The 103976-nt window shown below is 45.1% G+C and overlaps 15 protein-coding genes and 2 long non-coding RNA genes across 19 annotated transcripts in view; 10 read left to right on the top strand and 7 right to left on the bottom strand.

Annotated features, from left to right (window-relative positions):
* Positions 1-6158: 6158 nt before the first annotated feature.
* Positions 6159-17603, top strand: LOC136942705 (uncharacterized). Of its 2 annotated transcripts, XM_067235674.1 has the most exons (13): positions 6159-6291; positions 7196-7287; positions 7430-7855; positions 7975-8095; positions 8215-8522; positions 8647-8854; positions 8953-9063; positions 9205-9332; positions 9448-9532; positions 15277-15389; positions 15499-15686; positions 15810-16028; positions 16199-17603. In XM_067235674.1, the coding sequence occupies exons 2-13, from the start codon at positions 7265-7267 to the stop codon at positions 16603-16605; spliced, it is 2337 nt and encodes a 778-aa protein (XP_067091775.1). In that variant the 5' UTR covers positions 6159-6291; positions 7196-7264; the 3' UTR covers positions 16606-17603. The 2 variants fall into 2 exon arrangements, with proteins under 2 accessions (XP_067091775.1, XP_067091776.1); XM_067235675.1 differs by lacking the exons at positions 15277-15389; positions 15810-16028; positions 16199-17603 and having other exon boundaries at positions 15499-15673.
* Positions 17604-19092: 1489 nt separating this feature from the next.
* LOC136942836 (histone H2A) lies at positions 19093-19563 on the bottom strand. Its single transcript, XM_067235847.1, has one exon. It carries the CDS (start codon positions 19551-19553, stop codon positions 19167-19169), a length of 387 nt encoding a protein of 128 aa, XP_067091948.1. The 5' UTR covers positions 19554-19563; the 3' UTR covers positions 19093-19166.
* Positions 19564-27214: 7651 nt separating this feature from the next.
* Positions 27215-33440, top strand: LOC136942834 (histone H3-like). Its single transcript, XM_067235846.1, has 2 exons — positions 27215-27335; positions 33133-33440. Exons 1-2 carry the CDS (start codon positions 27215-27217, stop codon positions 33438-33440), a joined length of 429 nt encoding a protein of 142 aa, XP_067091947.1.
* A 7535-nt stretch (positions 33441-40975) lies between these two features.
* LOC136942837 (histone H2A) lies at positions 40976-41481 on the bottom strand. The gene has a single exon (XM_067235848.1). The coding sequence runs from the start codon at positions 41479-41481 to the stop codon at positions 41095-41097; it is 387 nt and encodes a 128-aa protein (XP_067091949.1). The 3' UTR covers positions 40976-41094.
* A 3930-nt stretch (positions 41482-45411) lies between these two features.
* LOC136942708 (histone H4) lies at positions 45412-46091 on the top strand. Its single transcript, XM_067235678.1, has one exon. It carries the CDS (start codon positions 45423-45425, stop codon positions 45732-45734), a length of 312 nt encoding a protein of 103 aa, XP_067091779.1. The 5' UTR covers positions 45412-45422; the 3' UTR covers positions 45735-46091.
* A 198-nt stretch (positions 46092-46289) lies between these two features.
* On the top strand, positions 46290-47764 carry LOC136942992 (histone H2B). The gene has a single exon (XM_067236091.1). The coding sequence runs from the start codon at positions 46652-46654 to the stop codon at positions 47024-47026; it is 375 nt and encodes a 124-aa protein (XP_067092192.1). The 5' UTR covers positions 46290-46651; the 3' UTR covers positions 47027-47764.
* Positions 47765-50625: 2861 nt separating this feature from the next.
* LOC136943018 (histone H1-like) lies at positions 50626-51553 on the top strand. The gene has a single exon (XM_067236146.1). The coding sequence runs from the start codon at positions 50646-50648 to the stop codon at positions 51252-51254; it is 609 nt and encodes a 202-aa protein (XP_067092247.1). The 5' UTR covers positions 50626-50645; the 3' UTR covers positions 51255-51553.
* Positions 51554-52091: 538 nt separating this feature from the next.
* On the top strand, positions 52092-52562 carry LOC136942706 (histone H2A). The gene has a single exon (XM_067235676.1). The coding sequence runs from the start codon at positions 52102-52104 to the stop codon at positions 52486-52488; it is 387 nt and encodes a 128-aa protein (XP_067091777.1). The 5' UTR covers positions 52092-52101; the 3' UTR covers positions 52489-52562.
* Positions 52563-54808: 2246 nt separating this feature from the next.
* LOC136943376 (uncharacterized) lies at positions 54809-56507 on the bottom strand. The gene is made up of 4 exons (XM_067236662.1): positions 56266-56507; positions 55969-56156; positions 55627-55845; positions 54809-55456 (listed from the first exon to the last, which is right to left on the bottom strand). The coding sequence occupies exons 1-4, from the start codon at positions 56358-56360 to the stop codon at positions 55050-55052; spliced, it is 909 nt and encodes a 302-aa protein (XP_067092763.1). The 5' UTR covers positions 56361-56507; the 3' UTR covers positions 54809-55049.
* Positions 56508-61740: 5233 nt separating this feature from the next.
* Positions 61741-62915, bottom strand: LOC136943375 (uncharacterized). Its single transcript, XR_010876681.1, has 4 exons — positions 62629-62915; positions 62392-62512; positions 61967-62272; positions 61741-61842 (listed from the first exon to the last, which is right to left on the bottom strand). It is a non-coding gene; the product is annotated as an uncharacterized lncRNA (long non-coding RNA).
* Positions 62916-65598: 2683 nt separating this feature from the next.
* Positions 65599-66008, bottom strand: LOC136943074 (histone H2B-like). Its single transcript, XM_067236230.1, has one exon. It carries the CDS (start codon positions 65971-65973, stop codon positions 65599-65601), a length of 375 nt encoding a protein of 124 aa, XP_067092331.1. The 5' UTR covers positions 65974-66008.
* Positions 66009-67798: 1790 nt separating this feature from the next.
* Positions 67799-68110, bottom strand: LOC136943519 (histone H4). Its single transcript, XM_067236871.1, has one exon. The coding sequence runs from the start codon at positions 68108-68110 to the stop codon at positions 67799-67801; it is 312 nt and encodes a 103-aa protein (XP_067092972.1).
* Positions 68111-80740: 12630 nt separating this feature from the next.
* On the top strand, positions 80741-81150 carry LOC136943054 (histone H2B-like). The gene has a single exon (XM_067236199.1). The coding sequence runs from the start codon at positions 80776-80778 to the stop codon at positions 81148-81150; it is 375 nt and encodes a 124-aa protein (XP_067092300.1). The 5' UTR covers positions 80741-80775.
* Positions 81151-84032: 2882 nt separating this feature from the next.
* On the top strand, positions 84033-87253 carry LOC136942709 (uncharacterized). Its single transcript, XR_010876635.1, has 4 exons — positions 84033-84098; positions 84214-84298; positions 86071-86159; positions 86804-87253. It is a non-coding gene; the product is annotated as an uncharacterized lncRNA (long non-coding RNA).
* Positions 87254-92735: 5482 nt separating this feature from the next.
* Positions 92736-93355, top strand: LOC136943447 (histone H4). Its single transcript, XM_067236773.1, has one exon. The coding sequence runs from the start codon at positions 92747-92749 to the stop codon at positions 93056-93058; it is 312 nt and encodes a 103-aa protein (XP_067092874.1). The 5' UTR covers positions 92736-92746; the 3' UTR covers positions 93059-93355.
* Positions 93356-96901: 3546 nt separating this feature from the next.
* On the top strand, positions 96902-97276 carry LOC136943079 (histone H2B). The gene has a single exon (XM_067236246.1). It carries the CDS (start codon positions 96902-96904, stop codon positions 97274-97276), a length of 375 nt encoding a protein of 124 aa, XP_067092347.1.
* Positions 97277-99994: 2718 nt separating this feature from the next.
* The window catches only part of tmem87b (transmembrane protein 87B), a 10418-nt gene continuing 6436 nt past the window's right edge, over positions 99995-103976 (bottom strand). Inside the window, exons 11-19 of one of the 2 annotated variants that reach the window (XM_067236719.1) lie at positions 103870-103941; positions 103346-103454; positions 102717-102775; positions 102517-102620; positions 102270-102343; positions 101947-102032; positions 101549-101601; positions 101380-101410; positions 99995-101236 (exon numbers count right to left, since the gene is read on the bottom strand). In XM_067236719.1, coding sequence (XP_067092820.1) covers positions 101195-101236; positions 101380-101410; positions 101549-101601; positions 101947-102032; positions 102270-102343; positions 102517-102620; positions 102717-102775; positions 103346-103454; positions 103870-103941 — 630 coding nt within the window. In that variant the 3' untranslated portion in view covers positions 99995-101194. Of the gene's footprint in view, positions 101237-101379; positions 101411-101548; positions 101602-101946; positions 102033-102269; positions 102344-102516; positions 102621-102716; positions 102776-103345; positions 103456-103869; positions 103942-103976 lie in introns of both variants that reach the window. The other variant, XM_067236720.1, reaches the window with a different exon arrangement.

The following is a 103976-nucleotide window of genomic DNA, read 5'->3' as shown; positions in this document are numbered from 1 at the left end:
ATTGTATGTACAGGATCTGTACCATCTACACAGAGAATGATTCTACCTCCTCCTGACTGTGAATAAGCTTCATTTGTAGCTTTACCTTTTCTGTTGTTTTTGCTCATTTGCTCATTTCAGGCAGAGCTTGATTGGTCCCCACCCAACACTCTTAAGTTTCAAGTTGTATTGTCAGGTGCACAGAACAACACAAGGTCAGACTGAGCACTGAAATTCTTGGGACAAGACAACGCAAGCAAGCAACCAAGCATAACATAACATATAAGTACTAAGAACTTAGATTACATCTATGATAAGCTCAAATAAAATAGAATAAAATAATAGTAATAAACATCCTAATATACCAAAACAAAAGTATGCAATATACAATAATACACATTATACACTAATGACCTATACTAACCTTATAGACCTATACTAACCTAAAACAAGACCTATACTAGCCTAAGACAAGTGGGGTACAGTTAGTGTAATAGTGCAATATTGAGCTGAAAGTGACAGTGTGTAAAGTGACTAGAGAGAAATGTATCAATGTAACAATGTAATGTTTCTTCATCCAGCCCGTCATCCTTGGACCCTGTTTGTCCACTTCAGCAGGTACAACCAAGCTTGCCATGCAGACTTTTTGACATCATGTCACTGTGGAGAAGAAGGTGATGATATTTGGCTCAGGTACAAGACTAGTTGTGACAGAAAAAATCTCATTTCTGTTTTAATGCAAGTTTTCTTTCTCTCAACTACAATAACAATCATAACAAATACCCTTGAGTATATTATGGTTGTTACATGAATTAATAAACAACAATTACATGTATTTATTCACTATGACATTATCATAACTTTAGTGACAGGCATATAGATAACTATTTCAATTACCATAACTGAAAGTTACTTCAGGATTGAGATGTTTGTATAAATTGTCCAGACTTTGAGAATGTACCTTGTAGTATAAACAAAGAAATCGCATTGTCCTTTAAATTCAATTTAATCAATTCTTAATGAAAACGTTTACCTACACAATTTGTATTTTTGTATCAATCAATTTGTATCATGGCCCGTATCAGATTCAAGACCCTGGTATTGACCTTCCGAGCAGTGAACGGGACTGCACCCGTCTACATCAAGTCTCTCCTGCAGCCTTACACCCCCACCCGTCACCTACGGTCTTCTTCAGACAACCGCCTGGTGGTCCCACCGCTCAAGACCGCCCGGTCCCAACACAAGCTCTTCTCCTGTCTGGCCCCCCAGTGGCCACCTCCATCAGAGACACTGACCGTCTCTCCACCTTCAAGAAAAGGCTCAAGACGCACTTGTTCCGGGAGTACAACGGTACTTAGGAATGGTTCGCTTGACCCGATGTTAGTTTCCTCAAGGATCACAATGACTCTTGCTCAGAGACTTGTTGCTCTTGTGGTTAGTGGTAACTGATTTATTTATTTTTTACTCGCTGTGATATATTGTTTTTATTATTGTTGCTTGTTTTTTCCACAGGTACACTTGCACTTATAGCAGTTCATGTTGTTTAATTGTAACTTGTTTAACTACATGCTCTTATGGTTCTTCCCTTTGGCACTTACTTTGGTTGTTCTCTCTTGGAAGTCGCTTTGGATAAAAGCGTCTGCTAAATGAATAAATGTATTTATTTATTAGATAATGAAGTCAAAACACCGAAAGTGACCATCTACCCAGCATTTACACATCAACGCAATGGGAGGATCAGCTGCTGTGCCAGACCAGTGACATGTTCCCAGACTTGGTGACGTTTTCATGGAAGATGGAGAGAGAAGACGGCTGGTTGGTGGAGGTGCCTGAAGCAGAAAGAGAAGAGCTGGAGCAGAGGGAGGACGGGAGAGTGACTAGTGTGATATCAGCAAAAAAATATGACTGGCAAAACTAAATTAATCTGTTCAGTGGAGAATGAGACAAGTTCTGACATCCCAAAAGGATCATCCAAAGATTCATAATGTAAACTATTTATTTGAAAATTGTATTTGGTTTTGCATCATTGTCACATTTTTCATCTTTTAAACTGGTAAGATTGTGGACCATTGTAATACAAAATATCTACCTGATTGTATGACTCCAGAGTTGTATGACTCATCCAACACTGTGATGGGTGAGTCAACAGACCGATTACATGTCACAGAAGATAAGCAATTCCAAGATGGTAAGTGCTTATTTTGACGAATCGCCATCATGTCTTATTTATTATATGTGAAACTGCATTTCAGTAGCTCCTTTTGAATGTAGCCATGTCAATATAGTTTCTATATATACATTTCCTATGCTTTTAAATATAGAGATGCAATTATTTGACTTAATTTTTTGTATAAATGTGTGTACTCTGTCTCCCAGCCCTCTTGCAGTCCATGTGCAGTGTGAACCTGGCCTCTCTGGTTTACACTGTGATGATAGTGAAGAGCTTGGTGTACTGCTGTGGGCTCCCCCTCCTGCTGCTCCTCAGGGACGACAAGGGAAGTCCACCCTCATCATGTCTCCCACATGGAGACATGATCACTAGCCGTGTAACAATATATCGTGGAACAATATATCGCAATACAAAAATTGTACAATACGTATCGTAGTTATGGCAACATTTTTACAATATGACATCCATTTGCTCCTATTGGTTGAACTACCAGCGTGCAACCTACTCTGCACCTGCGTCATGCGTGCATTCATTGCATTCACAGTGTGACGACCCTCCCCTCCACTAGGGGTCTTCTCTCTTTATTGCTGGTTGTCTTTCAGGTGTCCTGTTGGAGTGATGGGTCATCAGGCCTGATGAGCCACACCTGTGCCCGGTCTGGTTATATCAAGACTACTCTTCCAGTTCGGGGGGGAGCCCTTCCCGGTTGCAGACGGCTGTTTTTCACTGGGATATTGACTTCTGCTATTCGTTAAACTTATTATTTTGGTCATCCCTCGTCCGTCTCCCTCGTTTGTTGACAAAGCTCAGTCAGGCTGCGTCACATCAGAAATCGCTTGAACTGAGTTAACTAAATTGTATGTACAACTATGGAGCTAGAAAAGTATCTTAATTTGAATATGAAAGATCTGAAGTATTTGTATGTCGAATTTCATAAAACAGAAATATTTTGCTGTTGAATATATCATATCTGAATTTTTTGTATGCCCAATTTAATAAAACTGAATTACTTTGATCCAGAAATACACATTTCTGAAATTCAGATTGCGGGAATTCAGAATATTGACATTTAGAATGCTGAAATTCAGACTGTGGAAATTCAGATTTTGTCTGAACTAGGCCAAAGGTGAAACAGCCTGCTTTCACAGGTAAAAGTAGACGATTTTAGAATGACCGAGCTGTTGAAGACTCGTCAAAGGTCAACTCTTCATCACTCCTCAGCGGCTCGTCATCTGCAGCATCTTTGCTGTCTGTTTTCAAAATAGATTGGATAAATTGTATTTTTTGTGTGGAAAACAGTGAAAGGAGAGGATAAGAAAGAAGCTGAAGATGTAAGCGGAGTACAATAGAGTACATTTACATTTAGTCATTTAGTAGACTAAATGTACTAAAAGAGTATAGTGGAGTCCTCATGAAGTGCTCATAAATCTTGCAAACTTTTGTTTAAAAACTATTTTTTGCATGTCTTTTTTTTTTTTTTTCAACCTTTTGAAGCTTTGTTTTCACACACACACAGTGAAAGGAGAGGGGAACATATAAGCCTAAAACAGAATAGGTGAAAGCAGAGTACAATATTGTACAGAGTATAGTAGAAAGACTCAGGAACTGAAACTGAACTTTGGTTCAGTGAAAGCTGAAGTTGAGACTGTTATTATGTTGCCGCATGTACCCATCTTGGCGGACAGCCTCAGTTCAATCCGCTCAACAACAACACAGGATTCGACACTGCAGAGACTCATTGAAACCATACAACAAGGTTGGCCAAATGACAAGTCAAAGACACAGAGCGAAATCAGACCATACTTTTCATTTCAGGATGCACTATTGTACTTCACTTGTCTTAGGTTAGTATACGTTTATAAGGTTAGTAGGTTATTATGTGTATTAGAGGTTTAGTATACAATATTGAATATTGTATATTATTCGTATATTAGGAGGTTTGCTATATTTTAGTTTATCATAGATGTAATCTATGTTCTGTGTGCTTATATGTTATGTTATGCCAGGTTGCTTTGCGCTGTCTTGTCCTAAAAATTTCTGTGCCCAGTCTGACCCTGTGTTGTTCTGTGCATCTGACAATGAAATACCTGAACTTGAACAGACACACCAAGACGGAAAGTGTTTTGGGGTGAAGGTGTCATCATACCTGATGTGCTAAGGAGAGACATCACGCGCTGAGTACACTCCTCTCATCATGGGGTGGAAGGATGCCTACGAAGGGCCAGCTAGAGTGCGTATACAGATGGCTGAGCGGTGAGGGAATCGGGCTAGTAATCTGAAGGTAGGCAGTTCGATTCCCAGCTGTGCAAAATTATGTTGTGTCCTTGGGCAAGGCACTTCACCCAACTTGCTTCGGGGGGAATGTCCCTGTACTTACTAGTCACCCGGGATAAGAGTGTCTGCTAATTGACTAACTGTATACTAGCTAAGCATGAATGACCAGATCAAGACATATGTAGCCAAGTGTGAAATTTGCAGGCCAGTGGATTATAAGCACCAAAAAGCAACACTGATCTCACATGAAATGCGAAACAGACCATGGGCTATAGGCACAGATCTGTTTTTATTTTTGTTTACAAGTTCTATCTTATCACTGTAGATTATTACTCAAATTTCTGGGAAATTGACTATCTTGCAGACACAAAATCTACCACTGTGATCAGGAAACTGAAAGCTCACTTTGCCAGACAAGGCATCCCTGATATTGTCATCTCAGACATTGGACTACACTCACACTCAAGAATTCCAAAGATTCAGCGAACGATGGGAATTCCTGCATAATACTTTTTCACCAAGACAAGCTCAGAGCAATGGTAAAGTGGAATCAACTGTCAAAACAGCCAAGAGACTTTTGCACAAAGCCAAAATGGCTCAATAGGATCCTTACCTTGCTCTTCTGGATCAACGTAACACACCATCACAAGGCCTGGACACCAGTCTAGCACAAAGACTTCTCAGTCGCCGCATCAGAACACTGCTGCCCACGAAAGCAAGCCTTCTGCAGCCAAAAGTCGAACGGGCACAGCAAGGACTAAGAAGTAACCAACAGCGCCAGTGTGCATACAACAATAGATTAGCCATAGATCTGGACACATTGAAACCAGGGGACTATGTGCAAATACAGCCTTTTGGACCTCATACTCTCTGGAGATTAAGCAAAGTTCTGAGGGCTTTGGATATGAGATCCTATGAAGTCCAGCTGCAATCTGGTGGTCTTCTGCGGAGGAATTGCAGACACCTAAGACCAGACATCCTGCAGAGACTAATTTCAGGGAAGTGCCCCCCCCCCCCCCCCCCCCCCCCCCCCCCCCCACAGAAATTACCATTGGACAGTCTCTCGCTCACTCTAAATACTAAATCCCCGATTTCTGGGAGACTGTATAGCATTTGCGGGCGTCAGGGAGCCGCTAAATGAAAATGCGGGGGAACTTCCGGGAGACTTGGGATATCTGTAAGACTTGTTCTTCCACAGACTGTTCCCGGACCACCCACAGCCACAGAGACGGGTGACACAGACTCACCTGATAAACGTTGTGGGGACTAATGAAAAAAAGGTGAGAAAAGCACGTTTTAGTAATGTGTGTAGTTATACATTTAAGAAATAAGAAAGGCAGTAGAACAGAATCTGTGTAACTTTTCAAAAACGTGTTCTGTGATTTGATTTCTGCAAACATGAGTGAATGTTAACAAGGAATATCACTCCAGTTAAGTTGTGCAGAGGATTCGTTTTCACAGTAGCAGTAATGACTTCTGTCATTCAGAGATGATTTGTATTGTGTGCATTTTTCACAGTTCATTAAGAGTCAAAGAGTTTAAGAAAGAGAAAAGAAAAAGAAAGATAAAGGATGGATGTAGCAATAGTAATTGTGTCCACACGGACCTGTTTTCAGCGTGACACCGTCTGTGAGAATGAGACATGAGATTGTATGTGAGACACGTGCGAATACGTAAATAAATCATAGTTTTGTAGTCCCCTGTATGAGAACAGGAACAGAATAAAACACGGGAAGAAGTTACAATCGCGTTGGTTTGTGTTAGCTGTTCTTCGATCCTTCACGCTGCCGAGTTGGACAGTTCCCTGCTGACCAGACTGAATTAACGTTAGAGCTCCAGTGACGAGTGAAAACATGGGAAGATTTAAGGTGAAGTAACATACGTTTGTGTCGTTTGCCTGGACAAGGGCGTTGTTTGGCTAGCCTATTTGTTTTGATACTATGGACTGAGCCTGGACAATATACGAGTATTTTGAGCAACTTTCGCTTGGAACAGAGTATTTTTGTTATTGTTTGGACTGAAACCATTTTTGTTTGTTTAAAACAACTTTTGGGTGATCTGTGACATTTAATGTTTATTGCTTTTTGTGACTGGTGTTAATGTCATTCAAGTCTATGTTATGTTATCATAGCTTGGATTAATGCATCGATCCAATACAAGTCATTTTCAATATTTTGAAGCGGTGAATGAAAGGGGTTTAATAAAAATGTCTAGATCAATAGGATAAATCATATCGGAGTGCTCAATTTTAGTAAGTTGGCCAACAATAGTGGTAACAACCATTAACAATAACGATGAAAAGTGAACCCATGGGCGATTTTGAGTAAAATTCTATACACATTTTTTTATTTTCCCAATTGATTTAGTATGTTAAATCACCACTAATTTGAAACTTTTAAACTATTGCTTAAACTGTGAAATTCTTGATCTTCTCTGGAGTAGGGGCCGTCTCATCCTCTGCTAGTAAAGTATAGTCGGTCAGGGATATACAGGGTAAGGTGCATACATAGACACTTACACTTGTGTTATATTCTTTAGGTCATCACTGACATTTCCAAATCCGAAAGTGTAAACTTGGCTGAGACTAGTTGATCTGGGAGTTAGGGACTCAGATCTTTTGATCTCCAGCCTTTCAGGGAAGAGTTATTTACTCCTACTAAACAGAGATGTAGGTTCCGTCTGTACAATTACATCACACTAGGCGAGCTTGGCAGATATTTCTGTATAAATAGAAGAGGACATTTCAAACACTGCACTGCTCTGCTCATCTAGTGATCTTGAACTTCTGACCTGAACTTCTACCTGGTTACCTGAAGAACCATTCATTACTCTACTTTCACTATGGCTGAACAATCTGAGAAGAGGTAAGACTGATGTTATTACAGCAAAACGTTCTTATGTTATGGATGTTTCCTTCAATGGCATTTTCTGCCTTTTGAGCTTAAGAGTTTCTTATTTCACTGTTATGAATGTCTTTTTTTGTACCTTTTTGTGTTTATCTTGAAGGTCTATTAATCGCAGACTTGTGTACTGTCTGGTGTGCCAAAAGCCACAGGACGCGTTGTCTCAACACCTGGCCAGGGTCTGTATGAAAAGCAGCACACCACAAGAAAGAGCGTCTGAGGTGCAGAAGGCCAAGGATTCCACCAAGAATTGGACCCGGACCAGGAATTGGGATTACAACCATATCTGTGAGATGCTGCCCCACCTGGAATGTCGTTTAGCCCTGGTGATTGAGCTTCTTGGGAGGGAGCACTTCATCAGAAACATGCCCCCTGAGACCATGGCCGTAGACTCTGCAAGTGACGACACCTCAGCAACTGCCACCATATGTGTTGGCACCTCTCCCCCCTCTTCACCACAAGGGACTGATGACAGCGACTTGTCATCTTCTGATCTGGATGAGAGGACAGGAGACCCTTCCTGGCAAAGGTAAGTATCATAAATTGCATACATGTGTTATGTTGAAGAAGAATTTATGATCTGGACTACAACTTTTTTTCAATTCTACAACTCGTCATTTAATTCTTCCCCTCGTCTTCTCCCCCCAGTGTGCGTATGAAAATGAAAAAGGCGGGTCTATATTCAAAGTTTCCTGATGATGCCAGTCTCATTTCGGACTTCAAAAGGTACGTCATGGACAGTCTCGGCATCACCGACTGCCAAAAGGAGGTAAGATCACTTTACACATACATTTTCAGTCAGAACACCAATTTCAACAAAGTTCCACATGTCTACTTTTTTCTTATGATGTTAATGCTAACATTTATTTCTCATCGTCTCTCTCAAAGGTTGACAAAGTGTCACGCTTCCTGCGGTATTTGCAGCCCAGGGGGGATGAGCCAAATCTGGACTTCCTCAAGAAGAGCATAGAGACACGAGATTACTTGACAAGATTACGACTGACAGACATGAGCGCAGTCACCATTCTGAAGTACATCCAGAACATGAAACGGTTCGTAGGCTTCCTGAAGATAAAGCTGGATCTGGGAAAGGAAGGCACAGAGCTCCACTCCATGTGCCAAGCGTACAAGGAGCTGCTGCAGAGACTGAAGAAGCTGGTTGTCAAGGCTCGTGTACATGAAACGGTCAGCATAAAGTAAGTACTATTCATTCGCTATTGTCTTATTACCACTAATGTCTTTGTTTTTTACTACTGCAATCCTGAGTGTAGTGTGTTTAATAACCTGTCTCCCATTTTCTCTATTATCTTCTTAATCTAGAAAGAATCGATTAACCGATGGCATGCGCAGTGTTGCAGATTGCCAGGAAATTTTGAACGTCGCTAAGGAAGACTTCCTTAACATCCTCAGGAGGTTAATGGATGAATCTCATGTCTTTGACAGTGAAAAGACGTCATTCCGCTATTACTGTGAAGCGGTCATGGTGTTTCGTCACTTTCAGCTCCCAGGAGCTGTGGAGGGCATGACTGTAAGTGCATGTAGTTTAACAGCTTGAAGGAGTTTATCCCCAGAATACGCTGTAAGGGTTATTTAGAAATGCATTTAAATATTTCCGATGTTTTCCAGGTGAAAGAGTGGAAGAGTAGAAAGCATGTTGGTGGCAGGGCTGTGATTGGCATCTGCCACCACAGAACACAACAGATCGTCACACTTGCCTTGACACTGGAGGAGGAAGCTGTAAGTCCTTTAGCAGCCAAATGTGTTTTACCACTGTTATTTTTGTATATTTTTGTATATTTTTGTTGTTTTAGTATGATACAAATGATATATTACTCACAATGTTTTGCAGTCAAGTAATTGTCTTTCTTGTTCCCACAGTGGTTACAGGCGTACTACAAGGAAATTCGCCCTGGATATCTCAAGGATAGTTGCGACAAGTTTTTCATTTCATCCCATGGCAAACCTCTTCACAGTGTCACAAAAGACATCGCTCGACTCCATGAAAGGTATGTTCCTACCTACATCCATGTGCTGATGAGTAAATGTTAACACTTTCTTGTATTTCACCCTATTATCAGACACATCACAATTAACTTTTCATGTCAAATGTTCTTCCTGTAGCTACAAACTCCAACCTGCCACTAGTATTGAGGTCCGAAGGGCTGCTGAGGCACAGGCAGCAGCAACATTTATGAAGAACCAAAAGGTATGGAATGCCGTTTGATTCAAAATTTCATATATAAATGGGTAAATACATAACCATATTTATGTATGTAATAAACCATGAAAAAAAGAGTTGGCAATAAATACATAGATATAGCATCATATAAATATATAGCTGAATCCATTTACCTAAATAAATAAATACATACATGTAGGCCTACTTATTTCAGAATGACATTTTTCAAAATACATTTATTTATTTCATGGGACTTTTATTTCCTATTGCCACATTTATTTCTTTGTTGTATTTATTTCCAATCCTACATGCAAAGGAGAGGGTCGTGGTTATTTTCAGACCAAAGCAACTGCACTAGGTAATAGGCAGACCTTGTGGGGTACCTGGAGAAAAACAAGCTGTAGTGCAGATATTGGTATTAGTGGTGTCAGAGATAGCATGCTGGCCTTATAGCTGTTCTAATTGATCATCATGGCTTGTCAGGGGACATCATTTTGGCACACACTGAAGATTTTGTAGAGGTACTTGACTTGGGTGGATAAGTGCTCTACAGAACATAGACATCGATGACCAAGTCTTAAATTGTTTGAGACTTATCGAGCACCGTGTTCGTGTGCAAGATGTGCAGGAAGTAACCTCTAGCCAGAGGCATATTCATTTTTCAACCCAGCGCGTTAGCATGAGCGAAGTAGGCCAACTTACGGTTTTCAGGTGGTAGGCTACATTATATTCGACGTCGAACTATGAAAAATAAACCGTTGTTGGCAGAGTTTGCATTCAATGTACCGGGTGAATGTACGTTGAATGTAAATGTACTTTAATGAAATGCTGCCATACCACAGATTTATTTGCCATTTTGACTAATAACACCGACAAAGTAGGCTGTGGCAGAGTTTGTAGTTCGGCAGCCAATTGTGCTCGTGCCAATGCACAGATTAACGAAAACAGTAACAACTTTTCTTTTAAATTATATATTTTTTTACTTACTTTATTTGTCTTAAATAATATCACCTACAATTTCTGTAGAACATTTATTTAATTCAGCAATGGTGACACAAGCGAGAATCAGATCTCACACTGCCATAAAGCAGCACGACTAAAAATCTTAGTCGACCAAGAGCATATCGACCAGAAAATCGACTAGTCGACTGAGTGGGGACAGCCCTAAATGTGATAGCTAGTTAGTCTTAACTAAATGCCAAGTCATCACTCGATATCCTGCCCTTGCACACGTTTACTTTAGCTATAGCCACCATACGTACTTGGCTAACATTACACTACAGAAAACTGACCTCTCGGGGTGTGTTTTAAGATGCCTGATGAAGTTTGATGCTGTTGATCCTGCATCTTTTATTTTCGTGTGACAAGTTTTGCATATTACACTGCGCTTGTTCGTTCCTGTGCTTTGAATATCGGTAAAACCAAACGAAATGACAAAAGGCACGTGTGGAGCTGCCATGCTTGCTTGTCCTATTCCACGCCCTCTGTCTCCTCTCGCTTGCTCTAATTTTCTTCTCTCCTGCAAAATACTGACAGGGTTAGGGTTAGCTATAGGAATTTTCGAGGATTTCTGGAGGCCTATGTATTTTCTAATGACTCGTATTGTCCACGAGTCTTTACATCTAGAGTCCGAGTGAAGTCTGAAGTCGCAATACGTCGAGTCAAGTCGCAAGTCAATGATAATGTGACTTAAGTGCGACTCGAGTACGAGTCTCTAACTCGAGTCCCCATCTATTATAAGAATCACATCCAAATTGAATGACATTATCTTCTCCCAAGACAACAAAATCTTTCTCTGTTGCACCGTTCCCTATTCGGCTTCTACGTAAGTTCGCATGCTGCACTTTTTCAGGCAGTGATCAGTGCGCTCTGATGATTTGCATGTTAAACAAACAATATTTTTTATTTGTAGTACATTGTTTATTATGCATTATCACTTACAATCAGGCATTTTGTATTATATCGGCATTCGGTAACAACAGGACTGGTGACACAAGACTTATTATTAGTAATAGCTTATTTTATAGAGGCTGAATCTGGAATATCCAGCAGCTACATTGAGTCAGATCGGGAAAATGTTTGAACATTTATGTTTGTCTAGTTGTCAATCTCCCTTCTTACATATGTATTTCTTTCATATTATCTCTTAAAACAGTGAGGTAAAACATCACACAAAAGGGTTTGATGAAAAACATTGACATTTATAGAAAAAAACATTTCGATTAGACGATTTTCAAAAGTGTTTAATCAAATCAAATAAAGTTTTATTTGTATAGCCCTTTTTACATGCAAGCATGTCACAGAGGGCTTCACATACGCCCATAGAACTGCCCCTCAACCAACCTAAATCCTCAGGGAAGACAAGGAAAAACTCACAGAAAAACTCACTACAGGAGAAATAATGGAATAAACCTTGGGAGGAGCAATTCAGTGAGGGATCCCCTCCTCCAGAGACGGTTGGTGAAAGAGAGGAGCAGAACACAGGCTTAACATAGTCATACAGCAGGGAAGTGTCAATGGGTTTTGAAACACCAAAATCCATTGTTCGACTTGGTAGATGTAGGAAGGGACCGGGAAACTCGCTGTTGCCCGTCATGGAGACTGGTTTCCGGTTGGCGACCAGGTCCAGCGTTGGCAGACGGATGGCCAGGCAGGTGCTGACAGCTCAAACCCCCCACACCACAGGGGATGTGTGGAGGGGGGACAGAGAGGGGAGAGCAGGGATTAGAGAATGTCAGGAGCAGCTAACAGTTACAGTCATATTTAGAATGAGATCCCCACCGGTCAAGTGTGGACTAGTGCAGCAATTTAGCAGAGCAAAAAAGGGTATTTGATGCAGCCCTAGACACTAAGACAGCGCCAGCCCCCCTCGGTTGGAACATGAACTCTGTTCCAGGGGAGAGAACTCTAAAATAAGTTATATTTATATAATAAGGGTGAGAATGCCCCGTCCCCCGTTGTCACCAACTAGTAACGGAAACTATAACAATAGCAATATACAGTAACAGGTTTAGTCGAGTCTTGGTCGACCAAAGAAAATCTTAGTGGGGGACAGCCCTAATAACATTACATTTACAGATACAGTAGGACTTTCATTTGGATTATTAATTCATAGACTACAGCACTCTAGTGGAGCTCACTTTGGAGAAGATTTGTTAGCTACAGCAGTATAAGCTAATTGTTTAGATTATTATTATTTGCTGCTAAAAATGTAGCTGACATTGCACTGTTATTATATTCTTCAGCTACATAATAGATTGTTTTGTATTCTTTTGTGTTTTCATTGATTGAGGGGAAATACAGAAAATATAAGATAGCATAACTAAAACTTATGATATTAGTATAAGTTGTAAGAAAGTTTTGACCTTCATTTAGAGGATGTTTTGAGCATGTTCTATTGCACAATGGTATTTTACCTGTACATGGTATCTAAGGATCTTAGCACTATCTGTAAAATGTTATACTGTTAATTAACCAGGCCAGTTGGCTAAACACTTACTCATATTTACAACAATGGCCTGGGTGAAATTAGGATTCATTCAAATACTTCGAATCGATATGCTGCAGTGATATGTCATTATGGTTGAGACTTGTGACATGACTCAGACTCGTGGTCAGAGACTCCATACTTGACTTGGACTCTTAACTCAGACTTGACTCAGACTCTGATAAAAGGACTCGTGAACATCTCTGCCTCTAGCACAGGTGCGGGACGCCCTATACAAAAAGATTTGATTCGATTAATTTGTATAGTACATAATAAAGAAACGCGATGGACATAAATGTGTTGTGGCCCCTACTCCACTTCCACTACTGTGGAATAAACTGCCAATTTCATCCCCCACCACCGTGACATTTAAGTCTCGTCTTAAAACATATTTTTCTTACTTGGCTTTCGAGTCAGTTTAGGGTCACTCGTGCTCACTGTAATTGTGTTGTTTGTCTGTTGTTCCTACTTATTGTTGTTTTACCTAATGTGATGACTTTGGTCGGCATTGGCTGTTTTTAAATGTGCTCTATAAATAAACTGACTTGACTTGACTTGTGTGTTTGTTAGAAACAAAATACAAATCTATGTATTTTAGACACATAACAAAGTTACTCTTCCTTTGCCTCAGTGTTCGCATTTAAGCGTATTGTGTTTATATAGTCTGGGTTAAGTGATCTAAGTATTCCTTGGTAATGTAGTGTCATAAAGGGCTGTGATGTCATGGTTAATATGGATATCGCCTCGAGAAACCCAAATATGTGACAGGTACACTGGTATCGTCTACGGTGTGCCCAGGGTAACCAGTTATTTTAGATCAAACCAAAATGTTGCCTGGACGCCAAGGTAGTTGATAAATACAAAAATGGAAGAAGAAGTAGGTCTAATCCACATATGTCAAACTAAAGGCCCGCAGGCCACATAAAATGAGGTGGCGGGCCACATTTGGGAGCTTAAATGGTCTATTGAAAAAAGTCTACTCTGCTTTACAGCGTGCATTGACCATAAACTACATCTCTCACAATGCATTTCGATTAGGCTATGTTACGGCAGAGTGACGACATACGGCCTCTAGAAATCAGTGTTCAATGCAAAGTTCCAAGTTTAACTGTGGGTGAAGGCGAGCATGGTTTGAATGAAAGCACTCCAATGCAGCCGGTTCTGCAAACGTACCCCATGTGCATTTTCACCCAAGGTCCTTGGGCATTCAACCCAAGTTGGTATCGCTCTCGAACTTGGTTAGAGTACTGAGCCAAGCGATATGCATGTTTGTGCTTCCCCTGTCGACAATTTGGAGCCAGAAATGATAAAGACATCACCTTCACTAGACAAGGTTTTACCAATTGGAAAACGGCAATGTTTATTTTACATAAAGCTCAAAAAGCTATTTTGCGCTCTTGTGAAGGGCAAAAAAAGTAACTTGCACGCTATGCACGCTAGCATTAACTGTGGAAGTCCCTATTTAGCATCACATCAAACTCAGAATACGTCCTAGGTTTCGGATAATCCCAGAATGTTTACAACACCTGGCTCCGCGCCTGATTAACACCCGGATTGATAAACTAAACAATTGTATCAATATAATAAACAATACGATCCCTTTCCGTGATCATGATACCCCCCAGAAATGTTCACTGCACCCCCAGTCAAAGCAGGCTGCATCCAGCCCTGGATGGAAGGCAGTTTCAAGAGAGATGGGAAAGCGAATACATGTTTGTGCTTCAAGGAGAAAAAACGGTATGTATTTTGTGTTAAATGAGGCGATGTCGATCGTTAAAGAGTACAATCTCCATTGGCATTTTGACACCAAACACAGATAATAATGCCACATGTATCCTCCAAGAAAAACTGCAGATTGTCCAAGAATTTAAAGGCGGACTGCAATCGCAGCAGAATATGTTCACAAAAGCTACAGCTAGAAACAATGTTTTTACATCGTAGTTACAACTGTCCCTTTGAGGGCAACCATAATGCTGAAGTGGCCCTCGGTTAAAATGAGTTTGACACCCCTGGTCTAATCGGTGAGCTTGATCAGCTCGCATTGACGAGTAGTGGATTAACAATAATACTTGTGTTTTTGCTCTAGTGGGACTTCAATGTTCATCAATGTCTATGTTCTGTTCATTTTTTAATTGGTCCAGCTATATATGTATATGATGCTATATTTATATATGCTATATTTATTGTCATTTCTTTCACGGTTTATTTGATAGCCATATTTATTTATGCATTTACTTACCTATTTATTTATTTAATTTTGAATCACACGGCATTCCATAAAAAGGAGGGTGTGGCACATCACATGGCCCATAACAGTTTTCTGGCCAACCAGCATTATCGAATGCGATTGCCAAAGGTTTTATTGGCCAGAGCTCTAATGCTGGAATCCTTGATTGAGTAAGCATCTTCATTTTACACAAAACAACACGTTAATTAAATCTCACAATTGTGTACCAAGTTGTCCTCATTTGTCTCATTTTATCCTTATTTTCCTTAATCTTTAAAGCACTTCAGAGACCTGCCCTCCACCAAGTAAGGACGAACAGCCTTCCGAGCCTACCGAAAAAGACTTTTCTAGCTTCATCACCACATTCCCAGTTTCCACAGAAGGCCAGCCACCAGGAAAAAGGAAGAGGGTCACTGCAGGGTTCCCAGAATCCTCCCAGTATCTCCAGAGACGGGAACATCTGCTGTGTAAGTACTCCAATCCATAATCCATAACTGTGATTACCAAATCAATACATTACTTACACATGGCAATTTATTTAGTGTGATAAATGACTAGCATGACTGATGTTATTTTATTATTTCTGTCAGCAAAATACATCCATCAGAAACCATCAGTCAGGAAATTGGATAGGCAGATTAAGAAGCAGGGGTGGACAGCCAACCATCCAACTCCAGAAGAGATCCGGCAGATGTGGAAACCAGCCTCCAAACTGTCCATTGAGGGTGATGCTCACACCTTCAAGAAAACAATTCAGCAGAATTGGAAAGGCCTGGTCATCCAAGACTTTGGTGGAGAGAAAGGGTTAAGTAAGAAAACCTTTCATTTTTCTTGTAAGGGGATGAATATGAACACTTAAATTATCCTTTTATCATGTTGGGCTCCACCCATAAGAAAAACTTATTGAAATGTTTGCCAACTGTAATATCTATTAAAATATTTTTATCTAACTCAAAATGTTATCTTCTCTTTATTACAGGAGTGGTTACAACTAAGCCTTTTGCCGAAGGTGCAATTGTCTGTGATTACCATGGAATCATCACCACAGCTGCTGAAGGGAGACAAATGATGAGCCACAACTCAGAAGAAGACATGCGTGGCCTGTTTTTCTTCAGAGCTGGGCAGATGGAACTCTGCATTGATGGCCACAGTCCATGTGAGTGTCACGGAGCCGACACTTTTGGAAGAAGGATCAAGCATTCTTCCAAAAAGAGCAACCTGAAGCCACTTCACTGCGTCTTCAACACAGGAGAAGGTGAAAAGCAAGCCATCCTCTTCAAGGCTGTGAAGGACATTGACACAAACACTGAACTTTCTTTTGACCACGGTGCCAAGAGGAAGTTCTTCCGAGGAGAGGGCCTGGACCTGAAATGGCTGGATGAGTAGAATAGTCATGTCGATGACAGGACTTAACATCTTGTTGTTACAACATCAACAGTCCCAGTGTGTATCCCAGTACTGGATACCTGCTGGAACTAACAATGCATGTACATGTATGTAAATAGTTGTTAATTGCATTCATTTTTTAACTCTTAAAAAAAGTGTGCATTCATTATTTTGTAAATGTTTTATTAAAAAAGACACATGCACACTTATGTTAATAGTTGCATGATTGAATACATTTTGTACTCCTATATTTCTTTCTTGGTTTTATTTTGATGTTGTGAATTATTGCTTTTGAAAATTCAATTTAAAATGACCCCAGCTTGAGCATGTGAGTAGGTCTTACCTGTACACCAGGCCCAGCTGAACACAAAAAAACAACAAGGGCAATAAACACATGTTCACTCTCACTGAGAACATGTCAGCTCAAAAGGGTCAATTAGGCCCCCAGACTCTCAGCTCACATTGCCCTGACACACACTTCCAGGAGTGAAGGGAAAATACTTGTAGAGGCTTATGTCGATAGTTTTTTGGTCTATTTTTGATGCAGTTGTGTTTTATAGGTGAGACTCAACAATAACAAATGAACTTCAGTTCATTTTACTTTCTGGCAGGGTCACAGACAAAGGTCAAATCTAGCACAAAGGCCCCTACCTTAAATAGACTACCAACGTGATATCATAACCGGTCTAGGAATTTGTACATTAAAGATCCTGTAAAGTGGACCTGAAAACTAAGGGTGCTTTCACACCTATTAATCCGTTTGCTTGGTCCGAATCAGTGGATGAGTTGCTACTTTGTTGCATTTTTCATTAGTTCCGGTTAGTGTTCACACGGTCCTGTTTTAAGCGAACCAACGTGTGTAAAAAAACAATGACATACTGTCGTACAGGTTGTTAATCTATTGGACAGAAAATGTGTGAGGGAAAATCACTTTCTTGTCACGAACAACAATGGAGCAACAGTAGCGTATTGCGATTGCAATACTATCTTTAATTGTTATGATTTGGTGTTGCACGACCAAGTTTTTTGGGTTGCTCGTTGGTCTTTTACTCAGGATTATATCCAGGTTATCAAACCATAGGAATTATTTTTTCGACGAGCTACCACTTTTAGCTGTCAACGTTTTTTAACTTTGAACCAACATTGGTCCACCGTGCAACAATGACCCTTTATTTCAGTATATCACTAAATAATTTTAATTCCTCACTCTTATGTGTCTCCACAGGTATCTCTGCAATATGGTCATCAGCCCATATTTGCCGAAGAGCCTTCACTTCATCATTCCTCCACGTTTTCCCTAAAGTAATTTCGCTGTTAATGAGTGGCACGGCTGTCTCCGCCAAGTGTAAATTCCCTTTTTCAACCCACAATGCACTACATTTTGGTTTGCTTCGTGGAATAGATCAATATTAAGTGCGATTACGTTCAGACCTAAAGCGAACTGAACCATGGTTCACTTGGAACCGGACCGAGTCCCGTCTTTTTAGGGGGACCATGGTTCGGTTGTTTGGTCCGCACCAGAGTTCGAATGCGTGTTCTCACCTCTCCAAACGAACCGGACTATCAGAGGAAACGAACCATGGTCTGATTGAAACGGACCAAACATGTCAGGTGTGAAAGCACCCTAATTTTAAGTTTGCCACACCACAGAATAATGTGTTATTAACTACCCATCCAAATTCGAATGAAAAAATAACACCGACAAGTATGTTAAATTAGGCTTTGAAATCGTGAAAAATCAGCAGTCTTCTCTGCTTGAGACTGGGGGGGGCGTGTCGCCTGAAGGAGCTGAAGCTCCGCCCCTCGCTGCCTAGCTACGACCCAGATAATGGACGCTACGTCAAGCCGAACAAAACCGTATAGAATTACAATGTATTTGTTCAATGAGTGAAACATACATGCATATAAATGAAATGTTCCCCTGAGCTGTAACAGTAAAAAATGGACACCAGACAGTGAGCTCTCCAACTAGGCTACTTTTAAGACATTAGCTACCATTTCACCAAAATACCATCATTCTACACCGAGTAGCCTAATATCAATTTAGCGGTTTTCACTAACTCATACCAGAGATACCTCTGCTATTCATTCGAATTTGGATGGGTAGTCAATAACACATTCTTTGGTGTGGCGAACTTAAAACTCGTTTTCAGGTCCACTTTACAGGATCTTTAAATATGTATTGTAGTTCCATTTAGAGTCCACCAAACTAGTCACTTGATAAGAATTGAAAGACAATGCGCTTTTGAAGAGTGTAGTGGGTGGCTCTTAAAAGAGCCTTTGGGGAAATTTCCAGACTTTCTGTAAGGAATGCATCCGCTTCTACAACGTTTGTACGCGGACATGCAGCTTGAGCAGCACAGTAAAACATTTAGGTTTAGTGGCGGAACTTAATGAAGGGGTTTCAGTGTGGCTATAAGTGTTGGTTTATATATGTATTGTAGCTTTCCTTTAAAGAGTCCACCAAACTTGATAAGAATGGAAAGACAATGCGCTTTTGAAGAGTGTAGTGGGTGGCTCTTAAAAGAGCCTTTGGGGAAAGTGAAACCAAGGTTTAGTCTTTACTTGGCCTTAACGGCCTTCTCGGTCTTCTTGGGGAGAAGGACCGCCTGGATGTTGGGCAGCACTCCACCCTGAGCGATCGTAACGCCACCGAGAAGTTTGTTGAGTTCCTCGTCGTTGCGGACAGCCAGCTGCAGGTGACGGGGGATGATACGAGTCTTCTTGTTGTCACGAGCCGCGTTGCCGGCCAACTCCAGGATCTCAGCAGTGAGGTACTCGAGCACGGCTGCTAGGTAGACGGGTGCGCCAGCTCCAACACGCTGCGCGTAGTTGCCCTTGCGGAGAAGCCTGTGGACACGACCCACGGGGAACTGGAGCCCGGCGCGGGATGACCTGGTCTTGGCCTTAGCCCTGGCTTTGCCTCCGGTTTTGCCTCTTCCGCTCATTTTCCTGATATTTCTGTTCAAACGAGTAGTGAAAAGCGTCTGTCGGAGTACAGACTTTATAGGCTAGCTGATGGTAAACGCTTTCATTGGTCACAATGTCGGTTGGGTCTTGATCCAATCGTAGGTGGCGACAAACTCGGGGGTGGAGCCATTCTCTCTCCTGCAGAAGGCGCGTTCTATTTCGTGGAGCTCCGCCCCATAGGGGAGCTCTGCTCCTATTGGTTTACCCGCTGCCTAGTGCAGCTAATGACTGAAGATCAAAATATACACACACCTGTCACTCACACAGGTGCCCTATATAAGGGGGTGACAGCCGTCACTCATCCTCCCAAAAAATTCAGCACGGGTTGCTCGAATTTAGTGGCTTGAAGATTAAAGAATATCTGAAATGAGCGTTTCCATTCCACCGCTCCCGCGCAAGGCTCTTTTAAGAGCCCAATGCCGGTGCCGTTTCTTGGAGGCCGATGGAGACCACCACGAATTCTGTTTCGTGTGCTTGGGACCTCGGCATGCCAGGGACGGTTTGGTGAACTCTCCTGTCTGCTTGTCGTGCGCTGGCCTCTCCGTTTCGGAGAGGCGGCTGCGTCACGACTTCTTTCAGGTGGAGGAGCCCCTCGAAGATGTGGTCTCTGCTCTGCTCTCCGAGGAGGAGAGTTCAGAAATTGAGGACCACCTCGAGGCGGCTATTGAGGTGCACGCGTCCGGGCGGGACCCTCCTGTGGAGGCTTTCTGCCCAAGCGTGTTACGTTCAACCCCCTCGCACTTCTCTGAGGTAAAAGGGCGCGAGTTGACCTCGACCTCAGAGGATGACGAAGAGGCGGCTCCCGCCCCTCCCGTCTCCTCTGCGCTGTCTCGCAGGGCAGACTTCCCGTCTGTCGTCGCGAAGGCAGCCGAAATCATGGGCGTTCCCCTGCCGGCCTCTCCTCCTGTGGAGGAAGATGACCCGTGGGATGTCGGCCCTCATGCAAAACGCAGTAAGGCCTCGAAGCCCTTGTGCCCCACTATGCCGAGACTGGCAGACTATGTGCAGGGCTCATGGGATGCGCCACTGGTGGCTAACGCCCCGGTCAAGGCGCTCCTCCCGTTCACGAAGGTGAGCGGGCTGGGTGAGGCAGCGAAGTCCGGTCCCCCACCCTTGGAACCATCCCTCGTCGCTTACCTGGTGCCAGGGGCGAGCGCTTGGATGACGGCGAGGAAGGCGACCCTGCCATCATCCCGGGACAAGCTTACTGCCTCTCTGGCAGACAAGGCGTATGTCTGGGGTGCGCAGGCAGCGGCTGCCTCTGGGAACGCCGCCCTTCTGACAGCGGCGGTCTCCAAACTCTCCACGGAGAGGCCTGAGGGACTGTCGGCCGAGGAGACGTCATGGGTTGCCAGAATGGCATCTGCCGCGCTCCACCTGAATCAGGGGGCAGCGATTTGCGCTGGCAGGACGATGGGCAACAGCGTTGTGGTTCATCGCCACCTGTGGCTGTCGCTAACAGCCATGAGGGAGGCGGACAAGTCCGCCCTGCTCAACGCTCCCGTGGCTAGCGAGGGCCTGTTCGGACCGGCTGTGGCGTCAGCCTCCGAACGCTTCTCGCGCCTGGAGGAGGAGAGGAAGCACCTGCTAGGGCATATGCCCCTGCAGAAGAAACCTAACGCTGCTCCCTCCTCTGTTTCCTCCGGTGCCTCGCAAAGCAGGAGGAAACGAGCTCGCCGTCCGGTGGCACGAGCGGCCGCTGCGACGCAGGCTGCTCCTCCCGCGGCACCCGTTCCCCCCTTGGCTGTTCCCCCCGAGAGAGCGGGTCACAGCCGCCCACCTAACGCCGGCTGGCGTGGTGGCGGAGGGGGAAGGAAGAGGAGAGCGTGACTGGCGGCGGGGATCGAGGCTTCGGTCCCCACCCCGGTCTATCTGAATGAAATAAAGAGGCTTGGACCTCCACTTTACCCTTTCCCTGAAAGACAAGTGTTCCATTCAGTGCCTCTTACGCTTTCGACGAGTACAGAGCTGAGCACTCGTACTGTTGTCGAGCGGGTTAATGAGTTGGTTTTGGTTCGCGGGTTGTCCTCAACGAGTGACGCCGAACCATCAAGCACCGCACTCGTAGCGGAGTCTGGCCCAGCTAGCAAGCGTGTGGCCAGACCGCTACCCGTCTCTGTGCACCGTGACACTGTTGTCACGTTACAAGAGCCATCACTGCGGCTGTGCGCCCAGAGCTCTGGCCGCGCTGTGAGACCTCTTGAAGCTCATAGCTCAGACGGAGCTCAGACCTCTCTTGGTCAGGGGGCGCAGCCCCAGCCCTTTCGAGTCGACCCCACCTTGGGCTGTGCCGCCGATTCGGTGCACAGCGGCGGCTGGGGTCAGGCGAGAGTACGGCCGTTTCCTGTCTGCGGCTCCGCAGCTAAACGCACGCCCGCTCTCTCTGCGTTATGCAGAGTGGCGAGAGTCATGCTCACTGCCAAGCTGGCTAGACAGGATACTGAGAGAGGGTTATGCCATCCAGTTCATGCGGACTCCCCCTCCTTTCAGAGGAGTGAGGGAGACACGCTTGTCCTGCCCGCTGAAAGCACTCGCGCTCCGGACGGAGATAGCGAGCTTGCTGACCAAAGGGACAGTGATCCCGGTCCCCAGAGATCAGGAGAACTCGGGTCTCTACTCCCCATATTTTTTGGTTCCCAAGAAAAACGGGGGGATGAGGCCGATTCTAGACCTGAGGGTGCTCAACGAGAGTGTGGCCAAACGGCCCTTTCGCATGCTGACGATAAAGCGTTTGCTGACTTGTGTACAGCGGAACGACTTTGGGATCAGCATAGATCTGAAGGACGCGTATTTCCATGTGCCTATCAAACTGAAGCACCGGAGATTTCTGCGTTTTGCCTTCGAAGGGAAAAAGTACGAGTACACGCGCCTGCCGTTTGGGTACGCGCTGGCCCCTCGAACTTTCTCCAAGTGCGTGGAAGCAGCTCTAGAACCGTTACGGCGGAGGGGTATACGCATTCTGGCGTACCTCGACGACCTGTTAGTTCTAGCTCAGTCTCCGGACAGAGCTATCCAGGACGCGACCTCACTGGTGAGTCAGCTCAGCCAGTTGGGGTTCGCTGTCAACTGGGAGAAGAGCGCTCCATGGCCCGCTCAACAGTTTACCTACCTAGGTATCCATTTGGACACTGTTGGGATGAGAGCCAGACTGTCGGCGCCACGGAGAGAGGCTATTTCAATAGCTCTCCGCGCGTTCCGGGTCTCACGCAAAATCACCGCGCTGTCGGTGATGTCCCTATTGGGGTTGATGGCGGCGGCTCATGTAGTAGTGCCATTAGGCCTGTTATACATGCGCAAGCTGCAGAGATGGTTTGCTCAGCTGCGGCTGGATCCTGTGCGACACCGCCGCAGACTGCTAGTGATACCGAGATCAGTCAAGACCAATCTGAACCATTGGAGAGACCCGCGCGTCATGGCGCGCGGAGTCGACATGGGCAGAGTGACATCTCTCTACCCGGTCTTTACGGACGCGTCCTTGACCGGGTGGGGTGGAGTATGTCAGGCGGGCTCGATAGGAGGAAGATGGGAACCGTCAGAGACGCGTCACATCAACCTCCTGGAGCTCGAAGCGGTTCGACTGACTTTGTGCCATTTCGCGCTGGTGTTGAAGGATCAAGACGTTCTCGTCAGATCCGACAACAGGGTGACGGTGGCTTACATCAACAGACAGGGAGGGGTGCGCTCTCCATCACTTCATCGCTTAGCGGAGGAAGTGTGGACTTGGGCTTTCACGCACCTACGCTCCCTGAGAGCTCTGCACATTCCAGGTCTGCTCAACGAGGGAGCGGACCTGATGTCAAGAGGCGGCCCGAGAGAGGACGAATGGAGGTTGAAACCGTCCATCGTGTCTCTGATCTGGGCACGTTTCGGCCGAGCACAGGTGGATCTGTTTGCGTCACGAGCCAACACACAGTGTCTTCTGTGGTTCTCGCTGCGCGCACAGGACAGACCTCCGCTTGGAGTCGATGCGTTCGCGCACCGTTCCTGGCCGAGAGGTCTGCTATACGCATTTCCACCTCTGGCCTCCATCCTCCCCTTGCTGGCTCGGGTGAGGTCGGACGGGCTGTCGGTCATTCTGATAGCCCCCGATCGGCCCGGAGCCCCATGGTTCCCGGAGATGATGGGGATGCTGGTGGGCGGGCCTTGGCCCATACCTCATCAGACGGATGCGCTCTCTCAGGCCGGAGGCCTGGTGAAGAGCCCCCCAGTGATCGGAGGCCCACTTATGGCTTGGCTACTGAGAGGGAACTCTTAGAGCGCAGGGGTCTGTCTGATGCTGTCATTCAGACCATTCAGAGTGCGCGCGCACAATCTACTGCTAGAGGGTACGCGTCGCGCTGGCGAGCCTTTATGCAATGGTGTGGAAAACAGAACCTTGACCCGGTCTCATGTCCGGTCGAAATGTTCTTGGGTTTCTTACAATCGTTGTTTGACGAGGGCTTAGCCGCGAGCACGGTTCGTGTTTACGCGGCGGCCATTTCGGCATGTCACGAAGGGTTCGCCAAAACGACACTGTTCAGCCACCCGCTGGTCAAGCGTTTTCTGGCTGGGGTGTGTAGGCTCAGGCCACCTCCGAGAGCGTCAACACCTACATGGGATTTATCTCTGGTGTTAGACGCTCTGTGTGGACCACCTTTCGAGCCCATAGACAATGTGTCATTACGTCTGCTTTCTCTCAAAACGAGTCTGCTCCTCGCTTTGACTACGGCTAAGCGAGTGAGCGACTTGTGCGCTTTGTCAACACGAGCGGATTGTTTGATCATCTCGGGTGATCGAACAAGAGCAGTGTTGCGTCCTAACCCGGCTTTTATCCCCAAGGTGATTAGCCGAGCGTTCAGGGCACAAAGCTGCGAACTGAGAGCTTTTTTCCCACCTCCGCACAGCGGAGAGGAGGAAAGACGCTTACATAGCCTGTGCCCAGTGCGCGCTCTCTCGCGCTATCTGGAAGGCACAGCAAGCATCAGATCTTCTCCCCAGTTACTGATCTGCTACGGTGGATCGAGGGCTGGCTTGCCACTCTCCAAACAGAGACTTTCTCACTGGCTCTGCGAGGCTATTGGTCTCGCGTACGAGTCTATGAGATGTCCCGTGCCACCTGGCATTCGGGCTCATTCCACCCGAGGAGTGGCGGCATCAGCCGCCATCCTCAGGGGTGTAGGAGTGGAGGAGATTTGTGAAGCAGCGTCTTGGTCGTCGCCTTCACCATTTGTGCGATATTATCTGTTGGACGTTTCCTCCTCATCTTTTGCGCATTCTGTCCTCAGCATGGCTGGTGGATCAGGTGCAGCGAGATGACAACTCGCGAGGTTCTTGTGGGCCCTAGATGCGAGTTGTTCGTTGGGGTTATCGCCAAGTGTGGGACAGTCAGACATTCTCAGTTGAGATGTCTATACTGTATGTGTTCTGTTGCCCCTCCAGCTTAGCTGTTGTGCAGGCGAGAGGAACAACATGAGTTTTTAAGTAAACTTTCCTGTTTTCACCCTGGACGGCTCTCTGTGTCACAGTAGCGGCCTGACCGGGAGGACAGACCCTGTGTATTATTACATCAGCAGGTCTGTCCTCGGTGCCTTGTGAGATTATGGGTCTTTTAGATCTAGTCTCGCTGGGGGTATATCTGGCCTCGCTCGCTCCGCCTAAACCAATAGGAGCAGAGCTCCCCTATGGGGCGGAGCTCCACGAAATAGAACGATAGTTAATGGAGGTAACTCCAGTTCTATGAGTGGAGCGGAGCCCCATAGGGCTGCAGGCCCAGCTCGACTTATTCAACCCGGCTGTATTAATACTTTTGGGAGGATGAGTGACGGCTGTCACCCCCTTATATAGGGCACCTGTGTGAGTGACAGGTGTGTGTATATTTTGATCTTCAGTCATTAGCTGCACTAGGCAGCGGGTAAACCAATAGGAGCAGAGCTCCCCTATGGGGCTCCGCTCCACTCATAGAACTGGAGTTACCTCCATTAACTATCGTTCGCGCACCGTTCCTGGCCGAGAGGTCTGCTATACGCATTTCCACCTCTGGCCTCCATCCTCCCCTTGCTGGCTCGGGTGAGGTCGGACGGGCTGTCGGTCATTCTGATAGCCCCCGATCGCCCCGGAGCCCCATGGTTCCCGGAGATGATGGGGATGCTGGTGGGCGGGCCTTGGCCCATACCTCATCAGACGGATGCGCTCTCTCAGGCCGGAGGCCTGGTGAGGAGTCCCCCAGTGATCGGAGGCCCACTTATGGCTTGGCTACTGAGAGGGAACTCTTAGAGCGCAGGGGTCTGTCTGATGCTGTCATTCAGACCATTCAGAGTGCGCGCGCACAATCTACTGCTAGAGGGTACGCGTCGCGCTGGCGAGCCTTTATGCAATGGTGTGGAAAACAGAACCTTGACCCGGTCTCATGTCCGGTCGAAATGTTCTTGGGTTTCTTACAATCGTTGTTTGACGAGGGCTTAGCCGCGAGCACGGTTCGTGTTTACGCGGCGGCCATTTCGGCATGTCACGAAGGGTTCGCTAAAACGACACTGTTCAGCCACCCGCTGGTCAAGCGTTTTCTGGCTGGGGTGTGTAGGCTCAGGCCACCTCCGAGAGCGTCAACACCTACATGGGATTTATCTCTGGTGTTGGACGCTCTGTGTGGACCACCTTTCGAGCCCATAGACAATGTGTCATTACGTCTGCTTTCTCTCAAAACGAGTCTGCTTATTCAACCCGGCTGTATTTGATAGGGATGGACGGATCGATCCTAAAGTATCGATATTTTCGATACTGGCATTGTATCAAAAGGATCGATTCTCAATTTGAAATATCGATCCTGCCTGGGATTTATTTTAAACAAGTGATTTCAGAATATTTTAATAATAGTTGCAAGCCGTATAGTATAGAAATTTACTTAAATAAGAAAGTCAATGGGAACTATTTTTTCTTCCGCTGTGTCTGTGCTTATCATGAGTTCATCAGCGGCAGCGCTCCACGCTCTCTCACTCTCAGTGAAAACACACTCAGCGCAGATTCGAGTGCATTGCTGCGGTCATGACTGAAAAAAAAAAAAGCATAATCTGGAGTTATTTCACTCCAGTTAGTAAATAAGTGGACGTAATCATAATACATATTGGAGGGACATTCCCCAAATATTCAAATCTGGTCAAAATGTCCCCCCCAATATATTGATATAAAAATATAAATGTGCTACGCTACGACAGGCAACCACGCACGCTGTCCGAAATTATCATAAAAAATGTAATTCGTCCCCCCCAATGTTGACTCCATGGCTACGGCCTTGGTGGATGGTGGTGAAATGCAACGATAGTGGATCGTGGATGGAGGTAACTCCAGTTGTCATTGGTGTGAACAAGGTCGATCTTAAATGCAAGAATGAATTTAGGCCACATGTTTTGTACACATTCATTAATCGACTACATGCCCGCCACTGGGCGCAGCGGTGCGAAGGATCAGGGCGGGGCCAGACGGTTTCAAGTGTAAGCGGGAAATGATGTAGGCCCCCGCGTCCAATTGCCAAAGGAGAAAGCGTCGACGGTCTGCCAATCAGTCTGCTCGGGAGAGCAGACCAATCAGCGGACGACAAACCGACCATATAAACTTTTACTTATTCTCTAGGACTTAACTTCAACTCGGAGACGAGAAGACAAGTATCATGGCTAGAACCAAGCAGACCGCTCGTAAATCCACCGGTGGCAAAGCCCCGAGGAAGCAGCTCGCCACCAAAGCCGCTCGTAAGAGTGCACCTGCCACCGGTGGCGTGAAGAAACCTCATCGTTCTATTTCGTGGAGCTCCGCCCCATAGGGGAGCTCTGCTCCTATTGGTTTACCCGCTGCCTAGTGCAGCTAATGACTGAAGATCAAAATATACACACACCTGTCACTCACACAGGTGCCCTATATAAGGGGGTGACAGCCGTCACTCATCCTCCCAAAAAATTCAGCACGGGTTGCTCGAATTTAGTGGCTTGAAGATTAAAGAATATCTGAAATGAGCGTTTCCATTCCACCGCTCCCGCGCAAGGCTCTTTTAAGAGCCCAATGCCGGTGCCGTTTCTTGGAGGCCGATGGAGACCACCACGAATTCTGTTTCGTGTGCTTGGGACCTCGGCATGCCAGGGACGGTTTGGTGAACTCTCCTGTCTGCTTGTCGTGCGCTGGCCTCTCCGTTTCGGAGAGGCGGCTGCGTCACGACTTCTTTCAGGTGGAGGAGCCCCTCGAAGATGTGGTCTCTGCTCTGCTCTCCGAGGAGGAGAGTTCAGAAATTGAGGACCACCTCGAGGCGGCTATTGAGGTGCACGCGTCCGGGCGGGACCCTCCTGTGGAGGCTTTCTGCCCAAGCGTGTTACGTTCAACCCCCTCGCACTTCTCTGAGGTAAAAGGGCGCGAGTTGACCTCGACCTCAGAGGATGACGAAGAGGCGGCTCCCGCCCCTCCCGTCTCCTCTGCGCTGTCTCGCAGGGCAGACTTCCCGTCTGTCGTCGCGAAGGCAGCCGAAATCATGGGCGTTCCCCTGCCGGCCTCTCCTCCTGTGGAGGAAGATGACCCGTGGGATGTCGGCCCTCATGCAAAACGCAGTAAGGCCTCGAAGCCCTTGTGCCCCACTATGCCGAGACTGGCAGACTATGTGCAGGGCTCATGGGATGCGCCACTGGTGGCTAACGCCCCGGTCAAGGCGCTCCTCCCGTTCACGAAGGTGAGCGGGCTGGGTGAGGCAGCGAAGTCCGGTCCCCCACCCTTGGAACCATCCCTCGTCGCTTACCTGGTGCCAGGGGCGAGCGCTTGGATGACGGCGAGGAAGGCGACCCTGCCATCATCCCGGGACAAGCTTACTGCCTCTCTGGCAGACAAGGCGTATGTCTGGGGTGCGCAGGCAGCGGCTGCCTCTGGGAACGCCGCCCTTCTGACAGCGGCGGTCTCCAAACTCTCCACGGAGAGGCCTGAGGGACTGTCGGCCGAGGAGACGTCATGGGTTGCCAGAATGGCATCTGCCGCGCTCCACCTGAATCAGGGGGCAGCGATTTGCGCTGGCAGGACGATGGGCAACAGCGTTGTGGTTCATCGCCACCTGTGGCTGTCGCTAACAGCCATGAGGGAGGCGGACAAGTCCGCCCTGCTCAACGCTCCCGTGGCTAGCGAGGGCCTGTTCGGACCGGCTGTGGCGTCAGCCTCCGAACGCTTCTCGCGCCTGGAGGAGGAGAGGAAGCACCTGCTAGGGCATATGCCCCTGCAGAAGAAACCTAACGCTGCTCCCTCCTCTGTTTCCTCCGGTGCCTCGCAAAGCAGGAGGAAACGAGCTCGCCGTCCGGTGGCACGAGCGGCCGCTGCGACGCAGGCTGCTCCTCCCGCGGCACCCGTTCCCCCCTTGGCTGTTCCCCCCGAGAGAGCGGGTCACAGCCGCCCACCTAACGCCGGCTGGCGTGGTGGCGGAGGGGGAAGGAAGAGGAGAGCGTGACTGGCGGCGGGGATCGAGGCTTCGGTCCCCACCCCGGTCTATCTGAATGAAATAAAGAGGCTTGGACCTCCACTTTACCCTTTCCCTGAAAGACAAGTGTTCCATTCAGTGCCTCTTACGCTTTCGACGAGTACAGAGCTGAGCACTCGTACTGTTGTCGAGCGGGTTAATGAGTTGGTTTTGGTTCGCGGGTTGTCCTCAACGAGTGACGCCGAACCATCAAGCACCGCACTCGTAGCGGAGTCTGGCCCAGCTAGCAAGCGTGTGGCCAGACCGCTACCCGTCTCTGTGCACCGTGACACTGTTGTCACGTTACAAGAGCCATCACTGCGGCTGTGCGCCCAGAGCTCTGGCCGCGCTGTGAGACCTCTTGAAGCTCATAGCTCAGACGGAGCTCAGACCTCTCTTGGTCAGGGGGCGCAGCCCCAGCCCTTTCGAGTCGACCCCACCTTGGGCTGTGCCGCCGATTCGGTGCACAGCGGCGGCTGGGGTCAGACGAGAGTACGGCCGTTTCCTGTCTGCGGCTCCGCAGCTAAACGCACGCCCGCTCTCTCTGCGTTATGCAGAGTGGCGAGAGTCATGCTCACTGCCAAGCTGGCTAGACAGGATACTGAGAGAGGGTTATGCCATCCAGTTCATGCGGACTCCCCCTCCCTTCAGAGGAGTGAGGGAGACACGCTTGTCCTGCCCGCTGAAAGCACTCGCGCTCCGGACGGAGATAGCGAGCTTGCTGACCAAAGGGACAGTGATCCCGGTCCCCAGAGATCAGGAGAACTCGGGTCTCTACTCCCCATATTTTTTGGTTCCCAAGAAAAACGGGGGGATGAGGCCGATTCTAGACCTGAGGGTGCTCAACGAGAGTGTGGCCAAACGGCCCTTTCGCATGCTGACGATAAAGCGTTTGCTGACTTGTGTACAGCGGAACGACTTTGGGATCAGCATAGATCTGAAGGACGCGTATTTCCATGTGCCTATCAAACTGAAGCACCGGAGATTTCTGCGTTTTGCCTTCGAAGGGAAAAAGTACGAGTACACGCGCCTGCCGTTTGGGTACGCGCTGGCCCCTCGAACTTTCTCCAAGTGCGTGGAAGCAGCTCTAGAACCGTTACGGCGGAGGGGTATACGCATTCTGGCGTACCTCGACGACCTGTTAGTTCTAGCTCAGTCTCCGGACAGAGCTATCCAGGACGCGACCTCACTGGTGAGTCAGCTCAGCCAGTTGGGGTTCGCTGTCAACTGGGAGAAGAGCGCTCCATGGCCCGCTCAACAGTTTACCTACCTAGGTATCCATTTGGACACTGTTGGGATGAGAGCCAGACTGTCGGCGCCACGGAGAGAGGCTATTTCAATAGCTCTCCGCGCGTTCCGGGTCTCACGCAAAATCACCGCGCTGTCGGTGATGTCCCTATTGGGGTTGATGGCGGCGGCTCATGTAGTAGTGCCATTAGGCCTGTTATACATGCGCAAGCTGCAGAGATGGTTTGCTCAGCTGCGGCTGGATCCTGTGCGACACCGCCGCAGACTGCTAGTGATACCGAGATCAGTCAAGACCAATCTGAACCATTGGAGAGACCCGCGCGTCATGGCGCGCGGAGTCGACATGGGCAGAGTGACATCTCTCTACCCGGTCTTTACGGACGCGTCCTTGACCGGGTGGGGTGGAGTATGTCAGGCGGGCTCGATAGGAGGAAGATGGGAACCGTCAGAGACGCGTCACATCAACCTCCTGGAGCTCGAAGCGGTTCGACTGACTTTGTGCCATTTCGCGCTGGTGTTGAAGGATCAAGACGTTCTCGTCAGATCCGACAACAGGGTGACGGTGGCTTACATCAACAGACAGGGAGGGGTGCGCTCTCCATCACTTCATCGATTAGCGGAGGAAGTGTGGACTTGGGCTTTCACGCACCTACGCTCCCTGAGAGCTCTGCACATTCCAGGTCTGCTCAACGAGGGAGCGGACCTGATGTCAAGAGGCGGCCCGAGAGAGGACGAATGGAGGTTGAAACCGTCCATCGTGTCTCTGATCTGGGCACGTTTCGGCCGAGCACAGGTGGATCTGTTTGCGTCACGAGCCAACACACAGTGTCTTCTGTGGTTCTCGCTGCGCGCACAGGACAGACCTCCGCTTGGAGTCGATGCGTTCGCGCACCGTTCCTGGCCGAGAGGTCTGCTATACGCATTTCCACCTCTGGCCTCCATCCTCCCCTTGCTGGCTCGGGTGAGGTCGGACGGGCTGTCGGTCATTCTGATAGCCCCCGATCGGCCCGGAGCCCCATGGTTCCCGGAGATGATGGGGATGCTGGTGGGCGGGCCTTGGCCCATACCTCATCAGACGGATGCGCTCTCTCAGGCCGGAGGCCTGGTGAAGAGCCCTCCAGTGATCGGAGGCCCACTTATGGCTTGGCTACTGAGAGGGAACTCTTAGAGCGCAGGGGTCTGTCTGATGCTGTCATTCAGACCATTCAGAGTGCGCGCGCACAATCTACTGCTAGAGGGTACGCGTCGCGCTGGCGAGCCTTTATGCAATGGTGTGGAAAACAGAACCTTGACCCGGTCTCATGTCCGGTCGAAATGTTCTTGGGTTTCTTACAATCGTTGTTTGACGAGGGCTTAGCCGCGAGCACGGTTCGTGTTTACGCGGCGGCCATTTCGGCATGTCACGAAGGGTTCGCCAAAACGACACTGTTCAGCCACCCGCTGGTCAAGCGTTTTCTGGCTGGGGTGTGTAGGCTCAGGCCACCTCCGAGAGCGTCAACACCTACATGGGATTTATCTCTGGTGTTAGACGCTCTGTGTGGACCACCTTTCGAGCCCATAGATAATGTGTCATTACGTCTGCTTTCTCTCAAAACGAGTCTGCTCCTCGCTTTGACTACGGCTAAGCGAGTGAGCGACTTGTGCGCTTTGTCAACACGAGCGGATTGTTTGATCATCTCGGGTGATCGAACAAGAGCAGTGTTGCGTCCTAACCCGGCTTTTATCCCCAAGGTGATTAGCCGAGCGTTCAGGGCACAAAGCTGCGAACTGAGAGCTTTTTTCCCACCTCCGCACAGCGGAGAGGAGGAAAGACGCTTACATAGCCTGTGCCCAGTGCGCGCTCTCTCGCGCTATCTGGAATGCACAGCAAGCATCAGATCTTCTCCCCAGTTACTGATCTGCTACGGTGGATCGAGGGCTGGCTTGCCACTCTCCAAACAGAGACTTTCTCACTGGCTCTGCGAGGCTATTGGTCTCGCGTACGAGTCTATGAGATGTCCCGTGCCACCTGGCATTCGGGCTCATTCCACCCGAGGAGTGGCGGCATCAGCCGCCATCCTCAGGGGTGTAGGAGTGGAGGAGATTTGTGAAGCAGCGTCTTGGTCGTCGCCTTCACCATTTGTGCGATATTATCTGTTGGACGTTTCCTCCTCATCTTTTGCGCATTCTGTCCTCAGCATGGCTGGTGGATCAGGTGCAGCGAGATGACAACTCGCGAGGTTCTTGTGGGCCCTAGATGCGAGTTGTTCGTTGGGGTTATCGCCAAGTGTGGGACAGTCAGACATTCTCAGTTGAGATGTCTATACTGTATGTGTTCTGTTGCCCCTCCAGCTTAGCTGTTGTGCAGGCGAGAGGAACAACATGAGTTTTTAAGTAAACTTTCCTGTTTTCACCCTGGACGGCTCTCTGTGTCACAGTAGCGGCCTGACCGGGAGGACAGACCCTGTGTATTATTACATCAGCAGGTCTGTCCTCGGTGCCTTGTGAGATTATGGGTCTTTTAGATCTAGTCTCGCTGGGGGTATATCTGGCCTCGCTCGCTCCGCCTAAACCAATAGGAGCAGAGCTCCCCTATGGGGCGGAGCTCCACGAAATAGAACGATAGTTAATGGAGGTAACTCCAGTTCTATGAGTGGAGCGGAGCCCCATAGGGCTGCAGGCCCAGCTCGACTTATTCAACCCGGCTGTATTAATACTTTTGGGAGGATGAGTGACGGCTGTCACCCCCTTATATAGGGCACCTGTGTGAGTGACAGGTGTGTGTATATTTTGATCTTCAGTCATTAGCTGCACTAGGCAGCGGGTAAACCAATAGGAGCAGAGCTCCCCTATGGGGCTCCGCTCCACTCATAGAACTGGAGTTACCTCCATTAACTATCGTTACAGGCCCGGCACCGTGGCTCTGAGAGAGATCCGTCGTTACCAGAAGTCCACTGAACTGCTTATTCGCAAGCTGCCTTTCCAGCGCCTGGTGAGGGAAATCGCCCAGGACTTCAAGACTGACCTGCGTTTCCAGAGCTCCGCTGTGATGGCTCTGCAGGAGGCCAGCGAGGCTTACCTGGTCGGTCTGTTCGAAGACACCAACCTGTGCGCCATCCACGCCAAGAGGGTCACCATCATGCCCAAGGACATCCAGCTGGCCCGCCGCATCCGCGGAGAGCGCGCCTAAACGTTGCCCGCGATCATTTGACCTCAAAACCCACAAAGGCTCTTTTAAGAGCCACCTCACTGTTTAAACCGAAAGACGAATGCCTTCTGTCAAACGTCTTGATCATGCGTGTTGCAATGTTTTCGGTATAAGCATTAACTATTGGCACTCGAAATGCAAACTTTCAATGTTAGTTTTTTAATTCAATTGGCTGTATAGCCATGTAAGTTTACTCAAAACACGGAATCTACTCTGGCAGGAAGTTGCATACAATGATCATACAGATCTTAATTAAAACATTAGATTTTGTAAGTAAAGTTTAATACTAAAGAGCTAACAATATGTAAGATGTAAAATTTAAATGTTACAAAACATTTAAAATAGTGCAATATGACGTGCAAATAGGTGGTGGATAGACTTGTATAGATACAAGTGTTGTCAGTGTGAGTCCTTGGCCTTGTTGAAGAGGCCAGCAGCGGACGGGAAGAAACTGTTCTTTTGGTGTGACGTTTTGGTCCTGATGGACCGCATCCTTTTGCCAGAGGGGAGTAGCTGGAACAGTCCAGGGTGGGAGGAGTCAGCCACAATCTTCTCGCTGGCCTCAGGGTCAGCCTATCACCTTCTCAGTAGCGCGAATCATACGCTGCAGTCCTGTGATTTGGGGGGGGGGGTGGAAGAGACAACAGCTCTGCATTTTCTTGTAGAAAGTAGTCTTCAAAGCCTTTGGTACAGAATACAGAATGGCAAATACAGTACACTGCTTCATCAGTTTGTGATAGGACTTGATTATTGTACAACAGGGCTGGATCTGGATCTGGCATATCGGGCATTTGCCCGGTGGGCCGACGCATTTTTGGGCCGATCGCCGATATAATTTATATCCTATTTTTTTTTCTTTTTTTTGGTCTGGCCGGTGTTGGACCCTAACGGTAAACGGAGACGCAGAAGCGGAAAACTTGAGGAAACTGTCAGTAGGCTATTTAATTCATGTTTCATCAAAATATAAGTTATGTTGTGCTGCACTTGAGAGCCTATACGATTTGTATGTCGTGCTACTCGTAAAATCCGAATGATTGTCTCAAGAAAATAGACGTACTTTGGAGCTGCACTTGAAAAACGATGTTGATGTCGATGATGTGCTACACTGTCCTATTATCGGAATGAGGGTAATATGTGTTTTATGTTGTAGTTGTGACTGCTGTTATGTCACTGTCTGGTAAAAGCAAGCATCCTTCTTTGTATTCATTTGTACGAATCACTTTTAGTAGAACTATTCACTTCTGATTCTTGATTACGTTGTACTTGCTGTTATATGTATACTTAATAAATGCACTATATGACAATTAATTGGCATATAATCGTCTGGTAAATGAGTATAGCTACATTATTTTACAAATGTAGGCTATATAAAAAGGCCCCTGCTCACAGGTCCATCCTACCAGAATTCTACTTCTATTTCCCTCTCAGTAAACTACTTGCCACACAACTGTTTTGTGTTTACAATCATATCCATGTTATAGATCCTGCTTCCCACAGCCTAGTTTGTGTCTTCTAACTTGCAATGTACAGTGCTTGGTTTTAGTACCTGATAAGCCAAGCCTGGACCTTCCCTTTGTGAATGGCTAGTGAAAAACATCTAATAAATGATGACATTTTGATTGGTTCCATCACATTTATTTGAAACAAAAAACTATAATGATATATTTAACAAAAGGTAGAAAAAAAGAAAGAAAGTGATAATTTAAATAAGAGTTTTAACAAGTTTGAGGCTTGATCATGAAAACAGGTCAGGGATGTTTACGGCAGGCAGCACAGACTTATTCCTCTCAGTTGGATTTTAGCACAACAATGATGGAACCTTCTGATGCAGCTGTCACAGCCAACCTGAGATACCTGGATAAACATTAAGATTAATTTGTGGAATGATAATGAAGGATCAAACATTAGGAATGGCAAAAACTGTCACTGTCACCTATAATAACATTACCACTTATACAAAGAAATACCAATGCTTCATTATAAATGTGTCTAGTTGTCAGAAATATTAATCTATCAAGCATTGCACAGTGAACAGTGAGTCAGTCAGTGAACAAGTTTAAGAAAGCTTTATTGGTTGCGGCCGGCCCACAAGGAGACAAAACATCACACGCCATTGTGCTACAAAGTTTGTCTGGTTCACAAGTCTTCAGGTAAGACCATTTATTGGTGAGAAGTCTCCTTCCCTGCATATCAGCTGTCAATATGATCGATCCCAGAGACAGAGTGCGCGTGCACGTGGAAACTTAGAGTTCCCTGACCCTAGGCTTGACCATATGATTCACTCAACACAGATAAGGTTAAACACATTTATTTCACCTCTAGTATGATAATGGTCAGCCTAGGTCAGTTTGTTTACGTAAGCCTAGTGTCATCTATAGGTCATGTGGGGAGAGGGTTCTCTGCTGACAAAGGAATGCTAGCACCAGTATTTTCAGAATATAACCTTACATTCAAAATTTCTCAGATACTAGTAGTGAAAAAAGTATTGTATTCAATACCAGTTGACAAGCTATTACCCAGTTAGTGTCGCCATCCAGATTGTCCACACTCCCGCATAGTTGGGGTGTGTCAGATCTTTGTCGGCAGGTATGAAAAACAGTGTTGCCAAAATCCTACTCCCCTTCTAACGTTTACATTTTTGCAACTAGTATCAACAGTTTTTTATGGCACACTTTACAGTGCATGAGGAGCCACCAAAATAATTTTGGGGTGTGTCAGATTTTATAGTCCCAATATATGAGGGGGGGGGAGGATTTCGGCAGGTATGAAAAACAATGTTGCCAAAATCCTACTCCCCTTCTAACTTTTACATTTATGCAAATAGTATCAACAGCTTTTTATGGTACACTCTACAGGGCATGAGTGACTCTCCTGTGCACTCATCTTCAGCTCAGCCTACAGGTTTGCAATAGGGTTAAATAAATATTGCCTTTGTGTCACCTTATCTATATAGGCTACAGTATTTTACTGCTGGTAAATTCCTAAATATGACTGTGTATTTGTTTTTTTAACACATCGTTCACTTATATTTGCCAATGTGTTGCCAGTAATTCTGGAGTTGGCTGTATGAACAGGTGATAAGGAAATGGCTATTGTGATCAGCATAAGCACATAGGAAATTTATTTTCTTACACCCCCTATATCCCTGAAATGTTCAAATAGAGTTGTGTTCATGTATGTTTAATACAACTTAATGCCCCATTATTTTCACCTTGTATGCATTGCAGTAGGCTAATGTGTATGAGTTATCTTTATCTCACACGCTACCTCACCAATTTAACAATCCTAAAAACCAACTGCTGCTCTAATCAACTATTTAATGATGCAGCAATTCAGTATTTCTTTTCAACTTACTGGGGGAGTAGGATTTTGGCAACACTGATTTTCATCAGAATCAGAAAGGATTTTAATTTCCATGAAAGTTTGCACAGACAACGAATTTACTTTGGCAGGAGGGTGCATACATTAAACATATAGGAACCTTAAAAACTTAAATATGTGGTCTAACTATACAAAAGGTACAAAGTCTAGCTAATACTAAGGGGATTTAGAATAAAATATAAAGTAGCCATAATTTACAATATAAAAATACAAAAAATACAAATAGTACAAAAGATACAAATAGTGTAATATAGTTCAAATTGCAATGTGGCAAGGTGTCATTGTGCATATTGTGATTAAAGTAATTTAAGTCAGTGTGAGCCCTTAACCTTGTTGAAAAGGCCAACAGCAGATGGGAAGAAACTGTTTTTGTGGCGTGTGGTATTGGTCCTGATGGACCGCAGCCTTCTGCCGGAGGGGAGTGGCTGAAACAGTGTTCACAATCTTCCTTGCTCGCCTCAGGGTCCTCTAGGTGTGCAGGTCTTTGAGGGTAGGCAGATTGCAGCCGATCACCTTCTCAGCAGTGCGGATGATACGCTGCAGTCTGCTCTTGAGGTCCTGGGAGAGGATAGTGCCCAGGAAGCGGAAGGACTCCACAGTGTTGACTGGGGAGTCGCACAGGGTGATGGGGGTATGGGGCTGTATTCTTCCTGAAGTCCACAACCATCTCCACTGTCTTAAGTTTAGAGTCCTGAGGCGCCCACGAGTCAGAAATGCTGCCCCCCGTCCCTCAGTTACGAAGCACTCAATTCTAACTAACATATTTTTTAGACTGCTACACAAATGATACATCATTGGAAAGCTACGATTCTTGTGCTTCCATTGAAATAAACCATTTCAAGATCAAGTCACAACAGCAAGTACAGTCAACGTCTTTGTCCGGTGACCAATATTTCAACAAAGCCAAAGGAAAAAGTTGTACTCACCCTAAAAGGTTCAGATTTGTCCAGGTATGCAAACAACACATCAAAACTTGATCTGCTTACATTCCCAAAGTCGAAAGTATCTATCTATGTCAATTAGTTTGTCCTAATACAATGTATTACATTCATAAATAGCCATTATCCTTTGTTTCATTATGCAAGTTAGCCGACGGAAGAAACAACGTGTTTACATAAAAGTGGTCTTATCTCCGGTTAGCAACGGAGTATTTACGATATGAAGGCGTCAAAATGTCCGTTGAACCCTCCCCTTTCGATTGACCCAATAGGAATTTGCATGCCCCGTTGACAGCCCTCTAAAGCCAACTAGGTCTGTGCGTCCTGCCCCCTCCCTGCAAATGCTAATACCTCATATCCTATGTATCTGTGGAGCCTTCAAAATAAATGTCGATTGCGCAATATGGTTGACAGAATCAGTGTTCTTTGTGCACCAATCAAATAAAGCACTCCAATGTGTTCATGCTTCAGTTTTTGTGTTTCAGTAATACTAATTAGGGATTTAGCTATTATATATGATAGTTCTAAATACCACCTTTCATTAGAGATAACAATTATGAAAAATAATACCTTTTTATCCTAAGTATTTGATCTTGGTTACAAAGGGTCATTTTGGAGTCTCCAAAAGGCCCTTTTAGAAAACGCCTGGATGTACTCTTATAAAAACATGTGTCAAATATGAATATATTGTGGTATTATGTTTGACTTTTGATTTGAATTGGGTAAGGCTTCAACCTGTGGTCCAATGTTGTCTTCCAGCTAATACCTACCACCTCTAGGCCTTTTCAGGCCTCTGTTTTCAAAACAAAATCTAGGCGGAAATAGAAACTTTCACTTTCCTTGTGTTCAAGCTTCTATTACTCAACACCAGTAGGACTGACAGGGATCCTGACAACGGGGGAAATGACTTCAGAGTGTCAGCTTTCAAAAGAGACCATTTACATGCATGTACTCCAAATGGTTCAAGAACAGCTTTCAATTTACTTTGGGTATGCTGTGTAGGTGTGTTTAGGCACATTTAACAGGATTCTTAAGCTCTAAGTTGTTCTGGCTGCACCAGGTCACCAGTTTGTCAGCTTCCCACCTACAATCAGACTTGTCCCCGTCAGAGATGAGCCCAATGAGGGTGGTGTCGTCCGCAAACTTCAGAAGTTTGACAGACGGATGACTGGAGGTGCAACTGTTGGTGTACAGGGAGAAGAGCAGAGGGGAAAGGACGCAGCCCTGAGATCTGGTGCTGATGGACCGGGAGTCAGAGACATGTGTTCCCAGCTTAACGCACTGCTTCCTGTCAGACAGGAAGTCTGTGATCTACCTGCAGGTGGAATCAGGCACGTTCAGCTGGGAGAGCTTGTCCTGAAGCAGAGCGGGGATGATGGTGTTGAAGGCAGAGCTGAAGTCCACAAACAGGATCCTGGCATTGAATGCTGGGGAGTCCAGGTGCTGTAGGGTGAAGTGGAGGGCCATGTTAACTGCGTCGTCCACAGACCTGTTGGCTCGTAGAGACTCCCGTAGGCAAACTGTAGGCAAACTGCAGGGGGTCCAGGAGGGGGTCTGTGATGGATTTGAGGTGTGTCAGCACCAGGCGCTCAAAATACTTCAATACCACAGAGGTCAGGGCGACGGGTCTGTAGTCATTATGTCCTGTTGGTCTTGGCTTTTTGGACACAGGGATGATGGTGGATAACATCCTACATGCCGAAATCCCCCCCATATCTTGGGGCTATAAGATCTGACACACCCCAACTATGCAGGGATGTGGACAATCTGGATGGCGACACTAACTGGGTAATAGCTTGTCAACTGGTATTGAATACAATACTTTTTTCACTACTAGACACATTTATAATGAAGCATTGGTATTTCTTTGTATAAGTGGAAATGTTATTATAGGTGACAGTGACAGTTTTTGCCATTCCTAATGTTTGATCATTCATTATCATTCCACAAATTAATCTTAATGTTTACCCAAAATGCTGCCTGCAGTAAACATCCCTGACCTGTTTTCATGATCAAGCCTCAAACTTGTTAAAACTCTTATTTAAATGATCACTTTCTTTCTTTTTTTTCTACCTTATGTTAAATATATCATTATAGTTTTTTGTTTAAAATAAATGTGATGGAACCAATCAAAATTTCATAATTTATTAGATGTTTTTCACTAGCCATTCACAAAGGGAAGGCTACTAAAACCAAGCACTGTACATTGCAAGTTAGAAGACACAAACTAGGCTGTGGGAAGCAGGATCTATAAAATGGATATGATTGTAAACACAAAACAGTTGTGTGGCAAGTAGTTTACTGAGAGGGAAATAGAAGTAGAATTCTGGGAGGATGGACCTGTGAGCAGAGGCCTTTTTGTAAAATAATGTACTCATTTACCAGACGATTATATGCCAATGAATTGGCATATAGTGCATTTAGTAAGTATACCTATAACAGCAAGTACAACTTAATCAAGAATCAGAAGTGAATGGTTCTACTAAAAGTGATTCGTACAAATGAATACAAAGAATGATGCTCGCTTTTACCAGACAGTGACAACAGCAGTCGCAACTACAACATAATTCACATATTACCCTCATTCCGATAATAGGACAGTGTAGCACAACATCGACATCAACATCGTTTTTCAAGTGCAGCTCCAAAGTACGTCTATTTTCTTGTGACAATCATTCGGATTTTACGAGTAGCACGACATACTAATCGTATAGGCTCTCAAGTGCAGCACAACATAACTTATATTTTGATGAAACATGAATTACATAGCCTAATGACAGTTTCCTCAAAGCCTAAGACGAGGGAACCTAGGCTTGTAAAAATCGCCAACCTGGGCTTGTAAAAATCGCCTCGGTTCGTCAAACTACAACTAGCAATACGCTAGGAAGGCAGTGCGCGTTCACACGTAGGGGAGTGGGATTCTGCGGGGGAGTGAGAATTCGGTCCAACACCGGCATGGGAACACCCATGATATTATCCGCCTAGGCTATCAAAATATGGAAGTCGGCTCTCCTGGAATGAGGAGAGGAGGCGAGAGTCTCATCCCCCTCCGAGCTCAACACGCCTCCTGATACTTCAGAGAAGGAGAGGGGGGTCGAACACAATACACTTTGTCGGAACTCCTCCACAGGAGGTTGTGCCTCACTAACCACCAGGATGAGGTCATTCGACTCTTGGTTTAAATATGTATTGTAGTTTTCATTTAGAGTTCACCAAACTTGTCATTTTAAAAGAATTGAAAGACAATGCGCTTTTGAAGAGTGTAGTGGGTGGCTCTTAAAAGAGCCTTTGGGGAAAGTGAAACCAAGGTTTAGTCTTTACTTGGCCTTAACGGCCTTCTCGGTCTTCTTGGGGAGAAGAACCGCCTGGATGTTGGGCAGCACTCCACCTTGAGCGATCGTAACGCCACCGAGAAGTTTGTTGAGCTCCTCGTCGTTGCGGACGGCCAACTGTAGGTGACGGGGGATGATACGAGTCTTCTTGTTGTCACGAGCGGCGTTGCCGGCCAACTCCAGGATCTCAGCGGTGAGGTACTCGAGCACAGCTGCCAGGTAGACTGGTGCGCCAGCTCCCACACGCTGCGCATAGTTTCCCTTGCGGAGAAGCCTGTGAACACGACCCACGGGGAACTGGAGCCCGGCGCGTGAAGACCTAGTCTTGGCCTTAGCCCTGGCTTTGCCTCCGGTTTTGCCTCTTCCGCTCATCTTCCTGATATTTCTGTTCAAACGAGTAATAAAATCGTCTGTCGGAGTACAGACTTTATAGGCTCTAGCTGATGGTAAACGCTTTCATTGGTTACAAAGTCGGTTGAGTCTTGATCCAATCGTAGATGGCGAAAAACTCGGGGGTGGAGCCATTCTCTCTCCCGCAGAGGGCGCGTTTGGTCGCCTTGTCTTCCTCCCCTCCTCACCTCTCTTTGTTCAACTTGTCGCTCCTCCTTTAAGGCGCCAATCATATACATTAATGTGGCATGGATGGATGAATGAATGCAAAGTCCACTATACATTCGTCAATCGTGTAGTGACAACAATTTCATATATCCACATACATATTTACCAGAGATATAGGCCTAGAATTATCCAGTTGGTGATAGTGGTTTTAAATTGGATTTGCACCCTTAATATTCCAGGCAACTATTTGCAAGTTGCTAATAGCAGAAGCACCATTTATATGCAGCTCTACAGTTCCACAAAGCCCTTTCACCAATGAAAGTCTCATGCAACGTTTATTTCTCAAATTAGCTAGCTGTATCATTAATGTTCTTCATCTGTCATATGGTTTTTCTCGGTGGAATGAGCCCGAATGCCAGGTGGCACGGGACATCTCATAGACTCGTACGCGAGACCAATAGCCTCGCAGAGCCAGTGAGAAAGTCTCTGTTTGGAGAGTGGCAAGCCAGCCCTCGATCCACCGTAGCAGATCAGTAACTGGGGAGAAGATCTGATGCTTGCTGTGCATTCCAGATAGCGCGAGAGAGCGCGCACTGGGCACAGGCTATGTAAGCGTCTTTCCTCCTCTCCGCTGTGCGGAGGTGGGAAAAAAGCTCTCAGTTCGCAGCTTTGTGCCCTGAACGCTCGGCTAATCACCTTGGGGATAAAAGCCGGGTTAGGACGCAACACTGCTCTTGTTCGATCACCCGAGATGATCAAACAATCCGCTCGTGTTGACAAAGCGCACAAGTCGCTCACTCGCTTAGCCGTAGTCAAAGCGAGGAGCAGACTCGTTTTGAGAGAAAGCAGACGTAATGACACATTGTCTATGGGCTCGAAAGGTGGTCCACACAGAGCGTCCAACACCAGAGATAAATCCCATGTAGGTGTTGACGCTCTCGGAGGTGGCCTGAGCCTACACACCCCAGCCAGAAAACGCTTGACCAGCGGGTGGCTGAACAGTGTCGTTTTAGCGAACCCTTCGTGACATGCCGAAATGGCCGCCGCGTAAACACGAACCGTGCTCGCGGCTAAGCCCTCGTCAAACAACGATTGTAAGAAACCCAAGAACATTTCGACCGGACATGAGACCGGGTCAAGGTTCTGTTTTCCACACCATTGCATAAAGGCTCGCCAGCGCGACGCGTACCCTCTAGCAGTAGATTGTGCGCGCGCACTCTGAATGGTCTGAATGACAGCATCAGACAGACCCCTGCGCTCTAAGAGTTCCCTCTCAGTAGCCAAGCCATAAGTGGGCCTCCGATCACTGGGGGGCTCCTCACCAGGCCTCCGGCCTGAGAGAGCGCATCCGTCTGATGAGGTATGGGCCAAGGCCCGCCCACCAGCATCCCCATCATCTCCGGGAACCATGGGGCTCCGGGGCGATCGGGGGCTATCAGAATGACCGACAGCCCGTCCGACCTCACCCGAGCCAGCAAGGGGAGGATGGAGGCCAGAGGTGGAAATGCGTATAGCAGACCTCTCGGCCAGGAACGGTGCGCGAACGCATCGACTCCAAGCGGAGGTCTGTCCTGTGCGCGCAGCGAGAACCACAGAAGACACTGTGTGTTGGCTCGTGACGCAAACAGATCCACCTGTGCTCGGCCGAAACATGCCCAGATCAGAGACACGATGGACGGTTTCAACCTCCATTCGTCCTCTCTCGGAAAGTGGAGGTCCAAGCCTCTTTACTTCATTCAGATAGACCGGGGTGGGGACCGAAGCCTCGGTCCCCGCCGCCAGTCACGCTCTCCTCTTTCTTCCCCCTCCGCCACCACGCCAGCTGGCGTTAGGTGGGCGGCTGTGACCCGCTCTCTCGGGGGGAACAGCCATGGGTGGAACAGGTGAGGGAGGAGCAGCCTGCGTCGCAGCGGCCGCTCGCGCCACCGGACGGCGAGCTCGTTTCCTCCTGCTTTGCGAGGCACCGGAGGAAACAGAGAAGGGAGCAGCGTTAGGTTTCTTCTGCAGGGGCATATGCCCTAGCAGGTGCTTCCTCTCCTCCACCAGGCGCGAGAAGCGTTCGGAGGCTGACGCCACAGCCGGTCCGAACAGGCCCTCGCTAGCCACGGGAGCGTTTAGCAGGGCGGACTTGTCCGCCTCCCTCATGGCTGTTAGCGACAGCCACAGGTGGCAATGAACCACAACGCTGTTTCCCATCGCCCTGGCAGCGCAATCGCTGCCCCCTGATTCAGGTGGAGCGCGGCAGATGCCATCCTGGCAACCCACGACGTCTCCTCGGCCGACAGTCCCTCAGGCCTCTCCGTGGAGAGTTTGGAGACCGCCGCCGTCAGAAGGGCGGCGTTCCCAGAGGCAGCCGCTGCCTGCGCACCCCAGACATACGCCTTGTCTGCCAGAGAGGCAGTAAGCTTGTCCCGGGCTGATGGCAGTGTCGCCTTCCTCGCCGTCATCCAAGCGCTCGCCCCTGGCACCAGGTAAGCGACGAGGGACGGTTCCAAGGGTGGGGGACCGGACTTCGCTGCCTCACCCAGCCCGCTCACCTTCGTGAACGGGAGGAGCGCCTTGACCGGGCCGTTAGCCACCAATGGCGCATCCCATGAGCCCTCTACATAGTCTGCCAGTCTCGGCACAGTGGGGCATAAGGGCTTCGAGGCCTTACTGTGTTTTGCATGAGGGCCAACATCCCACGGGTCATCTTCCTCCACAGGAGGAGAGGCCGGCAGGTGAACGCCCATGATTACGGCTGCCTTCGCGATGACAGACGGGAAGTCTGCCCTGCAAGACAGCGCGGAGGAGACGGGAGGGGCGTGGGCCGGCTCTTTGTCATCCTCTGAGGTCGAGGTCAACTCGCGCCCTTTTACCTCAGAGAAGTGCGGGGGGGGGTTGAACGCAACACGCTTGGGCAGAAAGCCTCCACAGGAGGGTCCCGCCCGGACGCGTGCCCCTCAATAGCCGCCTCGAGGTAGTCCTCAATTTCTGAACTCTCCTCCTCGCAGAGCAGAGACCACATCTTCGAGGGGCTCCTCCACCTTAATGAAGTCGTGACGCAGCCGCCTCTCCGAAACGGAGAGGCCAGCGCACGACAAGCAGACAGGAGGGTTCACCAAACCGTCCCTGGCATGCCGAGGTCCCAAGCACACGAAACAGAATTCGTGGTGGTCTCCATCGGCCTCCAAGAAACGGCACCAGCATTGGGCTCTTAAAAGAGCCTTGCGCGGAAGCGGTGGAATGGAAACGCTCATTTCAGATATTCTTTAATCTTCAAGCCACTATATTCGAGCAACCCGTGCTGAATTTGTTGGGAGGATGAGTGACGGCTGTCACCCTCTTATATAGGGCACCTGTGTGAGTGACAGGTGTGTGTATATTTTGATCTTCAGTCATTAGCTGCACTAGGCAGCGGGTAAACCAATAGGAGCAGAGCTCCCCTATGGGGCGGAGCTCCACGAAATAGAACGGCAGAAATCGTTCAAATGCACGATCGTGAGCGTGTCTTAGCTATCTCTGAAGTGTTTCAAGATTGGTGCTTAACGGATGTAAAATATTTAATTATATGTACAAATATGTCTGATTAGTTCTGCTAAATGAATGAAACGTAAAATATACATATTTTCCCTCTCTGACTGAAGTTCCCTCCCATTGCAACGCCCTCCAAATAAGGGAATGGCCTCCTTCACGTCCGCTTACACAACATAAATATCCTGGCTCTGAGCAAGCCTAGTTACTCTCATCGGTGTAAACTACAGGTTTGTAGAACAATGTCAGGAAGAGGCAAAGGAGGTAAAGGACTCGGCAAAGGAGGCGCCAAGCGTCATCGCAAGGTTCTCCGTGATAACATCCAGGGCATCACCAAGCCCGCCATCCGCCGCCTGGCTCGCCGCGGTGGCGTGAAGCGTATTTCAGGCTTAATCTACGAAGAGACACGCGGTGTGCTGAAGGTGTTCCTGGAGAACGTCATCCGTGACGCTGTGACTTACACAGAACACGCCAAAAGAAAGACCGTGACCGCCATGGACGTGGTCTACGCTCTGAAGCGCCAGGGACGTACTCTGTACGGCTTCGGCGGTTAAAACATCCAGAAGTGCATTAACCGAGGTTCAACACAAAGGCTCTTTTAAGAGCCACCCACGTCTTACAGATCAGAGACTTTGTTTCCATATTTTGGGTGTAGGGTGTTAAAATTTTTAGATTTCAGGTTGTGAAATGATTTGTACATTTAGAGTACTAGATAAAGGCATAATGAACAACTTCAGTAGCATAGTATCGTCCGCAGTGTTTCGGTGGTCACGCTGTATCCGACGCATTTGAGCCAATGGTATTTCTTGTAAAGCGGTTCATTATTCAGACTTCAACTGTTAATAGGCTGCTTGGGATCTATAAATGGGTTCTATTAGCCGGATAGGGGGAGCGCGTTTGACCGAGATGTGTCAGGTTCAAATCACCCTATACTGTGCATCACCTTAGATATTTAGTCATTTAGCAGACGCTCTTATCCAGAGATACTAGCATCTGCTCAATGAGTACTTTATTAAAACTATTGTAGGTACCATTGACTCGCGTTGTACTGCGGTAAACTGCTGAGGGAGTTTGGCGCAACTTCCTAGCTTTGAGCAAAGAGCATAGAAGAACAATATAAGTTATTTGCTTTGAGTAACCCCATCTCATCCAAGCATACAGCAAACATTTCCGCTGTGACATTAATGATTGAAGAAGTTGATTGGCTGAGGATTTTTCAGTGTAAAAAGGCTTCGAATATTTCCTTTCAGTTTTCATAACTAGGTTGAGTCATGATTACTGAAGGGAAAGGGGGGGGGGGCGGTAAATCCCACGCACGCGCAGTAGATTTCACTATAGCTCGGGAAAGTCACATCCCAGCTGAGTGCAGCAACTAGCAGGAGGCGTGCCTAAACATTTGCATGTCTCCCGCTACATATACCGGGTAACCAGCCGCTGTTCTAATCATCCGTTTCTGAGAAGCAACGATACGATGCCTGAGCCAGCAAAGTCCGCGCCCAAGAAGGGCTCCAAGAAAGCCGTTTCCAAGACTGCCGCAAAGGGCGGGAAAAAGCGTAGAAAGTCCAGGAAGGAGAGCTACGCCATCTACGTGTACAAGGTACTGAAACAGGTCCACCCCGACACCGGCATCTCCTCCAAGGCCATGGGAATCATGAATTCCTTCGTCAACGACATTTTCGAGCGTATCGCCGGAGAGTCGTCTCGCCTGGCTCACTACAACAAGCGATCAACCATCACCTCCAGGGAGATCCAGACCGCTGTCCGCCTTCTGCTCCCCGGTGAGTTGGCCAAGCACGCCGTGTCCGAGGGAACCAAGGCCGTGACCAAGTACACCAGCTCTAAGTAAACGGGCTCTCCTTCAAATTCACCCCAAAGGCTCTTTTAAGAGCCACCCACTGGTCTCTACAATTGAGGAAGTCCATCGCACTTGTTTGAATGTTTCTACATTGCTGCATGCTATATGAAGCAACTATTGACTGCCGTGAACAGACAGGTTATTCTGCAAACCCAACAAATAAAGTACAGTGTTTCAATCATTTAAGGACAGTGCAATGGTAACGTCACTCACGATTCCTCAATAACAATTGTCTTTGCAGTATGCCTGTGTAGCCCAGGTTAATCACATAATGATCGATACATTTGCTTATCATAGATCATTCTTTCAACGTATGTAAATATCCAATAAGTGCATAAAATGGCAGTAAAAAATAAATAAATAGTAATCATGTACCGACGGCACCACTGTTGCAGCTGTGTAGAATCTCGTGGCTGCAATGTCATCGGGCGCGAGACTTCAGCGTCCTGTGGCGCGAATGGACAGAGAAGCGACTCATTTCATATTTTATATTTATTTTATATAAAATATATATTGTTTAGCTCTAGTATATTATTTAGCTCTTTAGGACATGTTTAGCTCTTTAGTATTAGACTTTTAAATTGTTATTTATACATTATGCTTTTTCTACTTTTTTTTTTATATAAAAAAAAAGATCCATATGTTCATTGTATGCACCTTCCTGCCATGGTAAATTATGTGTTTGTGTTAACTTACATGGCAATAAAAACCTATTCTGATTCAGATCAAGTACTTTTTTCAAATGCGTATTGCCTATTTTTTCAAAACTTAACACACAAATCCAACAACTGCACACACAAAATGCAAAATGCCTCGCTTCTCTTGCAAAATGAAGCACTGCATTCAAAATATCACAAACACGTCTCAAAAGCACAAATTTGTCTCATGTTGCAAACACTTTTGCGATTATATTACATTTTTGGATATATCATATACAAACAGTTATTCAAAACCTAAAGCTCTTCTTTCATGAGCTCCTTTGTACATTTCTGTACAAGATACACAAATTCATGGTAAACACAAAAACAAGATTGAAACTAAACTTATTTTTTTACTGTTGCATTTGTGGTTGTGAATACAGTATTACACAGTACAAAAGAAAGATTGTAGTAGGACAGAAACCAAACCTAATTTTGAAAAAGGCGATTACGGAATGGTGTGTCTGTGTGCCATGAACTGAAGAATACAGTAATATATACTATTTTTTACAATATTGTCAGAATGTCTTCTTCGTCACTGTACTGTTGCACGGTATGATACAGTAATCCACCGGACTGTGACCAATCATGCAGTGCATTGCAGTCAATGGATGCATGGGTGCTAAAATGTATGTTTGTGTATATAGTATACCGTGTGTTGTGCTGAAACAGCTATTATGTGTACATTAGAACATGTGTATATTACAGTATATTGTTACATACCTGTTATCTTTTCTACAGTAAAGGTTCAAATCATACCCACCACTGTAAATCAACTCAAATTAGGCTATGTATAGGCCTATTCTAAAGCCATGATTGGTTGGTGTTGAGTAAAGCAATGAGTGTTTGCACATGTGAGGAGTTAGAGTAACCAGAGCCTGTTTAAGGCACTGATGAATTATTGTGGCATTTTGATTGGTTATGTTTGAAAAAGGAAATCAAGATGCTTCCTGTTAGAATTGTGTGTGTTACGTGGAGAATTGTGTGTTGTGTTTTGCAAAAAGTGTTTTATGAAATTGAAAACTGAGTCAAAGGCCCAAAATGTGCATATGGTTTTGACTATTTGAGGTGTAGTTCTGGAGTTTGAGTGTCAGGTTTATGAAATTGTGTGAAAAGTAAGGAATTTGTGTCCAAGCATTTGAAAAAAAACTGTAAGTACTGATACTAGAAAAATCTACAGTAAGAAGTGGGAGTCAGGTGGCTGAGCGGTTAGGGAATCGGGCTAGTAATCAGAAGGTTGCCAGTTCGATTCCCGGCTGTGCAAAATGACGTGTGTCCTTGGGCAAGGCACTTCACCCTACTTGCCTCGGGGGGAATGTCCCTGTACTTACTGTAAGTCGCTCTGGATAAGAGCGTCTGCTAAATGACTATATGTAATGTAAGAAACTGTAATGTAAATGTAAGAAGGTATTTGTACTTTGTTACTTCCCATCTCTGTTGACTAGGAAAGTGCCACATGCATGAAACTTACTCTGCTTACTCATACTAGTCCCCTCAATGTACAGTAAGAATTATTTGATACTGGTTTAAACAGAACAGAAATTACATGGGGGTGCATTTTAGGGCAGGGTATTTAGGGTATTATGTCTTGAAGCAACAGCAAAAAAACTTTGCACTCGATCAAATTCCAGAATCTTGCTTTCTTGACTTTTCTAGATCTGTGTGTTTGGTCACCAAGTATTTAAAATGGTTTGTTCTAGTTTAAAGTTATTTTGCTTATGTTTCTGTAAAATTGCAATACTGGACTTCCGGATATATTGAAAATGTTCTTACATTCTCTAAGCTTCTTACTCATCCTTATAAGACTTGAGCATTTCATATGCGTGTGTAAATGTGTTTCCCATGCGTCCGTGCAAGCTTTTAATATGTGTGTATGTACATTTTCAGTAGTACGAATGAGTGTGTGAACATTTCACATGTGAATGTGTTTCAAAGTGTGTGCGAGGATTTCACATAATGTGGATGTGAGTTTTCAGTCGTATGGATGTGTGTGTGAACGTGTATGTGTCTGTGTGAGGACAGTCTGAATAATTTCCTAAACAGCCCATCATACAAACAGGCTATTAGGAACTAAATACAACCACTTGTCCAGCCTAATGAAATAAATGAAAAGTCCTTACGACTCATACATTCCCCATCACCAACAGCATGGATATTAACATGTACTGGATCTGACGAGTCCGACTCATACTGAGCAGGTAGAGACCAGACACACACACACCATCCACGGAATACAGTCACGCTGTAGGCTACAGTAAGTCTCACAGTAACAAGTAACAAGTCTTACAGTAGGCTACTGCAAGATTTACAGTAAGGATTGTGTCCTTGGAGATGAAAAACTAGGGGAGGGAGACCAAGATTTCCCAGACTTCAACCTCCGGCCCACAGCCCCAAACTGTGTTTTGTATCTCCCAAAATAGACCAGTTTTAAGCCCCTGGTACCCCAGCTGCGTATTCTAAAACAGTTACGTTTCTCGACAGATTATTTGGCTCACTGGAAAACGTTTTCTCGTTTTCCACGACGGCCGTTTTAAATACTATTGGGGGCAAATGGCATAAACATCACGGTGCGCAGAGCTCCCTCCGCGAGGACAACGGCGATGATTTGAGCCGGCCACAACAGAACATAGAGTGCCTCCGGTCCACATACCGTTTTATTTTGAACGTTGAAAAGGCTGCTTGCTGCCCGATTTACTTCCAGACCGCAGCTCAATTCCAACAGGGATTTTTTAGCCCGTTGTTCACCGGGAGAAAACACAAGTGTCAACGGATAGCAGCAACGGAGAGAAACGGGATTGGGGGTTGAGTCTATACAGTTCTCATGTTGTATTTAAAGCCAGCGCTCTGATCGCCGCAGCGCTAAACAGCAGCCTCGCACATTCAAATCGCACACGTCCCACGAGTGTTTAGACATGGCAGAAGTCGCTCCAGCTCCCGCTCCTGCAAAGGCACCCAAGAAGAAGGCGGCAGCCAAGCCCAAGAAGGCTGGACCCAGCGTTGGCGAGCTGATCGTCAAGGCGGTGTCCGCTTCCAAGGAGAGAAGCGGCGTGTCCCTGGCAGCGGTCAAGAAAGCCCTGGCGGCCGGCGGCTACGACGTAGAGAAGAACAACTCCCGCGTCAAGATCGCAGTGAAGAGCCTCGTCACCAAAGGAACCTTGGTCCAGACCAAAGGGACGGGCGCTTCTGGCTCTTTTAAGATTAACAAGGAGGCGGAGGCCAAGGCAAAGAAGCCCGTTAAGAAGGTCGCCGCTCCGAAAGTCAAAAAGGCAGTCGCCAAGAAACCCGTTGCTGCCAAGAAGCCCAAGAAGGTCGCTGCGAAGAAGCCCGCAGCTGTCAAGAAGTCACCCAAGAAGGCTAAGAAGCCCGCGGCAGCCAAGAAGGCAACCAAGAGCCCCAAGAAGGTGAAGAAGCCCGCAACACCCAAGAAAACAGTGGCCAAGAGCCCCAAGAAGGCAGCCAAGCCCAAAGCCGCCAAGCCCAAGGCAGCCAAGGCAAAGAAACCAGCGCCTAAGAAGAAGTAAACCTTAGTCCGCGTCTGTCCGTATTACAAAAAAAGGCTCTTTTAAGAGCCACCCACCTGTCCTGAAATGTGCATGATGACCATGACGTTTGCCCGTGTAGGCTACCAAACACTTTACCATGCATGATGGTCTTTCATAACGCTTAGTTAACTTGGAGTCTTTGGAACTTTATGTTGCACCTTAAATTATCTTGGTCTCAGACATTAGCTAAATCGATGATAAATAAGATACAAAAAAGCAAATGGACTAGTTGCAATGGCACTTCCCATTTGGGATAATCTAGCGAGAAAACCATGACAGATGAAGAACATGATACAGCTAGCTAATTTGAAAAATATACGTTGCATGAGACTTTCATTGGTGAAAGGGCTTCGTGGAACTGTAGAGCTGCATATAAATGGTGCTTCTGCTATTAGCAAATTGCAAAGCTGCCTGGAATATTAAGGGTGCAAATCCAATTTAAAACCACTATCACCAACTGGATAATTCTAGGCCTATATCTCTGATAAATATGTATGTGGATATATGAAACTGTTGCCACTACACGATTGACGATTGTATAGTGGACTTTGCATTCATTCATCCATCCATGCCACATTAATGCATGTGATTGGCGCCGAGCGACTGGATGAACAAAGAGAGGTGAGGAGGGGAGGGAGACAAGGCGACCAAACGCGCCTTCTGCAGGAGAGAGAATGGCTCCACCCCCGAGTTTGTCGCCACCTACGATTGGATCAAGACCCAACCGACATTGTGACCAATGAAAGCGTTTACCATCAGCTAGCCTATAAAGTCTGTACTCCGACAGACGCTTTTCACTACTCGTTTGAACAGAAATATCAGGAAAATGAGCGGAAGAGGCAAAACCGGAGGCAAAGCCAGGGCTAAGGCCAAGACCAGGTCATCCCGCGCCGGGCTCCAGTTCCCCGTGGGTCGTGTCCACAGGCTTCTCCGCAAGGGCAACTACGCGCAGCGTGTTGGAGCTGGCGCACCCGTCTACCTAGCAGCCGTGCTCGAGTACCTCACTGCTGAGATCCTGGAGTTGGCCGGCAACGCGGCTCGTGACAACAAGAAGACTCGTATCATCCCCCGTCACCTGCAGCTGGCTGTCCGCAACGACGAGGAACTCAACAAACTTCTCGGTGGCGTTACGATCGCTCAGGGTGGAGTGCTGCCCAACATCCAGGCGGTCCTTCTCCCCAAGAAGACCGAGAAGGCCGTTAAGGCCAAGTAAAGACTAAACCTTGGTTTCACTTTCCCCAAAGGCTCTTTTAAGAGCCACCCACTACACTCTTCAAAAGCGCATTGTCTTTCCATTCTTATCAAGTTTGGTGGACTCTTTAAAGGAAAGCTACAATACATATATAAACCAACACTTATAGCCACACTGAAACCCCTTCATTAAGTTCCGCCACTAAACCTAAATGTTTTACTGTGCTGCTCAAGCTGCATGTCCGCGTACAAACGTTGTAGAAGCGGATGCATTCCTTACAGAAAGTCTGGAAATTTCCCCAAAGGCTCTTTTAAGAGCCACCCACTACACTCTTCAAAAGCGCATTGTCTTTCAATTCTTATCAAGTGACTAGTTTGGTGGACTCTAAATGGAACTACAATACATATTTAAAGATCCTGTAAAGTGGACCTGAAAACGAGTTTTAAGTTCGCCACACCAAAGAATGTGTTATTGACTACCCATCCAAATTCGAATGAATAGCAGAGGTATCTCTGGTATGAGTTAGTGAAAACCGCTAAATTGATATTAGGCTACTCGGTGTAGAATGATGGTATTTTGGTGAAATGGTAGCTAATGTCTTAAAAGTAGCCTAGTTGGAGAGCTCACTGTCTGGTGTCCATTTTTTACTGTTACAGCTCAGGGGAACATTTCATTTATATGCATGTATGTTTCACTCATTGAACAAATACATTGTAATTCTATACGGTTTTGTTCGGCTTGACGTAGCGTCCATTATCTGGGTCGTAGCTAGGCAGCGAGGGGCGGAGCTTCAGCTCCTTCAGGCGACACGCCCCCCCCAGTCTCAAGCAGAGAAGACTGCTGATTTTTCACGATTTCAAAGCCTAATTTAACATACTTGTCGGTGTTATTTTTTCATTCGAATTTGGATGGGTAGTTAATAACACATTATTCTGTGGTGTGGCAAACTTAAAATTAGGGTGCTTTCACACCTGACATGTTTGGTCCGTTTCAATCAGACCATGGTTCGTTTCCTCTGATAGTCCGGTTCGTTTGGAGAGGTGAGAACACGCATTCGAACTCTGGTGCGGACCAAACAACCGAACCATGGTCCCCCTAAAAAGACGGGACTCGGTCCGGTTCCAAGTGAACCATGGTTCAGTTCGCTTTAGGTCTGAACGTAATCGCACTTAATATTGATCTATTCCACGAAGCAAACCAAAATGTAGTGCATTGTGGGTTGAAAAAGGGAATTTACACTTGGCGGAGACAGCCGTGCCACTCATTAACAGCGAAATTACTTTAGGGAAAACGTGGAGGAATGATGAAGTGAAGGCTCTTCGGCAAATATGGGCTGATGACCATATTGCAGAGATACCTGTGGAGACACATAAGAGTGAGGAATTAAAATTATTTAGTGATATACTGAAATAAAGGGTCATTGTTGCACGGTGGACCAATGTTGGTTCAAAGTTAAAAAACGTTGACAGCTAAAAGTGGTAGCTCGTCGAAAAAATAATTCCTATGGTTTGATAACCTGGATATAATCCTGAGTAAAAGACCAACGAGCAACCCAAAAAACTTGGTCGTGCAACACCAAATCATAACAATTAAAGATAGTATTGCAATCGCAATACGCTACTGTTGCTCCATTGTTGTTCGTGACAAGAAAGTGATTTTCCCTCACACATTTTCTGTCCAATAGATTAACAACCTGTACGACAGTATGTCATTGTTTTTTTACACACGTTGGTTCGCTTAAAACAGGACCGTGTGAACACTAACCGGAACTAATGAAAAATGCAACAAAGTAGCAACTCATCCACTGATTCGGACCAAGCAAACGGATTAATAGGTGTGAAAGCACCCTTAGTTTTCAGGTCCACTTTACAGGATCTTTAATGTACAAATTCCTAGACCGGTTATGATATCACGTTGGTAGTCTATTTAAGGTAGGGGCCTTTGTGCTAGATTTGACCTTTGTCTGTGACCCTGCCAGAAAGTAAAATGAACTGAAGTTCATTTGTTATTGTTGAGTCTCACCTATAAAACACAACTGCATCAAAAATAGACCAAAAAACTATCGACATAAGCCTCTACAAGTATTTTCCCTTCACTCCTGGAAGTGTGTGTCAGGGCAATGTGAGCTGAGAGTCTGGGGGCCTAATTGACCCTTTTGAGCTGACATGTTCTCAATGAGAGTGAACATGTGTTTATTGCCCTTGTTGTTTTTTTGTGTTCAGCTGGGCCTGGTGTACAGGTAAGACCTACTCACATGCTCAAGCTGGGGTCATTTTAAATTGAATTTTCAAAAGCAATAATTCACAACATCAAAATAAAACCAAGAAAGAAATATAGGAGTACAAAATGTATTCAATCATGCAACTATTAACATAAGTGTGCATGTGTCTTTTTTAATAAAACATTTACAAAATAATGAATGCACACTTTTTTTAAGAGTTAAAAAATGAATGCAATTAACAACTATTTACATACATGTACATGCATTGTTAGTTCCAGCAGGTATCCAGTACTGGGATACACACTGGGACTGTTGATGTTGTAACAACAAGATGTTAAGTCCTGTCATCGACATGACTATTCTACTCATCCAGCCATTTCAGGTCCAGGCCCTCTCCTCGGAAGAACTTCCTCTTGGCACCGTGGTCAAAAGAAAGTTCAGTGTTTGTGTCAATGTCCTTCACAGCCTTGAAGAGGATGGCTTGCTTTTCACCTTCTCCTGTGTTGAAGACGCAGTGAAGTGGCTTCAGGTTGCTCTTTTTGGAAGAATGCTTGATCCTTCTTCCAAAAGTGTCGGCTCCGTGACACTCACATGGACTGTGGCCATCAATGCAGAGTTCCATCTGCCCAGCTCTGAAGAAAAACAGGCCACGCATGTCTTCTTCTGAGTTGTGGCTCATCATTTGTCTCCCTTCAGCAGCTGTGGTGATGATTCCATGGTAATCACAGACAATTGCACCTTCGGCAAAAGGCTTAGTTGTAACCACTCCTGTAATAAAGAGAAGATAACATTTTGAGTTAGATAAAAATATTTTAATAGATATTACAGTTGGCAAACATTTCAATAAGTTTTTCTTATGGGTGGAGCCCAACATGATAAAAGGATAATTTAAGTGTTCATATTCATCCCCTTACAAGAAAAATGAAAGGTTTTCTTACTTAACCCTTTCTCTCCACCAAAGTCTTGGATGACCAGGCCTTTCCAATTCTGCTGAATTGTTTTCTTGAAGGTGTGAGCATCACCCTCAATGGACAGTTTGGAGGCTGGTTTCCACATCTGCCGGATCTCTTCTGGAGTTGGATGGTTGGCTGTCCACCCCTGCTTCTTAATCTGCCTATCCAATTTCCTGACTGATGGTTTCTGATGGATGTATTTTGCTGACAGAAATAATAAAATAACATCAGTCATGCTAGTCATTTATCACACTAAATAAATTGCCATGTGTAAGTAATGTATTGATTTGGTAATCACAGTTATGGATTATGGATTGGAGTACTTACACAGCAGATGTTCCCGTCTCTGGAGATACTGGGAGGATTCTGGGAACCCTGCAGTGACCCTCTTCCTTTTTCCTGGTGGCTGGCCTTCTGTGGAAACTGGGAATGTGGTGATGAAGCTAGAAAAGTCTTTTTCGGTAGGCTCGGAAGGCTGTTCGTCCTTACTTGGTGGAGGGCAGGTCTCTGAAGTGCTTTAAAGATTAAGGAAAATAAGGATAAAATGAGACAAATGAGGACAACTTGGTACACAATTGTGAGATTTAATTAACGTGTTGTTTTGTGTAAAATGAAGATGCTTACTCAATCAAGGATTCCAGCATTAGAGCTCTGGCCAATAAAACCTTTGGCAATCGCATTCGATAATGCTGGTTGGCCAGAAAACTGTTATGGGCCATGTGATGTGCCACACCCTCCTTTTTATGGAATGCCGTGTGATTCAAAATTAAATAAATAAATAGGTAAGTAAATGCATAAATAAATATGGCTATCAAATAAACCGTGAAAGAAATGACAATAAATATAGCATATATAAATATAGCATCATATACATATATAGCTGGACCAATTAAAAAATGAACAGAACATAGACATTGATGAACATTGAAGTCCCACTAGAGCAAAAACACAAGTATTATTGTTAATCCACTACTCGTCAATGCGAGCTGATCAAGCTCACCGATTAGACCAGGGGTGTCAAACTCATTTTAACCGAGGGCCACTTCAGCATTATGGTTGCCCTCAAAGGGACAGTTGTAACTACGATGTAAAAACATTGTTTCTAGCTGTAGCTTTTGTGAACATATTCTGCTGCGATTGCAGTCCGCCTTTAAATTCTTGGACAATCTGCAGTTTTTCTTGGAGGATACATGTGGCATTATTATCTGTGTTTGGTGTCAAAATGCCAATGGAGATTGTACTCTTTAACGATCGACATCGCCTCATTTAACACAAAATACATACCGTTTTTTCTCCTTGAAGCACAAACATGTATTCGCTTTCCCATCTCTCTTGAAACTGCCTTCCATCCAGGGCTGGATGCAGCCTGCTTTGACTGGGGGTGCAGTGAACATTTCTGGGGGGTATCATGATCACGGAAAGGGATCGTATTGTTTATTATATTGATACAATTGTTTAGTTTATCAATCCGGGTGTTAATCAGGCGCGGAGCCAGGTGTTGTAAACATTCTGGGATTATCCGAAACCTAGGACGTATTCTGAGTTTGATGTGATGCTAAATAGGGACTTCCACAGTTAATGCTAGCGTGCATAGCGTGCAAGTTACTTTTTTTGCCCTTCACAAGAGCGCAAAATAGCTTTTTGAGCTTTATGTAAAATAAACATTGCCGTTTTCCAATTGGTAAAACCTTGTCTAGTGAAGGTGATGTCTTTATCATTTCTGGCTCCAAATTGTCGACAGGGGAAGCACAAACATGCATATCGCTTGGCTCAGTACTCTAACCAAGTTCGAGAGCGATACCAACTTGGGTTGAATGCCCAAGGACCTTGGGTGAAAATGCACATGGGGTACGTTTGCAGAACCGGCTGCATTGGAGTGCTTTCATTCAAACCATGCTCGCCTTCACCCACAGTTAAACTTGGAACTTTGCATTGAACACTGATTTCTAGAGGCCGTATGTCGTCACTCTGCCGTAACATAGCCTAATCGAAATGCATTGTGAGAGATGTAGTTTATGGTCAATGCACGCTGTAAAGCAGAGTAGACTTTTTTCAATAGACCATTTAAGCTCCCAAATGTGGCCCGCCACCTCATTTTATGTGGCCTGCGGGCCTTTAGTTTGACATATGTGGATTAGACCTACTTCTTCTTCCATTTTTGTATTTATCAACTACCTTGGCGTCCAGGCAACATTTTGGTTTGATCTAAAATAACTGGTTACCCTGGGCACACCGTAGACGATACCAGTGTACCTGTCACATATTTGGGTTTCTCGAGGCGATATCCATATTAACCATGACATCACAGCCCTTTATGACACTACATTACCAAGGAATACTTAGATCACTTAACCCAGACTATATAAACACAATACGCTTAAATGCGAACACTGAGGCAAAGGAAGAGTATACAAGTGGTAATATTCAACCCACAACACAATACTGAAGGAGTGGAATTGATGTGATTGAGCATCCAGGTAACTTTGTTATGCGTCTAAAATACATAGATTTGTATTTTGTTTCTAACAAACCCACAAGTCAAGTCAAGTCAGTTCATTTATAGAGCACATTTAAAAACAGCCAATGCCGACCAAAGTCATCACATAAGGCAAAACAACAATAAGTAGGAACAACAGACAAACAACACAATTACAGTGAGCACGAGTGACCCTAAACTGACTTGAAAGCCAAATAATAAAAATATGTTTTAAGACGAGACTTAAATGTCACGGTGGTGGGGGATGAAATTGGCAGTTTATTCCACAGTAGTGGAAGTGGAGTAGGGGCCACAACACATTTATGTCCATCGCATTTCTTTATTATGTACTATACAAATTAATCGAATCAAATCTTTTTTGTATAGGGCGTCCCGCACCTGTGCTAGAGAAAGAGATGTTGACAAGTCCTTTTATCAGAGTCTGAGTCAAGTATGGAGTCTCTGACCACGAGTCTGAGTCATGTCACAAGTCTCAACCATAATGACATATCACTACAGCATATCGATTTTAAGTATTTAAATGAATCCTAATTTCACCCAGGCCATTGTTGTAAATATGAGTAAGTGTTTAGCCAACTGGCCTGGTTAATTAACAGTATGACATTTTACAGATAGTGCTAAGATCCTTAGATACCATGTACAGGTAAAATACCATTGTGCAATAGAACATGCTCAAAACATCCTCTAAATGAAGGTCAAAACATTCTTACAACTTACACCTTATACTAATATCATAAGTTTTAGTTATGATATCTTATATTTTCGGTATTTCCCCTCAATCAATGAAAACACAAAAGAATACAAAACAATCTATTATGTAGCTGAAGAATATAATAACAGTGCAATGTCAGCTACATTTTTAGCAGCAAATAATAATATTCAAAACAATTAGCTTATACTGCTGTAGCCAACAAATCTTCACCAAATTGAGCTCCACTAGTGGTGTAGTCTATGAATTAATAATCCAAATAAAAAAATAATAAAAAAATCTATAAATGTTACAATGTTTTTCATCAAACCCTTTTGTGTGATATTTTACCTCACTGTTTTAAGAGATCATATGAAAGAAATACATACGTAAGAAGGGATATTGACAACTACACAAACATAAATGTACAAACATTTTCCCGATCTGACTCAATGTAGCTGCTGGACATTCCAGATACAGCCGCTATAAAATAAGCTATTACTAATAATAAGTCTCGTGTCACCAGTCCTGTTGTTACCGAATGCCGATATAATACAAAATGCCTGATTGTAAGTGATAATGCATAATAACCAATGTACTACAAAAAAAAATTATTGTTTGTTTAACATGCAAATCATCAGAGCGCACTGATCCCTGCCTGAAAAAGTGCAGCATGCGAACTTACGTAGAAGCCGAGTAGGGAACGGTGCAACAGAGAAAGATTTTGTTGTCTTGGGAGAAGATACCAGATGTCATTCGATTTGGATGTGATTCTTATAATAGATGGGGACTCGAGTTAGAGACTCGTATTCGAGTCGCACTTAAGTCACATTATCATTGACTTGCGACTTGACTCGACGTATTGCGACTTCAGACTTCATTCGGACTCTAGATGTAAAGACTCGTGGACAATACGAGTCATTAGAAAATACATAGGCCTCCAGAAATCCTCGAAAATTCCTATAGCTTTCTGTCAGTATTTTGCAGGAAAGAAGAAAATTAGAGCAAGCGAGAGGAGAGAGAGGGCGTGGAATAGGACAAGCAAGCATGGCAGCTCCACATGTTCCTTTTGTCATTTTGTTTGGTTTTACCGATATTCAAAGCACAGGAACGAACAAGCGCAGTTCAATATGCAAAACGTGTCACACGAAAATAAGAGATGCAGGATCAACAGCATCAAACTTCATCAGGCATCTTAAAACACACCCCGAGAGGTCAGTTTTCAGTAGTGTAATGTTAGCCAAGAACATATGGTGGCTATAGCTAAAGTAAACGTGTGCAAGGGCAGGATATCGAGTGATGACTTGGCATTTAGTTAAGACTAACTAGCTATCACATTTAGGGCTGTCCCCACTCAGTCGACTAGTCGATTTTCTGGTCAATATGCTGTTGGTCGACTAAGATTTTTTTTAGTCGTGCTGCTTTATGGCAGTGTGAGATCTGTTTCCCGCTTGTGTCACCATTGCTGAATTAAATAAATGTTCTACAGAAATTGTAGGTGATATTATTTAAGACAAATAAAGCAAGTCAAAAAATATATAATTTAAAAGAAAAGTTGTTACTGTTTTCGTTAATCTGTGCATTGGCACGAGCACAATTGGCTGCCGAACTACAAACTCTGCCATAGCCTACTTTGTCGGTGTTATTAGTCAAAATGGCAAATAAATCTGTGGTATGGCAGCATTTCATTAAAATATTCAACGTACGTTCACCCGGTACATTGAATGCAAACTCTGCCTACAACGGTTTATTTTTCATAGTTCGTCGAATATGATGTAGCCTACCACCTGAAAACCGTAAGTTGGCCTACTTCGCTCATGCTAACGCGCTGGGTTGAAAAATGAATATGCCTCTGGCTAGAGGTTACTTCCTGCACATCTTGCACACGAACACGGTGCTCGATAAGTCTCAAACAATTTAAGACTTGGTCATCGATGTCTATGTTCTGTAGAGCACTAAGGCCAGCATGCCATCTCTGACACCACTAATACCAACATCTGCACTACAGCTTGTTTTTCTCCAGGTACCCCACAAGGTCTGCCTATTACCTAGTGCAGTTGCTTTGGTCTGAAGATAACCACGACCCTCTCAATTGCATGTAGGATTGGAAATAAATACAGCAAAGAAATAAATGTGGCAATAGGAAATAAAAGTCCCATGTAATAAATAAATGTATTTTGAAAAATGTCATTCTGAAATAAGTAGGCCTACATGTATGTATTTATGTAAATGGATCCAGCTATATATTTATGTGATGCTATATCTATATATTTATTGCCTACTCTTTTTTTTCACGGTTTATTACACAGCCATATTTATATATGACATTTTTTATCAAACGGCATTCCATACCTTTTGGTTCTCCATAAATGTTGCTGATGCCTGTGGCTCAGCAGCCCTTCGGACCTCAATACTAGTGGCAGGTTGGAGTTTGTAGCTAGAGTAAAAACATTTGACATGAAAAGTTAATTGTGATGTGTCAGATAATAGGGTGAAATACAAGAAAGTGTTAACATTTACTCATCAGCACATGGATGTAGGTAGGAACATACCTTTCATGGAGTCGAGCGACGTTGGCTGCTAAAGGACTTACAGCTTCCTCCTCCAGTGTCAAGGCAAGTGTGACGATCTGTTGTGTTTTTGATCTGTGTTGGCGGATGCAAATCACAGCCCTGCCACCAATATGCTTTCTACTCTTCCACTCTTTCACCTGGAAAACATCGGAAATATTTAAATGCATTTCTAAATAACCATTACAGCGTATTCAGGGGACAAACTCCTTCAAGCTGTTAAACTAGATGCACTTACAGTCATGCCCTCCACAGCTCCTGGGAGCTGAAAGTGACGAAACACCATGATCGCTTCACAGTAATAGCGGAATGACGTCTTTTCACTGTCAAAGACATGAGATTCATCCATTAACTTCCTGAGGATGTTAAGGAAGTCTGCCTTTGCGATCTTCAGAATTTCCTGGCAATCTGCAACGCTGCGCATGCCATTGGTTAATCGATTGTTTCTAGATTAAGAAGATAATAGAAAAAACGGGGGACGGGTTATTAAACACACCACACTCAGGATTGCAGTAGTAAACAACAAAGACATTAGTGGTAATAAGACAATAGCGAATGAATAGCACTTACTTCATGGTGACCACTTCATGTAAACGAGCCTTGACAACCAGCTTCCTCAGTGTCTGCAGCAGCTCCTTGTACGCTTGGCACATGGAGTGGAGCTCTGCGCCTTCCTTTCCCGGACCCAGCTTTATCTTCAGGAAGACTACGAACCGTATCATGTTCTGGATGTAGTTCAGAATGGTGGCTGCGCTCATGTCTGTCAGTCGTAGTCTTGTCAAGTAATCTCGTGTCTATGCTCTTCTTGAGGAATTCCAGATTTGGCTCACCCCCCCTGGGCTGCAAATACCGCAGGAAGCGTGACACATTGTCAACCTTTGAGAGAGACGATGAGAAATAAATGTTAGCATTAACATCATAAGAAGAAAGTAGACATATGGAACATTATTGAAATGGGTGTTCTGGCTCAAAATGTATGTGTGAAGTGATCTTACCTCCTGTTGGCAGTTGGTGATGCTGAGACTGTCCGTGAGGTACCTTTTGAAGTCCGAAATGAGACTGGCATCATCAGGAAACTTTGAATATAGACCCGCCTTTAGCATTTTCCCACGCACACTGGGGGGAAAAGACGAGGGGAAGAATTAAATGACGAGTTGTAGAATTGAAAAAAAAGTTATCAACCTTAAACTCAACCTTCAACATAACACGTGTAAGCAATTTATGGTACTTACCTTTGCCAGGAACAACGTCCTTGTCCAGGCAAATGGCGACACAGTATTTGTCGCTTTTGACAGCAACACAGTGGTTTCTCTTCACTCTAGCTTGCCAGTAAACGACACAAACTTAGGTTACTTCACCTAAAATCTTCCCATGTTTTCACTCGTCGCTGGAGCTCTGGTTCAATCTCTGGTGGGCAGGGAACTGTCGAACTCGGCAGCGTGAAGGATCCAAGAACAGCTAACACAAACCAACGCGATTGTAACTTCTTCCTCTGTGTTTTATTATGTTCCTGTTCTCATACAGGGGACCATAGACATATATGCAGAGGACTACAGAACTACTATGATTTATTAACGTACTCGCACGTGTCTCACATACGATCTCATGTGTCATTCTCACTGACGGTGTCACACTGAAAACAGGTCCGTGTGGACACAATTACTATTGCTACATCCAGCCTTTATCTTTCTCTTTCTGAAACTGTTTTACTCTTAATGAACTGTGAAAAAATGCACACAATACAAATAATCTCTGAATGACAGAACCCATTACTGTTACTGTAAAAAACGAACCCTCTGCACAACTTAACTGGAGTGATATTCCTTGTTAACATTCACTCATGTTTGCAGAAATCAAATCACAGAACACTTTTTTGTAAAGTTACACAGATTCGGTTGTACTGCCTTTCCTATTTCAGTCTTAAACGTATAACTACACACATTACTAAAACATGTGCTTTTCTCACCTTATTTTTCATTAGTCCCCCCAAACATTTAGCAGACGCTCTTATCCAGAGCGACTTACAGTAAGTACAGGGACATTCCCCCGAGGTAGAAGTATAGGGTGAAGTGCCTTTCCCAAGTACCTTCTGATTAATAGCCCGATTCCCTAACCGCTCAGCCATCTGACCCACAGATCTTGATCTGGTCATTCATGCTTAGCTAGTATACGCACTCTAGCTGGCCCTTCGTAGGCATCCTTCCACCCCAAGATGAAAGGAGTGTACTGAGCGTGTGATGTCTCTCCTTAGCGCATCAGGTATGACGACACGTTCACCCCAAAACACTATTCCGTCTGGGTGAGTCCGTTCATCCTGAAATGAAAACTATGGTCTGATTTCGCTGTCTTTGACTTGTCATTTGGCCAACCTTGTTGTATGGTTTCAATGAGTCTCTGCAGTGTCGAATCCTGTGTGGTTGACTTAGATGTCCACATTTATATGTCTTTATTTATCCAACTGGGCTGTTGTTCTGGCCACAGCCCACGCCGCTAAATCCTTACCGCTAGCAACGAACAGTACAATGAAACTCATACAAGTCTTTGCCAGTTCCCAAGCCAAAACTGAGAGAGATATCAAGACAGTAGCTCTTATTTATAACTTCCCAAACCCCGCGGGATTACCCAACATCCCCCCAACCTTACTGTCTGCCCTGGACTCTGAATGCATGAAAACAATAAAACAAGAACTATAACACAGGGTCGTTACAATATTAACAGTCTCAACTTCAGCTTCTACTGGACCAAAGTTCAGTTTCAGTTCCTGAGTTTTTCTACTATACTCTGTACAATATTGTACTCTGTTTTCACCTACTCTGTTTTAGGCTTAAATATTCCACTCTCCTCTCCTTTCACTGTGTCCGAAAACAAAAGTTTGCATCATTGATAGGCTAAGCACTTCATGAGGACTCCACTCTATTGTACTCTGCTTTCATCTTCTCTCTTCTCCTCAGCTTTCACTGTGTTTTACACACAAAAATACAATTCAAACAATCTATTTTAATGAGGTTTCAAAAACAGACAGCAAAGATGCTGCAGATGACAAGCCGCTGATAAGAAAAATGAAGAGTTGACCTTTGATAGTCTTCAACAGCTAGAACCAACCAGGATATCCATTTAGTCATTTAGCAGACACTCTTATCCAATTCGGAAGTCGTTTCCATCCTATCGGTTTTCATTTTGTCTACTGTTTGTTAAGTTAGTTTCATTCAACTTCAACCCTAAACTTCATTGTACTTGTTTTTAGATAGTTTCCTCTCTCCGTTGAGTCTCTCTCCATTCGCGCCTTTCAATAGGACGCTGAAGTCGCGCGCCCGATGACATTGCAGCCACGAGAGGAACTACACAGCTGCAACTAAACAGTGTTGCCAACGGCACATGATTACTAATTAAAAAAAACAACAACAGCCATTGTATGCACTTATTGAATATTTACATAAGTTGAAAGAACGATCTATGATAAGCAAATGTATCGATCATTTATATCTCATTCACTTAGGCCCTGTCGTCCATATTAACCTGGGCTACACAGGCACATACTGTAAAGAGGACGTTGTTAAGATTGTTGAGGAATCGATATGTTTAGTATTGCACTGTGGTATAGTATTTGTGTTCATCATACATTATTGTTATCGAGATGTTATTGTTGCGCTGTGCTTAAGTTATTGACACATTGTTTGCTCTGTCGTATCTGGTTGGTTTGTTCACCGCGCCTGGTAGCTAAGATGTGGCTAGTCAATACAGCCTATTAGTTTGACTGACCACAGAACGACTTAACTGCATTTATGATCCATGGTGTTCTGCAGCAGCCTACTTTCATATGCTCCATTCTTAAGTGGCTTTGGGCAAAAACGCCAAATCAGCAAATAGACTGACGCACACGGAATCATGACAAATGACAAGGCAATTATCCCTAGTCAACTCCATAATCGGTGCCTATTCAGGAATGGTCCACTTTCATGACTCATTCTGGGGGAAATCATTATCTAAGCAGTTATATGTCGCTTAAAAAGGTGGTGTCGGTAATATACGTTTTCGGCTGTATATTAAGAGTAAATTGCCTGTCCTTGATCACGAAGGTTAATAGTTGGTTCATGTATAATACAGGAAAACAATCGAGCAAATGCAATGGACTTTCCTCAATGTTAGAGACCAGTGGGTGGCTCTTAAAAGAGCCTTTGGGGTGAATGTGAAGGGACGCCCGTTTACTTGGAGCTGGTGTACTTGGTCACGGCCTTGGTGCCCTCGGAGACGGCGTGCTTGGCCAGCTCACCGGGGAGCAGAAGGCGGACAGCGGTCTGGATCTCCCTGGAGGTGATGGTTGATCGCTTGTTGTAGTGAGCCAGGCGAGACGATTCTCCGGCGATACGCTCGAAAATGTCGTTGACGAAGGAATTCATGATTCCCATGGCCTTGGAGGAGATTCCGGTGTCGGGGTGGACCTGCTTCAGTACCTTGTACACGTAGATGGCGTAGCTCTCCTTCCTGGACTTTCTGCGCTTCTTGCCGCCCTTCACGGCGGTCTTGGAAACGGCTTTCTTGGAGCCCTTCTTGGGCGCGGGCTTTGCTGGCTCAGGCATTGTCAAATATCGTTGCTTCTCAAAAACGACTGGTGAGCAAGGTGGTTGGTTACCCGGTATTTGTAGCAGGACACATGCTAATTTTGAGGCACGCCTCCTGCTAGTCGCTGCACTCATCTGGGATGTGACTTTCGCGAGCTAAACTGAAATCTACTGCGCGTGCGTGGGATTTACCGACCCCTCCACCTTTCCCTTCAGTAATCATAAACTGAGAGTTATAATTACTAAAAGGAAATATTAGCAACATTTTTACACCAAAATCCACACCCAATCATCTTCATCAATCATTAATGTCACAGCGGAAATGTTTGCTCTATGCTTGGCGGAGATGGGCCTACTCAAAGCTAGGAACTCCCTGAGCAGTTTACCGCGTAGTTTAACCAGAAACACGTGGTTAATGACGTCAGAAGATTCGTTTGGTTGCAGTTAGGTTAGTCGTTTGGTTAGTCTTTAGGTAGGCTAAGTTCGACTTCATGCAGCGCCCATTCACTGCTTCAATATGAAGTCGAATACACCTAATGTTATCTACGATCATTCTAATAAAGCATTCATTGAGCAGGTACTAGTATCTAAAGTGAGGCACAGTAAAGTACAGGGGGATTTGAACCCGATACATCTCGGTCAAACACTCTCCCCACGACTAATAGAACCAATTTATAGATGTCATAACATGGCACAAGTAGCCTATAAACTGTTTAGGTCTGAATAATGAACCACTTTGCAATACCATTGGCTCAGATGCTTTGGATACGCCATGACCACCGAAATACAAATCAAGTTTTACTTGTATATTTGGTGCTATAGCCTTAAAGGGATTTCTAACTGGAATGGAATTGCAGTTTAAATGCGCCAGAAAGTGGGTGACGAAACTCCACTAATCAACCTATCATTGTTCATGGCGTTATAATCATCTAGAAAATCAGAATCAGAAAGGGATTTATTCGCCATGAAAGTTTGCACAGACAAGGAATTTGCTTTGGCAGGAAGGTGCATACAATAAACATATACCTAAAATTTAAATATGTGGACTAACTATACTAAGGGTACATAAACTAGCAGTACTAAGTGGGATAAATATAAGTTGCCGTAAATTACAATATAAAAATACAAAAATACAAATATTACAAAAAATACAAATGTACAAGATACCATGTTGTGGTGCAGTGCAAAAGCAGAGTGTTTTAAGCAATAAGTCATTTGAGTCAGTGTGGTCCCTTGGCCTTGTTGAAGAGGCCAACAGCGGAAGGGAAGAAACTGTTTTTGTGGCGTGAGGTATTGGTCCTGATAGACCGCAGCCTTCTGCCGGAGGGGAGTGACTGAAACAGGGAGTGTCCAGGGTGGGAGGAGTCGGCCACAATCTTCCTCGCTCGCCTCAGTGTCCTCGAGGTGTGCAGGTCCTCGAGGGTAGGCAGATTGCAGCCAATCACCTTCTCAGCAGTACGGATGATACGCTGCAGTCTGCTCTTGTCCTTGGCAGCAGCGTACCAGACGGTGATGGAGGAGGTGAGGATGGACTCAATGATGGCTGAGTAGAAGTGCACCATCATTGTCTTTGGCAGGTTGAACTTCTTCAGCTGCCGAAGGAAGTACATCCTCTGTTGTGCTTTCTTGATGAGGGAGCTGATGTTCAGTTCCCACTTGAGGTCCTGGGAGAGGATAGTGCCCAGGAAGCGGAAGGACTAGGCTAATTTTATAGATATACAATTCATTTTACACAGGGACCCTCTCAATTTAGACATCAAAATATAGTCTCTGATGTGTATCATGTTGGTGGCTCTTAAAAGAGCCTTTGTGTTGAACCTCGGTTGATGTACTTGTGGATGTTTTAACCGCCGAAGCCGTACAGAGTACGCCCCTGGCGCTTCAGAGCGTAGACCACGTCCATGGCGGTCACGGTCTTCCTTTTGGCGTGTTCTGTGTAGGTCACGGCATCACGGATTACGTTCTCCAAGAACACCTTCAGCACACCGCGTGTCTCTTCGTAGATCAAGCCTGATATACGCTTGACGCCACCGCGGCGAGCCAGGCGGCGGATGGCGGGCTTGGTGATGCCCTGGATGTTATCACGTAGAACCTTGCGATGACGCTTGGCGCCTCCTTTTCCGAGTCCTTTGCCTCCTTTGCCTCTTCCTGACATTTTGATTCCGCTGCGTTACTGATAATGTTGAGAATGGTTTTGCTTTTACATCGCCGCAATATTTACTTTGCGTACGCGGACGTGAAGGAGGCCAGTTCTTTGCTTGGAGGGCGTTGCAATGGGAGGGAACTTCAGTAAGAGAGAGAAAAGATAGTCTGTAGTCCACATTTAGATTTTACGTTTTATTCATTTATCAGAGATATGTAGACGTCCTTGTTCATATTATTATTTATTTGACATCTGATAAGCACCTGGCTGAGACACTTCAGACTATAACTTTTCTACAACTCTTCATTGTTGATGATAATCACTGTAGTCCCTCTCCCGTCCTCCCTCTGCCCCAGCTCTTCTCTCTCAGGCACCTCCACCAACCGGCCATCTTCTCCCTCCATCTTCCATGAAAACGTCACCAAGTCTGGGAACATGTCACTGGCCCAGGCTCGCCCATAGAAATTACTGGGCCCCTGAAAAGGCCAGTGAAAGGACCCACCCCTTTACTTATATTAACGCATGCTCGTGTGTGCTCTCTCTCTCCTACATAAAACCTATGTAAACTGATTGAGACTTACTCAGTGATGGGAGCTACATTATAGATTTATATTTGTTTTACATTATAAAACAAATACATCTTTCTATAGATAAATACAACTTAAACATAACCTAACCCTTAACAACTTGTGTGGCGACGGGCCTGATACACACACACACACATAAAATAAGTATTTACATTTACATTTTAGTCATTTAGCAGACGCTCTTATCCAGAGCGACTTACAGTAAGTACAGGGACATTCCCCCGAGGCAAGTAGGGTGAAGTGTCTTGCCCAAGGACACAGCGTCAGTTGGCATGACCGGGAATCGAACTGGCAACCTTCGGATTACCAGCCTGACTCCCTCACCGCTCAGCCACCTGACTCCCTATTTGACACACTGAGATCTGCTACACTCACACAATTTTTTTGTATAAAATGCAATTTACCTGCCTTCATCTTTGCCTATTATATAGCGCTTTCTGGATGCAAAGTTTCTTATAATGTATTTGAATTCAATCTGTTTAGCCATTTCACACTCAATGGCAAGTATTGCCAGGTTATTGAGCCTATCCTGGCTCATTGTGGAGCACATGCAAGTATTCATGATTTGATTTTGAGTTTACTGAAGGACCTTTATCCTCCTGCCACAGTTACAGGTAAAGTGCAGAATATCCTCAGAGCAATACAAATGTCACCATAAATGCTCTCAAGCTTCATGTCATGAATTATGTTGAGCGACTCCATGGGTGTTGATGTTCCTCCTGAAAATGTGGCACTGTATATTCTTTTCAGATGGAGCATTTGTTTTTCCAAATTTTCTGATAAATCCTTGGGATATTTTGTTAGCAAATTTCTACAAGATGACTTAATATCCTCCTCACCCAACTGCTGTAACTTGAGTATTCCCTTGAAATCATTGCAAATGTCCCTGATCGACTGAAATCTGGATGTCAGCTGTACAATGTACTGTCCACTACAACATAATACAGAGAATTCTGAAATGCTACATCAGGAGTCTCCTGTGCATCTGACCTTTCTTCAGTAAGCTGCCGTTTTCTCTTCCTGCTATGGGTGAACTCAGGTGGGATGCCCATTGCATTGGCTATATTTTGAGCTTTAGCAAACATTGAATCCCACTTATTTCTCTATAAAAAAATATTTCCTGCTGTAGATGCTTCAATGTTTGCTGTTTTCTGATCCAAAGATAGGCCACCACTCTGCAGGAAAAAAATTCTATCTTCAGTTCCAGTATTTTTACCCAAATAGTGCACATGACAACTGCCGTGAATGATGTAAAATCAAGTCAAACACACCTTGTGTTAAAAAAAAAATTGTGTTGCAGGGAAAATGCAAGCGTTTGAGTCACTTTTCAAAAGTTGGTAAAAGTGTCAAGTAGCTAAATTTGTTGCAAGGTGCTGTTTGAAGTCAAATTTTCCATGGTAGTCTGAAAAGTTGCTGAATACAGCAACAAAGTTGGCAACACAGCCGAACACCGGCAAGAGGGTCCAATAGGGTATATGTCGAACATCATATGACTAAACCGGAAAACAGGTCTCACCACTTCCGCTTGCAGGGTAATTTGTGCTAACCCAACGGAAAACCTAGCTAGTTCACACAATCAACAATAACATTATTATTATTATGAGCATTTTGTGCGTTTTAAATGATTTAACTTTGAAGACCATGTATGTATCCAAACCGGTTAAGTACCAGAAGCGGGAAAATCTGAACAGTGATATTTGCTCAGTGTGAAATGTCCAAATGACCTGATGGAGACCCATGCAAAATCACTCAAAACACTGGTTTGATTCCAGGCTCTGGCAAGAGTATTTAGCTTTAAACTGGTCAATACACACATCTGGCCAAGGACCTCTGCAACCTTTGCCTGTAAACAGTGATTCTGACTGTAAGAGACCTTTAAATAGCATGACAGAGTGAAACGGGCCAAACTAGCCTGTCTAACGGAGGTCGGTTTCTCAGGCAAATGATCAATGAAACAGGCTTGCTTTGAGAAATCAGAGACCCTGGCTATCTTCAGCAGGCTCGTATCTACAAAAAGCGGTTTTGGTGTAGAATGGAGTGAAATACGACATTGTGAACACACTGCCATTGAGCGACCCTAGTCTCTGAAGCTAAAGTCAAAACAATGTACCGGGGGACGCAGTCTCACTCAGATTACAAGTTTTACACAAATCACACAAAAATCGTACCGCCTGCATAAATGCAGAATTCTCTTGAAAGTTTCTCAACCTTTTTGGTGTAGAATGTCAAATTATTAACCTTTAGATGCGTGAGTTCTAAATATTTCCGACGCTCCCACCAGAGTGAGTTAATTTTCCGAAACGGAAGCTAGCTAGCTTTAGTTAGCTTCCATTACCTAGCATAATACTCGTAGCAATGCTACTACCTGCTGGTGTTAACCCACCTCCCCCACCCCTCCACCCTGACAGCAGACTTCTCCTTCTTTGAGGAAAAAGTTGCTGACATTAGCAGTCGGTTCCCTGAACCCACTTTTCCCACACACTCACCCTCCATGACTGACCCAACTAAATGTCTAAACTCTCCCCTGTCCGAGGCAGCGATCTCTGACCTCATTCTCTCTCATCGCCCCACCTCCTGTCCCCTCGATCCAGTCCCCTCCCCTCTCTTTCAAACTATCTCTCCCTCCATCATAACTTTTCTTCTCCATGTCCTTAACTCTTCTCTTACTTCCGGCACTAACTCTGGCCTTCAAACAGTAGTCCCTCTACTCAAAAAACCCTCCCTTAACCCAGCCATCCTCCAGAACTACAGACCAGTATCACTGCTACCCTTCTTTTCTAAAACAATTGAACGCGCCGCATCTAACCAACTGTCAAACTTTCTCTCTCAGAACAACCTGCTTGACCCCAACCAATCGGGCTTCAAGACTAGCCACTCCACAGAAACTGCCCTCCTGTCAGTCACCACTGCCCTCCAGTCTGCCAGAGCGGCTTCAAGGTCATCCGTCATCATTCTGCTGGACCTTTCTGCAGCATTTGATATGGTTAACCATCAAATCCTGCTCGCCAGACTTTCTGAAATGGGCATCACTGGCACTGCACTTCAGTGGATCTCATCCTACCTGTCGGGAAGATCCTACCAGGTCTCCTGGGGAGGCAAAGTGTCAGGCCCCCCCCAGCTCTCCGCTGGTGTCCCACAAGGCTCCGTCCTTGGACCTCTCCTCTTCTCCCTGTACACCACCTCGCTTGGACCAATCATCACCTCCCATGGCTTCTCCTACCACTGCTATGCTGACAACACGCAACTGTACCTGTCGTTCCCCCCGACTGATCCGGGGATCTCAGCTAGGATCGAGGCCTGCCTCACAGACATCTCCGCCTGGATGACCAAGCACCACCTCCAGCTGAACCTCGCCAAAACAGAACTACTCATCATCCCGGCCAAACCCTCCATCTCCCACGATTTCTCAATCACCCTGAGATCTGCGACGGTGACCCCTTCATCCTCTGCCAGGAACCTCAGGGATGACGAGCTCTCCCTCACAGCCCACATTGCCGCGGTCTCCCGGTTGTGTAGATTCACCCTCTACAACATCCGGAAGATCAGGAGATACCTGTCTGAGCATTCCACCCAGCTGCTAGTCCAAGCACTTGTCCTCTCAAAGTTGGACTACTGCAACTCGCTGCTTGCCGGTCTCCCAGCATGCGCAACCCGCCCTCTCCAGAGGATTCAGAACACGGCAGCCCGCCTGGTCTTCAATCTACCCAGATGCTCCCATGTTACCCCGCTCCTCATCTCCCTCCACTGGCTTCCCATCACGGCCCGTATCAGATTCAAGACCCTGGTACTGACCTTCCGAGCGGTGAACGGGACTGCACCCGACTACATCAAGTCTCTCCTCCAGCCTTACACCCCCACCTACGGTCTTCTCAGTGACGTGCGGTGAGGTTCGTGGCTGGGGAGGCACTGACTCTGTCAAAGTCAGATTTACAAATACATGAATTCAACAGAGCAGCATCAATCACCATTCAACTGGCTGCTTGCACATTGCCAATGGTTATTTTCATATCGCGTATCAGCATTCTTTACACACACATTTGGCCAAAGAAATGCGTAAAATTTATAAAGGCTCAGAGAGAGCGCATTTGCTCCGCATCGTCCGTGTTCTTAATTTGCCATCACAATTCCACAATTCATACTCATTCAATAGAAATGAAAGTATATACAGTCCATAACAGAAAGACAAATGTTGTTTTATTCTTTAAATTAACTAAATTTTTCTTATCTGGTTTTATATAATTTTGTTATCTTCTTTCCCGTCGTTTGAAGCAAATCTTTTAGCTCCGGGCATCGATCTTCCATGATTTATCACTTCCAGTTTTGATTGAAAGTCCAGTTTTGAGAAATGTTAAGTTTACATATATGCAAGATATGCAAGATTATATATATATAATCTTATAATCAGTCAGGGCAAAAAAAATACAAATAAACGATAAGGTGCACTTTTTCTATTTGACTTTTTTAGCTAGCAACAACCATACATTTGTCTGTAATACATGAAGAAGAACAATTGCAGCTCAGCCCAGTTTGTGTGGGATTGCGCAATCCGAGAGGAGGCACAGCTAGTCGCTGCCTCCTTCCGCTTCTTTCCCCGTATTTGAACAGGAAAATACACAAATTCAGCGATATTGGCTATAAAAATCATTGGAATCATCCAATAATTATATTTCTATCACAGATCAGTGGACAAATATTATTATTATTTTATATAATTCGTTTTTTACATTTCATGATGACACAGGGGAGGCACTGCCTCCCTCCCTTGCCTCCTCTGACCGCACGTCACTGGGTCTTCTTCTGACAACCGTCTGGTGGTCCCACCGCTCAAGAGCGCCTGGTCCCAACACAAGCTCTTCTCCTGTCTGGCCCCCCAATGGTGGAATAGTTTCCTCCAGGATCACAATGACTCTTATTGAGAGACTTGTTGCTCTTGTTGTTAGTTGTAACTGATTTTAAATGATTGTACTCGGTGTGAAATATATTATTGTTGCTTGCTTTTTCCACAGGTACACTTGCACTTTTGAGGTTCAATACTGTTTAATTGTAAGTTGTCTAACTACATGCTCTTATGGTTCTTCCCTTTGGGACTTATTTGGTTTTCACAATGTATGCTTCATGTTTGGTTACCCACAATGTTTGGGGCTCGTTGTTCTGTTCAGTGACCTATGCACTTTTGTAAAGCTCTCTCTTGGAAGTCTCTTTAGATAAAAGTGTCTGCTAAATGCATAAATGTAAATGTAGTGTTACTTGTTAGCCTCCTCATTGTAAATTTTGAAGCCATACTATAGCCATTGTCATATAGTTTTTGTCTATCGGAAAATGGTCAGTTGGAATGTTTGAAATTGCACGTGCAACGTTACGCTGTGAGACCCGCATTTGAACGATCACATATGTGCGACACTACTCCTTAACGGGTTAACTTTGTGACATGACGTGACCGAGACGTGGCTGCCACCTACAGTAAGACTATGCAGTCTACCGGGCAAGCTGTTCTCACTCAAATAAGAAGACTATCACGACGCAAATTAAAATTCTGAGTCAACAGATCAATGGAGAATTGCTTTTTCTTCTAAAGGCTTCCCTCCTCAAACTTTTTGGGGCGGAATTCACCGAGATATAAAATTGGAAACTGGACAGAAACACAGAGGAAAAACACGAGCTAACTGGTTATGTTCCCGACTACGGTACTACATACCCTCGTAGTCGTATGAGGAAGCATATAGTTTAAACCCGTAGTCCAATTTGGATAAGGATGCCTCCTGGAGGCCTCCCTGGTGAGGTGTTCTGGGCACGTCCCACTGGGAAGAGGCCCCGGGGAAGACCCAGGACATGCTGGAGGGACTATGTCTCTCGGCTGGCCTGGGAACACCTCGGGGTCCCCCAGGAAGAGCTGGTGGCAGTGGCAGTGGAGAGGGAAGTCTGGGCCTCCCTGCTTAGGTTGCTGCCCCCGCGACCCGACCCCCGGAAAAGCGGCAGATGATGGATGGAGTCCAATTTGGAAGCTGGGGTTATAAATGTAATTTTGCAAATGCGATGGACATCTGTTGCTCATGCTCATATTGGGAATTTTCTGAAGGCATTGTGTAAAACAGCGCCATGTCAACATAGAGCGTACAGATCCGGAAGTGATGACACCTGTTTCACCGAATACGGAAGTGTTTTCTCCATAAGCCCTATTCATAGTTTTCAGTCATGTGACATGCGCGGTGACCTGGAGGGCAGAACGCTGCTGGCCATAGTGGCTCACACCGTTGAGACGCAGCAAAAGCCGGCAAATTTACCTTCCCACGTTTCTTTGGATCACCTCTCGGCTAAAGAAAAGGAAAGCTATGGACACAAACTGCAAGTGTTGGCGTCTAACACAACAACCCAACTATTTAGCTGACTTTAACTCACTACGACCACTGCTGTTGGTCGCCTCGATACACATGTCAAACCGATTACATAAAGATGTGTTTTATGGCAAAAAAATACAATAATTAACATACCTGTATATAATTGTGTTTAACTTTACTTGAGCTTAGCTTTGATGTAGTGTTCGCTGCAAATACGTGTATATTTGAGCGGCTGCCATTGTTTGCCCTCCCCGGACACAGAGGTAACATTACGTTTAATGGCACAAATCCACAATCATCTTCTCTTTAGGTTTTCCTTATCGGACGGAATTCTATAGAAACACATCCCAGGATTGTCTCCTCTTCAATTAGTGCATCCGAAAGCACAACAACTATCCGGCATTTTGGCAACACAAAAGCAAAAGTAAATGTATGACTTTCTTATGGTTGGTGGGCAGCTGAAATAGGGGGGCGTGCCCCTTGTAACGAGGGCGTGCCCCTTGTAACGTGACTTCACGTGAAAACTATGAATTGCAGCGTTCCCTCTTCAGGCCCCAAACCGGAACCAGAGCCTGTTTAAGGAGAGCCTGGCCACTCCCTATTAAGCCCCATTGTACCGAATTTTGTTGCAGTTCCACCAGAGTTCCCCTGGGTGTGATCGCGGTGAGTGCAGAATGAATGGGAGTCTATGGAGCTAAACGGCTAAATGTGTCTCTTTCACCTGATTGTCGTTGAGAAATCTCAGATTTGATTGTAGTTTTTGCATGTTCAACATGGATTACAGGTCGAAAGTTAAATGAACGAGTACTTATGTCCTTTACATTTCTTACAGGGCAAGTCGTTGTTGCCCATAACACGCTAGCATTCTGCTAACGAATGCTGATTGGTTAGTGAAGGACTGACTACAACCAGAGATCCCGCTTGATGGCATCCGAAGCAGAACCAGAATGTCAGAGCATTAGCAACATTAGAAACAACATTAGCAAACCAAAGTCTTTCTAGCATGTTTATTGACAGGGAGAGCCTAACCTGTCAGCTGTGTTGTCGATGCCTCGAGAAAAAAGTGGAAGTAACCAGAGCTTGCTGTCAAGCAGCATCTCAGGCCGTACAATGTGTATGACGTCAATTACATTTTAAAAGGCTTTTTAGAACAGAAAGGCGACTTTTAAAAAATCTATCACCCGGCGGTGTGTATTTTTTTTGCCTCCCCTTTCGAATTCAGAATTCAAATTACTAGACAAAAAATTATATCCTGAGAAAAGTGGATTTTGAGGGGTATAGCTCTATAGACCTCCATTCATTCAGCACTCGACCGTTAGCGCCCTCATTTGGAACTAGAGTGGAACTGCAACCAGTTCAGAACCCGGAAGTTTCCCGAGAGTCTCTGCCGGAACTCTCTTCTCAGGCCCCTCTTGTCAGGTGTAGCTAGGTGTTACCGCCACCGCTGGTCGGAGGATGTATTGCATTTATATACATAAGGCAATGGGATTTGTACATGAGTAGTATCTCACTACCGTATGACCAGAGCCTGTCTACGGAGAGCCTGTTCACGCCCTATTAACCCTTGTGCTGCCTTCGGGTCACACAAACACAACGTTGGTCCATAACGATCCATCGTTGTTTGCCCAATTTTACCCAATAAAAAAAAAAAAAAAATGTTTTACCTTCGCAATGTGGGGGGTCCGAGACAGCCCAACGGTTAAAAGAAAATGCTTCACTTTGTTTTTGTATGCGGTAAAGTTGTCGCAATACGACGGTGGGTCACACTGATGGGTCAGAATGACCCAAAGATAACACAAGGGTTAAGCCCCATTGTACCGAATTTGGTTGCAGTTCCACCAGAGTTCCACCGGGGGTGATCGCAGGCGAGTGCAAAATTAGTCTATGGAGCTAGACGGCTAAATTTGTCTCTTTCGCCTGATTGTTACATTTTACATTTAGTCATTTATTGTTGTTGAAAAATCTCAGATTTGATTGTAGTTTTTGCAAATTCAACATGGATTATAGGTCGAAAGTTGAATGAATGAGTACTTATGTCCTTTTCAATTTCTTACAGGGTGAGTCGTGATGAAGAAAGTGTTTTGTCCGTCTCTTCATAAACGGAGTGACTAAATTCAGTGGAGTTCTGGATTTTAATAAGTATTATCAATCTGCAGATTGGGAGAGAAAACCAGACCCCTGACAATAAAATGACAACACCAGGCTTAGGTCTCAATCATGTCTCTCTCCGCTCTGAAGGCCGGAGGACCATCTTTTATAGGGCACAAGAATGTAAACATAGATTGTGACAGTCAGGCAGTAATGACATTACAACAGTCTCAGAGAAAGATTCACTGCTCCCAACACATGACAACTCTCAGACTAGAGAGTTCATAGTTGGAGCTCTCCTTGTAGTCATGACAAGGAACGTTTAGCCAGTACTTACTCCTGACCCCGAACATCTATTAAACTTGACACATACACAATATACTCTCATTAATAGCAAGCTTACATGAGAACGTACTAACTAGTATCCAATACATAGTTCTATTGATTAGTGAATAATGTAAGCACACAGGAAATCCCAATTTCTTCCACAGTCGTTGCCCATAACACGCTAGCATTCTGCTAATGAATGCTGATTGGTTGGTGAAGGACTGGTTACGACCAGAGATCCCGCTTGATAGCATCCGAAGTGGAACCAGAATGTCAGAGCTTTCGGCGTGGTCTTTGAAACATTAGCAAACCAAAACTCTTTCTAGCACGTGTATTGACAGGGCAAGCCTAACTTGTCAGCTGTGTTGTCGATGCATCGAGAGAAAAAAAGGAAGTCTCAGTGCTTGTCGTAAATCAGTATCTCTGGCCGTACGATGTGCATGAAGTCATTTACATTTTAAAAGGCTTTTTATAACAAAAAAGCGACTTTTTAAAAATCCAAACACCCAGCAGTGTGTATTTTCTTTGCCTCCCCTTTCGAATGCAACATTCAAATTACTAGGCAAAAAAATATATCCTGAGAGAAGTGGATTTAGAGGGGTATAACTCCATAGACCTCCATTCATTCTGCACTCACCGGTGAGCGCCCTAATATGGAACCAGAGTGGAAATGCAACCACTACGTTACGTATGGCGAACATTATCACAAAATATAGTTTTTAAAGGATTAAAGTAACTGGTTAGAACCACATTTATTCCATAAACATAACCCATATAGTCATAAATGTAATGTGAAAAACAAATAAATATTCTCAGTATCCAATGTAGTTAAGGTACTTTCCACTGCATCATGCAAAATTCATTACATGTACAAAAGTCCCAGCTACAAAACCCAGTAAGGAAATACAGAACAACCTCTTGGCATGGTGAAGAGTAGACATGAGTCACAGAAATAGAGGAACCGGTGGAGAACGGAGGATTGTTTCAGGATATATGCAATCCTTCTAGGCAAACATGGTGGGATGTTTTTGGTTGTTTTGATTTATTTTACCATATAACACATGTTATAACAAGGAATTAATAGTTTGTTAGATTATTCCATATTCTACATGCTGGTGCCTGCAAAAATGTAAGACTTAAAATAAGTGGTGTAAGTTTAAACAAGTCTAACTATACTAAAGGTACAAAGTCTAACTAACTAGTACTAATACTAAGGGGAAAGGTATGTAAAATAAATATATATTATAAGTATAAAATAGCTATAATATACAATATATGTTACTCCCCTCAAGTTGAATCAAAGGCTGATGTCGTTCTCGGTTTCTAACAGACATTTATTGGACAGTAGTCTTCAACATGTCTTGTACATGCTAACTTTGTAGCTTTTAATGCCCCAACAATGCCGTCAGAACTAAGAAAGGAAATACATGAACTTCAATTAACCCTCTAAACGGTGTTTTACACAGAATAAACGAAATGTACATACAAAACGAAGACATGAAGTGCACATTCACGTACGAAACTACACTGAATTGGCTAATACACATTAACACAATCAAGTAACTTACACATGTTCACATAGAATCAATTAACACGACAAACACCTCATTGGCCTCTCCGACTCAAGAGGAATAAACCAGACCCCCACCCCTCGCCCCTCTGCTTGAAGCAACGGCCCCGGTGGATGTAGGTGGTATTGCATTTACGGTTAGGCATCCGGCTCTTCCGGTTGTTTTTATTCTATTAACGCTTGTCAATGGAGCGATCCCAGACCCTCTGTACAAATGAAATGTACGAGGGTCTGGTTAGGACCAGGCTACCAGGGGCCAGTTCTCCGTACGTCGCTAACTCAGTTAGCTGGATTTGATTGTTGACGATTTGTCATTATCTTGGATTGTTCGGTTCTTCGAAGCTCATCCTGGACTTGCTGTCATAGCAACAGGTCCGTAAGCTTAAACCTGCTCGGGAGCAGGTTTATTTTATGTAAACACGATTAGATTGAGGCTTTACAAGCAGAGGTGATACAGGAAGTCTGTCACAGACATGTCTTGTCCATTTTTACTACAGGAACCTGTTGCAGAAGATGCAAGAATAATTAGCAGAATTTAACATGAAACCGAATTAATTGCTCATTGCGTGATAGATAGGTAGGCTATGCGCAATACAGTATGCTAGCCTATACTTTTTGAGAGGATAGCCTATCTTTTTTTGTGAGGGTGTCATTTACATAATACATTTGTTGAAACCACATCATATGACATTAAAGATGATAAATGAAAATATGAAAGTATGAAAAAAACATAGGCCTAGCTTACTGTAATCAGCGATAAAACGCGTGGTCACTCCTCTACATTTAATTTGGTCTGCTACTTTTTCCCAGCCCTCTTTCTTGGATTTTGCAGACTTTGAGGTGTTCCCTGGCGTTCTGATAAAATCTTCAAATTCGGAGTAACCTTCGAGCAAGCTGTTGCTCTGTTGGCTCTGTTGCGGAAAAAACTGGGCGCTCATTTTGGCCACAGTGAGCAGCCATACACTTAAGTGAGCAGCCAATAGCAGCGTTGCTGATCAAGGTTTCTACTATCGATACATACCCCCTTTTAGACCAACGTATAACTCAATCCAGCTATACTAATCATAAACAAGTGTGTTCGAAGAACCGAATTAGCCAGATCATGATAAGCAAGATGATGTCATCTTGGATGTGTCATTTGATCTCGGATGTAATAAGCGACGTACGGAGAACGGGCCCCTGTACTGTGCCTCACTTTAGATACTAGTACCTGCTCAATGAATGCTTTATTAGAATGATCGTAGATAACATTAGGTGTATTCGACTTCATATTGAAGCAGTGAATGCGGCGCTGCATGAAGTCGAACTTAGCCTACCTAAAGACTAACCAAACGACTAACCTAACTGCAACCAAACGAATCTTCTGACGTCATTAACCACGTGTTTCTGGTTAAACTACGCGGTAAACTGCTCAGGGAGTTCCTAGCTTTGAGTAGGCCCATCTCCGCCAAGCATAGAGCAAACATTTCCGCTGTGACATTAATGATTGATGAAGATGATTGGGTGTGGATTTTGGTGTAAAAATGTTGCTAATATTTCCTTTTAGTAATTATAACTCTCAGTTTATGATTACTGAAGGGAAAGGTGGAGGGGTCGGTAAATCCCACGCACGCGCAGTAGATTTCAGTTTAGCTCGCGAAAGTCACATCCCAGATGAGTGCAGCGACTAGCAGGAGGCGTGCCTCAAAATTAGCATGTGTCCTGCTACAAATACCGGGTAACCAACCACCTTGCTCACCAGTCGTTTTTGAGAAGCAACGATATTTGACAATGCCTGAGCCAGCAAAGCCCGCGCCCAAGAAGGGCTCCAAGAAAGCCGTTTCCAAGACCGCCGTGAAGGGCGGCAAGAAGCGCAGAAAGTCCAGGAAGGAGAGCTACGCCATCTACGTGTACAAGGTACTGAAGCAGGTCCACCCCGACACCGGAATCTCCTCCAAGGCCATGGGAATCATGAATTCCTTCGTCAACGACATTTTCGAGCGTATCGCCGGAGAATCGTCTCGCCTGGCTCACTACAACAAGCGATCAACCATCACCTCCAGGGAGATCCAGACCGCTGTCCGCCTTCTGCTCCCCGGTGAGCTGGCCAAGCACGCCGTCTCCGAGGGCACCAAGGCCGTGACCAAGTACACCAGCTCCAAGTAAACGGGCGTCCCTTCACATTCACCCCAAAGGCTCTTTTAAGAGCCACCCACTGGTCTCTAACATTGAGGAAAGTCCATTGCATTTGCTCGATTGTTTTCCTGTATTATACATGAACCAACTATTAACCTTCGTGATCAAGGACAGGCAATTTACTCTTAATATACAGCCGAAAACGTATATTACCGACACCACCTTTTTAAGCGACATATAACTGCTTAGATAATGATTTCCCCCAGAATGAGTCATGAAAGTGGACCATTCCTGAATAGGCACCGATTATGGAGTTGACTAGGGATAATTGCCTTGTCATTTGTCATGATTCCGTGTGCGTCAGTCTATTTGCTGATTTGGCGTTTTTGCCCAAAGCCACTTAAGAATGGAGCATATGAAAGTAGGCTGCTGCAGAACACCATGGATCATAAATGCAGTTAAGTCTTTCTGTGGTCAGTCAAACTAATAGGCTGTATTGACTAGCCACATCTTAGCTACCAGGCGCGGTGAACAAACCAACCAGATACGACAGAGCAAACAATGTGTCAATAACTTAAGCACAGCGCAACAATAACATCTCGATAACAATAATGTATGATGAACACAAATACTATACCACAGTGCAATACTAAACATATCGATTCCTCAACAATCTTAACAACGTCCTCTTTACAGTATGTGCCTGTTTAGCCCAGGTTAATATGGACGACAGGGCCTAAGTGAATGAGATATAAATGATCGATACATTTGCTTATCATAGATCGTTCTTTCAACTTATGTAAATATTCAATAAGTGCATACAATGGCTGTTGTTTTTTTTTTAAATTAGTAATCATGTGCCGTTGGCAACACTGTTTAGTTGCAGCTGTGTAGTTCCTCTCGTGGCTGCAATGTCATCGGGCGCGCGACTTCAGCGTCCTATTGAAAGGCGCGAATGGAGAGAGACTCAACGGAGAGAGGAAACTATCTAAAAACAAGTACAATGAAGTTTAGGGTTGAAGTTGAATGAAACTAACTTAACAAACAGTAGACAAAATGAAAACCGATAGGATGGAAACGACTTCCGAATTGGATAAGAGTGTCTGCTAAATGACTAAATGGATATCCTGGTTGGTTCTAGCTGTTGAAGACTATCAAAGGTCAACTCTTCATTTTTCTTATCAGCGGCTTGTCATCTGCAGCATCTTTGCTGTCTGTTTTTGAAACCTCATTAAAATAGATTGTTTGAATTGTATTTTTGTGTGTAAAACACAGTGAAAGCTGAGGAGAAGAGAGAAGATGAAAGCAGAGTACAATAGAGTGGAGTCCTCATGAAGTGCTTAGCCTATCAATGATGCAAACTTTTGTTTTCGGACACAGTGAAAGGAGAGGAGAGTGGAATATTTAAGCCTAAAACAGAGTAGGTGAAAACAGAGTACAATATTGTACAGAGTATAGTAGAAAAACTCAGGAACTGAAACTGAACTTTGGTCCAGTAGAAGCTGAAGTTGAGACTGTTAATATTGTAACGACCCTGTGTTATAGTTCTTGTTTTATTGTTTTCATGCATTCAGAGTCCAGGGCAGACAGTAAGGTTGGGGGGATGTTGGGTAATCCCGCGGGGTTTGGGAAGTTATAAATAAGAGCTACTGTCTTGATATCTCTCTCAGTTTTGGCTTGGGAACTGGCAAAGACTTGTATGAGTTTCATTGTACTGTTCGTTGCTAGCGGTAAGGATTTAGCGGCGTGGGCTGTGGCCAGAACAACAGCCCAGTTGGATAAATAAAGACATATAAATGTGGACATCTAAGTCAACCACACAGGATTCGACACTGCAGAGACTCATTGAAACCATACAACAAGGTTGGCCAAATGACAAGTCAAAGACAGCGAAATCAGACCATAGTTTTCATTTCAGGATGAACGGACTCACCCAGACGGAATAGTGTTTTGGGGTGAACGTGTCGTCATACCTGATGCGCTAAGGAGAGACATCACACGCTCAGTACACTCCTTTCATCTTGGGGTGGAAGGATGCCTACGAAGGGCCAGCTAGAGTGCGTATACTAGCTAAGCATGAATGACCAGATCAAGATCTGTGGGTCAGATGGCTGAGCGGTTAGGGAATCGGGCTATTAATCAGAAGGTACTTGGGAAAGGCACTTCACCCTATACTTCTACCTCGGGGGAATGTCCCTGTACTTACTGTAAGTCGCTCTGGATAAGAGCGTCTGCTAAATGTTTGGGGGGACTAATGAAAAATAAGGTGAGAAAAGCACATGTTTTAGTAATGTGTGTAGTTATACGTTTAAGACTGAAATAGGAAAGGCAGTACAACCGAATCTGTGTAACTTTACAAAAAAGTGTTCTGTGATTTGATTTCTGCAAACATGAGTGAATGTTAACAAGGAATATCACTCCAGTTAAGTTGTGCAGAGGGTTCGTTTTTTACAGTAACAGTAATGGGTTCTGTCATTCAGAGATTATTTGTATTGTGTGCATTTTTTCACAGTTCATTAAGAGTAAAACAGTTTCAGAAAGAGAAAGATAAAGGCTGGATGTAGCAATAGTAATTGTGTCCACACGGACCTGTTTTCAGTGTGACACCGTCAGTGAGAATGACACATGAGATCGTATGTGAGACACGTGCGAGTACGTTAATAAATCATAGTAGTTCTGTAGTCCTCTGCATATATGTCTATGGTCCCCTGTATGAGAACAGGAACATAATAAAACACAGAGGAAGAAGTTACAATCGCGTTGGTTTGTGTTAGCTGTTCTTGGATCCTTCACGCTGCCGAGTTCGACAGTTCCCTGCCCACCAGAGATTGAACCAGAGCTCCAGCGACGAGTGAAAACATGGGAAGATTTTAGGTGAAGTAACCTAAGTTTGTGTCGTTTACTGGCAAGTTTTTAATTTCATCCCATGGCAAACCTGTTCACAATGTCTATATTGACGTATATCGACTCCATGAAAGGTATGTTCCTACCTACATCCATGTGCTGATAAGTAAATGTTAACACTTTCTTGTATTTCAGCCTATTATCAGATACAACACAATTAACTTTTCATGTCAAATGTTCTTACTGCAGCTACAAACTCCAACCTGCCAGTAGTATTGAGGTCCGAAGGGCTGCTGAGGCACAGGCAGCAGCAATATTTATGGAGAGCCAAAAGGTATGGAATGCCGTTTGATTCAAAATTTAATGTATAAATAGGTAAATCAATAGGTATATAAATAGGTAAATACATAAATAAATATGGCTATGAAATAAAAGAAAAAAAGATGGCAATAAATCGGGAGTCAGGTGGCTGAGCGGGAATCGGGCTAGTAATCTGAAGGTTGCTGGGTCGATTCCCGGCCGTGCAAAATTACGTTGTGTCCTTGGGCAAGGCACTTCACCCTACTTGCCTCGGGGGAATGTCCCTATACTTACTGTAAGTCGCTCTGGATAAGAGTGTCTGCTAAATGTAATGTAATAGATATAGCATAATGTAAATATAGCGCTGAATCCATTTATCTAAATAAATAAATACGTGTACTTATTTCAAAATGACGTTTTTCAAAAGACATTTGTGTTTCATGGGACTTTAATTTCCTATTGCCACATTTATTTCTGTGCTGTATTTATTTCCAATCCTACATTCAAATGAGACAGGTGTGGTTATCCTCAGACCAAAGCAACTGCACTAGGTCATAGGCAGACCGTGTGGGGTACCTGGAGAAAAACAAGCTGTAGTGCAGATGTTGGTATTTACATTTATTCATTTAGCAGACACTTTTATTCAAAGCGACTTCCAAGAGAGAGCTTTACAAAAGTGCATAGGTAAATTATCATAAACAACGAGATAGCCCCAAAACATTGTGGGCAGCCAAAACATGAAGCATACATTGTTAAAAGTAAATGAGTGCCAATGGGAAGAAACATAAGAGCATGTAGTCAAACAAGTTACAATTAAGCGACATGAACCTCAAAAAGTGCAGGAGAGTACCTGTAGGAAAGCAAGCAACATTAATATAATTATCAGCAAGTACAATAAGTTAAATCATTTACAACTAACCAACAAGAGCAACAAGTCCCTCAATAACAGTCATTGTGTTCCTGGAGGAAACTAGCATCAGGTCCAGCACGTCATTCCTAAGTACCGTTGTACTCCTGGAACAAGTGCGTATTTTGCCTTTTCTTGAAGGTGAGGAGACAGTCAGTGTCTCTGATGGAGGTGGGGAGATGATTCCACCATTGGGGGGCCAGACAGGAGAAGAGCTTGAAGACCGTAGGTGGTGGGTGGGGGGTGTAAGGCTGGAGGAGAGACTGGATGTAGTCGGGTGCAGTCCCATTCACGGCTCGGAAGGTCAGTACCAGGGTCTTGAATCTGATACGGGCCATGATGGGAAGCCAGTGGAGGGAGATGAGGAGCAGGGTAACATGGGAGTGTCTGGGTAGATTCAAGAACAGGCGGGCTGCTGCTGTCTGAATCCTCTGGAGAGGGCGGGTTGCTCATGCTGGGAGACCCGCGATCATGTCTATGTTCTGTTCATTTTGAAATAAGTACATTTATTTATATCGGTAAATGGATTCAGCTATATATTTCTATAATGCTATATTTATTGCCTTTTTTTTTTTCTTTCACGGTTCATTTCATAGCCATATTTATTTATATATTTACCTTTTTATTTACCTTTTTATTTATTTAATTTTGAATCAAATTTGCGTTCCATAAAATGGAGGGTGTGGCACATCACATGGCCCATAACAGTTTTCTGGCCAACCAGCATTACCGAATGCGATTGCCAAAGGTTACAGTGGACAGAGCTCTAATGCTTGAATCCTTGATTGAGTAAGCATCTTCATTTTACACAAAACAACACGTTAATTAAATCTCACAATTGTTTACCAAGTTGTCCTCATTTGTCTCATTGTAATCCTTATTTTCTTTAATCTTTAAAGCACTTCAGAGACCTGCCCTCCACAAAGTAAGGACGACCAGCCTTCCGAGCCTACCGAAAAATACTTTTCTACCTTCAATTAAGTTAAAGGTAGAAAACTTAGTAGTAGTAACTTTTCTATTGTTCAATTAAGTTTCAAACAAAATTATAGAAAATTCTATAATTTCACAGATCTTAACGTTTTCAAAATTGTGTCAAAAAATCTCAAATATACACCAGATTATTCTAATAATGTCTGGCCTACTGCCATATACAAAAGAAAAAATATTTGGAATTCTACATACGGCTGACGTGAGGTGAACATAATATTATTGAACAATGTGAATTTTCTGTTCACTTTCTGTGTACGTAATACAGTAAAAGTATGATATCAGTTATATTGTTTGTTTGTTATCGCTCTGGATAAGAGCGTCTGCTAAAAAAAAAATGACTAAATGTTATTACTCAAGTTTATTTTCAAGTTTGCAGGTAGAATGTTTCTGACGTGTATGACTGGTAGAATTTACGTAATCCATCAAAGAAACTGTAGACTCATTTCTAGACTGTTGAAAATTATTATAAATACATTAGAATAAATCATAATTTGTAATAGGGAAATCCCATATGCGGGATGCTCAATTTAGATTAAGGATGTGACCATTTACTAACAACTACACACAGGAGGAAAATGTTAATAGAAAATGCTTAGTTTATTGAGATATAACACGCAGTGTTTTATAACCTACAACAAAAAGGGTAGATAAAATGGAAGATGGAGAGAGAAGACGGCCGGTTGGTGGAGGTGCCTGAGAAAGAAGAGCTGGAGCAGAGGGAGGACGGGAGAGGGACTACAGTGATTATCATCAACAATGAAGATCTGAAGAAAAGCGATACCGAAAAATCGAGGTCCTCCATCGCCAAAAATAGTTCAAATTACAATTATGAGCCTGTCTTAGCTATCTAGTCTGAAGTGTCTCAGCCAGGTGCTTATCAGATGTCAAATAAATAATAATATGTACAAGGACGTCTACATATCTCTGCTAAATGAATAAAACTTAAAATATAAATGTTAAAGAATGTATAATACATTACAACACATATTCTAGAACTGTAATCACCAGCTGCATATCAGGCACGGCACTAACTATGATCCCAGTTATTAATATGTGTGGCATTTTAATCACTGAATGCATCACGGGCACTGTGCACGAGTGAATATAACAACAGGATTTATGAAGGAGGCATGTCTTAAAGTTATGTATTGTGCTTATTAAAGTTATGCATTGTGCTTATTAAAGTTATGAAACTTAGAAGTGTGCTCAGGCTTAAACATTGGGTCTCACACTGAGTGTGGGAAGCAGGCTGTTCTTTGTGTCTCTATCTCTTCATTTTCAGAAACAACCTTGAAACCGGGTGGAGACGGCACCCGAGCAGGTGGGACGCGGAGGCAAGAACAACTCCCTGATGCACGAGAGAACAAGCTCAACCCTCTTTTCATCTTTCTGTTTTAATTGCACTGTATATTATATGCTGGGGAGGGAAAGATAGCCAGTTGGACTTCGTGAACCAGCCCAAACTCTGTTGCGGGTAGGGAAACGTAGACAGCCCCAGAGCTCTGTACTTGTTGATTTCCAACTGCTGCATTAAAGCTGATATTATCGGACCTCTGCGACTCCAGACCACTCTTTCTAGAACACAGATTTGTGTCATAGAATACCATCATTACTTATTGGAATAGACACAAAGATTTTGAATCCTTCAACTGGTGACCCCGACGCTGAAAAGAGGGAGTCCAGAGGGTTCCGGCCCGACCGACGGATCGGGGGAGAGACCCATACACCGGTGCGAGGAGACAGACGTAATCGTCAGAGGCCTCAACATAAAAAAAAAGGTAAGCAGACACCTGTTAATTCAAAGTACTGCTATTCGGAACTGAGAACCAAATTTAGACGATTACTATGTTTCATCGTACCTAGTCAAACCAACAGTGGTGGGAAATCAACCGTTTTTGTGTTTTGTCTTGTCCAAGGGGAGGTTAGAGTCCTCTCCAGGGGTTAGAGTCCCTAAATTCGTTGTCTTGTCCAAGGGGAGGTTAGAGTCCTCTCCAGGGGTTAGAGTCCCTAAATTCGTTGTCTTGTCCAAGGGGAGGTTAGAGTCCTCTCCAGGGGTTAGAGTCCCTAAATTCGTTGTCTTGTCCAAGGGGAGGTTAGAGTCCTCTCCAGGGGTTAGAGTCCCTAAATTCGTTGTCCTTGTCCAAGGGGAGGTTAGAGTCCTCTCCAGGGGTTAGAGTCCCTAAACTCGTTGTCTTGTCCAAGGGGAGGTTAGAGTCCTCTCCAGGGGTTAGAGTCCCTAAACTCGTTGTCCTTGTCCAAGGGGAGGTTAGAGTCCTCTCCAGGGGTTAGAGTCCCTAAATTCGTTGTCTTGTCCAAGGGGAGGTTGGAGTCCTCTCCAGGGGTTAGAGTCCCTAAATTCGTTGTCCTTGTCCAAGGGGAGGTTAGAGTCCTCTCCAGGGGTTAGAGTCCCTAAACTCGTTGTCCTTGTCCAAGGGGAGGTTAGAGTCCTCTCCAGGGGTTAGAGTCCCTAAATTCGTTGTCTTGTCCAAGGGGAGGTTAGAGTCCTCTCCAGGGGTTAGAGTCCCTAAATTCGTTGTCTTGTCCAAGGGGAGGTTAGAGTCCTCTCCAGGGGTTAGAGTCCCTAAATTCGTTGTCTTGTCCAAGGGGAGGTTAGAGTCCTCTCCAGGGGTTAGAGTCCCTAAATTCGTTGTCTTGTCCAAGGGGAGGTTAGAGTCCTCTCCAGGGGTTAGAGTCCCTAAACTTGTTGTATTGTCCAAGGGGAGGTTAGAGTCCTCTCCAGGGGTTAGAGTCCCTAAACTCGTTGTCTTGTCCAAGGGGAGGTTAGAGTCCTCTCCAGGGGTTAGAGTCCCTAAACTCGTCTTGTCCAAGGGGAGGTTAGAGTCCTCTCCAGGGGTTAGAGTCCCTAAACTCGTTGTCTTGTCCAAGGGGAGGTTAGAGTCCTCTCCAGGGGTTAGAGTCCCTAAACTCGTTGTCTTGTCCAAGGGGAGGTTAGAGTCCTCTCCAGGGGTTAGAGTCCCTAAACTCGTTGTCTTTGTCCAGAGGGAGGTTAGAGTCCTCTCCAAGGGTTAGAATCCCTGAACACTGTCTATTTGTGTGGAGTCAGATTGAGTTTAATAAAAATAGAGAGGAGTGTGGTGTGTTTTTTCCTTTGACCAAGAAGTTAAAGAAATCCCAAGGAGAGTTGGAGAAAGGTGGGGGCTAAAAGAGTCAGTTACGTCGAGATCTTACAAAGGTTATCCCAGAGGGTATACCCCTGGTTTATAAATAGGTTCTAATACAATTGGAAGAGTTATACTAGAGCAAAATTAAGTGAATAGACGGTAAACGCTAAACAGCTGTGTTGGTCAAAGAATGGTTTGAGGAAATGTATGTGAAAAATTATGAGGAAGCAATTGGAAAGTTACATAAAGGATTGGTTTAGAGAGGATCATGGAAGGTTATGAAATAAAACAAGAACGTTTTGTGGATGTGAAGAGATGATTGGTTTAAACACTGATGTTTTGAAGAGGAAACTATGAATATACTTTGAAGGTATATGGGATAACATTTTAAGTCAAAATAGTAAAATCTAGGGTTTTTAAGAGTTTTGATAAAGGTATTAGATGTAATTTGGTTAAAAATGAGAAAGAGAAAATAAATAAATGTACTTTTATTTGGAGTTTAATTATAATTTGGTTTTAAGTTTTATTTGAGAGTTTTATCAGAGCCTGGCATACTGTTTGGGATAAACAGTTAGGCTGTGATAATGTTGTATTATGAAGAGGGTTATTATAACATTAAGTTCTGAAATAATTTGGGAAGACTCATCAAGTCTGATAAATTGTGGTTATGATGGTTTGAGCTAATTGGCTCGTTTTGAACTGCAGCAAAACGAGTTATGAAGTTCTACCTATCTGACCTTTATAGAAAATATAGTTGGGAAAAATGTTTGGTTAATAGCTACATTAAGAACATGATTTGGTTTATATTTCATTTAAGAAGCATACGGATTCTGGTTTGGCATAATGAAAATTGCTTTGATCATATCTTTGATAAAAAGAGCTGTGATTTGGTAAAATAGAGAATCTAAAACAATATTGGTCTTAAACTTAACTGTTTTAAAAGACAGAAAAGGTTTTTTGGAGTGAAAGAAATTAGACTAACAGTTGATTTTCTAAAGAAGGGAACAAAGAAACAGATTGTCATTTCTAGGCATGACTAATAGGAGTTGAATATCAAATGATGATGTATGGTCTTATTAGATGCTGTTACATGTGTTTGCTCAACAATAAGAAAACTGAAGGGTCAATACTGCCTGGTAATTATAGATACAGTATGTTTACTATGTGAATTGAAGTCTTTCCCAGTCCTATACCAGATGCATAACACCATTTTGAATTGATTTATTGGAGATCATATGTAATACCACAACTTAAACCTTTCACATAGCATGATGAAGAGGCGAATCAAATGGTTAACCAATTTTATAAAAAATGCTAACTAGAAAAGAGATATCTTCTGCTAAATTCTGTTCCAGGTGAAGCAGTAAACCAAAGAGTGGAGGAGTCAAACGAGGAGATTGGGTATTGATTAAAGTTATCAATGAAAGGAGGGATCTTATGAAATCTTTAAAATATCCTGTCTAATTTCTGGTTTTTCTATTTGTTTCGAATTTATTTTATTTTATTACAATTCTAAAAGCTTGGCTGAAGTTGTATGTATGTGGTGAAGGGGGCCTGTGAGCATGTCCAGGTCTGCCGTGGATACATGGATGTCGAATGTCCACTCTGTGGAGTGACGGTGGGTTTTCCCCTATAACATCATTAGGGTTTTCCCACTGTGTCCAGTGTGTCCTCACCACTTGGCCATAACGCTGCATAGTCTCATCATTATTGTTGATTTGTATGCCAACATTGTGTAATCAGTAATGGGATATTTTTAAATTTGTGTTTGTTGTCACACCCTAAAAGGGTGTGAAAGGAGGGATTTATTTGAACTTTAAAAATATCCACTTTAAATCCTTAAATGGGTTCTTGATTTCAATATCTGTGTTTAATCATTGGTGTTCGACTGTTCGCATCTCATTTGACTCAGTTACTGCTTGATCATGGGAGATAAGGTGATGCTGGGACTGTAACTCTTTTCTGCTTCAGGACGAGTCAGACCGGCGGGTCTGACTACCTAACCCCTGTTCTAAGGCCCCATTCCCCTGGAGACCCTGTCCCCCCCCCTTTCTCACTGGATGATCTACCCCTTACCCTTGAAGACCCTGTCCCACCTGCCCCAATACATCATCAGATGTTCGGGAAAGCCTGTTGTACATTTATGGACAGGACCATTCAAGGTCATCGAGAGAACCTTGCACGCCCTAAGGGTGCTGGGGAAAGGAAGTATGTGGTACCACTGGAACATGTGTTGTGCTGCTCCAGAATCCAGTTGTACGTTGCAGGAGTTGGTGGAGAAGGGCCAGGAGGGCCAGTGAACCTTTTGCTATTGCTACGAATGTGAGAGTCCGGAAAAGAGGGTTACGACTAGGCCAAGAGTGATACTGCTTGACCACACTAGAATTGTACTGGACTAAGAAGGTTTCCGCTATTTTACTTAAGAGTGTGCTATATCAATATCAACATGACTGTTGCTGTATCCCATGTATCAGGTCCCTGTGTAACAGGATCATTGTCTCGGCTGAGGATAACCCGACGAAGGGGTTCCAAATGCCGTTGCTGGGGCTGGCTGACCAGGACGAGGAGGCGGTGGTTGGTCCGGGCTATGTTGATTGATCTCTGGTGTTTTCAGAGATCAAAAGAGGGATTAAAGAATGTATAATACATTACAACACATATTCTAGAACTGTAATCACCAGCTGCATATCAGGCACGGCACTAACTATGATCCCAGTTATTAATATGTGTGGCATTTTAATCACTGAATGCATCACGGGCACTGTGCACGAGTGAATATAACAACAGGATTTATGAAGGAGGCATGTCTTAAAGTTATGTATTGTGCTTATTAAAGTTATGCATTGTGCTTATTAAAGTTATGAAACTTAGAAGTGTGCTCAGGCTTAAACATTGGGTCTCACACTGAGTGTGGGAAGCAGGCTGTTCTTTGTGTCTCTATCTCTTCATTTTCAGAAACAACCTTGAAACCGGGTGGAGACGGCACCCGAGCAGGTGGGACGCGGAGGCAAGAACAACTCCCTGATGCACGAGAGAACAAGCTCAACCCTCTTTTCATCTTTCTGTTTTAATTGCACTGTATATTATATGCTGGGGAGGGAAAGATAGCCAGTTGGACTTCGTGAACCAGCCCAAACTCTGTTGCGGGTAGGGAAACGTAGACAGCCCCAGAGCTCTGTACTTGTTGATTTCCAACTGCTGCATTAAAGCTGATATTATCGGACCTCTGCGACTCCAGACCACTCTTTCTAGAACACAGATTTGTGTCATAGAATACCATCATTACTTATTGGAATAGACACAAAGATTTTGAATCCTTCAATGTGGACTCAAGTTCCCTCCCATTGCAACGCCCTCCGAGTAAAGAACTGGCCTCCTTCACGTCCGCTTACGCAAAATAAACATCTCGGTGCTAAACAAGCGAAACCATTCTCAACACTGTAGACCACGTAGCGGTACCGTCATGTCAGGTAGAGGCAAAGGAGGCAAAGGACTCGGAAAAGGAGGCGCCAAGCGTCATCGCAAGGTTCTCCGTGATAACATCCAGGGCATCACAAAGCCCGCCATCCGCCGCCTGGCTCGCCGCGGTGGCGTAAAACGTATTTCAGGCTTGATCTACGAAGAGACACGCGGTGTTTTGAAGGTATTCCTGGAGAACGTCATCCGGGATGCCGTTACCTACACCGAGCACGCTAAAAGGAAGACTGTGACCGCCATGGACGTGGTCTACGCTCTGAAGCGCCAGGGACGTACTCTTTACGGCTTCGGCGGTTAAATCAACATTAAGTAGACATATCGAGGTTCAACAGAAAGGCTCTTTTAAGAGTCACCCACATGTTAATGATCAGAGACATGTTACCATAATCCAGGTGTTCGGTGTCTGAATTGAGACGAGCCTTGTGAAGTGACTTGTATGTCTAGAATGTATCCTAGGTGAATAAAATACGATGAACAACGCTGGGTTGACTAGTGTAGTTTCGTCCCCCAGTTTTTGGCGCATTTAAACTCTGATTTAAATGTCTAGTCCAGTCTACGCTAGAAATCCATTTAAGTCTAATAAAGCACCAAATGTACTGAAATATACAGACTTTGACCGTTTGATTTGTATTTCGGTGGTCATTGCTTATCCGGAGCATTTGAGCAAATAGTATTGTAAAGGGCTTCATTATTCACGCTTCAACTGAGGCTACTTGGGCTATAGCATCTATAAATGGGTTAATTTAGCCGGACAGGGAGAGAGCGTTTTACCGAGATGCATTACATTTACATTTAGTCATTTAGCAGACGCTCTTATCCAGAGCGACTTACAGTAAGTACAGGGACATTCCCCCGAGGCAAGTAGGGTGAAGTGCCTTGCCCAAGGACACAACGTCAGTTGGCATGACCGGGAATCGAACTGGCAACCTTCGGATTACTAGCCCGATTCCCTCACCGCTCAGCCACCTGACTCCCTATTATTGCATCGGGTTCAAATCCCCGGGACTGTGCGTCACTTTAGATAGTAGCATCTGCTCAATGAATGCTTTATTAAAACTGTTGTAGATAACATTGACTCATCCCCGGATGCATGGGGGTTTCGTGTGGTACTGCAATTTAACGAAGCTTCTGACGTCAATAACCACGTGTTTCGGGTTAAACTAGGCTGTAAACTGCCCAGGGAGTTCGGCGTAAAGGCCGAATTATACTTCTCCGACTCCGTTATGGACGGACGGAGTCGGACGGATTGGTTGAATTTATAGTACTCCGAAGGCTGTGGGTGCTGAAAACAATTCACCGCCAGAAGATTAACTCTTGCTTCATTAACTCTGCTTCAAACCCCCACAAACTTTTCTCTACCTTCTCCACCCTTCTTAACCCACCTCCCCCACCCCCTCCCTCCACCCTGACAGCAGATGACTTCTCCTCCTTCTTTGAGAAAAAGTCGCCGACATTAGCAGTCGGTTCCCTAAACCCACCTTTCCTACCCTCTCACCCTCCATGACTGACCCAACTAAATGTCTAAACTCTTTTTCTCCCCTGTCTGAGGCAGAGATCTCTGACCTCATTCTCTCTCATCGCCCAACCTCCTGTCCCCTTGATCCTATACCCTCCCCTCTCTTTCAAACCATCTCCCCCTCCATCATAACTTTTCTTCTCCATGTCCTAAACTCCTCTCTCACCTCTGGCACCTTCCCCTCTGCCTTCAAACAGGCTAGAGTTACCCCTCTACTCAAAAAACCCTCCCTTAACCCTGCCGTTCTCCAGAACTACAGACCGGTATCACTGTTACCCTTCCTTTCAAAAACAATTGAACGTGCTGTATCTAACCAACTGTCTAACTTTCTCTCTCAGAACAACCTGCTTGACCCCAACCAATCGGGCTTCAAGACTGGCCACTCCACAGAGACTGCCCTCCTTTCAGTCACCACTGCCCTCCAGTCTGCCAGAGCGGCTTCCAGGTCATCCGTTATCATTCTGCTGGACCTTTCTGCAGCGTTTGATACGGTTAACCACCAGATCCTGCTCGCCAGACTTTCTGAGATGGGCATCACTGGCACTGCACTCCAGTGGATCTCATCCTACCTGTCGGGAAGATCCTACCAGGTTTCCTGGGGAGGCAAACTGTCGGGCCCTCGCCAGCTCTCCACTGGTGTCCCACAGGGCTCCGTCCTTGGACCCCTCCTCTTCTCTCTGTACACCACCTCACTTGGACCAATCATCACCTCCCATGGCTTCTCCTACCACTGCTACGCTGACGACACGCAGCTGTACCTGTCGTTCCCCCCGACCGATCCGGGGATCTCAGCTAGGATTGAGGCCTGCCTCACAGACATCTCCGCCTGGATGACCGAGCACCACCTCCAGCTGAACCTCGCCAAAACAGAACTTCTCATCATCCCGGCTAAACCCTCCATCTCCCACGATCTCTCAATCACCCTGGGATCTGCGACGGTGACCCCTTCATCCTCTGCCAGGAACCTTGGGGTTACCATGGACGACGAGCTCTCCCTCACGGCCCACATTGCTGCGGTCTCCCGGTCGTGTAGATTCACCCTCTACAACATCCGGAAGATCAGGAGATACCTGTCTGAGCACTCCACCCAGCTGCTAGTCCAAGCACTCGTCCTCTCCAAGTTGGACTATTGCAACTCTCTGCTCGCTGGTCTCCCAGCATGTGCAACCCGCCCTCTTCAGAGGATTCAGAACGCGGCGGCCCGCCTGGTCTACAATCTACCCAGACGCTCCCATGTTACCCCGCTCCTCATCTCTCTCCACTGGCTACCTATCATGGCCCGTATCAGATTCAAGACCCTGGTATTGACCTTCCGAGCAGTGAACGGGACTGCACCCGTCTACATCAAGTCTCTCCTGCAGCCTTACACCCCCACCCGCCACCTACGGTCTTCTTCAGACAACCGCCTGGTGGTCCCACCGCTCAAGACCGCCCGGTCCCAACACAAGCTCTTCTCCTGTCTGGCCCCCCAGTGGTGGAATCAACTCCCCACCTCCATCAGAGACACTGACTGTCTCTCCACCTTCAAGAAAAGGCTCAAGACGCACTTGTTCCGGGAGTACAACGGTACTTAGGAACGGTTCGCTTGACCCGATGTTAGTTTCCTCAAGGATCACAATGACTCTTGCTTAGAGACTTGTTGCTCTTGTGGTTAGTGGTAACTGATTTAAATTTTTGGTTCTCGCTGTGATATATTGTTTTATTACTGTTGCTTGCTTTTTTCCACAGGTACACTTGCACTTATAGCTGTTCATGTTGTTTGGTTGTGACTTGTTTAACTACATGCTCTTATGGTTCTTCCCTTTGGCACTTACTTTGGTTGTTCACAATGTGTGCTTCATGTTTTGGCTACTCGCGATGTTTTTTGGCTATCTTGTTGTTATGATCAGTGACCTATGCACTTTGTAAAGCTCTCTCTTGGAAGTCGCTTTGGATAAAAGCGTCTGCTAAATGAATAAATGTAAATGTAAATGTAGAAGAGTAGGTGGCGCAACGGGTTTTTGTAAGTCGTCCTCAAGTGTGTATTTACTGAGGTTATCAAGAAGTCGGAGCAAATGTACAAATTAGCCGTTTCATCAATAAAATACGCACATTTTCAGCAACTACACTGCCCATTTCTCGTCACATTTTAATTCAGATGCTGATTTACATGTACTGTTTAGCTGAAATATGAATTGTAAAAACTTGACGGACGGACGGACAGATGGATAGTCAGGAAAATCAGGAGGTGCACGTAGAGCTCTCCGAGGGGCTCGGAGAGGGCACGGAGAGGGAGTTCCTCGTCGGAGAGGGCGTTCCCTGTGTCCGTCTCGTAAAAACGGAGAAGTATAAATCGGCCTTAACATCCGAGCTTGATTCTTTGAAGTGTAAAAGGTACTTTGAAGTGTAAAATGTTTCAAATATTTCCTTTAAGTAATCATCAGTTTAGGGTTACTGAAGGGTAAGGGGAGTCGCTAAATCCCACGCACGCGCAGTATATTTCAGAATAGCTTGCAAAAGTCACTTCCCAACTGTGTGCAGCGACTAGTAGGAGACGTGCCTCAAAATTAGCATGTCTCCCGCTAGATATACCGGGTAACCAGCCAGCTCTTATCATTCGTGTCTGAGAAGCAACGATATCTGACAATGCCTGAACCAGCGAAGTCCGCGCCCAAAAAGGGCTCCAAGAAAGCAGTTTCCAAAACCGCGGCGAAGGGCGGTAAGAAACGCAGAAAGTCCAGGAAGGAGAGCTACGCCATCTACGTGTACAAGGTACTGAAGCAGGTCCACCCCGACACCGGAATCTCCTCCAAGGCCATGGGAATCATGAATTCCTTCGTCAACGACATTTTCGAGCGTATCGCCGGAGAGTCGTCTCGCCTGGCTCACTACAACAAGCGATCAACCATCACTTCCAGGGAGATCCAGACCGCTGTCCGCCTTCTGCTCCCCGGTGAGTTGGCCAAGCACGCCGTGTCCGAGGGTACCAAGGCCGTGACCAAGTACACCAGCTCTAAGTAAACGGGCTCTCCATCAATTCACCCCAAAGGCTCTTTTAAGAGCCACCCACTTGCGTCTTGCAATTGAGGAAAGTCCATCACACTTGTACAAATACATTGGTGTAATTAACATGAAGCAGAAACATCTTTGTGAACCGGGACATGTTGGTCTACTCCTCTGCACAGCCAAAACTATATTCTCACCCGTCACCACCTCTAAATACCAGGGGCGAAAGTAACATTTACATTTAGTCATTTAGCAGATGCTCTTATCCAGAGCAACTCACAGTAAGTACAGGGACATTCCTCCCGAGGCAAGTAGGGTGAAGTGCCTTTCCCAAGGACACAACGTCATTTGACACGGCCGGGATATCGAACCAGCAACCTTCTGATTACTAGCCCAACTCCCTAACCGCTCAGCCACCTGACTCCCTAATGCACAGCAAGCATCAGATCTTCTCCCCAGTTACTGATCTGCTACGGTGGATCGAGGGCTGGCTTGCCACTCTCCAAACAGAGACTTTCTCACTGGCTCTGCGAGGCTATTGGTCTCGCGTACGAGTCTATGAGATGTACCGTGCCACCTGGCATTTGTGCGATATCTGTTGGACGTTTCCTCCTCATCTTTTGCGCATTCCGTCCTCAGCATGGCTGGTGGATCAGGTGTAGCGAGATGACAACTTGCGAGGTTATATCGCCAAGTGTGGGACAGTCAGACATTCTCAGTTGAGATGTCTATACTGTATGTGTTCTGTTGCCCCTCCAGCTTAGCTGTTGTGCAGGCGAGAGGAACAACATGAGTTTTTAACTCTTGTGTTATCTTCAGGTCATTCTGACATATCAGTCATTGTGACCCACCGTTGTATTGCGACAACTTTACCGTATACAAAAACAAAGTGAAGCATTATCTTTTAACCGTCGGGCTGTCTCAGACCCCCCACATCGCGAAGGTTAAAATAAAATGCTTTTTATTTGTTTTTGTATTGGGTAAAGTTGTCGCAACACAACGATGGTTCATTGTGAACCTTCGGGTCATGTGACCCAAAGGCAGCACAAGGGTTAAGTAACTCTCCCCTGTTTTCACCCTGGACGGCTCTCTGTATCACAGTAGCGGCCTGACCGGGAGGACAGACCCTGTGTATTATTACATCAGCAGGTGTGTCCTCGGTGCCTTGTGAGATTATGTGTCTTTTGGATCTAGTCTCGCTGGGGGTATATCTGGCCTCGCTCGCTCCGACTAAACCATTAGGAGCAGAGCTCCCCTATGGAGCAGAGCTCCACGAAATAGAACGATAGTTAATGGAGGTACCTCCAGTTCTATGAGTGGAGTGGAGCGGAGCCCCATAGGGGAACTCTGCTCCTATTGGTTTACCCGCTGCCTAGTGCAGCTAATGACTGAAGATCAAAATGTATCCGCATCTGTCACTCACACAGGTGCCCTATATAAGGGGGTGACAGCCATCACTCATTCTCCCAAAAGTATCAAATACAGCCGGGTTGAATAAGTCGAGATGGGCCTGCAGCCCTATGGGGCTCCGCTCCACTCAGCTGTGAGGTACCTAGCTCCTGAGTCCTAGAGCTACCCGGTTACATATTAATGTAGTATTGATATAGATGACGCATTAAATTAACAAACAACACTTAACCATTCTGTTTTTTTACAGCTAATTTTATTTTAGTCAATTATGTCAATATATGTTCCAGGTAGCCTACTGTTTCGAGGTGGCTACCTGGTACAGTGCTAACTTGCAGAGAAAGATCAGGCTAGCATGGTGCTAACCTGTTGATGTGGACCAAGATAACATGGTGCTAGCATGGCACTACCCTGTAAAAGACAAATCAAGCTAGCTTGCTAATAAAAGGATGAGGGAAACAAGACAGTGAAGATATTGCGTGACAGATAATCTAAAACTAAACATAACTTGGTCAAATAAAGCTTTTAATAAATAGTTAAATTAAACACAACTGAAGTAACAGCTGATCTGCAGATAACCAGCAGATCGAGATGTTCTGGTGAGACTGTGTTCTCCTGATCCTAACACCAGGTAGGTTCATGTGGTAGTAAACGTTAGAGCATTAGTCATTACATTTAGTCATTTAGCAGACGCTCTTATCCAGAGCGACTTACAGTAAGTACAGGGACATTACCCCAAGGCAAGTAGGGTGAACTGCCTTGCCCAAGGACACAAAGTCATTTGGTTGGCATAGCCGGGAATCGAACTAGAAACCTTCTGATTACTAGCCCGATTCCCTCACCGCTCAGCCACCAGACTCCCTTATACTACATTAAGTATGTCCTCACACCCCAGAACCAGCAGTAGTCCTATGGAGAAACCTGTCCATACGCTGCCGACTGATCGAATAAAAACAAGATGATTAGGAGTCAGCCTGGAGGTCTGAGCTCTCCAAGCTGGTGGACAGGTGCTTCTACACAGGTGAGGAGGACCATTCCAGGCAGCACCACCAGGTGAGTCAGGACTGAGAACTACCACCAGGTGTCAGGACTGAGAACTACCACCAGGTGTGGGTCCTGCAGATGTCGCCACCCAGGTCTCCTTCTGGCCTCTCCGTGAAACCAGCCAGATAACCAACCAGTGAGACAGTCAGATTAGTTTTACAACATTTTGTTATCACTGGAATATAAAAATACAAATGGAGAAAAAAAGCACCAGGCTTCATGAACATGTGAGTAGGGATGTCATGAATGAGTCTCATAGCAGCACAAACCGTTCAAATAGGACCAGTATTGCTCTTTATTTCACACAGGACAGAAGATCTAACGCATAACACACACCTCCCTGCGTTAGTCTCAACACACACCTCATTAAAACAAACACCTGTCACTGTCACACACACCTTCCAAACTTACATCTGCTTTCATTGATACACACCACTTTAGTTCAACGTAATATTCTCTCACACACCCTGTGCTTCCCAAGTCGAACATGAACACTTCTCTTAGTACTGCTTTATTCACACACATTGTATGAATCGTGTCCCAGCCTTGACAAACAACACACACACACACACAGTATATACAATGTGTGTGTGTAAATACACACACATTCGCATTCTTTCACATTCATGTACAGTCACACACGTAAACAAGACCAGTCACATTATATCTTTACATAAAAGGGATGCAGCATCCCTTAGTGAGAAGCAGAACTAGAACACCAGTCTAGCTTGGAGATAACCAGTCTGGATCTCCAAAATACCTCCACTCAGTCACTAAAACAAAAATAAATACATCCTGTAATATAATGTGAACTATTGCCTTTGGAACAGAAGGCTCTTTCCAACTAGGAGCTTTGCATGGAGAAAAGTGCACGTGTGGTCAGTCAGATGGTTTTTGTAATCATTGTTGCCTCTTTCTGTTGTTAACATCATGGTGGTGTCTAGGAGAGGCTGAGAGGAAGGCAGGCAGAGGTGGACCCTCCAGCCCAGACCCCCCCCCCCCCCACACACACACACACACACACACTCTGGAGGAGAGGGTTCTCCAGGAGAGGAGAGGGTTCTCCAGGGGAAGGTTCTTTAGGAAAGGGGTTCGACAGGAGAGGAGAGGGTTCTAGAGGAGAGGGTTCTCCAGGAGGGTTGTCCAGGAGAGGAGAGGTTCTCCAGGAGAGGAGAGGGTTCTCCAGGGGAAGGTTCTTTAGGAAAGGGGTTCGACAGGAGAGGAGAGGGTTCTAGAGGAGAGGGTTCTCCAGGAGGGTTGTCCAGGAGAGGAGAGGTTCTCCAGGAGAGGAGAGGGTTCTCCAGGGGAAGGTTCTTTAGGAAAGGGGTTCGACAGGAGAGGGTTCTAGAGGAGAGGGTTCTCCAGGAGGGTTGTCCAGGAGAGGAGAGGTTCTCCAGGGAGGAGAGGCTTCTCTCCAGGGGAGGAGAGCGTCGTCCAGGAGAGGAGAGGGGTTCTCTACGAGAGGAGGGGGGTTCCTCCCATCTACTCCATCTTGGACATCTCATACTTGGTGGTCATGATTTCCTGAATAGGAAACACAATATAAAACATGTGAAGGTTTTGCTCTGGTTCTATAAACACTGTTGGGCTCTTCATTCATGTGTCTGTGTGATATGAAATTAACTAATGTTTATGTTAATGTGAATCCAATAGGACTAGTCACTTACCTCATCAGAGTCCAGCAGGACTGGCAGAGCTCTACACACACACACGCGCACACACAAGAGAATACAGGGAAGAGAGAATAGAGGGGAGAGAGAGTAAAGTATCTAGTCAAATCTGGTGCTGACAGACAGGTGATGAGCTGATTCTCATCAACAATGTGCTGCTGCTTACACGTCTGTCAGAGAGGTAGGAATGTTGTCTTCCACCCACTTCAAGTCTTCATCCTGGAGAGGGGGAGACACAGACAGGAGCTGATTGGTGCTGTCAGTCACAGAGCTGCTGCTCCAGACAACAACAGACACATCTTCAAACATGAATGGATCTGGAACCTCTCATCAACAGGCACAGACCAAAATGCCTTTGTACACAATTGGATGGATACAACTAATCAAAGCAAGAGACAGGGAGACAAGACAGACAGCGAGAGAGAGGTAGAGAGACACAGTGTGACAGAGAGAGAGACAGCGCAAGAAAAAAAGAGGTAGAGAGACAGACAGCGAGAGAGAACTAGAGGGACAGACAGTGTGTCAACAGTCAGGTGGAGGTCAGTGAGCTGCAGCTGTACTCACAGGGCCGGCTCCTGGGGCCGCAGGGGGGGGCTTGGCTGACCCGTTGGACTCATTCTTATTGGTGGCCCGCAGCTTGATCCCATCAGCTGAGGAGCCAAACAGACCATAATAACCCCAGAGCACAGGTAGCAGGAGTGCCAGGCCAGCTGAGGAGGTCTGGATCTGGTCATGTGTGTGTGTGTGTGAGCATACATGTATAAGCACACAAGGGTTGAATAACAGAGGATCAGATCAGTGGTGGGGTCAGGTCAGAGGTCATTATGTTGGGGTGGGGTCAGGGTTACCATGTAAGGTCAGGGTTCACCATGTGGGGTCAGGGTTACCTATGTTAGCTGACACCAGGAACTCCTCTATCTCCTCATCGTCCGAGTCGTCCATCAGCGGAGTGAAAGCGTACCTGAGAGGGGTCAGGGGGGTCAAGAGTCAAACTGCACCAGGGAGACACTGCAGTGTGGGCTGTTTGACTAGTGTATCTCAACATTTGTTTTCTTTACTTCCTGTATAGCCCTTTTTACAAGCAAGGTCCCAGAGGGCTTCTCAGTACTGTCCGACTATGTTCCAGAATCTCACCTCTGGTTGTTGGCGGACGGTCGCCATAGGAACATGATGACGAGAAGGATGATGGAGAAGAGGAACCTCCAGAAGGCATCGTCCACCCACAGCTCCATCCAGTCCTGTCAACATAAACATACCACATCCACCCTCCTATGAAAAGCCAGCAGTAATCATCATCATCACCATCATCCTCCAGCTTGGTCTGCCATACTCACAGACTGGCAGTCTGCTAGCCTGAACTTCTTAGTGGTCCACACCATGAAGATGATGGAAGCTGAGCAGGACAAACAACAACGTTATCTCAGTGCTGCGCCATCATCACACCACTAGGTCAGCTTTCACCAGTCAGACACCTCTCATATGCTTTGAATGTAATTATATCCATTCATTAAACATAATACCATCAGCTTAACAATTTCAGTGAAAAGTTGAATATTTGACGTCCTCCTTTTTTGTGCTTTAAAAGGCAGGATAGGCACGTTTTGCGATCCTAGCAATTTTAGCTTGAGTTTGATTTAAACCAAAGTATTTCACCCCCACCCTTAAAAGCCACTCCCACAAAACACATGAACGAGCTGCCTGATAACTATCGGGAGGTAGACAGACAAGTTAACAAAGAAGACATGTTATTATCACACATCATAATTAGACCATGTCATTATACGGCTTGGATTAAAAGTGCTTGATGTGTTTTGGATTTGCCTCACAATCAGCTCTTATAGGACAGCTCCATTTGTTACATTACAGTAGGAGTCACTAATCAAGTTCACCCAATGATTCGACAGTATCGCCCCTTGTTTGGTAAAGACCATGGTTAGGACTAGGAGCGGAGCACATTACCCACCTAACACAGCAAAGATGAGCGTGTTGGTGAAGTGCCGGTAGAGCGACAGCTTGACCGGGTTCCTCCGCAGCTTCAGGGTCTTGATAGTCTGGGCCAGGCTCACGAAGATGTGTCAGGTAGTCAAGGAAACAACTGACCCCAGACCAAACACTGTCTGGCCCCAGACCAAACACTGTCTGGCCCCAGACCAAACACTGTCTGGCCCCAGACCAAACACTACACCAGGTGTCTGACAGACCTCATGTCACCATGCAGATAAAACCAGAGGGTTAGGGTTAAACAACAGGGATGATGTCATGCTAGGTTAAAAGATGTGCCTCTACTTGTGTCCCTCAGCAGCACCTGTAGGTGAGGGTCAGAGCTGATAGAGGCAGAGTAGCTGATGGAGGCAGACCCAAGATAGAGGTGGAGTAGAGGCTGGAAGCAGGCCCCAAATAGAAAGGGAAGAGGCTGGAGGCAGACCCAATATAGAGGCAGGGTGGAGGCAGGAGTACACAAACAGAGACAGTAAAACCAAAGGATATCCACCAGCAGAGAGAGGAGTCAAGTAGAGCCAGGGGGATGCTGGCCAACAAGGCCAGGTCAGAGTCTTTAGCCTGGGAGACGAGACGAGGGGAGAGGGAGGAAGGAA

This window comes from Osmerus mordax, chromosome 5 (genome assembly GCF_038355195.1).
Source record: "Osmerus mordax isolate fOsmMor3 chromosome 5, fOsmMor3.pri, whole genome shotgun sequence".
In the NCBI taxonomy this organism is placed as follows: domain Eukaryota; kingdom Metazoa; phylum Chordata; class Actinopteri; order Osmeriformes; family Osmeridae; genus Osmerus; species Osmerus mordax.
This window is presented reverse-complemented; position numbering and strand designations above follow the sequence as displayed.

Excerpts from the sequence above, each read along its gene's own strand:
- LOC136943447 (XM_067236773.1), top strand. The coding sequence starts at position 92,747 with ATGTCAGGTAGAGGCAAAGGAGGCAAAGGACTCGGAAAAGGAGGCGCC.
- LOC136942706 (XM_067235676.1), top strand. The coding sequence starts at position 52,102 with ATGAGCGGAAGAGGCAAAACCGGAGGCAAAGCCAGGGCTAAGGCCAAG.
- LOC136943054 (XM_067236199.1), top strand. The coding sequence starts at position 80,776 with ATGCCTGAGCCAGCAAAGCCCGCGCCCAAGAAGGGCTCCAAGAAAGCC.
- LOC136943074 (XM_067236230.1), bottom strand. The coding sequence starts at position 65,973 with ATGCCTGAGCCAGCAAAGCCCGCGCCCAAGAAGGGCTCCAAGAAAGCC.
- LOC136942837 (XM_067235848.1), bottom strand. The coding sequence starts at position 41,481 with ATGAGCGGAAGAGGCAAAACCGGAGGCAAAGCCAGGGCTAAGGCCAAG.
- LOC136942836 (XM_067235847.1), bottom strand. The coding sequence starts at position 19,553 with ATGAGCGGAAGAGGCAAAACCGGAGGCAAAGCCAGGGCTAAGGCCAAG.
- LOC136943018 (XM_067236146.1), top strand. The coding sequence starts at position 50,646 with ATGGCAGAAGTCGCTCCAGCTCCCGCTCCTGCAAAGGCACCCAAGAAG.
- LOC136942705 (XM_067235674.1), top strand. The coding sequence starts at position 7,265 with ATGGCTGAACAATCTGAGAAGAG. Across the intron at positions 8,096-8,214 it reads TCACCGACTGCCAAAAGGAG|GTTGACAAAGTGTCACGCTT; the intron begins GTAAGATCACTT and ends TCTCTCTCAAAG. Across the intron at positions 15,687-15,809 it reads GAGACGGGAACATCTGCTGT|CAAAATACATCCATCAGAAA; the intron begins GTAAGTACTCCA and ends TATTTCTGTCAG.
- LOC136942708 (XM_067235678.1), top strand. The coding sequence starts at position 45,423 with ATGTCAGGAAGAGGCAAAGGAGGTAAAGGACTCGGCAAAGGAGGCGCC.
- LOC136942992 (XM_067236091.1), top strand. The coding sequence starts at position 46,652 with ATGCCTGAGCCAGCAAAGTCCGCGCCCAAGAAGGGCTCCAAGAAAGCC.
- LOC136942834 (XM_067235846.1), top strand. The coding sequence starts at position 27,215 with ATGGCTAGAACCAAGCAGACCGCTCGTAAATCCACCGGTGGCAAAGCC. Across the intron at positions 27,336-33,132 it reads TGGCGTGAAGAAACCTCATC|TTACCTCCATTAACTATCGT; the intron begins GTTCTATTTCGT and ends ATAGAACTGGAG.
- LOC136943519 (XM_067236871.1), bottom strand. The coding sequence starts at position 68,110 with ATGTCAGGAAGAGGCAAAGGAGGCAAAGGACTCGGAAAAGGAGGCGCC.
- LOC136943376 (XM_067236662.1), bottom strand. The coding sequence starts at position 56,360 with ATGGCCCATAACAGTTTTCTGGCCAACCAGCATTATCGAATGCGATTG. Across the intron at positions 56,157-56,265 it reads ATGCTGGAATCCTTGATTGA|CACTTCAGAGACCTGCCCTC; the intron begins GTAAGCATCTTC and ends TAATCTTTAAAG. Across the intron at positions 55,457-55,626 it reads TGGTGGAGAGAAAGGGTTAA|GAGTGGTTACAACTAAGCCT; the intron begins GTAAGAAAACCT and ends TCTTTATTACAG.
- LOC136943079 (XM_067236246.1), top strand. The coding sequence starts at position 96,902 with ATGCCTGAACCAGCGAAGTCCGCGCCCAAAAAGGGCTCCAAGAAAGCA.